Genomic DNA, 144,179 nt, shown 5'->3' on the forward strand with positions numbered 1-144,179 from the left:
TGTTCAGTCACAAAGACAGGTGCTAGGAATTCAAAGTAGAACTAGGTATAGCTTCTGTCTCCAAGGAATTCAGGAATTATTATGAGATAACAAAGAGTAAAGAGGTAATTACAACTAACATGTTGAGGTGAGGGTAGAGTGGGCAGAGCGTATCTTCACAGAGACTACCCAGAAAAACAGTATATCTAGATGATACATAAAGAATGAGCTGAAATCATTAAGGTTAATGGCGTTTAGATGATTTCAGGCATAGAAAGCAGAATGAACAATTTTGTGGAGAAAATGCTTGAATGTAGGATATAAGGGAAGGCTTGGCCAGAGAAGGGGGTTAAGAGCTAGGTAAGGGGCTGTCATGAAAATTGTGTTTTCTGTTTGCAGGAATTTTATTTATAGTAAAGTTAATAAAAATGTATTGATAATCTTGAAGCAAGGAAATGATTCAGTAGTCATTTTTTTCTCAATAAAATATTTACCTTTATTAGCATTTAATGAATCATTTTTAAGAGAAAACTATAAATGAAATATATATTGTTCTTGATTCAACTGTGCTTCAAAACATGTTATAAATATTATTTTAAGAAGAAAAATTTTTATAATATAAAATCTAGCTTTTATGGCCAAATATGACTGTCCCTTATATATGAATATAGTGATTCCATTTAGAAATACATTTTGAAATAACTCAGGTCTCTGAATAAGCCAGGTGTCTTTGTCAGGCTTCCTTTAGCTCTTTCTGGAGTTTTTAAATGGAGAGTGACCTTGAACTATGAAAACTCAGAACTTCAAAAAAAAGTCTACAAAGCCAGCATTTGCATGAGAGGCAGTAGAAAAATCTATGCAGCAAGTTTCTGCCTCAACACATTCTTTTCAAAATTTTTCTCATTTCACAAAAAATACTTAATTCATCCAAATTATTATTTTCAACATTCTACCATAAATTCTTTTGAAACTATTTTATTTAGAACAAGTAGCCCATAAATTATTTTATGTGATTTTATAAATAAAGCTTTCAGTTAGCTTTAGGATTAGAATTGGTAGAACCGATGCTGTTTTGCATAAATAACTTGAGGATAGTCTTCATGCTCCATTCCACTGTAGGAAAACTGAAACCAGACAGCCTCTCAAGACCAACTGCTGTAGCAACCAAAGATTCGAGTGTAGATTTATCAAGCTATAGCTAAAAAGTCATAGGTGCCAAGAGGCAAGTATATTTCCAAGAAAGAATTTAGTTTATCTCAGAAATCTTTTCTCTAGGCTCCTAATGCTTAGCCTATCTTTGCAGCCTAGCACCTGTTTAAAAGATGTGCAAAAGTATAAATATCAGAGCACACAAAAATATGTTTCATAGCCAAAAACTTGCATTGTATTGCAACAGCTGGTGGTAGAATCAGTAATCTGAAAGTCATTTGGAATCTTGAAATCTGCTTTTATAGAGAAAATGTACAAAGTCAGGGTAATGAACTGACTATTCTCTCATCAGGCCAATTTCATGTTGGGACTTAATGAGATGGATTTATTGCCATTCCATTGGAATTAAGCAGATGAGATTAGGGGAAAATATTTTTTATTCCATGCTTACCTGATGAGTTTTATTACTTTCTTTTATCTGGTTTTTATTCCAGTGGGAAAAACACATTTTCTGTATTTTATATTTCCTATTCATTCTTTTGTTTTTTGCCATCTTTATTGGAGTATAATTGCTTTACAATATTGTGTTAGTTTCTGCTGTATAACAGAGTCAGTCAGCTGTATGTATACATATATACCCATATCCCCTCCCTCTTGCGTGTCCCTCCACCATCCCTATCCCAGCCATCCAGGTGGCCACAAACCAGCAAGCTGATTTTCCTGTGCTATACAGCTGCTTCCCACTAGCGATATATTTTACATTTGGTAGTGTGTACATGTCAGTGCTACTCTGTCACTTCATCCCAGCTTACGCTTCCCCCTCCCCGTGTCGTAAAGTCTGTTCTCTACGTCTGCATCTTTATTCCTGTCCTGCCCCTAGGTTCATCAGAATCATTTTTTTTCAGATTCCATATATATGTGTTAGCATACGGTATTTGTTTTTCTCCATCTGACTTACTTCACTCTAACTGACTCTAGATCCATCCACTTAACTACACAGAGCTCAATTTCGTTTCTTTTTATGGCTGAGTAATATTCCATTGTATATATGTGCCACATCTTTTTTATCCATTCATCTCTCGATGGACACTTATATTGCTTCCATGACCTGCCTATTGTAAATAGTGCTGCATGACTCTTTTAGAATTATGGATTACTCAGGGTATGTGCCCGGTGGTGGGATTACTGGGTCATATGGTAGTTCTATTTGTAGTTTTTTAAGGAACCTCCATACTGTTCTCCATAGTGGCTGTATCAATTTACATTCCCACCAACAGTACAAAAGAGTTCCCTTTTCTCCACACCCTCTCCAACATTTATTCTTCGTAGACTTTTTGATGATGGCCATTCTGACTGGTGTGAGGTGATACCTCGTTGTAGTTTTGATTTGCATTTCTCTAATGATTAGTGATGTTGAGCATCCTTTCATGTGTTTGTTGGCAATCTGTATATCTTCTTTGGAGAAATGTCTATTTAGGTCTTCTGCCCCTTTTTGGAATGGGTTTGTTTTTTTGATATTGAGCTGCATGAGGTGCTTGTATAATTTGGAGATTAATCCTTTGTTGGTTGCTTCTTTCGCAAATATTTTCTCCAATTCTGACCGTTGTATTTTTGTGTTTTTGGTTTCCTTTGCTGTGCAAAAGCTTTTAAGTTTCATTAGGTCCAATTTGTTTCTTTTCTTTTTATTTCCATTTCTCTAGGAGGTGAAAAAGGATCTTGCTGTGATTTATGTCATAGAGTGTTTTGCCTATGTTTTCCTCTAAGAGTTTTATAGTGTCTGGCCTTACATTTAGATCTTTAATTGATTTTGAGTTTGTTTGTGTGCATGGTGTTAGGAAGTCTTCTAACTTCATTCTTTTACATGTAGCTCTCCAGTTTTCCCAGCACCACTTATTGAAGAGGCTGTCTTTTCTCCATTGCATATTCTTGTCTCGTTGTTCAAAGATAAGGTAACCATATGTGCGTGGGTTTATCTCAGGGCTTTCTATCATGTTACATTGATCTGTATTTCTTTTTTTGTGCCTGTAACATGCTATCTTGATTACTGAAGCTTTGTAGTATAGTCTGAAGTCAGGGAGCCTGATTCTTCCAGCTCTGTTTTCTTTCTCAAGATTGCTTTGGCTATACGGGGTCTTTTGTGTTTCCATACAAATTGTGAAATTTTTTGTTACAGTCTTGTGAAAAATAGCATAGGGATTGCAGTGAATCTGTAGGTTGCTTTGGATAGCATAGTCCTTTTCACAATATTGATTCTTCCAATCCAAGACCATAGTATATCTCTCCATCTGTTTGTATCATCTTTAATTTCTTTCATCAGTGTCTTACAGTTTTCTGCATACAGGTTTTTTGTCTCCTTAGTTAGGTTTATTCCTAGGTATTTTATTCTTTTTGTTGCAATGATAAATGGGGTGTTTCCTTAATTTCTCTGTCTGTATTTTCATAATCAGTGTATACAAATGCAAGAGATTTCTCTGCATTAATTTTGTACCCAGTTGCATTACCAAATTCATTGATTAGCTCTAGTAGTTTTCCGGTAGCATCTTTAGGATTATCCATGTATAGTATCATGTCATCTGCAAACAGTGACAGTTTACTTCTTCTTTTCCGATTTGGATTCCTTTTATTTCTTTTTCTTCTCTGATTGCTGTGGCTAGAACTTCCAGAACTATGTTGAATAATAGTGTGAGAGTGGGCAACCTTGTCTTGTTCCTGATCTTAGAGGAAATGGTTTCAGTTGTTCACCATTGAGAATGATGTTGGCTGTGGGTTTGTCATATATGGCCTTTATTATGTTGAGTTATGTTCCCTCTATGCCTACTTTCTGGAGAGTTTTTATCATGAATAGGTGTTGAATTTTGTTGAAAGTTTTTCTGCATCTATTGAGATTATCATATGGTTTTTACCTTCAGTTTGTTAATATGGTGTATCACATTGATTGATTTGCATATATTGAAGAATCCTTGCATTCCTGGAATAAACCCCACCTGATCATGATGTATGATCCTTTTAAGGTGCTGTTGGATTCTGTTTGCTAGTATTTTGTTGAGGATTTTTGCATCTATGTTCATCAGTGATATTGGCCTGTAGTTTTCTTTTTTTGTGACAGCTTTGTCTTGTTTTTGGTATCAAAGTGATAGTGGCCATGTAGAATGAGTTTGGGAGTGTTCCTCCCTCTGCTATATTTTGGAAGAGTTTGAGAAGGATCGGTGTTAGCTCTTCTCTAAATGTTTCGTAGAATTCGCCTGTGAAGCCATCTGGTCCTGGGCTTTTGTTTTTTGGAAGATTTTGAATCAGACTTTCCATTTCAGTGCTTGTGGTTGTTCTGTTTATATTTTCTATTTCTTCCTGGTTCACTCTTGATAGTTTGTACTTTTCTAAGAATTTGTCCGTTTCTTCCAGGTTGTCCGTTTTATTGGCATATAGTTGCTTGTAGTAATCTCTCATGATCCTTTGATTTCTGCAGTGTCAGTTGTTACTTCCCCTTTTTCATTTGTAATTCTATTGACTGAGCCTAACCCTTTTTTTCTTGGTGAGTCTGGCTAATGGTTTATCAATTTTGTTTGTCTTCTCAAAGAACTAGCTTTTAAGTTTGAGCTTTGCTATTGTTTTCTTTATGTCTTTTTCATTTATTTCTCATCTGATTTTTATGAATTCTTTCCTTGTACTAACTTTGGTTTTTTTTTGTTCTTCTTTCTCTCATTGCTTTAAGTGTAAGATTAGGTTGTTTATTTGAGGTGTTTCTTGTTTCTTGAGGTAGGATTGTATTGCTATAAACTTGCCTCTTAGAACTGCTTTTGCTGCATCCCATAGATTTTGGGTCATTGTGTTTTCACTGTCATTTGTTTCTAGGTATTTTTTGATTTCCTCTTTGACTTCTTCAGTGATCTCTTGGTTATTTAATAGTGTACTGTTTAACTTCCATGTGTTTGTATTTTTTACAGATTTTTTCCTTTAATTGATATCTAGTCTCATAGCATTGTGGTCGGAAAAGATACTTGATATGATTTCAATTTTGTGAAATTTACCATGCTTGATTTGTGATCTATCCTGGAGAATGTTCCATGAACACTTGAGAAGAAAGTGTATTTCTGTTGTTTTGGATGGATTGTCCTGTGAATAACAATTATCCATGTTGTTTCATGTGTCATTTGAAGCTTGTGTTTCCTTATTTATTTTCATTTTGGGTGACCTGTCCATTGGTGCAAGTGGGGTGTTAAGATTCCCTACGATTATTGTGTTACTGTAAGTTTCCCCTTCTATGGCTGTTAGCATTTGCCTTATGCATTGAGGTGCTCCTATGTTGGGTGCATAAATATTTACAATTTTTATATCTTCTTCTTGGATTGATCCCTTGATCATTATGTAGTATTCTTCTTTATCTCTTGTAATAGTCTTTATTTTAAAGTCTGTTTTGTCTGATATGAGAATTGCTACTCCAGCTTTCTTTTGATTTCCATTTGCATGGAATATCTTTTTCCATCCCCTCACTTTCAGTCTGTATGTGTCCCTAGGTCTGAAATAGGTCTCTTGTACACAGCATATATATGGGTCTTGTTGTTATATCCATTCAGCCAGTCTATGTCTTTTGGTTGGAGTATTTAATCCATTTACATTTAAGGTAGTTATCAATATGTATGTTCCTATTACCATTTTCTTACTTGTTTTGGGTTTGTTTTTGTAGGTGTTTTCCTTCTCTTGTGTTTCTGCCGAGAGAAGTTCCCTTAGCATATGTTGTAAAGCTGGTTTGGTGGTGCTGAATTCTCTTAACTTTTGCTTGTCAGTAAAGGTTTTAATTTCTCCATTGAAACTGAATGAGACTCTTGCTTTGTAGAGTATCTTGGTTGTTGGTTTTTCCCTTTCATCAATTTAAATATGTCCTGCTACTCCCTTCTGGCTTTCAGAGTTTCTTCTGAAAGGTCTGATGTTAACCTTATGGGGATTCCCTTGTATGTTATTTGTTGTTTTTCCCTTGTTGCTTTTAATATTTTTTCTTTGTATTTAATTTTGATAGTTTGATTAATATGTTTTGGTGTGTTTCTCTTTGGATTTATCCTGTATGGGACTCTCTGCACTTCCTGGACTTGATTGACTCTTTTCCGTTCCCAAATTAGGGCCGTTTTCAACTATAATCTCTTGAAATATTTTCTCAGTCCCTTTCTTTTTCTCTTCTTCTTTTGGGTCCCCTATAATTCGAATGTTGGTGTGTTTAATGTTGTCCCAGAGGTCTCTAAGACTGTCCTCAGTTCTTTTTGTTCTTTTTTCCTTATTCTGCTCTGTGGTAGTTATTTCCACTATTTTATTTTCCAGGTCACCTATCCGTTCTTCTGCCTCAGTTATTCTGCTATTGATTCATTCTAGAATATTTTTAAGTTCAGTTATGTGTTGTTCATCATTGTTTGTTTGCTCTCTAGCTCTAGGTCCTTGTTAAATATTTTCTTGTATTTTCTCCATTCTATTTCCAAGATTTTGGATCATCTTTACTGTCATTACTCTGAATTGTTTTTCAAGTAGACTGCCTATTTCCTCTTCATTTGTTTAGTCTGGTGGGTTTTTACCTTGCTCCTTCATCTGCTGCATATTTATCTGTCTTCTCATTTTGTTTCCCTGTGTTTGGGGTCTCCTTTTCACAGGCTGTAGGCTCATCATTCCCGTTACTTTTGGTGTCTGCCCCCAGTGGGTCAGGTTGGTTCAGTGTGTTGTGTAGGCTTCCTGTTGTAGGGCACTGGTGCCTGTGTTCTCGTGGGTGGGGTGGATCTTGTCTTTCTGTTGGTCAGGTCTACGGCAGGTGGTGTGTTTTGGGGTGTTTGTGAAGTTAGTATGATTTTAGGCAGCCTCTCTGCTAGTAGGTGGGGTTTTGATCCTGTCATGCTAGTTGTTTGGCATGGGGTGTCCAGCACTGAAGCTTACTGGCTGTTGAGTGGAGCTGGGTCTTAGCACTGAGGTGGAGATGTCTAGGTGAGCTGTCACCGATTGGTATTATGTGGGGCTGGGAAATCTCTTATCGTCCAATGTCCTGAACTCAGCTTTCCCATCTCAGAGGCTCAGGCCTGACACCAGGCTGGAGCACCAAGACGCTGTCAGCCACATGGCTCAGAATAAAAGGGAGAAAAAAAGAAATTAAAAAATAATAATTAAAAATATTAAAATTAAAAAAAATTAATTATTAAAACAAAAAATTAAAAATGTAATAATAATAAAAAAGAAGAGAGCAACCAAACCAATGAACAAATCCAGCAATGATAACAAGAGGTAAAAACTATACTAAGATAAACATGAAAATCAGAAACAATCAGTCACAGACAGCAAACCCCAAGTGTACTCGTGCTCCCAGAGTCAACTACCTCAGTTTTAGGATGATTCATTGTCTATTCCGGTATTCCACAGATGCAAGGTACATCAAATTGATTGTGGGAATTTATTCTCCTGCTCCTAAGGCTACAGAGAGAAATTTCCTTTTCTCTTTTTTTGCACAGTCCCTGAGGTTCAGCTTTGGTTTGGGCCCCACCTATGGGTTTAGGTTGCCCTCAGGCATCTGTTCCCTGCCCAGATAGGAGGGGGTTAAAGCAGTGGCTGATTAAGGGGCTCTGGCTCACTCATGCTGGGAGGAGCGAGGGGTACGGTAGTTATAATTGGAATGTGGGGCAAGCCTGTGGCAGCAGAGGCTGGTGTGACATTGCAACGGCCTGAGGTGCGCTGTGTGTTCTCCCGAGGAACTTGTCACTGGATAACGGGAACCTGGCAGTGGCGTGCTGCACATGCTCCTGGGGGCTATGGATAGTGACCTGTGTTTGCACACAGAATTCTTGGTGGCTGCAGCAGCAGCGTTAGCATTACGTGCCCATCTCTGGGGTCCAAGCTGATAGCTGCGGCTCACGTGCATCTCTGGAGCTTATTTAGGCGGTGCTCTGCTTTCCGTGGACAGATTGGAAAGGAATCCCCTTCCCTCGTGCACCCCAAAACAATTGTCTCTTGCCTCTTAGAGAAGTCCACACTGTTTTCTGGACTCCCTCCCGGCTAGCTGTGGCACACTAGCCCCCTCAGCCTGTCTTCACGCAGCCAACCCCAGTCCTCTCCTGGGGATCTGACCTCCAAAGCCCAAACCTCAGCTCCCAGCCCCCACCCGCCCTGGCAGGTGAGCAGACAACTCTCTCAGGCTGTTGAGTACTGTTCAGCACTGATCCTCTTTGCAGGAATCTCTCACTTTGCCCTCTGCACCCCTGTTGCTGCACTCTCCTCCATGGCTCTGAAGCATCCCCCCGCCATCCCCCCCTCCCTGTCTCCATCAGTGAAGGGGCTTCGTAATGTGTGGAAACTTTTCCTCCTTCACAGCTCCCTCCCAGAGGTGCAGGTCCCATCCTTACTGTTTTGTCTCTGTTTTTTCTTTTGCCCTACCCAGGTGTTATGGGGATTTTCTTGCCTTTTGGGAAGTCTGAGGTCTTCTGCCAGGGTTCAGTAGGTGTTCTGTAGGAGTTGTTCCACATGTAGATGTGTTTTTGATGTATTTGTGGGGAGAAAGGTGATCTCCACGTCCTACTCCTCCACCATCTTGAAGGTACCCCCATTTATTCTTAAGTGAAAGAAAACATGAATTTCGGGATATGTTTTCCTAATAAATTTTATTTGTCTATTTTAGTTCTTTGGCTTTGTGAATTTTTTCTGACAAATTAGTGAAGCTAACTGTCCTTACCGGTATGAATTATGGATTTTTGAAGCTAGAACCAACTTTTAAATCATCTTCTCCAGTGATGAACACAAGTTATTCCAGGATGGCAGCCATTGTAGGGATATATGTGTGGGTGAGGGTGACCAGGAGGAGCACAGTAATTGTGGCTCTGTAACTACCACCACCACATTGGTCAGGATAACTTGTCTGTTATCCTTATATCTGTTTCTTTTTAAAATTTGGTTTTCTAAGTGATCTGTCATAGGAATATTGTTTAAAAAGAAATTACTTTTACTAAAAAGATGTTTTAGGTTGTATATCATTCCAATTTGAAAGGTATGAAAAATGAGACTATCTGATATCAACTTCAGCAATATTCATTTCAAATCTTTGTACTTGACTTATTTTTCTTACCGTTCGTAATAGTAATTGTATGTGTCAACTTGAATGGGCCACAGGGTGCTCAGATATTTGGTCAAACATTATTCAGGGTGTGTCCATGAGGGTATTTCTGGATGAGATTAACATTTGAATCAGTAGACTGAGTAAAGCAGATCACCCTCCCTAATAAAAGTGGCCCTCATCCAATCAGTAGAAGGCCTGACAAGAGCAAAAAGACTGAGTGAGGGGGGACTCACTCCTACCTGAATATCTCTTCCTGACTTCCAACTCTACCTGAAACATCATCTCTTCTCGGTTCTCAAGCTTGTTGATTTTTAGACTAGAACTTACACCTCTCGCTCTCCTGGTTCTCAGGCCTTCAGCCTCTGACTGGAACTGTCTCCAACTCTTCTGGGTCTCCAGCTTGCCAAATACAGGTCTTGGGACTTCTCAGACTCCATAATCACCTGAGCCAATTATAATAAATCTCTTCTTATAAATCTGTATACACACATCCTATTGATTCTATTTCTAAAAAGTACACTGCCTAATACACCATTATTTAAGAAACCTATATTCCTGACTTTCTCTTAGAGTCAGGGACCTTTCCTCATTTTAATGTTACCTTTGCAGCTTCTGACTCATTATTTATACTCTACACAATCTCAAACGGAGAAAGAAATCCTCTGTAAACTCTCTCTCATATTTTATGTGGTGATATCTGCTGTGAAATGAGTACTTTTGGAACAACTTGGGTCATGTACCTGCCAGTCCCTAAACTGGGGAAAGTTAGTGTTACTCAGTCTGTCCATGAACCAGCTGAGGTCCATCAACTGTTGTTACTGGCCTACAAGCAGTTACACGGCTTCTGCCGGGAAGAACATCACCTATGTCACTGAGCATATTCTTTAGATCAGCTGTCATTTTCTTTTTCAAAGCAAGAATTTCTTTAAGCTGTTGATTTACATTCTGGAGCAAGCTCTTGTCTCTTTGTGTATGTCACATGCCTACTATTAATTAAGATCGGCAGGATCTAGTGATTGATAGTCCTAATTGGGGGAGAAAAAGCAGCTCCAAAAAGGAAAGGGAGATACTGCATCAGAAGAAGAGGAAAACTATTCAGAACAGACACCACCTCTCAAATAAACTATGCATATATCCAACAAACAAAAATGCTGTCAAATAGCCATGAAAAGAGGTGGAGGAAACTGAAATGTTTATTACTAAGTAAAAGAAGCCAATCTGAAAAGGCTAAATACCATATGATTTCAATTATAGAACATTCTGGAAAAGGCAAAGCTACGGTAAAAAAAATCACTGGTTGCCATGGGCTGAGTGGGGAGTGGGTGGGGTGGAGGCCGATGAATATGTAGAGCACAGAGGATTTTTAGGGTGGTGAAAATACCAGTATGATAATATGATAGTAGATACATGTCATTATATGTTTGTGCACACCCGTAGAATGTACAACACCAAGAGTAAAACCCAAGGTAAACTATGAACTTTGGGTGATTATGATGTGTGCATGTAGGTTCATCAGTTGTAACAAATGTACCACTCTGGTTCTGGCTATTGATGCTGAGGAAGCTCTGCATGTGTAGGGGCAGGAGTATATGGGAAATTTCTGTACCTTCCCCTTAATTTTATTGTGGACCAAGAAGAGCTTTAAAACCATAAAGTCTTAATAAAAGCACAACAACTCAAAAACAAAACAAAACATGGGTTTATGCTACAGGCACTTAAAAATATATATTTTTAATCCAGTGAATATACCTTGAGAAAAAGATATTGTCATTTCTGTGTTAAGCCTGAGAAAACCCATGTTCTGCAATGTTAAGTTCAGTGCTTGAGATCACAAAGCTGGCATGCAGTACAATTGGTATGATCACTTAGGATTCCAAAACTCATGTTTTTTTGTTATAACACAATAAATTATAGGCAATATCATTTGTCAGGGATTGGAGAGAGAAGAATGGAAAGGATTAGGGATGGTTAAAGAAAATTTTCTGTGGAGTTGGGAGTTAAGCTAAGTCTTTAGGTATTGGCCAGCTTATCAAGGTGAGCAGTATGCTGGAGAAGAAAACCCTCTAGGCAGAGGGAAGAGTATGAGGACCATCATGGAAGCCTCTAGTTTTAGTACTGTTAAAGTAGAAATTGCACTGGGCAAAGTTAAGCAGGCAAGAAAGTCTTTATTCAGATTATTGCAATAGGGGAGAGATTGAACTCCAACTGCACTGAAACAAAAAGCGGAAGGATACGTAAGTGCTGAAGTGAGCTAGTGAAAAAGTACTGGAAAACATTAAGGGTAAGGTTGATAAATGAAATGTGTCTAGCACATGGAGTTATTCCTGAGTTTACAAATATTTGTCTCTGTGATACGGCCATCTGGGTTTGCTAATTGTCACCCAGTGAAGCTTCCTTCCTTCCCTCAGAGACTGGGAGGTAGGGTTGCTTTCCCTTTTGATGTTTCCATTTCAGAGGTGGTTTCTGAATTTTTGAGAAAGCTATGTCCTGGGTTGTAATACTGGCAAGAGGCTGGAAGATTTACATACATTTCAAAGGGGCAGAGAAAGAATTTTTAATTGCAAGCTTTCTAAAATAAATTTTCTAAGTAAAGGGAGGTCATTGACCTATAGTAAAGAATAAATCTGTCTAATGTGTAGTCAAGTTAAGGGGAATATTAAGTCCATCTTGATGCATCAAAATCATGAGGCATGTTAAAAAATGTAGTTTTAGGTCCCTCCCCCAGAGATTCTGTTCCCGTATTCACCTTTGTCCACCCTTAAATAAATAAATATTTAAAGAATGACACTTCGCATGATTTGGGAGTAGGTGGAAAGGGGTGGATGAAACTGGAAGTGGGAAGAAACTAAGTCGTGAAGTGCCTTTTATATAACACAAGTTTGGATTTTATTGGGGTATGGATTTTATTCTTTAGGCCAGGGTTCCAAAATATGGACTGCCTGCATCAGAATCCCTTGGGAAGCAAATGTCTAGTATTCACCACAGAACTATAGTTCAGAAGTTCTGTGGTAGTTATGGAGATGCAGAGATGACCACTGTTGACCTTTTTGTGTATTTCATTCTTATTTCATTCTCATTTTGTTTCCTCTGGGATTTCTTTCTGCATAGTTAGTAACATATTATTATACATTGTCCTATAACCTAAGTGTTTTATTATTTTATTTAAAAATCAGATGCATAATAATGCATTATATTAATGTATTATAATTTACTGAATGACTCTCCCATCCTTCAATATTAAAGTAGTTTTTAAGTTATCTTTTTATAAATAATGTTTCAATAAGTTAGTGTATGCTTGTTTTTTTCCTTATTTGATATTATTTTCTAGTACAGATTCTAATAAGTAGGATTACTTCGTCAAAAACTATAAATATTTATAGAACTCTTGATTTCTAAATTGTTAACCAGCTAGGTTATATAAATTTATACCTTTATATGCAGCATATAAAGAATTGATTATACAGAATTCTTGATGACATTTAGCATTACACTTACAAAATATTTCTCTCTCTCTATCTCTCTTCCTCTTCCTTCCTTTTTTAAAAACTAATTTATTAGATGAACTATGGAATCTTGTTTTTACTTGAAGGTATTTAATTTGTTTAAACTGATGAAATTGCATTATTGTTAGCTTTTAACTACCTTTATTTCTTCTTTTTTTAAATTAAAGTATACTTGATTTACAGTATTGTGTTAGTTTCAGGTGTACAGCAAAATGATTCAGTTTTATATATATATATATATATATATATATATATATATATATATATATATATATATATACACTTTCTTCAGCTTCTTTTCCATTATAGGTTATTACAAGATATTGAATATAGTTCCCTGTGCTATACACAAATCCTTGTTGTTTACCGATTTTATATATAGTGCTATGTATCTGTTAGCCCATACTCCTAATTTTTCTACCCCTCCCCCTTTCCCCTTTGGTAACCATAAGTTTGTTTTCTATGTCTGTAAGTCTGTTTCTGGTTTGTCAACAAATTCATTTGTATTATTTTTTAGGTTCCCCGTACAAGTGATATGATATAATACTTGTCTTTCTCTGTCTGACTTCACTTAATATGATATTCTCTAGGTCTATCAGCCACATTTATTTCTGTTGTAAATTTTAGGTTCAGGTTCTTTGTTTAACTTATGCAATGTTCATCCTTTGTTTCCACTGTAATGACTCTGTAGGCAATGAGGACACTGACATTTGCCTTCCATTAATGTAGCATATGCTTTCCCAAGTTTGCTGTTTGTCTTCAAACCTTCTTACGTGGTAGAATTTTGATATACTGGTGTTTTTATTTTTATTTAGTCAATTTTATCAATATTTACTTCATATTTTCTGCTTTGGGGGATACTACATTATTTTCTTTCACAGGCCTCATATTCCTCCTCTCTGTCTTCACATGAACACGTTTTTCTGGGAAGGCGGAGGTGAGAGTGAAGATAGTGTGGCTTTTTACAATAAATGCATTTACTTGTTGAAACAGTTCAACTAATATTGCAATGTGATACCACCAATTCTATTTGCCTTCTAATATGCTGTTTTTCATGGATTAAATTCTCAGAATAAAAGACAGAATGACTTGTACTCTTATATGCATATTTTGGCCACCTGAAAAGCTGTATCTGTACCACAGAAGGTTAGCTGCCCAGTTTTTTCTTTGGCACAGACCCTAGAACTCTATCCAGGAACAAAATATTGTAAAGGGGAAAGACATCTACTAGGAGCTTTCAGTTTCTCTTTTATGTTACAAGGAGTGTGAGGTAACTGATATTCTGATTTCAGTTTCATGGATTTTGCAATTAGTGGAATTTACTCCTGGGATGTGACAGTTGTCTGGGTGTCTGTCAGTCTTGTGTGTGTGTGTGTGTGTGTGTTTTCTTTTGAAATCTTCATCTATATTTTTTAAAAGAGGTTGATTTATAGACCATTAGACATGATTTTAAATGGAAAGTTATTTTATTTCTCTTTATATGACCAGCATATGGGATATCTGGAAAACATTTCCCTCTTCCCCATTCCCTTGGTGGATGTAGAGTCATGCTCTCAATTTAAAACTGGAGAGGAGATAACTGAGAACTGGCTCCATTTTATTCTTATATCCAGCAAGTCTTCAGCTAGTATAGCTCTGAAGGAATTAAATGGATCTTCTCCTGTGCTACATAGTTTCTCTGTAGATAATTTTATGTGTCAGTAATATAGCACAGTGTGTAAAACATCTTTGACCAAGAGCTGCTCAAGAAAAAAATACACTCCTGCAAACACATTGTTCCCAGGATTCTTATGTCCTCCATCCTCTAATAAAGTGATTAAAGGAAGGTAACTGCAAATCAAAAGATAAGAAATAAATCACCTCCCATCTCCTATGACACTGCTGCCTATTGGGATCTATATTCTCTCTCAATAGATAGATAGATAGATAGATAGATTGATCTTCATCAACTTATAGGTTTATGTCCCAATAAGCCCATCATAAATTGAAAATATTATAAGTCGAAAATGCATTTAATACACCTAATCTACTGAACAGCAGCTCACCCTAAAGATGCTCAGAACACTTAGCCTATAGTTGGACAAAGTCAACTAACAGAAAGCCTATTTTATAATAAAGTGTTAAATATCTCATTTAATTCATTGACTATCTTACTGAAAGTGAAAAACAGAATGTTTGTATGGGTACAGGATGATAATAAGTATATTGGCTATTTACCCTCATGATCACATGGCTGACTGGGAGATGTAGCTTGCTGCTGCTGCCCAGAATCAGGAGAGAGTATTGTTCTGCATATTGGTAATTGTCTCACAAGATCAAAATTCAAAGTATTGTTCCTACTAAATGCATACTGCTTTTGCACCATCTGAAAGTCAGAAAATCTTAAACCATAATAAGTCAGGGACCTCTGTGTGTGTGTGTGTGTGTGTGTGTGTGTGTGTGTATACATATATATTTTTTATATATATGATATATTATGATATATAATTACATATATATATATGTATATATATATATATATATAAAGTATGATACATATTAAGGGTATGATACATGATTCTGGTCCACACAGAAAACAATAGCCTAGAGTAGAATTATTATTTAGTTGCCTGACATAGATGCCATGTCTTCAAAATGAGGAGAAAAAGCTGGATCATGATATAGCATCATTCTTTCTTCCGTAGGACTTAAGAGCGATTCCCATGTTTGATCTCTACACATTGCAAGCATAAGTATACAAATTTACTGCTTAATAGTAACAACTGACATAATTTGAACAGTTTTAATAAAGCAAAGATAATTACTGCACACACACACAAACCCTCTTCAGGTAGTTAAAACATCTGCCTGATTTTCCTCACAGTCATATTTTTTTCACAGTTATTATCTTCTATTGTTTCAAAGTGTTTGAGCATTGAAGTGTTAGGCTTAATTGAGTATGATGGTTAAAAAGAGTATCTACAGCTGGATTGCCAATTAAAAAAAAAATGAGCCTTTGTATAATTCATACAGAATACATTAAACATAAATGTAATATTTGCTGCAACCATCATGTTCATCATTAAGATTTTCCCAATTACTTTTAATGTAGTAATTTAAGTACTAGGAAACTACACTTCGTAATTTCTGTAGTGAAGAGCCATGCTCATATGTGGCCATCAATATCCATGAACTGATGCATCTGTATCATTTAATGTGTTTCTCAAAATGTGCTTGGATACCACCTGCACTGGAGTTATCTAAGATGGCTGGTAAAATATAATTTCCAGTAATGTATCAGAGACTGAAATTTTTACCAGCAGCCCAGGTGATTTTCACACTTAGGATTCACTGAAATTGGGATGAGTTTATTTCAGTTTTTCATGTGAATCATAATTACTTGGGTCTCTTTTTCATTTTTCATTTCAACTTTTGAATAATTGTGACATTTTCAATCAATAGGATTTTTTGTCTTATCTACATAGAGCTATGTGAAGCAAATAGCTAAATGATAGTTTTAAGAAATGCTTTGTAGCTTTCTTAGTTAGGCTAGCGCTTTTATATTTTACAGTAATCTCCAATTTAGGGGGTGAGTGGTATCAGATCAATTCTTAAACATATGAAAACACCTTTTATCACTGTGACCTGCTCTCTACTCCTCAGGGATGTGAGAGGCAACTTTTTGATAGACCTCATCAACACTGTGTTGCCATTTTCTGACATAGAGTTAACCAAGGAAGCCATTATCTGAGAATGTTTTTAACAGGATATATCTGGTCTGTCTTGATTGCTTATTATAAACACACGTGGAGTTATGGACCTGTGGAATACAGTTGGTTGAAGAACAAAAGTTAGTCCTGTAGGCTCTCAATCTGAATGAATAATGAAGTATAAACAAGAAACCCAAATCTGAGAATCTTTCTTGTCTCTTAAGTCATACTGGACACATCGTTAGATCTCATCTGTTACTTTGAGATGACAGACATGTCTCAAGGCAGAAAAGGGAACTTATGTATTTTAAGCTGTGTTTGATGGTTTAGATCCCTTCAAGAAACCAATGCTTTGATGCTTCATCTGTGCCTGCTGTTTTCTTATATCCTCTTCTAATCATTAATTAATTTTTGTGCTGGTTAAGATCATGATTGTGTGAGTTTGCTTTGACCATTCAGTGCATTTCTGCATGCAATTTTCTGGCATAAGTCAGAGAGGAGAACAAGCCTGTCATTCAGTTCAAAGAACTTATATGATTACTTTGCTATTTGTGAGTCATAAAGTTTGAAAATTATAAGCCCCCAATGATCTGGTTCATATAGGAAAAAAGCCTATAAAAGTAAATGGTTACACTTAAAACTGGTTAAAATGGTAAATTTTATGTTACGAATATTTTACCACAATTAAAAAAAAAAGCAAATAGTGGAATAGCTGATAGTTCTGATTAGCTGAGTGTGTTATGTGTGCACTCATGTGGCCTCTTACTGAATGGATGTGTGTTCATACTACAGGACTCTTGATGGCGGTAAGGCTAGGCTTCCTGATGGATACTGTCTTGTTTTTTATCTAGAAGCTAAACAAACAAGAGCCTTCAATCTGTTTACCCTTCACTGGAAGTAAGCTCACACACTCTCCTATTCTGTTTCTTAACAGGTACACAAATATCTATCAAATCTTTAAATTGCAATAAAAAAAATGAAAGCAATTTTGCATTTTGCAAAATTTTTTTTCAGTCAAGAGTTTGTCTCCTGCTTATCTGAAAGACCTTGGACCTATACTTTCCAGACGGCTAAATTTTATTTTTTTTCTCTGTCCCACAAAGTTTAAAGATTTGAAAACACGTGTTAGGCTACACGTCTTTGAGCTGAACTCAGAAACTTGATTACCAGGTTAGGGTTTTTGTAACTGAGAGCAGGGAACTTTTCCTTGGACTAATGCGTGTAGATAGGTAACAGACCTTATTTTTCTTTCACTTAGGTGAGAATGATAGTAATATTTTAGATGGATACTGGGAACAGGAGTGATGGTGAAATGTGGAAATAAGAACTCTTCAGTGCTGAAAATAAAGGAGAGAGAGGGCCTAGACAATAGAGAGCTAGGCTTGAAACAAAAACTTATTCAATTAGCTAGATCAAATAAGTAGTGTACATAGAAGAACTACATAACTACAACCTACCTACTCTCCATAGCTGGGGCCCCCAACCCCCGGGCCACAGACCGGACTGTTAGGAACCGGGCGGCACAGCAGGAGCTGAGTGGCGGGGCAAGCAAGTGAGGCTTCATCTGCCACTCCCCATAGCTCCCCATTGCTCATATTACCTCCTGAACCATCGCTCACATTACTGCCTGAAGCATCCCCCTCCCCGATCCGTGGAAAAACTGTCTTCCATGAAACCAGTCCCTGGTGCCAGAAAGGTTGGGGACCGCTGCTCTATAGAGTTTATAATTGGTGGTGCAAATAAGAAAGTGTTGAGATTCCACAGGAGAGGACACAACCAAATTTTAATAAGCAAAGGGCTTCTAGAGTGAACTAATATGCATGATATAATTTAAAATGTAATATTTCAGAAGATCTTAGATTTACTTCCCTTTTACAATGTAAATGGAAAGGAAAAGCCTAATCATATGTTTTTAAAATCAGGTCATTTTCATTATTAAATTCTTGGCATAGGATAACAGCTTTCGATAGCTTTTACATATGGAGGTTCAAAATGATATTGCATAAAACATTTACAGTATTTTCCATAGCTGGAAACACTAGGTATTTTGCCCTTCTCAATTATCACAACTACTTTCAAACCACAGTTTCGGGTCCAGAAAAGTTTGTATTACCACTTACACATTCATTTCACTGTACTTATTACTCTGTGATTCGGTTATATGCACCTATATTACCTGCTTTTGTATAACTGAACATCTAATGATGGCTGTGGCTGGTATGTATTGTACCATTGCTCTGATAGGACTTCTCTTACATGTGAAGCATTTCCATTGCTATAATATGAGCACCGTTGCAACACTGAGGCTATTTTAAATCTGTATTCTAGAGTAACAATAGTTTCTGTGAACATATTCCTAAAGATATTATCTGGTAAAAGGAATATTGTAAAGACAAAAATATCAGGGGTTATAAAGCAAGAGCATTAGTATGTAATTCAGTTACAAAGTCAATCAACCATAAGTCATAAGTCCCTAAGAAAACAGGCTTAATTAGTTTGGGTGCACAACCCGTGAAACAACTTGTCAGGGAACTAAATTAATTTGATTAAAAATAAATAAAGCTTAGATCAGAGGCAAAAAACATCCCAGTGGCATTTTGCCATTAATAGTCATTTTGTTGATATGTGTGACCTAGAATATTATATTTTAGGATTATATATTGCTAACCCATAGTTAATATTGCAGGATCTCTTTGTCTTTCTTGTGTGCAGCTATCTTACTACATGCTATGCAATTTTAACACAAAGGAGAGTAAAATTCTCCTTTGGAAATAGTTCTTTCAAGTACAGTTGATAATTTAAGAGCATAAACTACACTTTAACCAAGCTCTCTTGAGGGAACATATAATTTTGGAGTGTATTTCTCCTACTAAGTTGAAGCTAGGTTATAATTCTTTTCTATAATTCTGTCCATATTACTTATTTTGTGCTAATGTGTCACTGTTCTTCATAATTTATTTCACAATAGATTTTAATCATGGGAAAATAAAAATTAGAGAAAAGACATATGAATACACTTCTGAATTTATGAAAAATTTCCTCACATGCCATTTTCTTCTGAAAGGGTCAAATTGCATGACCATGATTTTGATATCCCCCAAGTTATTTTAGTAATTTTTACCCAATTATTTATTTTTTTTGACTAACCATTGAAATATGAGAGAAAGATGTATTTACCACATTTTACAAGTGCTAATGAAGGCATACATCTGAAAGTTGAGGGTAAACTAAGCAGATCCTAGAAATAGAAGTTTTCATGAAATTATTTCTGTTCATTTCATCTTCTTTTGTGGGGAGAATATTACCCCACAAAATTCACCCATAGAATGTAAGCTCTAGAAGGCAATTACCCAATTGTAAGTTGCATTCTACACTTAAATTCTTATATTTCTCACCAAAATTTAGTAATGTAACCATCATATGCCCAAAGAGTAAGCAAAATAAGAACAATCACTTAAATTCAGAAAAGTTATTAACAGAGTTAACTGTGTAACTCAACATACTTATATAGGCACAGATACCTGGGTTTGGAGGTTAACCATGGTGAAGAAGAATAATTGGCAGAATATTTGGGGAAAACATAAAATTACCAAAAACTACATACCTAAAAACATCTTCTTTTTCAGTATTATGGAATAATTACTAGATTAAACATATGACATTTCTTCTTTTTGCAAATCAAAAACTCTTGAATATTGGAGATTTCCAGTGGTTCAACTTAAGAATTAGGTACCCCAGTTTATTTTATCAGGAGATGTTCTTCTCTTTAGCAATCAAATATTTATCTAGCCACTTATGGTTTTTTGGCTACAATTAGAAAATTCTTAATCTTCAGAATTTTTCTTAGTTGAAATGTGGGAGAAATACATTCTCAACGTGACAGCCAGGATTCATTTGAACTATTTCAGATCATATTACTGCTCTGTTCAAACCCTCCCTTAGCTGGCCATTTGATTCAGATTTAAAGTTTAAATTTTTTTAATGGTCTAGAAGGCCCTTCTTGACCTACCCCCTGCACTCTTTGGCCTTTCAGACTTCATCTGCTACCACTCTCTCTTTTACTCACATTGCTCTTCCATGTTGACCTTCTTGCTATTTCTTGAACATACCAGACACCCTCTCACTTCACTCAGGGATTTTTCACTGTCTATTCCTTCTGTCTAGAATGTTCTTTCTTCACATATAAGGATGGATTACATCCTTAGTTCTTCCAGGACTCTGCTCACCATGAGGGCGGGTATTTCTCTCAATATCTGATACTGAATAGCATACTCACAACCACTGAATTTATTACTCCCCTTGCCACTTAGATTTTTTTTCCCTTACTATACTCATCGCCATCTAATCAATACATATTTACTCATTTATTTGGTAATTGGCTGTCTTCACCCATAGAATGTAAACTCTAGAAGGCAAGCACTTTGTTTTTATCCACTTCTGTGTTCTAAGATCCAAGCATGTAGTTGACACCAATAAAAAACTGAAGAAATGACTAGTTTGGATGATGGAAAGTCTCCTCTCCAGAAGAGGTACTGGATATCAAGGTCTTGAACTCTGTGACTAAGATCTAAGGATCTACATTCAAAGACGTTTCCCTAAAATCTTTCAATTTTGATTTTTTTTTTTCAATAGCTTACCTTGCTGAGCCAGGCAAGTTACTCTCAGTAGAAAGAGAAATGAATTTGAGTAAATTGATAATAAGAATTTGTGTCTTTAAATTCTTAACTGACAATAATTTAGCCTAGATTAGTAATAACCCGGGTTTGGAAAATGAACAGTGATTGTATTTCATGGTATATTGAAAGAAAAAAGAATTAAGAATATTGTTTTGAGAAGAAAGGACTGGCTCCAGTACACCATCAAGAAGACCTAAAGACAATAAACAGGATTAATTAAAAAGTCAAAGGGGAAAGCATACTATCCTCTCTAGAGATGTTTATTCACTCAAATATTTCAAAGCTTGTCTCCTGTCAGGCACAACTCTAAGTGTTATGCAGTTTTGAATAAGCCAAAATCCTTGCTCAGAGTTCTAGTTGAAACAGAAAAATAAACTATTTAATAAATGAAAAAAACATTTTAGATGGTGATATGAAAAAAATAAAAGTTATTAACTAAACTTTGATGGGATAGATTGGATAGATTCCTGAATGCTAGAAATAAACAACCATGAAAAGATCTGGGGGAATGATTGCCAGGCAGAGGGAACAAGATATGCAAAGGCATTGAAAGCAGAAAGACCTTGGTGTGTACAAGAACAAAGTGCAGACTGACAGAGTTGGATCACGGGATACTGGAGGAGTAAAAGTGAGAAGAGAGTAACGGAGAGGAGATTGAATAGATAAGCAAGATGCAGCCTATCTAAGGCCTTGCTTCCTTGCTGGTCATAGGAAGAAGGTTTGCTTTATGTCAAGGTCCATTTGAAGATTTTAAACAGGTGAGTGGCATGATGTGTTTTTAAAAATGGTTTCCTGAGCTACTATGTGGGGATTGTCATATTTTAGCCAGATTTATTTAAGTAATTTTTGAGTAATAAAATTATTATTTCATACATATTAATACTTTTGGATGATGCCTTTAGAATGGAAATATATTCGTAAGTACTGGATGCAATTTTATATTACACTGTAATAATTTACTTCATACGGTTTTTTTTTTTATTCCAATTTTTGAATTGCTTGTTTTTATCTTTCAAAACTCTCTGCCTTCGCCTGTGCATCTCTTTATCCCCCCTGACTCAATTATTCTGGTTATTTGAGAATTAGCTAAAGTGAAAAATGAAGTAATCATAATTGGAAAGCCTTAATTGTGTTTAGACTAGATTGTTAGAAAACTGAAATTTCTTCAGCACCACTACCAATCTCATTTAGCTATTTTAAAACATATAAAGCTATTTTTTTTCCTGATTTACCGAATTTCTCTATTTCATCATTCTGTGTGTATCAGTGTCCTGTAGCTACTGTAACTAATGATTACAGACTTGGTATCTTAAAACAACAGAAATTAATTCACTCAAAGTTCTGAAGGCCAGACGTCCAAAATTTTTATCGCTGGGCTGGGACCAATATGTCAGCAGGGACACATTCTCTCCAAAGGCTCTATGGAAGAATCCAGCCTCACCTCTTCCAAATTCTAGTGGCTGCCACTTTTCCTTGAATTCTGGCCACATTACTCCCATCATCAAAGACAGCATCTTCAAGTCTCTCTCTGCTTCTTCATATAACCTTCTTCTGTGCATGTATTAAATATTCCTCTGTGTCTCATATGTATATATGTAACTGCATTTAGGGCCCAACTAGAAAGTCTAGAGTAATCTCCTCTTCTCAAAAATCTTTAATTACATCTGCAAGGTCCTTTTTTTTTTTTTTTTTTTTTGACATATAAGGTAATATCCACAGGTTCCAGCCATTGAGATATAGATATCTATGGGAGGTCATTTTGTTTAGCTTACCAGACTGTGTCTAGTATGTCAATATATATGTATCTATTTTTTGTCCCATACCTGTATTTTGTTCGTTTTTGTTCATTTAAAATATTTTTCTATAATTTTAATATCTCAAATAAATGAAAGAAAATTTTGAAAGATGAGTGGATTTTCGAAGAGTGTTATTTCATTTACATGAGAAAATCTGGGACTGTGAATAACAATTCATACTGATAAATCTGAGAAATGAATTTCTCATAAGAAATGAATTCTTTTTGTTGGAATTTGATTGTTTTTTGTTCTTTTTTTCTTGAATTTGTGCTCCTTGATATTCCCAGATGTCAGCAATTCCTAGTATATCCCAACTTCACTATTCTTGCAGGAAAGTTGATTCTGCTGTTACTGCTAACTGACCTTGATTTGGAAGTTAAAACACACCAGCTACTGCAGAGCCCACTTACTCTTCCCGGCCCTTTCTCACTTCCAGTCCCCACTCCTCCCCCGTGTAGACCACTGTTGGTGCTGATCCTACTCTTCTGCAGTAGTACTCCTTTATGCATATACTGGGCTGCAATTTCAATGTATTCCTTTAAGTAGATATCACCTACTTGTTACTGTTCAGTGAGTCCAAAAGTTAAATTCATTATGAGTCAAGACTGCAACTGCATTTATTTTTTAATGTGAAATTTTCCTGATTTGCTATAGGAAAGGGAGTATTTCCAGCCCACCATCTTTTTCAAAAATGGATCATAGTCCTACCACACACCAAGCACATGGTCACATTACAGGACTTTCTTTAACATGATTATATCACTTATAACTTCACAACATCATTAATGTAATAGAAAGGGAAGGAAACTAAAATATTGGGGGTATTATAAAAGAGTTCATACTGGAGGAAACATTTGGGATGGATCTTGCAAAATGAGGAGGCAGAAAATGTGAGAAAAGGTTTTACTGTGATAGCTAAGAGCATGTGTCAAGCCAAAAAAAAAAAAAAAATGTGTGAAATGGCTGTTTGTTCTGTGAAAGGTGAGATATTTAATGTCATTGGAACACAGAGTGAGGTAAAGTGGCAGAAGTTGAAGCTGAGGAAATGAAATAAGATGATTTTTGAGCTTAACATTTTTCCTATAATTCAGTAAACAAATATTTATCAAATACATGTTATAAGCCAGACAGTTCTTTCACACTGCCTTTTGCCCTCACAGATTTATACTGATATGTCAAGGAGTTTGAAATTTATCATAAAGCAGGAAGAGAATCGAAATATATTCTAAATTACAGAAATAAAGGTATCAGATTTGGTTTTTAATAAGCTGAATTTATTTACAGACTGAAAATGGTTTAAAATAAGAAGTGGCTGGTGGTATAAATAGGGAGAGGCAGGTGCAGTCTGACCAGAGTTGATAAGGTCTGAACTAGCACGCTTGTCAGTGGGGATAAACAGTAAAGATTATTCTCCAGAGATGCTTGTGAGAAAGAATTTCATTTCAGTTATTTGCTAAAACATTCTTCTTGTATGTAAGGATAGGTGTGGTGTACGGATTGGGCAAATCTAAAGTATCCAGTGTGGATATATGGATGAATTGGAACTTCGTTTACCTGGAATACATAAGACTATGTTTATTTCAGAAGGAATTATGGATACTGTGGTAGGCAGAATTCTAAGATGGCTTCCAAGAATTCCCACCCCTGTTGCACACACCATGCATAGTCCAAGGCACAGTGAATACGACAAAGTTTATTCCTGTAACTACGTTATAGTATATGTCACAGTTGACGTCGACATAGGGAAATTATCCAGGTTGGTTTGACCTAATTACATGAGTCCTTTAAAAGCAGAGAGCTTTTTCTGGCTGGTCACAATGGAGGAAGTCAGAGATTCAATGCGTGAGAAGGATTCAATGAGCCACTGTTGGCTTGAATATGGAGAGGCCACGTGACAAGGGTCTAGGCAGCCTTTAGAAGCTGAAAGTGACCCCTGGGTTATAACCAGCAAGGGAAAGGGGAATTCAGTCACTATAGGTGCAAGGAACTGAAATTTCCTAACAACAAGAAATGATCTTGGAAATGAATTTTCCCCCAGAGACTTCAGAGAACTCAGCCTATCCAACATCTTGAAAACAGCCTTGTGATATTCTTAGCAGAGAACCTAGTTATACCATGCAAAACTTCTGACCTACAGAAACTGAGTTAACAAATCAATATGGCTTTATGCTGCAAAATTTGTGGCATTTTGATGCATAGCAATAGAAAATAAATACAAAATGACCACAGTACATATACAAGTTAATACAAAAATGATAAAAGAAAATATATAAAACAAAACTTTCAGGGCTTCCCTGGTGGCGCAGCGGTTGAGAGTCCACCTGCCGATGCAGGGCACACGGGTTCGTGCCCCGGTCTAGGAAGATCCCACATGCCGCGGAGCGGCTGGGCCCGTGAGCCATGGCCGCTGAGCCTGCGCGTCCGGAGCCTGTGCTCCGCAACGGGAGAGGCCACAACAGTGAGAGGCCCGTGTGCCGCAAAAAAAAAAAAAAAAAAAAAAAAAAAACTTTCACAATATTAGAAAATGCTATGCTGTTAAATAATAATAATTTGGAATTTTAATGAAGTTGAAAGATTTTCTTCAAAAATATGTAAAACAATATCATATAGAAAACATGAACAGACTAGACCAGTAACTGTAGAAGAAATTGAACATGTTGCCAAAGTGTTATTCTTACCAAGTATAGAATGAACTGATTTTAGATTAAGTTTTAAAGCTTGTAAAAACTTTCCATCTTTGGTATATTGACCATCTATAAAGAAAAATGGTATTCTTCTCGATCCATTTCCTGAGGCATATATGAAAGAGGCAATAAACTCTCTTCAAATCAATCACACATATTATATATTTCCATTATTAAAGATACTATCATACCTGTATATATTTTCCATATGAACTAAAAGTTTAAATAACATACACTACTATTTAAAATATAGAAAAATTGCATTGAAATATTAGAAAACATCTTAATGTTAGGAAATGTATACTAGGACAATATATCTAAAGAATGAACTAGACATAGAAGAGAGAAGAGCAACAACGAGAATATCATATGAAATTCAGATTTACTCTGGAGCAAGTTCAGGAGGTGAAGGTGGTTCGTGATGGGTTCTGAATATAAGGAGTAAGATTGCAAGCATATTGGGTTTATATGCCATGCCTAGAAGTTTGGGATTTATCCTTCATCTTAGGTAAAGAGTACAAGAGTTTTTTAATCTGCAGAGTGACATGATCAGATATATCTCTCAGAAAGAGATGTATGCTAACATTGTGGAGAACAGACTCTAAGTAGAAGAAGGTGTTGTCAGGATAATGGGTTAAGGTCAAAAAGAAAATAATAAAGTATAGGACTCAGATATGGCTATGAGGACTAAGAGTTGAAGTCATATTTATGAGAAATTTCTGTTGCAGAATTGACTGGACTTGGAAGGAAAATGGATATTATGTTAAATGAAATAGTCAAGTTTATTCAGAAAATTTTTAGTTTATGAGGATGGGCAAATGGACCCCATTTACTTATGGAACACAAAAGACCACACTCATATAAGGTTCAATGTAATGTGATTAGTTTTAGACTTGTTGGACTTCAGATAACTTTGTCCAGAAAGAATAAAAACATATGGGTCAACAAAAATATGATCAGCAAGTTAACATATGTTAACGTGTATCTGAAATAATGAGTGAAAAATTTAGGCCATAAAATTTTACTTATATTTTTCATGACACTAATGTAAAAACTACCATATCTGATTATAAAGTATGAGAAGACACTCATAAAAAACATTAAATATTTGTAATTTTCAGATGAGAAGATTTTAGACGTAAATTATAAAAGTTTTGAATGTCTTGTCACTCAGTAGGTACCCAGAATGAAAAAATAAGCTAACATCATTACATAAAATATTATTGAAGAAATGTATTTTTAAAGTTAATTTTGGGATTCACTAAGAACATACATTTCTACTTTCACATGTCTAATTAAGATGGAGATGATCTTGCTAGATGAACAAAAATTTTGGATTGACTCACTGGAGATATCAAACTCTTTAGACTAATGAGAAAAAAATTTTGGTAAATCATATGGTTTAGATATCTTGTTCTATCTATAAGTTTAGATATCTTGGTTCTTTTTCTTACATATTTAAACTAATTGACTTATAATTAACAAATGACTGAGAACTGTTATTTTTCCATGAGTATATTTTTGGTGGCTATTGTTAAATTTTGACAAATGTATCAATAGTATATTAAATTATATTAATAGTATACTACAGCTCTAATAATTCACTATTTTCCCAGTCTAAGTGCTAATAATATTGGTAGCTCTTGAATATTATTTTACAGTTGACAATAAAGCATAACTAGTAATATTTGCATCACAATCCCCAGGGTTTTTCATGATCTCCCTAATGCTAGAAGTTGAATTAGAGTAATTGGAAATCAGAAATGCCAGGATTTAGGGAATTCTAAAAACTAATGGCTTAAATTTTCTTTAAGAAAGATATAATATGATGCAAGGAGAAGGGCAAAATCACACTTGTGATATTCTTTCCCCAAATCCACAGCCCCAATCTAATCATGAGAAAACACCAGACAGCAAAATTGAGGGACATTTTCAAAATCCTGGCCATTAATTTTCAGAAGTGTCAAGGTTATGAAAGAAAAGGGGAGTGAAAAAATGTTACAAATGGAAAAAAAAACTAAAGACATATGACCTCTAAATGCAATGTGCCATCCTGGATTGGATCCTGGAACAGAAAAAGGACATTGGTAGCAAAGCTGGTAAAATCTGAGTAAAATCTGTAGTTTAGTTTAGGACTCTGATATCTATAGCCCATGGGCCTGATCAGTCGAGTTGCTTGTTTTTCAAGTTTTAGTGGAGTACAGCCATACCCATTTCTTTATGTAATGTTTCCATAAAGGCTGCTTTCACAGTATAAGGGCAGAGTTGATGACTTGGGGAAAAGACCATACGGTCTACAAGCCGTAATGGACTTATAATGACTAAGTATCTATTTACAGAAAATGTTTACTTACCTCTGGTTTAGTTAATAGTACTATATCAATGTTAATTTCTTATCTTAATAATTGTATCACGATTATGTAAGTGTTAACATTAGAAGAATCTGGGTGAAGGGTGTACAGGAATACTCGGTACCCCGTGAAACTCTTAAGAATCTAAAATTATTTAAAAATAAATAGTTTAAAAAAAAGATGTAATGGCTTAGAGTTCTGGCTTTGGAATCAGACAGAAGTAAACTTAAATCCCAGCTTTGCAACCTAACTACTATGTGATTTTCATCTCTAATATTTGGGTAATAATGGTACCTACTCACATAGGGCATTTGATAATATTAAATGTAATGATGTACTTTTGGCCACTGCACATGATGAAGCTCAATTCATGGTAATTTACATGTAGTAATGATAGTTTTCACATTATAAAGTATAATAATGGCCTAGGAAAATATTATGTTTGCTCTAAAAATATTGATCCTTGCAGGTCACTTATTTTCTATTTTTACTTTACAAAATGGGTTGTCTCAGACCTACTGGGATTGGTAGATGTTTATGGAGGAAGAGAGCTGTAATTTTCTGCTGGAATCAAGAGAGAATGTATCTATTTTCATTTTGACGGAAATTTCTGAACAACTGTGCTGCGTGGAATTAATGAATCATTCACTGAGGTTTAGACTAATTTTAGGAAAATAAATGAAGGAAGTTATTCAGAAAATATACATTTATCAGTACTCAGAAGTGAATGATTTATTGACCTTCAGTACTCTTTAAGGTTCATATAAAACAAAATTACTTAAAATAATAAAATTTTAGAACCAGTAGGGATCTACCAAATCAATTAATTTAACTACCTGCCTTCTCATTTTTCAGTATAGGACTTAATAAACATCATGCAAGTAGTGTCAATCTGAAACTACAATTTGTCTCACTGCACCACAGCATATATGCCTATATTTTATAAATTACATCTAAATCCTATGATTATATCCCAGCATTTAAAATAAAAATATATGAAAATCTATCCTAAAATATTGTCATTTAGAGTATATCAATATTCTCATTGTCCCATTTTATTCAGAAGAAAAGTTTAGGATAAGAATTTAACCTGTGTGTATGTTTGAGGAAAAGTAGCTGTCCCTCAGAGACATTGTTATAATTTGCTCTACCAAAAACATTGAATGATTGAAAAAATAACCTTATAGGCATCATGGAGAACTCTTGTGACTTTGTGACTGATATAAAGTTGAATTAATTACATGTCCTCTTTGAGATTTGTAAACCTCTAGTATTATTGTATGAAATCTACAGCCTCACTATCCAAATGCAATACTCACCTTTTGTGGCAATCAGACTAAATTCTTTCATGTCTCTTTAGATCTAAGAATAATTAAATGTGAACTATTTCTTTTTCATATTTCATGGAAATAGATATTAAAAGTTACAAGCAATTATTTCCACATCTTTTTCACAGTGAATTTAAATCTACTTCGTGAGAACCTCTGATCTTTACAGTTTTTTTATTTTAACGTCTTTATTGGAGTATAATTGCTTTACAATGTTGTGTTTCTGCTAACAAAGTGAATCAGCTATATGTATACATATATCCCCATATCCCCTCCCTCTTGCATCTCACTCCCACCCTCCCTATCCCACCCCTCTAAGTGGTCACAGAGCACCAAGCTGATCTCCCCGGGCAATGCAGCTGCTTCTCACTAGCTATCTATTTTACATTTGGTAGTGTATATATGTCCATGCCACTCTCTCACTTTGTCCCAGCTTACCATTCCCCCTCCCTGTGTCCTCAAGTGCATTCTCTACATCTGAGTCTTTATTCCTGTCCTGCCCCTATGTTGTTTATTTTTTAGATGTTTATGGAGAAAGCTTTTTTTTTTTAGATTCCGTATATATATTTGTTAGGGTATGGTATTTGTTTTTGTCTTTCTGACTTACTTCACTCTGTATGACAGACTCTTTGTCCATCCACTTAACTACAAATAACTCAATTTCGTTTCTTTTTGTGGTTGAGTATTATTCCATTGTATATATATGCCACATCTTCTTTATCCATTCATCTGTCGATGGGCACTTAGGTTGCTTCCATGTCCTGGCTATTGTAAATAGAACTGCAGTGAACATTTTGGTACATGACTCTTTTTGAATTATGGTTTACTCAGGGTGTATGCCCAGTAGTGGGATTGCTGGGTCATATGGTAGTTCTATTTTTAGATTTTTAAGGAACCTCCATACTGTTCTCCATAGTGGCTGTATCAATTTACATTCCCACCAACAGTGCAAGAGGGTTCCCTTTTTTCCACACCCTCTCCAGCATTTATTGTTTCTAGATTTTTTTGATGATGGCCATTCTGACTTGTGTAAGGTGATACCTCATTGTAGTTTTGGTTTGCATTTCTCTAATGATTAGTGATGTTGAGTATCCTTTCATGTGTTTATTGGCAAACTGTATATCTTCTTTGGAGAAATGTCTATTTAGGTCTTCTGCCCATTTTTTGGATTAGGTTGTTTGTTTTTTTGATATTGAGCTACATGAGCTGCTTGTAAATTCTGGAGATTAATTCTTTGTCAGTTGCTTTGTGTGCAGATATCTTCTCTGTCTTTTCATCTTGTTTATGGTTTCCTTTGCTGTGCAAAAGCTTTTAAGTTTCATTAGCTCCCATTTGTTTATTTTTGTTTTTATTTCCATTTCTCTAGAGGGGGTCAAAAGGAATCTTGCTGTGATTTATGTCTTATAGTGTTCTTCCTATGTTTTCCTCTGAGAGTTTTTTAGTGTCTGGCCTTATATTTAGGTCTTTAATCCATTTTGAGTTTATTTTTGTGTATGGTGTTAGGGAGTGTTCTAATTTCATTCTTTTACATGTAGCTCTCCAGTTTTCCCAGCACCACTTATTGAAGAGGCTGTCTTTTCTCCATTGTATATTCTTGCCTCCTTTATCAAAAATCAGGTGACCATATGTGCATGGGTTTATCTCTGGGCTTTCTATCCTGTTACATTGATCAATATTTCTGTTTTTGTGCCAGTACCATACTGTGTTGATTACTGTAGCTTTGTAATATAGTGTGAAATCAGGGAGCCTGATTCTTCCAGCTCTGTTTTTCTTTCTCAAGATTTTTTTGGCTATTCGGGGTCTTTTGTGTTTGCATACAAATTGTGAATTTTTTTGTTCTAGTTCTGTGAAAAATGCCATTGGTAGTTAGATAGGGATTGCACTGAACATGTAGATTGCTTTGGGTAGTGTGGTCATTTTCACAGTGTTGATTCTTCCAATCCAAGAACATGGTATAGCTCTTCATCTGTTTGTATCATCTTTAATTTCTTTCATCGGTGTCTTATAGTTTTCTGCATACAGGTCTTTTGTCTCCTTAGGTAGGTTTATTCCTAGGTATTTCTTCTTTTTGTTGCAATGGTAAATGGGAGTGTTTCCTTAATTTCTCTTTCAGATTTTTCATCATTAGTGTATAGGAATGCAAGAGATTTCTATGCATTAATTTTGCATCCTGCTTCTTTACTAAATTCATTGATTAGCTCTAGTAGTTTTCTGGTAGCATCTTTAGGATTGTCTATGTATAGTATCATGTCATCTGCAAACAGTGACAGTTTTACTTCTTCTTTTCTGATTTGGATTCCTTTTATTTCTTTTTCTTCTCTGGTTGCTGTGGCTGAAACTTCCAAAACTATGTTGAATAATAGTGGTGAGATTGGGCATCCTTGTCTTTTTCCTGATTTTATTGGAAATGGCTTCAGTTTTTCACCATTGAGAATGATGTTGGCTGTGGGTTTGTCATATATGGCCTCTATTGTGTTGAGGTAAGTTCCCTCCATGTTTACTTTCTGGAGAGTTTTTATCATAAAAGGGTGTTGAACTTTTTTGAAAGCTTTTTCTTCATCTATTGAGGTGATCATATGGTTTTTCTCCTTCAGTTTGTGAATATGGTGTATCACATTGATTGATTTGTGTATATTGAAGTATCCTTGCATTCCTGGATTAAACCTGACTTGATCACGGTGTATGATCCTTTTAATGTGCTGTTGGATTCTGTTTGCTAGTACTTTGTTGAGGATTTTTGCATCTATATTCATCAGTGATACCGGTCTGTAATTTTCTTTTTGTGTGATATCTTTGTCTGTTTTTGGTATCAGGTTGATGGTGGCCTTGTAGAATGAATTTGGGAGTGTTCCTGCCTCTGCAGTGTTTTGGAAGAGGTTGAGAATCAAAAAGCATAATCACTTGTGGAGAAATTCTAGCATATCTTTTGTCAAATAACGCAGTATAAAACTCTCCCAAATTCTTTATGTAACATAGCAGGCCAGAGTCGACTGATTTCTCTGTAAATCAGAGACTAAGCAAAATAAAATAATGGTACTTAAGGAAAAAAGTGACAGAAAAAAGAAAAAAAGTGACATTTATACAGGCCATTATATACAGAGTCATCTTGCCTGAGGAAAGAAACTAAGGAAACTAAATTATGAAAATCTTATAATCTGGATTTTCCTCTTTTCTTCCTCACCCTCTTCCTCATACTTCCCTTCTTCCTCCCCTTCCTCCACTTTCTTCTTTTAACTTAGAATCTACCTTACCTATTATGCCTAGGAAAGACAAAATGGATTGGATGTACAAACGTTTCAGAAGAAAATAATTTAGGAGCTGTGTATATTTGCCAAAACACTCTATCTTAATATAGGTACATATGTCTCACTTCAGAGTTTCTCCTTAATTTTAAACTCAAGTAGATTAAGTAGCAGCTTATCCAAAAGATTAAACATTTCTCTATTCAAACTGTAAAGCTCTTTTACTATTTATATATTATATGTTGACTTTTTTTCTCTTCAATTTTATATGCAGTAGTAACTAAGTGATTTTGTGGCCTGTGGTTTGGAGCCACCATTACAAGCTCTCAGGTTTTGGGCGCCCTAAAGGAGTTTGATATCTTGAGAAGTAGTGAAACCTGCTTTTCTGTGGATAGTTTCTCTTCACCCCAAAACAGAGATTACAGTTTAGAATATTTCTCTGGAGTTTTGATCACTATTCCTGAATTTGACTGGTACACAAATCAGGTATAATATTCTTCCTAATCACACTGAACATTTTTGGCAAATAAATTACACTTTACCTGCTTCTATGTTTCTCCCATACCTGTGTACCTAAGGAAAGTTCACAAAGCTGTTTACACGTTAGGTTAAGTAATTAGACCAAGAGATGGTTTCTAGAGGTCTGTGTTCAGAGAGGTAAATAGCATAAATGGAGGATGCATTATGATAGATAGCTGTTTTAGTTGTTTTCTATATGTGATAGCATTGAATCAATAAGATGCCTCTATGATTAAGCAATTATTTTCTGTTATCCCCATTATTTCGAATAGCTCTTCTATTTGTGTTATATATATGATAGCATTGGATAAATGACATCTGTATGATCAAGCAATTATTATTGTTTTTGTTATCCTAATTGTTTTAGATGAGGAAGTAAAAGTCCAATGTTAAAAGGGGTTGAAACAAATTTTGCTAGACTAAATCAGGGCACATCACAGTATCAAGTTGATTACCATTAGAATCCCTAGATCATTGCCATCATTTGACCCTTCGCTCATGCAGCAAATACTTCACATCTTTCATTTCCTCGGGTATTGAGGAGAATACAGAGAGGAAGACTTCAAGGATGCATTTAATGTAATAATGACAAGCATACACAACACCATAATACAAAGCAAAGGTATTTGGCGCCATAAACTAGGTATAAAAATTCAGCCAAGATAAATGTACTGCTCACCACTCAGCCTTTTCCTGGACAAATTCATACTGAATATGACTCCCAAATTCTTTTTCTAAGTGTGTCATGTTCCTGCTCCAAAAAAGCTTTACTGGCTCAATATTTCTTACTGTTCTATGCTTGAACTCTACTTATTTTTTTCTGCTTAACTCATCTGTTTAAAAAATACTTTATAAATTATTTATTTAAATTTATTTCATTGAAGCATAGTTGATTTACAATATTGTGCTAATTTCTACTGTACAGCAAAGTGACTCAGTTATACATGTATATACATTCTTTTTCATATTCTTTCCCATTATGGTTTATCACAGGACATTGAATATAGTTCCCCTGTGCTGTACAGTAGGGCCTTGTTGTTTATCCATTCTATGTAAGACAGTTTGCATCTATTCATCCCAAACTCCTAATCCATTCCTCCCCACCTTGGCAACCACAAGTCTCTTCTCTATGTCTGTGAGTCTGTTTCTGTTTCATAGGTAAGTTCATTTGTGTCATAATTTAGATTCCACATATAAGTGATATCATATGTTATTTGTTTTTCTCTTTATCACTTCACTTAATATGATAATCTCTAGGTCCATCCATGTTGCTTCAAATGGCATTATCTCATTCTTTTTCATGATTGAGTAATATTCCATCATATGTATATATGTGTGTGTGTGTGTATATATATACACACACACACACACACACCACATCTTCTTTATCCATTCATCTGTTGATGGACATTTAGGTTGTTTCAGTGTCTTGGCTATTGTAAATAATGTTGCTATGAACATTGGGATGCGCATATGTTTTTGAATTAGAGTTTTCTCCAAATATATTCCCAGGAGTGGGATTGCAGGATCATATGTTAACTCTATTTTTAGTTTTTTGAGGAACCTCCATACTGTTTTCCATAGTGGCTGTACCAAGTTATATTCCAACAGAGTAGGAGGGTTCCCTTTTTGGAGAAATGTCTACTTAGGTCTTCTGCCCTAAACAGACATTGGATCATTTTTCAATTGGATTGTTTGTTTTCTTGTTATTGAGTTGTATGAGCTGTTTGTATATTCTGGAAATTAAGCCCTTGTTGGTCATTTTGTTTATGGTTTCCTTTACTGTACAAAAGCTTGTAAGTTTGATTAGGTCCCATTTGTTTCTTTTTCCTTTTTTTTTTTAAGTTTATTTATTTATTAATTTTTTTGACTGCGTTGGGTCTTCTTTGCTGTGTGGGCTTTCTCTAGTTGCAGCGAGCGGGGGCTGCTCTTTGTTGCGGTGCACAGGCTTCTCATTGCAGTGGCTTCTCTTGTTGCAGAGCATGGGCTCTAGGCACGCAGGCTTCAGAAGTTGTGGCTTGTGGCCTCAGTAGTTGTGGCTCACAAGCTCTAGAGTCCAGGCTCAGTTGTTGTGGTGCACGGGCTTAGTTGCTCCACGGCATGTGGGATCTTCCTGGATCAGGGCTCAAACCTGTTTCCCCTGCATTGGCAGGCAGATTCTTAACCACTGCGCCCCCAGGGAAGTCCCTCTTTTTGTTTTTATTTCTATTGCCTGACCTAATGAGACATTGGTACAATTTATGTCAGAGAACGTTTGGCCTATGGTTTCTTCTAAGAGTTTTATGGTGTCATGTCTTATATTTAAGTCTGTAAGCCATTTTGAGTTTATTTTTGTGTGTGGTGTGAGAGTGTGTTCTAACTTGGTTGATTTACATCATTTAACAAATATTTTAGAGTATTAGTCTTTAAAATGCTTATCAGGCACTCTTAGCAAAAGAAAAAAATAGCCCTTCTCTCTCCAATATGAGTACATTTCTATTTATTAATTGTGCATATGTACTGCTATCATTAGTTAAGAATTTTGCTCACAATATATTCTTTGAGTGAAGTTAATGTTAAGCATAGTTGACATAATCAGTATTTCAAATAGTCATAGATAATTTTGAATATTTTGTTGTCACTTTCAAACCTTGCAGAATAATTTTTTAATAATTTCTTTATTTCACTTTTAAGTTTGCAAAGTTTCCAAAACAGCGACTATATCTTCTTATCTTATTTAAAAGGAATAAAATGTAGCAAAAGAATAATCCTATATTTACATAACAAAATTGATCTCAACTTGACCAATTAATTCTTCCCTAAACTATAGAAAATAATTCTCTGATTGGTACTACCTTTTATGGTTTGTAAGTTTATTTTGAAAAGTGCATTCTGATAATAAACTAGAAGAATTAGAACAGAGTGGAGAAATCTACAAAAGAGTATAGTATAAGCCATGTTAATTTTAGAAAAAAAGTGTGACACACCAATAAATAAAATGTCAAAATAGAATGAAAGGAAACGGAGCAAAACAGAGCTGTAGTTAAACTAAAGAGACAAGAGGAAAAGAAAAAAATATGATTATTATACAATAGCATTACATTCTTCCCTTAGAAATCATTTGTGTCCATTTAAGTTTTTTAAAGCCTGAGTCATCATCTAATCCAACTTTTCTATTTTATGGTTGAGGAAACTTGCTTTCTTTGGGGAAAAATTATGCTCAGAGATTGAGATTGTCTTTGCCAATATTTTATTTAACATAGGTTCACTGCAGGAATTATAATAATTTCACAATAGCATACAGGATAATGTCTCTTAATAAGCCAATAAAGAAAAAACATACTCCAAATCATTGATAGATCAATTACACTATTGTTCCAGGAAAGGGCAGATAAAAGGAATAAAGTCCAAATTTAGTTGAGGTGTACCTTTTTACCAGTTGGTTCTCGGGAGAGTCAGCTTAGCCAACTAAGAGCTGACAGTCCAGTTGCTGGAGCACCGGAGAAAGTCCCTTGTTGCTAGATCGCATTGCTAGGAAACAAAGACACTGGTGTTGACCAGCAAGATAATCTTCTTGGGGCCACTGCATGGTTTTCTTCACTGCATGGCAGGAGCTATTGCCCCAGGTCTTTGTAGAGATAGTTATATCAGCAAAGAGTCACCTTGCTCAGACTGAACACTCCCAGGCAGTCCTCACAAACTTGGTATTTATAGTTTAAATGTCCCCTCCCCATAGTTGCTTCTCCATGTGTCCTTATTGTTAAGCCCCCAGTGGCACCCCTCAGCCACTGAGTTACTGAATGCTTATCAGCAACCATAGATGTCAATGTCGTCGACATCCTGGCACAACAATTTCACTTATATCAAAACAACTTTACCTATAAAAACAACTTCATTTCTGGCATAAACAAGTGGATTTGAAATCATATCAAATCACTACATAACATAATGCAAGAATAAACTGGGTGCATGTGTTGTCCAAAGGCAGATTGCCTGAGTCAGGTATGGAAACCCAAATCTAGATGTCCTGAGGGCCAGTTCCCTGTTCTCCTCAGTGCACCACACCCACAGCCCTGCATTGTGTGGAAAGCTGGAGAGCTGACGTTCAGAAAACAGCACAAAGTGAAATAGGACAAAAGCCAAATAAATCAGGAAACACATAAGAAGACAAATGAAAATTATGGTAAGTCAATTGTTCTTAACTGGTCATGATTTTGCCCCCAGGGGATAGTTGGTGATTCCTGGAGGCCATTTCTTGATTGTCACAATTTGAGGAGTAGGGATGTTACTGGAATCTAGTGAGTAGATGTTTGGGATGTTCCTAAATACCCTAAAATGCACAAGACAACCTGCATACCAAAGAATTATCAGCAACAGAAGGCCAATAGTACCTCAGCCAAGAAACACTAAATTTAAAATCTTAATAATTACACACAAAGAGAGAGCGTGAGAATGAGGAAGAGAGAGAGAGTGGGAATAAAAACTAAGGAAAGCAGAGTGAAACAACATGGAGATGCAAATATAAATGTCAGAAATAGAAAAAGTGGAAAATGCATAACAAACAAGATGCTACACAATTTTATATATGTATATGAATAATTCCCTGGGGAAAACAAATGTCTTCACCCATTTCCACGTAAACTCATTTTTCTGATAGAGGATGAAGAATATTTTATCTAGATAAATAGTGCTTTCTTCACTGGATAGCTATGAGCAAAAATGTTATTAAATGATTTTACTGGAGGAATAGTGAAACTCTAAAACCATACCTTTCATGTCAGACTTTGCCTCGTAGAGAGGATTTTCACAGAGGTATGGTGTGTTCTTCTGAACTCTAATTTATATAGGAAATATTGTCATGCCTTAACCATCAAGGTTCTTTGCTGTTCAGAGATAAGAAGGTTCTATTTTTCATTTTTGTGTGGTGTTTGTATCTAGGTTTTGAATAATTTATTTTAGTTCTTTGAAGAGAAGTAAACATGTTTTCAAGTTCAGTTTCACATCAGCTCTGATTGCATGCATTTCAAAAGAGCTCTTAAATTTTCCTCAAAACTATAAAAATCAGAAGCAAACATATACATTTAAATAATAATAATAATTATGTAGCACTTATTAAGTGATTGTGAGTTCCAGGAACCATTCTGAGAGCTTTACATGATTTATTTTGTAATTCTCATATATGAAATAGATGACATTAGTATTATACCTATTGGATATATGAGAAAACAGAGGCACATTGAAGTTAAATAACTCCACCGCAGTCTCACTGAACTATGGTAGAAGTTAGAACTTGAATTCAAATTCAGGTATCTGGTCCCAGAGCTCTTATTCCTAATCATCATTATATATTTTCTGTGCCAAATTTTGTTTGATTTATGGGCAATTTTTTTTTTTTTTGGCCATGCCCCACGTCTTGCAAGATCTTAGTTCCCTGACCAGGGATTGAACCTGGCCTAGTGCAGCTGAGTCCTAACCACTGGACCACAGGGAATTATCCCCCTTTTTTTTATGTGAAACTTCAGGAGATCTCAGTGCTTCTTGCAAAGTATGTGGTAGGAATTCCCTATCAATGAAGACTAGAGCCTATGGACTGATGCTTGCAGAGATAGCTGCCTAACTAATATCTACCATCCCATTATTATTTAACAAAAGAATATGAATTTACTGTCAGTGGCTCTTAAAAGAGGGGCAGTCAGCTAGCATAAGCCTTAGTGCCTGTACCCCTTGCTCCTGTCTTCTGCCTGGAATGTCAGCTTTCTGTCTGGACAATGAGGTAACAATTACAATGAACATCACTTACTAAAAATGACAAAGTTCAAAAAAAAGCCTGGACCCTGCTGATCATGGGTTAGCTATACCAGCCCCGGATTAAAACCCCTACACTGGGCTTCCCTGGTGGCGCAGTGGTTGAGAGTCCGCCTGCCGATGCAGCAGACACGGGTTTGTGCTCCGGTACGGGAAGATCCCACATGCCGCGGAGTGGCTGGGCCCATGAGCCATGGCCGCTGAGCCTGCGCATCCGGAGCCTGTGCTCCGCAACGGGAGAGGCCACGACAGTGAGAGGCCCACATACCGCAAAAAAAAAAAAAAAAAAACCCTACACTTTGTTTACATGAGAGAAAAATAAACCACCTTCTTATTTAAACTATTGCTATTGTCAGGCTCTGCTACTGGCAGATGAATCCAAGTCCTGATACAGATACTACACATAGATGACTTTTTACCCTTTGTTTTCAACATTGATTTTTTTTTTTAATAAAGGGAAAAAGGAAACATGGCTTACTGAGCACATCTGTTTATCTCCTCTCCCCTTAATTCTTATTGAAATTACAGAAAATTAAAATTAAGTAAAAAGATATATATATATATACACATATATATATATACTGGAAACAAGAAAGAGTTATGAGTGCAGCAGACATTTGTGTGGAATTTCAGGAAGAAAGCAAGTAGAATAAATATAACTGACTGCGAAATTGGACAAGTGAAATGGCAACCCCCAAACATTCACGAGAAAGCTATTGCAGAGGTGGTAGTGGCTTTCCTCAATGAGGTCCTAAAGGAACTCTGAACTCAGAATCAACAACTACAGGAAGGGACCATTGTGCAATCTTCGGGGCTATTAGAACCTTGATAATCTGGAGTCATCACTTACTACATATCTGATCTCTCAGTAGAACCTGTAGCTCTAGCTGCCAATTATGTCCAAGTTACAATCAGTTAGTACTCAGACATACCTCACAGATATTGCAGGTTTGGTTCCAGACCACCACAATAAAACCGATATTGTAATAAATCGAATCACACAGTTTTTTGATTTCCCAGTGCATATAAAAGTTATGTTTACACTATACTGTAATCTATTAGTATGGAAGAGCATTATGTCTAAATAATGTGCAAACATTAATTTAAAAATAATTCATTGCTAAAAAATGCTAGCTATTATCTGAGCCTTCAGAGACTCATAGTAGTAACATCAAAGAGCACTGACCACAGATCACCGTAACAAAGATAATAATAGTGAAAAAGTTTGCAATATTGTGAGAATTACCAAAAATGCAACACAGAGACACCAAGTATGCAAATGCTGTTGGAAAAGTGGCGCTGATAGACTTGCTTGATGCAGGGTTGCCACAAACATTCAACTTGTAAAAAATGCAATATCTGCAATGTGCAATAGAATGAGATACATCTGTACACTGTGTCCCTTGTCTGCTTGAAGTCTCTCAGTCACTTTGTATCTGACTCAGAGTGAAACCAACATCCTCCCAGTGGCCAACCAGGCCGTATTGATCTTACCTTCCACTCCCCCTCTAACCATATTTCCTACTTCTTTCCCCCTACGTGACTCCACTGCATCCACACAGCCTACTTACTGTTACCTGAAACACCCCATAACGCTCCCCGTTTAAGCCTGTGCCATGAAATTTCTTTCCATGTCTGGGATGCTTTCCCCTCATGAAGCCACATGGTTTCTTTCCTCACTTCCTTCAATTATTTCCTTAAAGATTTTCTTCTCTGTAAGGCCTTTCTTAACTACTTTATAACTTCAGCACTCTCCCCCAACTCTGTCCCCTTGCCCTGTTTATTTCCTTAATATTTACCACCATTAGACATACTAGGTATTTATTTTATTTGTCTTGTTTAGTTCTGTGTCTTCTCACTAGAATTTACAATTTCTGAAGGCAGAGATTGTTACACTTAATTTATTTTTATATTACTGCTATATCCTGATCCTCTGATATAGAACCTGACCCAAACCAATAAGTTCTTTTTATGAATGAAGAATGAATACTTTAGGAGTTTGGGGTTAGTTGAAACCTCCCATTCCTCTGCTTATATCAAGTGTCATCGAAAGTAATATTTTGTCCATAAAGTCATAAGATCTTTTTTAAAAGGGTGAATAATAGCTTGGGGTCCTGGATGGGCTTTGGGGCTCACACAAAACAAGAAAGAATTACAGTTTCTTCCATATCGCAATAATAGACATTCAGAAAAGTAGAAAATACAGTTGTCCCATAAAGTGAAATAAAGTTATTCATCCCAAGAGTGAAGTCACTTTCACTTCAAACTTATATAAAAGGGGTATTTTTAAAATAATGAAATCAGACTCCCCGCTTGATGATTATAAATAATCCACAGGGAAGGGAGAAACAGAAATCCAGTGCCAATTTCAGTGAAACTAAGCAACTAAATTCTTCCCCACGATTCTTCCCCATCCAAAATTAATATAAGACCCACTCTGAGCACTATAGACTGAGTCATAGTACACCAGAGAGAGTGCGAGAAAAAATGCTATGGCTGCAGATATAAGAGAGAGACGCAAAGGACATTTCAAATGTGTACGGAGCTCATTCTGAGTTGTAAAACCTTATACCTTGTCTGTTATAACTGAAATGGCTGCCTGTAGTGGAACCAGGGGTTTTCTTTTAGACTTGGTTTGTTACTCAAAAGCAGAGAGAATAGAGGTGAATGAGGAATTACACAGATATATCACATATGCAGTGATGAAATGGATACTTCCATAGTCGGTCTACTCAGAACCAATAATCTTAGAGTAGAAAAGTAAAACTGAAGAATTGCTCAAGTTCTGCAACCTTATATTTTTTCAATTTTTAATGATTTCTGTAAATTTGGAAAACACCTTGTGTTAGTTTTTATTTACCTATATATTTGAATGAGTTTAAAGTATCTACATTTAGTCAATGGTTCATAAAAATCCCAATATCCCACTGATATCCAAATGACAATAACAACAGAAACAACAAAGGTAAGAGGAAGAAGACTGATTTGAACAATAGATATGGAAATGGAGGGACTGGCCAGAGCCATCCAAGTGTGATGACGAAAGAGCTTTCTATCTCAAGGACCAAGTTGATGAATAGAAACAGATCCAGGACTATAGTGTGAATAAGTCAGAATTCTCAACAGGCAGAGGCTGTTTGGCCACTGATTGTCTGGAAAATAGAGACCCTGCCAAGCCCCCGGCCCCCAACCCTGTATTCCATAGACCACGAGCTATGCACAGTACTGGGCTTTCTAATCTGCCTCTCCCAAATGGGAGGCACTGGGTCTTATGTTGAAATGGTAACCTAATGGAAAGTCTCACTTTCTGCAATTCATCTTTAGAAATAATTCTGTATAATTTAATGGCATGATTTCTGTCACAGAGCTGTACTTCAAAATTATTTTTAGGTTGCTGATATCTTACTTTTAGGAGATTTGACTAGATACTAGTTTCTATCTGCCAGTGATTCCTCAGAACAGTTGTATGTTTCAGAGAGGCAGAGCAAAAATTCCCTCTCCTCTGAAATAAGCCATTCCTACTGCTTTCTTGAGAAACATATCTCAACTAATTCCCTACTTCCTCTTCATTCCTGGGGTAAATAGAATAAGAACTCATTTCTGATTTTGTTCTGCCTTTCTAAATCTTCAAATATATAAGCTCTTTGGCATTAATATACAAATCTAAGTGGGAAACCAAAGCACAGAATTGACCCTCTGGATGTAAAACTTTTCTTAAAAGTTCTAAACAATGTATGGGGAGATTTTGATCAAAAGGTAGAAAGTTGCCATTATGTTGGAGGAATAAGTCTAGAGAGCTAATGTACAGCATGATGACAATAGTTAATATTACTATGTATTCAGTACTGGAACTTTCCTAAAAGAGTAGATTTCAGGTGGTTTCATCACAAAAAAATGGTAACTGTGTAAAGAGATACGGTAATTAGCTTAAATATAGCAATCATTTCACTATGTATATGTATATCAAATCATCATGTTGTACACCTTAAATACATACAATTTTAAAAACATGTTAAAGCTCTAAACAGTAGAGTTGTGAAGTGTTTGGACCAAATTTCTTGGTAAATACACTCTAACTTAAGTGGAAATATTAATTTTAAAGTGGTAACATGAGATGAAAATTTAGTGAATTTTTTATGGCTAGGGAAAGGAGTGACCAATAACATCTTAGAAAACTATGTATTAAAAGTGAAAATAACCACTTCCTCTCAGAACAGAGTGCAGTATATAACCTAAAGACATGAATTTATTCTGTGCCTTTTTGAAAATAGCAGTTATACATTAATATTAACATAGTTTCAAAAACATTAGATTTTATAAGCATTAGTGTCATTAATTATAAGTTTTTAATACTAGACAAATATGAGAAATGAGTGCATTATTAGTACACAGATACCTGAAGAGAATCTCTCAGCAGAAAGAAATCTACGAAACTGGAAGATTATAGTTTGTCATTTTTACCCATTTCTGACATCCTTTTTTTTTGTTTGTTTTTGTACATGCATTCTACTTATTTATTTATTTCCTTGTTATGATTTACTCTTAATGACCTTTCTAAGGGGAAGCTGGCAATTCCATACATATATTCCCTATATTAAAAAATTATGTTATTTTTTTGGTTTTTTTTAAACATCTTTATTGGTGTATAACTGCTTTACAATGATGTGTTAGTTTTTGCTTTATAACAAAGTGAATCAGCTATACATATACATATATCCCCATATCTCCTCCTTCTTGCATCTCCCTCCCATCCTCCCTATCCCAGCCCTCTAGTTGGTCAAAAAGCACCGAGCTGATCTCCCTGTGCTATGTGGCTTCTTCCCACTAGCTATCTATTTTCTGTTTGGTAATATATATTGGTCCATGCCACTCTCACTTTGTCCCAGCCTACCCTTCCCCCAACCTGTGACCTCAAGTCCATTCTCTACATCTGCGTCATTATTCATGTCCTGCCCTTACGTTCTTCATAACCATTTTTTAGATTCCATATATATGTGTTAGCATACAGTATTTGTTTTTCACTTTCTGACTTACTTCGCTCTGTAGACAGACTCTAGGTCCATCACCTCACTATAAATAACTCCATTTCATTTCTTTATATGGCAGAGTAATACTCAATTGTATATATGTGCCAAATCTTTATACATTCATCTATCGATGGACACTTAGGTTGCTTCCATGTCCTGCTTATTGTAAATAGAGATACAACGAACATTGTGGTACATGACTCTTTTTGAATTACGGTTTTCTCATGGTATATGCCCAGTAGTGTGGTTGCTGGGTAGTATGGTAGTTCTATTTTTACTTTTTTAAGGAACCTCCATAGTGGCTGTATCAGTTTACATTCCCACTAACAGTGCAAGAGGGTTCCCTTTTCTCTACACCCTCTCCAACATTCATTGTTTGTAGACTTTTTGATAATGGCCATTCTGACCGGTGTGAGATGATATCTCATTGTAGTTTTGATTTGCATTTCTCTAATGATTATTGATGTTTAGCATTCTTATCATGTGTTGGCATTCTGTATATCTTCTTTGGATAAATGTCTATTTAGGTCTTCTGCCCATTTTTGGATTGGGTTGTTTGTTTTTTTGTTATGGAGCTGCATGAGCTGCTTGTAAATTTTGGAGATTAACCCTTTGTCAGTTGTTTCAATTGCAAATATTTTCTCCCATTCCGAGGGTTGTCTTTTGGTCTTGTTTCCTTTGCTATGCAAAAGCTTTTAAGTTTCATTAGGTCCCATTTGTTTATTTTTGCTTTTATTTCCATTTCTCTGGGAAGTGGGTCAAAAAGGATCTTGCTGTGATTTATGTCATAGAGCGTTCTTCCTATGTTTTCCTCTAAGAGTTTGATAGTGTCTGGCCTTACATTTAGGTCTATAATTGATTTTGAGATTATTTTTGTGTATGGTGTTAGGAAGTGTTCTAATTTCATTCTTTTACATGTATCTGTCCAGTTTTCCCAGCACCACTTATTGAAGAGACTGTCTTTTCTCCATTGTATATTCTTGCCTTCTTTATCAAAAATAAGGTGACCACATGTATGTGGATTTATCTCTCGGCTTTCTATCCTGTTCCATTGTTCTATATTTCTGTTTTTGTGCCAGTACCATACTGTCTTGATTACTATAGTTTTGTAATATAGTCTGAAGTCAGGTAACCTGATTCCTCCAGCTCCGTTTTTCTTTCCCAAGATTGCTTTGGTTATTCGGGGTCTTTTGTGTTTCCATACAAATTGTGAAATTCTTTTCTCTAGTTCTGTGAAAAATGCCATTGGTAGTTTGATAGGGATTGCACTGAATCTTTAGATTGCTTTGGGTTGTATAGTCATTTTCACAATGTTGATTCTTCCAATCCAAGAACATGGTATATCTCTTTTTCCATCCCCTCACTTTCAGTCTGTATGTGTCCCTTGGTCTGAAGTGGGTCTCTTGTAGACAGCATATATATGGGTCTTATTTTTGTATCCATTCAGCCAGTCTATGTCTTTTGGTTGGAGCATTTAATCCATTTACATTTAAGGTAGTTATCAATATGTATGTTCCTATTACCAGTTTTTTAATTGTTTGGGGTTTGTTGCTGTAGGTCATTTCCTTCTCTTGTGTTTCCTGCGTAGAGAAGTTCCTTTAGCATTTGATGTAAAGCTGGTTTGGTGGTGCTCAATTCTCTTAGCTTTTGCCTATCTATAAAGGTTTTAATTTCTCCATCAAATCTGAATGAGATCCTTGCTGGGTAGAGTAATCATGCTTGTTGGTTTTTCCCTTTCATCCCTTTATATATGTCCTGCCACTCAGTTTCTGCTGAAAGATCAGCTCTTAGCCTTATGTGGATTCCTTTGTATGTTATTTGTTGTTTTTCCCTTGCTGCTTTTAATATGTTTTCTTTGTATTTAATTTTTGATAGTTTGATTAATATGTGTCTTGGCTTGTTTCTCTTTGTATTTATCCTGTATCGGACTCTGTGTGCTTCCTGGACTTGCTTAACTGTTTCATTTCCCATATTAGGAATGTTTTCAACTATAATCTCTTCAAATATATTCTAAGTCCCTTTCTTTTTCTCTTCTTCTTCTGGGACCCGTATAATTCAAACGTTGGTGCATTTAATGTTGTCCCAGAGATCCCTGAGACTGTCCTCAATTCTTTTTATTCTTTTTCTTTATTCTGCTCTGTGGTAGTTATTTCCACTATTTCATCTTCCAGCTCACTTATCCATTTTTCTGCCTCAGTTATTCTGCTATTGATCCTTATAGAGAGTTTTTAATTTCATTTATTGTGTTGTTCATCATTGTTTGTTTGCTGTTTAGTTCTTCTAGGTCCTTGTTAAGCGTTTCTTCTGTTTTCTCCATTCTATTTCCATGATTTTGGATCATCTTTACTATCATTACTCTGAATTCTTTTTCAGGTAGACTGCCTATTTACTCTTCATTTGTTAGGTCTGGCGGGTTTTTGCCTTGCTCCTTCATCTGCTGTGTGTTTCTCTGTCTTCTCATTTTGCTTAACTTACTGTGTTTGTTGTCTCCCTTTCACAGGCTGCAAGTTCATAGTTCCCAGTGTTTTTGGTGTCTGCCCCCAGTGGCTAATGTTGGTTCCTTGAATTGTGTAAGCTTCCTGGTGGAGGGGACTAGTGCCTGTGTTCTGGAGGATGAGGCTGGATCTTGTCTTTCTGGTGGGCAGGACTGCGTTTGGTGGTGTGTTTGGGGGTGTCTCTGAACTTATTATGATTTCAGGCAGGCTTTCTGCTAATGGGTGTGGTTGTGTTCATGTCTTGCCAGTTGTTCGGCATGGTGTGTCCATGACTGTGGCTTTCTGGTTGTTGAGTGGAGCTGGGTCTTAACATTGAGATGGAGATCTCTGGGAGAGCTTTTGCCATTTAATATTACATGGATCTGGGAGGTCTCTGGTGGACCATTGTCCTGATCTTGGCTCTCCCACCTCAGAGGTACAGGCCTGACATCTGGCCCAAGTACCAAGATCCTGTCAGCCACACGGCTCAAAAGAAAAGTGACAAAAAAAGAGAAAAATAAAATAAAATAAAATAAAGTTATTAAATAAAAAATAATTATTAAAAATAAAGAAAGAAGAGAGCAGCCAAACCAAAAAACAAATCCATCAATGATAACAAGCACTAAAAACTATACTAAAAAAAAGAAAAATACGGACAGATAGAACCCTAGAACAAATGCTAAAAGCAAAGCTATACGGATAAAATCACACAAAGAAGCATACCCGTACACACTCACAAAAAGAGAAAAAGGAAAAAAATATATATATTGTTGCTCCCAAAGTCCACCGCCTCAATTTTCGGATGATTCTTTGTCTATTTAGGTATTCCACAGGTGCAGGGTACATCAAGTTGATTGTGGACATTTAATCCGCTGCTCCTGAGGCTGCTGGGATAAATTTCCCTTTCCCTTCTTTTTTCTCACAACTCCTGCGGTTCAGCGTTGGATTTGCCCCCCACCCCTATCCCGTGTGTAGGTCACCTGAGGTCGTCTGTCTTTGCTCAGACAGGGTGGGGTTAAAGGAGCAGCTGATTCAGGGGCTCTGGCTCACTCAGGCCGGGGGGAGGGAGGGGCGTGCAGTATGGGGCGAGCCTGCAGCAGCAGACGCTGGCGTGACGTTGCACCAGCCTGAGGCGTTCCGTGCGTTCTCCCACGGTAGTTGTCCCTGGATCACGGGGCCCTGGCAGTGGCGGGCTGCACAGGCTCCTGGGAGGGGAGGTGTGGAGAGTGACCTGTGCTTGCACACAGGCTTCTTGTTGGCTGCAATAGCAGCCTTAGCATCTCATGCCCATCTCTGGTGTCCACGCTGATAGCCGTGGCTCACACCTGTCTCTGGAACTCCTTTAGGCAGTGCTCTGAATCTCCTCTCCTTGCGCACCCCGAAGCAATGGTCTCTTGCCTCTTAGGCAGTTCCAGACTTTTTCCCGGACTCCCTCCTGGCTAGCCATGGTGCACTAACCCCCTGCAGGCTGTGTTCATGCAGCCAACCCCAGTTCTCTCGCTGAGATCCGACCGAAGCCTGAGCCACAGCTCCCAGCCCCCACCCACCCCGGCGGGTGAGCAGACAAGCCTCTCGGGCTGGTGAGTGCTGGTTGCACTGATCCTTTGTGCAGGAGTCTCTTCGCTTTGCCCTCTGCACCTCTGTTGCTGTGCTGTCCTCCGTGGCTCCAAAGCTCCCCCCACCCCACCCCCCGTCTCCTCCAGTGAAGGGGCTTCCTAGTGTGTGGAAACCTTTCCTCCTTCACAGCTCCCTCCTAGAAGTGCAGGTCCCGTCCCTATTCTTTTGTCTCTGTTTTTTCTTTTTTCTTTTGCCCTACCCAGGTATGTGGGGACTTTCTTGCCTTTGGGGAGGTCTGAGGTCTTCTGCCAGCGTTCAGCATATGTTCTGTAGGAGTTGTTCCACATGTAGATGTATTTCTGATGTATTTGTGGGGAGGGAGACCATCTCCATGTCTCACTTCTCCACCATCTTTTGAGGGTCTCCCCTGACTTCTTGAATATACACTTTGTATATGGTTGTATATGGACATATAAATATAGATGTATTCATGGGTATGAGAATTTAGTTTTTTCCTTTAGCCTTTGACATGAAACAAACCTCTGAAAATAGACCTGACTCAAGCTTCTGTGCATCTTTGACCTTTTGTTTTCAAACTTTTCTTTCTTACAGAGATAACTTTCAACCTTGTTGGTGTATTTTTGCCCCTCTATGATACCTCTTGCTATTTCTTGAGATTTTGTTTTTGTATCCTCTTTCAGAGTAAGGTGTTTACTTTTAGGAGGCTCAGTTTCTCTCTTAGATTTTGCTTTTACCTCAAGATTACTCGTTCACAGCTCTTTTCCCCATGACTGACCTCTATGCCTTATATCAAGTCAACAACAGTCTTTCAAAAAAGCAGGGTCAGGGACTTCACTGGTGGTCCAGTGGTTAAGACTTCCTCTTCCAATGCAGGGAGTGAAGGTTCAATCCCTGGTCAGGGAACTAAGATCCCACATGTCTGGGGCCTAAAAATCAAAACATAAAAACAGAAGCAATATTGTAACAAATTCATCAAGTCTTAAAAAAAAATAAAAACAAAAAACAGGGTCAGAGCCAGAAGTCAAGACGAAACAACAGTTTTTTCATAGAGGTGCCCTGTTATACTTAATAAATCTTAAGGAACAAGGTAAAAAATGCAGCTGAGCCAGCACCATGAAAAACCAGAAATTATTAGCCACTGAAATATTTAAATTATCTCCAGTAATGAACGCTCACTACCTTTGTCCACAAATGACTTACAGTAGGGATTTGCTTTTAAATGTTAAAAGTGAGCAGTTAATTTAAGAAAGGGACCTTAGTAGTAGGCTGTCAGGCAAGTTGGGAGGGTGGGGTCATGGAGTGAGAAAGGCACACAGAAGTAATCGAACCGGTAAACAGTGCTCTATGCAGAGAGAGATGATTTGTAAAAACAGAGAGTTATAACATTTAGTATTTGGTTTTTAGCTCTGCTAGATATGGCATAATACCCTCTATTATTTCCATATTTTCAGTAATGATCTTTTACACAAAATTGCCTTGTGATTGTATTGTTTGGGAAATAATGAAGGGGAGTGAAAGGAAGCTGTTTTCCTTAACTGGGTAATAAGAGGCACAGAAACAAGACCAGCAACAGAAAGGAAAGGAGGTTTGAATGAGACTGAGAATTGCCAGCAGTAGAATGTTAGATGAAAAACTGAATAGTGAGAGTATCGATAGTTTGGGAATGAAAAATTGTATTTCCAACTCTCCGTGCATGAGTTACTACGTTAGGTTATTAGAGAGTGAAACTTGAAGGTCCTGGGAACAGTTTGTTACACAATTTGTAGTCTAATTTTTCTTTCAACACAAATTTGTGCATCTGGAATTTAGCCACAAGAACATTTTGTTTTTGTTTAATAACAAAAGAGAGTGTTGGAAAGTTTGACTCAATTTGGCAAACTATGCACATGAATGGATTTCTCTTAATTTCCTAAATAACTAGAAATGATAGAAAAGACAATAAAAATAAAGAAGGAGAAAGAAGGAAGAAAACAAGGAGAAAAGAATAATACACTGAAACTTTGCCTCCAAAAAGTGACATCAGGAGCAAAATATCAGGGGGAATCCTTCCATGACAGAAAGATTAACATAAGGAAGAGAAGATCATAGAAGAGGAATTGCCACCAAAGACTGGAGTGATTTTGTGGTGACCCAGAATCAGAGGAATGAAAACTGGAAGCAGGTAGGTGCCAGCATGTGGGTGATTGGTTGAGAAATTGCACTGGAAGTGGTGAGACTAGGTCTTTTCCTATTCTCATCCTCGTTCTTGCACTACAGTAGATACGAGGGTCATTTGTCCAAAGAAGAAGGCAGTAAGGGTGGTGTGAGATGTGGCAGTGTCCTGAGAGTGACACTGATATCCTCCCTTCCTAGCCAGAAGATGAACTAGTGACACACAGAGAAGAGCCATCAAATTCCCAGTGAGTTAGCTTGTAGATATCAACAAGCTGATTCTAAAGTTTATATAAAGAAGCAAAAGACCCAGAATAGCCAACAAAATGTTGAAGGAGACAAAGTTGCAAGGCTGACACTACCCAACTTCAAGACTTACTGTAAACTACCATATATCAAGACAGTATGGTATTGGTAAAATAAGAGACAAACAGATCGATGGAACAGAATAGAGAGGGCAGAAATAGATCCCCATAAATATAGTCAACTGATCTTTGATAAAGGAGCAAAAACAATACAATGGTGCAAAGGTAGTCTTCTTAATAAATAGTACTAGAACAAATACACATCTACAAAAACAAAAAATCTAGATACAGACCTTAAACACCGTGCACAAAAAATAATTCAAAATGGATCACAGATCTAAATGTAAAATGCAAAACTATAAAACTCCTACAAGATAACATAGTTTAGGGGCAGAGAATACATGGGGAATCTTTATCTTCCCCTCAATTTTGCTGTGAGCCTAAAACTGCTCTATAAAATTAAGTTTTAATTAAAGAAAAATTGAAAGGGTTTGCCCCCCTGTCAGATGAACATATAAAGGGATGAGATGAAAATAAATATCAAATTCCTGGCTTGTATTTCTGAAAAAATTGGCATATGAAATAGAGGGAATAGGAGAGTCAGAGAAATAGTGGGTTTTGTTTAGATGTTTAGATGTAATGAGTTCAGCAGTCTATGTGCTATCCAGGTGCTATTTCTACAACTAAGAAGTGAGATATTTGAGTAGCTTTGGTTTAAGATTGTCTCAAATCTTGAATTTAGAGTTTTGGATATTTTAATATAGCAGAATTGGTCGTAGGAAGAGGCCAAAGTGGGTGAGGAAAAGGGAATTCTTAATAGTTTTGGTTTAAATGGTTTAACTCTTAACTGTAATATTGATATATCATTACAACTAAAAATGTTAGTTTATGTAGTAAGTTACTTAAAATTTATTTTATCTTATTATTAAAATTGCAGTGGGAGTTATTATTTTGAATAGTTGTAAATAAAGAGTGCATTGCTATGAGGAACAATTCTTTTCCAACAGTGGAGTTTTTCTACTTAACGAAAGTTTGTATGGTTTTAATATTTTAGTTGATCCCCTTTCAGTCGGAGGAATAAAAGTGCACAGGAGGAGATCTGGAAAACTTAGGTCCAGTCTATTCCCTGGAGTTTCTCGAACTACCAAGCTGACTGAACAGAACTGTGTATTTGTATTTGAGGTGTGGATTATTCTTCACTAGAGATTAGTGCTTAGAATGTGGACTTGAAAAGGTCAGAACTATCCATTAAGCCATCAAGCTTTTTTTATATAATAAGAGTAGATGAAAGGTTTTAACTTGAATCACAAATGTAAAGTTCAGCAGAATGATCGTATCTCAAATTGAAAGAACAAGGCAAAATAGCTTTGTCATTGCAAGTATTGGAATCCAGTGGTCTAAATGTCAGTACAGAATGACAGAGTATCAAATCTTGGAAAATATCACCAAAAGCCAGAAGATAGGGTGATTTTCAGGTTTCTAAGTTCAAATTATATTTGTAAATAGAATGCATAGTTTTAGCCCTGCTTATCTACTACTGGTATGAGTTTAGACTTTATAACAGCATGCTTATCTCTATTCATATGCTAATAACTTTGATTCTCCACTTAAAATCCAATTATTCCTACTGCAAAGGTATAATATGTCACATACAGAAACTAAGCGGGTGTTACACCTACTACTTAAGCAGAATTTAATTGCATATTTAGTATGATGAAATGAAGACAGGTTTGTTTCATTTTCTTATGAAATATTATCATTTGGGATACTTATAGTTTGACATGTTTATAGCTCTTTTATTAAATTGTAACATCCAAATATTTTCTAAAACATTACCAAGGTGTTGTGTTTGTAATTTTCTTTCGAAGTGACAAACACTGGCTTCCTTTTATTGTATTTTTTCTTTTTTTTTAAATACTATTGTATTAAATTTAATATATTTATACAAAAAGAGGAGGAAAAATGAAACTAGGCATTTTTTCTGAAACACTATCTCCTATATATTGGAAAGTAATTCATATTTTCTCATAAAGAACAATGGGCTTTCATAGTATTATGACTTGAGGATGTAGAGATTTCTCACAAATCAAATCAAAGCAAACAAAACTGAACAAATAAACTCTTATTACTCTTTTCTAATGAAATGATCTGGGAAACAAAACAGACACATTCTCTGCCATTATATTCAGCATACTTGAAGGTATAACCCACCATGCATATATGGTTTACCTTGGGTGCTGATTTTTAAAAAATATATATATGAGGGTTTGGTGTTTGTTATGGGTTGGATCGTGTTCCATCCAAAGATACTTATAAGCCCTAATCTCTGTACCTGTGAATGTGACCTTATTTGGAAACAGGGTCTTTGCAGAGGTAATCAAGTTAAGCTGAGGTCAGTGGATGGGCCCTTAATCCAATATGACTGATGTTCTTACAAAAAGATGGAAATTTGAGCAGAGCCACACAGAAAAGATGGCCATGTGAAGATGGAGGAAGAAACTGGTGTTATGCTGCCAAAAGAGAAGGAATTCCTAGATCTACCAAAAGGTGGGAGAAGTAAGGAAGGATCCTCCCCTGGAGGCTTCAGAAGGAGGATGGTCTTGCCAAAACATCTTGATTTTAGATTTCTAGCCTCCAGGACAGTGGGAAAATAAATTTCTGTTGTTTTAAGTGACCCAGTTTCTGGTATTTTGTTATGGCAGTCCTATGAAATGAATACAGGATTTATTGGATTGATTCTAACATAAAATTAGAATTAAAGAATTCAATTTAGAATTACCTTTTCAAAAACAAATGATCATATGATATTACCATCTACCTTTCTTTGTTACTGTCATCCTTCTAACTCTGCTCACTGTCCCTCATTCATTGAGGATTTTGACACCTGGATCAAGTTCTCTCTCTGCAACACTACTCACATCATCAGTCTTTGTTAACTTACATTGATGATCAATTCAGCAGCCTGGTCTCCTGGTTTCTCAGCATGCTCACTCCCATGATCATTTCTTCTGCTCCATCTTAGCTGTCCCACCGGTGTCATGTCCTAGACTTTATCACTGCCAGTAATGTACCATCTCCAAAATCTTGATTTCAAGTTAGCCCACTCTATGATCATTACTTCACTTCCTATCTTTTCATCTCACTTCTGCTACTATCGCTACTCTTTCTTTTTTTAAAAAACTATACTGGCTCTATCAGTTTCTCACTCATCTTCATTCTCCTTCAATTTTTACTTCTACCCATAAGTAGATTAATTTTACCAAAATTGCTTTTATTAAAATTACTTCCTTTTTAAATGTTAGATCAATTTATGGGATATAATCAAAAGACAACTTTGGTTTTGTCTTGCACTGTCCCTTCAAGATTCTTCTTAGATCTTGAATACAGATGTGGGCTGGCTCCATGAATTTTCAGTTCAGTTTAAGGAGTTAGAATGTCTATACAGAACTGTGTTTGCTTTAGTTCACAGTATCAGCTCACTTCAGGAATCACAATAAACCATCCCCAATAATAATAAAATTTCCAAGCTCAGTTTAACAATATGTCACTTCTGCAGTACTGATAGGTCAATTCAGAGAGGAGGATATGGGCTTGGTTCTTCTCTCATTTCCTATTATTTACTTAATGAACTGGTTAATTCATTCTTTTGTTCTCTCCTTTGTTGGGACTTAGGAAGGGAACAGGAGTAAGAGATCTGGAATTTTCTTAATTGAATTAGCACTTTCATAAATTGTGCTTACCCTCCCTGAGTCTGGCAGATGTTTAAAATTGACACTATCTCTTTAGGAGCACTTTTATTGGCTTCTCATAAACCCTCAACATTGTCAGTCAGTTTCATTTCCCTCTACAAGAACTACCAGAGCAGAGGTAAACCTCCAGATTCATTTTTTGCTAGTTTGGTCCTATTGAGCATGGTCTAAGATGACCGTCTTGCCATCTCCCATCTTGTCCATGAGAATAGTCATGCATTCCTTGCCCCAAGAATCTCTGGAAGTGAATGCTGACTCCAAAGTAACAGTAACTTACCTTTAGTGTATTTCCAAAGTAACTTGCAATCGCATCTCTGCTACCTTCCAGAGTCTTTAGCCAGAGCTGAGATTCCAGTCTACTGTTTTTCCTCAGTTGAAAGGAGAACAGATTAAGATCAGAATAGACTGGGGGGACCTTGAAGATGGCGGAAGAGTAAGACGCGGAGATCGCCTTCCTCCCCACGGATACACCAGAAATACATCCACACGTGGAACAACTCCTACAGAACTCCTACTGAAGGCTGGCAGAAGACCTCAGACCTCCCAAACGGCAAGAAACTCCCCACGTAACTGGGTAGGGCAAAAGAAAAAACAGAGACAAAAGAATAAGGACGGCACCTGCACCAGTGGGAGGGAGCTGTGAAGGAGGAAAAGTTTCCACACACTAGGAAGCCCCTCCGCGGGCGGAGACTGCGGGAGGCAGAGGGGGGAGTTTCGGGACCGCGGAGTAGTGCACAGCGACGGGTGCGGAGGGCAAGGCGGGGAGATTCCTGCACAGACGATCGGTGCCGACCAGCACTCACCAACCCGAGAGGCTTGCTGCTCACCCACCGGGGCGGGCGGGGCTGCGAGCTGAGGCTCGGGTTTTGGTTTTGGACGGAGCTCAGGGAGAGGACTGGGGTTGGCGGCTTGAACATAGCCTGAAGGGGTTAGTGCACCACGACTAGCCGGGAGGGAGTTCGGGGAAAAGCCTGCACCGGCCGAAGAGGCAAGAGACTTTTTCTTCCCTCTTTGTTTCCTGGTGCGCGAGGAGAGGGGTTTAAGAGCGCTGCTTAAAGGAACTCCAGAGACGGGCGCGAGCCGCGGCTAAAAGCGCGAACCCCAGAGACGGGCGCGAGCCGCGGCTGAGGGCGCGAGCCCCCGAGACGGGCGCGAGCCGCGGCTGAAAGCGCAAACCCCAGAGACGGGCGCGAGCCGCGGCTGAAAGCGCAAACCCCAGAGACGGGCGCGAGCCGCGGCTGAAAGCGCAAACCCCAGAGACGGGCGCGAGCCGCGGCTAAAACCGCGGAGCCCAGAGACGGGCGGGAGACGCTAAGGCTGCTGCTGCCGCCACCAAGGGGCCTGTGTGCGAGCACAGGTCACTCTCCACACCCCTCTTCCGCGGAGCCTGTGCAGCCCGCCACTGCCAGGTTCCCGGGATCCAGGGACAACTTCCCCGGGACAGCGCACGGCGGGCCTCAGGCTGGAGCAACGTCACGCCGGCTTCTGCCGCAACGTCACGCTGCCTCTGCCGCCGCAGGCCGGCCCCGCACGCAGTGCCCCTCCTTCCGCCATCCCCCAACCCCCGGCCTGAGTGAGCCGGAGGCCCCGAATCAGCGGCTCCTTTAACCCCGTCCTGTCTGAGCGAAAAAACAGACGCCCTCCAGCGACCTACACGCAGAGGCAGGGCCAAATCCAAAGCTGAGCTCCTGTGAGCTGTGAGAACAAAGAAGAGAAAGGGAAATCTCTCCCAGCAGCCACAGAAGCAGCGGATTAAAGCTCCACAATCAACTTGATATACCCTGCATCTGTGGAATACCTGAATAGACAAGGAATGATCCCAAATTGAAGAGGTGGAATTTAGGAGCGAGATCTATGATTTTTTTCCCTTTTCCTCTTTTGGTGAATGTGTACGTGTATGCTTCTGTGTGACATCTAGTCTGTATACTCTAGCTTCCACCATTTGTCCTAGGGCTCTATCCGTCCATGACTTTTTTTTAAAAATTCCTTTTCTTAATAATTAAGTTTAATTGTAATAACTTTATTATACTTTACCTTCGTTCTTTCTTTCTTTCCTTCCTTCCCTCCCTCCTTTAGACAACGAATCACCCCAAACTGAGGAGGTGGTCTCAGGGAGCAGGATTTATGATTTTTCCCCCTTTACCCCTTTCTGTGAAGGTGTATGTGTATGCTTCTGTGTAAGATTTTCTCTGTATAGCTTTGCTTCCAACATTTGTCCTAAGGTTCTATCCATCCCTTTTTTTTTTTCTAAATATTTTTTAATTCAATAACTATATTATACTTTATTTTATTTTTACTGTATCATCTTTCTTTCTGCCTTTTTTTTCCTTCTTTCCCTCCTTCCTTCCTTCCTCCCTCCCTCCCTCCTTTCTTTCCTTCTTTGCTTCTTTCTTCCTTCCTTCCTTTCCTCCTTTCCCTCTTTCTTTACTCATACTTCTACTAATTCTCCCTACTTTTTCTCCCTTTTATTCTGAGCTGTGTGGATGAAAGGCTCTTGGTGCTCCAGCCAGGAGTCAGGGCTCTGCCTCTGAGGTAGGAGAGCCAACTTCAGGACACTGGTCAACAAGAGACCTCCCAGCTCCACATAATATTAAACGGTGGAAATATCCCAGAGACCTCCATCTTAACACCAGCACCCAGCTTCACTCAACGACCAGCAAGCCACAGTGCTGGACAACCTATGCCAAACAACTAGCAAAACAGGAACACAACCCCACCCATTAGCAGAGAGGCTGCCTAAAATCATAATAAGGCCACAGACACCCCAAAACACACCACCAGACGTGAACCTGCCCACTAGAGAAACAAGATCCAGCCTCATCCAGCACAACACAGGCACTAGTCCCCTCCACCAGGAAGCCTACACAACCCACTGAAACAACCTTAGCCACTGGAGACAGACATCAAAAACAACGGGAACTACGAACCTGCAGCCTGCAAAAAGGAGACCCCAAACACAGTAAGATAAGCAAAATGAGAAGACAGAAAAACACACAGCAGATGAAGGAGCAAGATAAAAACCCACCAGACCTAACAAATGAAGAGGAAATAGGCAATCTACCTGAAAAAGAATTCAGAATAATGATAGTAAGGATGATCCAAAATCTTGGAAGTAGAATGGACAAAATGCAAGAAACAGTTAACAAGGACCTACAAGAACTAAAGATGAAACAAGCAACGATGAACAATGCAATAAATGAAATTAAAATCACTCTAGATAGGATCAATAGCAGAATAACTGAGGCAGAAGAATGGATAAGTGACCTGGAAGATAAAGTAGTGGAAATAACTACTGCAGAGCAGAATAAAGAAAAAAGAATGAAAAGAACTGAGGACAGTCTCAGAGACCTCTGGGACAACATGAAACGCACCAACATTCGAATTATAGGGGTTCCAGAAGAAGAAGAAAGAAAGAAAGGGACTGAGAAAATATTTGAAGAGATTATAGTTGAAAACTTCCCTAATATGGGAAAGGAAATAGTTAATCAAGTCCAGGAAGCACAGAGGGTCCCATACAGGATAAATACAAGGAGAAACACGCCAAGACACATATTAATCAAACTGTCAAAAATTAAATACAAAGAAAGCATATTAAAAGCAGCAAGGGAAAAACAACAAATAACACACAAGGGAATCCCCATAAGGTTAACAGCTGATCTCTCAGCAGAAACCCTACAAGCCAGAAGGGAGTGGCAGGACATACTGAAAGTGATGAAGGAGAATAGCCTGAAACCAAGACTACTCTACCCAGCAAGGATCTCATTCACATTTGATGGAGAAAATAAAACCTTTACAGACAAGCAAAAGCTGAGAGAGTTCAGCACCACCAAACCAGCTTTACAACAAATGCTAAAGGAACTTCTCTAGACACGAAACACAAGAGAAGGAAAGGACCTATAGTAGCGAACCCAAAACAATATATAAAATGGAAATAGGAACATACATATCGATAATTACCTTAAATGTAAATGGACTAAATGCTCCCACCAAAAGACACAGATTGGCTGAATGGATACAAAAACAAGACCCTTATATATGCTGTCTACAAGAGACCCACTTCAGAACTAGAGACACATACAGACTGAAAGTAAGGGGATGGAAAAAGATATTCCATGCAAATGGAAACCAAAAGAAAGCTGGAGTAGCAATTCTCATATCAGACAAAATAGACTTTAAAATAAGGACTATTAAAAGGGACAAAGAAGGACACTACATAATGATCAAGGGATCGATCCAAGAAGAAGATATAACAATTGTAAATATTTATGCACCCAACATAGGAGCACCTCAATACATAAGGCAAATACTAACAACCATAAAAGGGGAGATCAACAGTAACACATTCATAGTAGGGGACTTTAACACCCCACTTTCACCCATGGACAGATCATCCAAAATGAAAATAAATAAGGAAACACAAGCTTTAAATGATACATTAAACAAGATGGACGTAATTGATATTTATAGGACACTCCATCCAAAAACAACAGAATACACATTTTTCTCAAGTGCTCATGGAACATTCTCCAGGATAGATCATATCTTGGGTCACAAATCAAGCCTTGGTAAATTTAAGAAAACTGAAATTGTATCAAGTATCTTTTCCGACCACAACGCCATGAGACTAGATATCAATTACAGGAAAAGATCTGTAAAAAATACAAACACATGGAGGCTAAACAATACACTACTTAATAATGAAGTGATCACTGAAGAAATCAAAGAGGAAATAAAAAAATACCTAGAAACAAATGACAATGGAGACACAACGACCCAAAACCTATGGGATGCAGCAAAAGCAGTCCTAAGGGGGAAGTTTATAGCAATACAAGCCCACCTTAAGAAGCAGGAAACATCTCGAATAAACAACCTAACCTTGCACCTCAAGCAATTAGAGAAAGAAGAACAAAAAAACCCCAAAGCTAGCAGAAGGAAAGAAATCATAAAAATCAGATCAGAAATAAATGAAAAAGAAATGAAGGAAACAATAGCAAAGATCAATAAAACTAAAAGCTGGTTCTTTGAGAAGATAAACAAAATAGATAAACCACTAGCCAGACTCATCAAGAAAAAAAGGGAGAAGACTCAAATCAATAGAATTAGAAATGAAAAAGGAGAAGTAACAACTGACACTGCAGAAATAAAAAAAATCATGAGAGATTACTACAAGCAACTCTATGCCAATAAAATAGACAATCTGGAAGAAATGGACAAATTCTTAGAAATGCACAACCTGCCAAGACTGAATCAGGAAGAAATAGAAAATATGAACAGACCAATCACAAGCACTGAAATTGAAACTGTGATTAAAAACCTTCCAACAAACAAAAGCCCAGGACCAGATGGCTTCACAGGTGAATTCTATCAAACGTTTAGAGAAGAGCTAACACCTATCCTTCTCAAACTCTTCCAAAATATAGCAGAGGGAGGAACACTCCCAAATTCCTTCTACGAAGCCACCATCACCTTGATACCAAAACCAGACAAGGATGTCACAAAGAAAGAAAACTACAGGCCAATATCACTGATGAACATAGATGCAAAAATCCTCAACAAAATACTAGCAAACAGAATCCAACAGCACATTAAAAGGATCATACACCATGATCAAGTGGGGTTTATTCCAGGAATGCAAGGATTCTTCAATATACGCAAATCTATCAATGTGATAAACCATATTAACAAATTGAAGGAGAAAAACCATATGATCATCTCAATAGATGCAGAGAAAGCTTTCGACAAAATTCAACACCCATTTATGATAAAAACCCTCCAGAAAGTAGGCATAGAGGGAACTTTCCTAAACATAATAAAAGCCATATATGACAAGCCCACAGCAAACATCATCCTCAATGGTGAAAAACTGAAAGCATTTCCACTAAGATCAGGAACAAGACAAGGTTGCCCACTCTCACCACTCTTATTCAACATAGTTTTGGAAGTTTTAGCCACAGCAATCAGAGAAGAAAAGGAAATAAAAGGAATCCAAATCGGAAAAGAAGAAGTAAAGCTGTCACTGTTTGCAGATGACATGATACTATACATAGAGAATCCTAAAGATGCTACCAGAAAACTACTAGAGCTAATCAATGAATTTGGTAAAGTAGCAGGATACAAAATTAATGCACAGAAATCTCTGGCATTCCTATATACTAATGATGAAAAATCTGAAAGTGAAATCAAGAAAACACTCCCATTTACCATTGCAACAAAAAGAATAAAATATCTAGGAATAAACCTACCTAAGGATACGAAAGACCTGTATGCAGAAAATTATAAGACACTGATGAAAGAAATTAAAGATGATACAAATAGATGGAGAGATATACCATGTTCTTGGATGGGAAGAATCAACATTGTGAAAATGACTCTACTACCCAAAGCAATCTACAGATTCAATGCAATCCCTATCAAACTACCACTGGCATTTTTCACAGAACTGGAACAAAAAATTTCGCAATTTGTATGGAAACACAAAAGACCCCGAATAGCCAAAGCAATCTTTAGAACGAAAAAAGGAGCTGGAGGAATAAGGCTCCCTGACTTCAGACTATATTACAAAGCAACAGTAATCAAGACAGTATGGTACTGGCACAAAAACAGAAAGATAGATCAGTGGAACAGGATAGAAAGCCCAGAGATAAACCCACGCACATATGGACACCTCTTCTTTGATAAAGGAGGCAGGAATGTACAGTGGAGAAAGGACAGCCTCTTCAATAAATGGTGCTGGGAAAACTGGACAGGTACATGTAAAAGTATGAGATTAGATCACTCCCTAACACCATACACAAAAATAAGCTCAAAATGGATTAAAGACCTAAATGTAAGGCCAGAAACTATCAAACTCTTAGAAGAAAACATAGGAAGAACACTCTATGACATAAATCACAGCAAGATCCTTTCTGACCCACCTCCTAGAGTAATGGAAATAAAAACAAAAATAAACAAATGGGACCTAATGAAACTTCAAAGCTTTTGCACAGCAAAGGAAACGATAACCAAGACCAAACGACAACCCTCAGAATGGGAGAAAACATTTGCAAATGAAGCAACTGACAAAGGATTAATCTCCAGAATTTACAAGCAGCTCATGCAGCTCAATAACAAAAAAACAAACAACCCCATCCAAAAATGGGCAGAAGACCTAAATAGACATTTCTCCAAAGAAGATATACAGAATGCCAACAAACACATGAAAGAATGCTCAACATCATTAATCATTAGAGAAATGCAAATCAAAACTACAATGAGATATCATCTCACACCAGTCAGAATGGCCATCATCAAAAAATCTAGAAACAATAAATGCTGGAGAGGGTGTGGAGAAAAGGGGACACTCTTGCACTGCTGGTGGGAATGTGAATTGGTTCAGCCACTGTGGAGAACAGTATGGAGGTTCCTTAAAAAACTACAAATAGAATTACCATATGACCCAGCAATCCCACTACTTGGCATATACCCTGAGAAAACCAAAATTCAAAGAGAGTCATGTACCAAAATGTTCATTGCAGCTCTATTTACAATAGCCAGGACATGGAAACAACCTAAGCGCCCATCATCGGATGAATGGATAAAGAAGATGTGGCACATATACACAATGGAATATTACTCAGCCTTAAAAAGAAATGAAATTGAGCTATTTGTAATGAGATGGATAGACCTAGAATCTGTCATACAGAGTGAAGTAAGTCAGAAAGAAAAAGACAAATACCGTATGCTAACACATATATATGGAATTTAAGGGAAAAAAATGTCATGAAGAACCTAGGGGTAAGATAGGAATAAAGACGCAGACCTACTGGAGAACGGACTTAAGGATATGGGGAGGGGGAAGGGTGAGTTTTGACAGGGCGAGAGAGAGTCATGGACATATACACACTAACAAACGTAGTAAGGTAGATAGCTGGGGGGAAGCAGCCGCAAGGCACAGGGATATTAGCTCGGGGCTTTGTGACAGCCTGGAAGGGTGGGATGGGGAGAGTGGGAGGGAGGGAGACGCAAGAGGGAAGACATATGGGAACATATGTATATGTATAGCTGATTCACTTTGTTGTAAAGCAGAAACTAACACACGATTGTAAAGCAATTATACCCCAATAAAGATGTTTAAAAAAAAAAAAAAAAAAAAAGATCAGAATAGACCACTTGAAGCCCAATCCTACTATGCCTGAGGTGAAAAGGCAGGTACTCCATATTTTTACCATGGAGGTGATGGAAGTGGTGAGACTAACAACTTTATCCAAAGGCATTCTTCTGAAAAAAAATCTCATTTCTAAAATCTTTCTTCCTTCCCTATACTGACTCCTTTTTCTATTCCTTATTTGGATGAGAGTTCAAAGAATTTTTTTAAATTTCAAATTATTAAGAATTTCACTTGCATATCCTGCACTCTGAAAATCCCGAAATTTATATTGGTATGCGCACCCCCCCCAAAATACTTCACTTTAACATCTTCCCTTATCTGTATCCACTCTGTCTTAGATAAAGTAACACTAATTGTTATAACATTTCCTTGTGTTAACAAAATAGAATTTTATTTTTTCACAAAGAGTCTAATAAGATATTACATGAATAGATGGACTTGGTTAGGAAAAGGAAAATACAAACATTCTTATCGGTGTCACAAGTCTCAATTGGGTTCTCTGTGGTTTAGCTGATCAATTCACTCTCCCACTCACAAAGAAATAGTTTACATTTTCTTTACTTGAACCTTTTATATGCCTTCTCCTAACCATCCTCATGTTCTTATTTCCCTGAGAAATAGAAACAATCAAGGGAGCTAATTCCTATTCCCATCATCAAATCTACTAATCTACCTGCATCTCTATCCATAGCCTTTGATTTTTTCCTCACTACAGATAAGCTATGTGGACTTCTAAGGGCAAGCCTTTTACTTATGCACTGGAATCTATCATTTTGTTTTGTTGTGGTGGTGGTAATTGTTGTTGTTTTCCTTGTCAGCACAAGAACTTTGCTTCCAGAGTTGTTTTCCTCTCTACAGCATCATGCAATTTCCCTTCTCTTCTTCTGTATCATTTTATTAGCATCAATCAATTCCCATCTTAAAAATAAAACCCTTTTTACCCCCATATTTCTCTCTAGCTATGACCACATTTCCTTTTACCCCTTATGGTAAAACCCTTTCTAAAAAGTTGACTGTAATCCCAATCTTCATTGGTATTCCTCAATTCTCATTCTCCCCAAACTTGTATCTTTTGTACTCGTATGCCACTTGTATCTTTTGTACTTTCATCCTCATCACACCACTGAATCTTTTCAGGTCAGGTGCAACACTGATATTTACATTGCTAAATGTAATAATCAATTATCGGTCCACATCTTAATTTCTTAGCTACATTGCATATAATGAACTATTTGTTAGAACTATTTTTTTTTAATTTCCTTCCGGACACCGGACTCTCCTTGTTTTCCTTTTTTTTCCATTGGCTATTACCTTTCAGTCTTATTTATTGGTCCCTCCTTTCAGTCCAACTTCTAAACATTTGATTAACTCAGGGCTCAGCCCTCAGTCTTTTGTTCACTATCAACACACACTCTAGATGATCTCACCCAATCTGTTTATATCCATAGGATTACTGATACTGCATCTCTAGCTACAATCTCTCCCTGCGCTCCAAATACATATGCTTTATTCAACGGCTTATTTTACACTTAGATATCTAATATGTATATGAAATTAAATGAAACCTAAAAAGAACTCAAACTTATTCTTATAAAAATGCTTTGCCCAAAGTTATCTACTGTAGTAGGCAGAATTCTAAGATGACTGTCAAGATTCTCACCTCCTGGTGTGTGTCTGTGTGTATGCATGTATCTCCTTGAAAAATCTGTTTCACTTGAGGATCTGTGAATATTATGGGATACCACTATTGTGATTATGTTTCAATTTGTCGCAAACAAGATTTTACAGATGTAATGAAAGTCTCTTAATCAGTTCAGTTTGAGCTAATCAGAAGGAATATTATCCTAAGCGGGGCTCATCCAATCAGGTCAACTATTAAAAGAGACAAGAAACAGCATCCAGGATCTTCCTGCTGGCCTTGAAGGGACAAAATACTATGTTGCAGAGAGGGCCACATGGCAAAGACCCAAGGGTGGCCTATAAGCTGAAAGCAGTACCTGGCCAGCCACCAGCAAAAAACTGGAATCTTACTCTGAGAACCACAAGAAACTGAATTCAGCCAAGAACTAATGAGCTTAGAATGGGACTGCAAACCTCAGATGGTACTGCTGCCCTGGAAGACATTTTTTTTTTTTTTTTGCGGTACGCGGGCCTCTCACTGTCGCGGAGCACAGGCTCCAGACGCGCAAGCTCAGCCGCTCCGCGGCATGTGGGATTCTCCCAGACCGGGGCACGAACCCATGTCCCCTGCATCAGCAGGCAGGCTCTCAACCACTGCGCCACCAGGGAAGCCCTGGAAGACATCTTAATATCAGCCTCGTGAGGCTCTGAGCAAAGGATCAGGCTAAGCAGTACTCAGACTCCTTATCCACAGAATCTGTAAGATAATAAATGGGTGTTGTTTTAAGCTGCTAATAACAATTACTTAGTATAAAAATCAAACATCCACTTCTCCAAAACCTAGGCAGACAGCTTGGAGTCAAACTTGCTTCTTTTTTCTCTCACAGTCCACATATGATTTTATCAACTAGTCTTATGAGTTCTCAAAATGTAATCAAAATTAGGCCACTTTTTATAACCTCCCTTGCCTATGATCTCCCTATGACCTAGTCCAAGTCTTACAATATGTTGCCTGAACACCTGTAATATTCTTCTAACCAACCTCTTTGCTTCTACTTTGGCCCGCTTATTGTTATCCTCAGAGTAGTCTGAGTAGTTTTTAACAACATAAATTATATTATGTCTCATTCCTATGCTAAATTTTATATGTGCTTTTTATCACATAGAGAATAAAATCCCAAATTCTTACATGACTGTGACACTCAAAGTGATCTGGCTCTTGGCTATTTCTTCTATATTAGCTCCTACCATTCTCCTACTTACTCCATCTACTAGAGGCCCACTGACATTCTTCCTTTCCTTGAATATGACAAGCTTTTCCCAGCCCAAAGCCTTTGAACATCCTATTTCCTCTGCCTGGTATGCTCATACTCCAGATTTTATTTGATTTTTCTCATTCATCTCATTCAGATCTTTCTTTTCAGGAAGAACTTCTTTCATCACCATATCTACAATGCACTTTGCCTCCCTCATTTTTCTCTCTCCGGTTAGCCTGCATTATTTTTGCATTATAGTAAATATTTATGTAATTACTTGTTTAATATCTATTTTATTTTACTAAAAAAAGGAGGAAAAAAAGGCCTATATATCCCCCAAACCTGAAGATCATAACTCATTGGACTTGCATATTAAATCTTTCTTAGATTTATTAATATTATTTATTTCTACTTTTTATTTATTCTTATTTTGTAATGCTTATTTTCTATTTTTTAATTCTTATTTCTTAGATTAATAATTTATTAATTTTTCTTAGATTTGTTCCAGAATGAATAACTGAAGTCTGCCAAATAAATGAATCTGGGTCTTCCTCCCTTAGAATTTCATAGGATATTTGAGACATGGCAATGCTTTATGTACATAATTGTGTCACATATGATTTATGATTTGTTTAGATAAGTGAAGCAATCTTGCTTATTGGTTTTTAGGATATTACTAAGTTCTATTGCATATAACATATAGTCATATATTTCAAATATTAACATACATAAAGATTATATTAAAAACAGTTATGTATGCAGGTTTTTAGGCTCCAACTCCAGAGATTCTGAAAATAAAAAAAATTCTCAGGTGTTAGCCCAAAATTCAGCATTTATGGGAATTTCCTGGTGGTCCAGTGGTTAGGGCTCCATGCTTCCACTGCAGGGGGCACAGATTTGATCCCTAGTCAGGGAACTAAGATCCCATAAGCTGCATAATATGACCAAAAAATAAATTTAAAAAAAAAGAATTCAGCATTTATAAGGAAATATCCTAGTGATTCTGATGCAGGTGATCCTCAAATACAACTTGATTAGCACATATAGAATATGTCTAAAATATACTTTTTTATTCAACCAACTAATTGTGTTCCTACAGTTTACCGTTTACTTTGTAAACACCTAAATCAGTGAGCATATGCCTGATGGCTTGCAAAATGCATTTGAACTAGATCTATTTGCTAGAGAATGGTAATTTCTCGATTTTTCATCTTTAGTTGTATCTTCATTTGAGATCTTGAGTTTCTCTCATGTTACATAATGTTCTACAACTGTGCTGTCCATTACTGTAGGTATTAGCCACGTATAGCTATTGAGCGCTTGAAATGTGATTGTTCTAAATCAAGATGTGCTGTACAAGTAAATATATATATATATATATATATATATATAGTATTTTAATGACAGTTTTTTAAAAAGTAAAATATATTATAAATATTTTTAATATGGGTTAAGTGGTCAAATACTATTTGGGATATCTTGGATAAAATAAAATATGTTACTACATTTAATTTTATCTATATCTTTTACTTTTCTGATGTGGTACTAGAAAACTTAAAATTAAATACGGGTTCCCATCATATTTCTATAGGACAGCAATGTTCCAGACAATGACCAGCTTTTATTGGTTTAATAATCAATTCAGGGAGTCAGCAATTTTTTCTTCAACAAATTTAAAGTGCTTTTGTGATCCTGATAATCTTAGATCTTTGGACAACCCTGAAATTTTAAATTATGATTATCTGTAATTATTTTCACTGTAGGTCTGCTCTGGTCATTGCTCTTTGAGTATCTGTGGAGTGCCAAATTTTAAAGAACAAATGCATTCTTATAAAATTTTAGCATTATCTTTCTCATTCCAAATTTAATTTGTTTATGTATTTTTCATAAATTTTTTTTAAATGGGAAAAAATAATTTATATAAACAAACAAGCTTTCATAATAGCTCTAATGATAACACACAGGAAAGTAAACATAATGTTGAAGAAGAGAAAAGCTACATATATTTGAGGCATGCAAAGGCCCTGTGGTCCTTAAATTATGAGAAACAAATTAGAACCATATATCAGAGCTAGTCCAGAGACAATAAAAAAGAGGAAAATGAAAATACAGATAGAACCAATCACCAGCTTCACTGGCATGTCTTATGAGAGCAATTAACTTTGACTAGATAATAATAAGAGTGAGAGGAAAAGCTATAAAATTAATTATTTTATAAAATAAATACATACTCTTAAATTATTTAAAAATCCTTTGTATAGAAAAGTAAAGCTGTATTTCTTGTACCCTTTGAAAATTTAGATTATTTTGTATGCAACTAATTTTCTTTTCAATTTTGTTTGTTGTATTGCCTTATACAGTGTAGAAATTTTCTACTTCTTTAAATATATGTAGATTATTCAGTTTCATTTTCTTAAATCATTCACAATGCTATTTCAATTGAATACCAATAATGAGTCACTATGCAGTTATCTAACACTGAGTTCTAATTTAGAGAATAACTGACGATAAGAAATCTACATTGAGTACCCATTTTAAGCTAGATAAAACTCCAAATAATTTAAAAAGTTGCCTTCTACCATTATAATGAACTAAAGAAGAGACAGAAATATCACAAAGACATCCTCAAAATGTTAATAAAATATTTTCTAGAATGTTCATAGAGTAAATCAAGCAAACATGTTGGTTTGTGCTCAGTTTACTCTGTGTCTTAGTATGATTAGACATTAAAGTATAGTCATAAAAAAATCAGTATTGACCTAACGTAATCATGTATCAGTTAAGTGAATTAGTCATTACTTTGTCATGCAGTTAATTTAGGCTAATTGTTTGATAGGATATTCCATAAAAGTCAGTGGTACTTGTGATCTCCTGGAAATCATTATTTATTTGTCTCCCTCTCCCCCGCCCCCCATCCCAACTACACTAGCACTTAGGCACAGTGTATGATACATACTACGGTCTCAATAAATTGTTGCTAAATGAATGAACAAATGAAAGCATGAATGGATAAAAGAATGTCCTTGGTAGCTTAGAGAGATTCATGTTTTGGAGACAAAGAAGAGCTGGTTTAGGTGATTTCTTGTTTGGGTATTTCTTTGCTTATCCAAGTGCTTCCAATAACGTACTCTTCTAGATGATTTTCACGAAGTGGATATCTGATGTTTTGGACTGCTTAGCAACTGCTTCCTTCTTTTTTTAGAGACACTTTTTCTCCTGTGAGAAACCCATTACGTACATTTTAAATGAGGTTTAGCCTACCCTAACCCTGGGTGGCTATAGAAATAGGTCAATAATCCAGAATAGGTTAATCAGAGGAAGACTAAGCTGATTATTGGAGTTCTGACCAGGATTTTTCATCCAGAGCTTTAAGAAAGTAATTTCTCATTTACTTGCTGTGCTTTAAGTAAATTCTGCTTTGTCCTTGAACATCCCAGTTATATGAACCAATGTATTTCTTTCTTCTTAGGCTAATGTGAGATAGGTTTCTGTCACTTTTAGTTATGACCCTTTCTCATTCTTGGACCGCACATACTTTATGGGCTTATGTAGTACTTCATTCATTTATTCATTCAACATTTTTGAGCTCCAGCTGAGATTTAAATGTCTGGTCCTTTATGAGGTGCTAAATATACTAAGAAAAATTATATTGAATCCCTAATTTTGAAGACTGGAGTTTGGAGGCATGCAAGGAGAAGGTTGGGACTAGAATGGAGGAAAGTACTATGCAAAATGGCATGGGAACACAGAAAGAAAAAAGAGACTAACTTGGCTTGAGAGAAAGTCTCCAAGAGAAATTAACATCTGAACTCTTTTTTTAAAAAAGTGTGGCAAGGAGCTTCCCTGGTGGCACAGTGGTTGAGAGCCCACCTGCCGATGCAGGGGACACGGGTTCGTGCCCCAGTCCAGGAAGATCCCACATGCCGCGGAGCGGCTGGGCCCATGAGCCGTGGCCACTGAGCCTGTGCGTCCGGAGCCTGTGCTCTGCAACAGGAGAGGCCACAACAGTGAGAGGCCCGCGTACCGAAAAAAAAAAAAAAAGTGTGGCAATCATGAAAGAGTAAAGCAGTTGTCCTCTGCTGTGATTTTATTAAAGTTGAATATATTTTAATAAGCATTCAGCAATGCTAGCTCATGTCAACCATGTTTATTGAACAATTATCCTTCTATTTTCACTTCTCTGTATCTCTGTTACAGGATAATTAGTTTATACTTAACAAAAAATTTCCCCAAAGCATAATGGCCAACATTAGACACAGTATATGACCTCAATATATCACAGTCATCCATAAATCTATTCACAAGGACCCTATACATCCTGAAGACAATATTTTTCATCTTTAACTTCAGAAATAACTCAGAACCAATTTAATTTCAAAACTCATAGAGAAAGCAGGTTAACATTCTTTTTTTTTAATCATTTTTTAAACATCTTTATTGAAGTACAATTGATTTACAATATTGTGTTAGTTTCTGCTGTAAAACAAAGTGAATCAGCTATACATATACATATATCCCCATATCCCCTCCCTCTTGTGTGTCCTTCCCACCTGACCTATTCCACCCCTCTAGGTGGTCACTGAGCTGATCTCCCTGTGCTATGTGGCTGCTTCCCACTAGCTATCTATTTTACATTTGGTAGTGTATATATGTCAGTGCCACTCTCTCACTTCATCCCAGCCTACCCTCCCTCATCCCCGTGTCCTTAAGTCCATTCTCTATGTCTGTGTCTTTATTCCTGTCCTCCCCCTAGGTTCTTCAGAACCTTTCTTTTTTTTTAGATTCCATATATATCTGTTAGCATGCAGTCTTTGACTTTCTCTTTCTGACTTACTTCACTCAGTATGACAGACTCTAGGTCCATCCACCTCACTATAAATAACAATATCTTTTTTTATGGCTGAGTAATATTCCATTGTATATATGTGCCACATATTCTTTCTCCATTCATCTGTTGATGGACACTTAGGTTGCTTCCATGTCCTGCCTATTGTAAATAGTGCTGCAGTGAACATTGTTGTGCATGACTCTTTTTGAATTATAGTTTGCTCAGGGTATATCCCCAGTAGTGGGATTGCTGGTCATATGGTAATCCTATTTTTAGTTTTTTAAGGAATCTGCATACTGTTCTCCATACTGGCTGCATCAATTTACATTCCTACCAGCAGTGCCAGAGGGTTCCCTATTCTCCACACCCTCTCCAGCATTTGTTGTTTGTAGATTTTTTGATGATGGCCATTCTGACCAGTGTGAAGTGATACCTCATTATAGTTTTTTTTTTTTTTGCAATACCTCATTATAGTTTTAATTTGCATTTCTCTAACGATTACTGATATTGAGCATCCTTTCATGTGTTTGTTGGCAATCTGTATACCTTCCTTGGAGAAATTTCTATTTAAGTCTTCTGCCCATTTTTGGATTAGGTTGTTTGTTTTTTTGATATTGAGCTGCATGAGCTGCTTGTATATTTTGGAGATTAATCCTTTGTCAGTTGCTTTGTTTGCAAATATTTTCTCCCATTCTGAGCATTGTCTTTTTGTCTTGTTTATGGTTTCCTTTGCTGTGCAAAAGCTTCTAAGTTTCATTAGGTCCTATTTGTTTACTTTTGTTTTTATTTCCATTTCTCTAGGAGGTGGGTCAAAAAGGATCTTGCTGTGATTTATGTCATAGAGTGTCCTGCCTATGTTTTCCTCTAAGAGTTTATAGTGTCTGGCCTTATATTTAGGTCTTTAATCCATTTTGAGTTTATTTTTGCCTATGATGTTAGGGAGTTTTCTAAATTCATTCTTTTACATGTAGCTGTCCAGTTTTCCCAGCACCACTTATTGAAAGAGGCTGTCTTTTCTCCATTGTATATGCTTGCCTGCTTTATCAAAGATAAGGTGCCCATATATGCATGGGTTTATCTCTGGGCTGTCTGTCCTGTTCCATTGATCTATATTTCTGTTTTTGTGCCAGTACCATGCTGTCTTGATTACTGTTGTTTTGTGGTATAGTTTGAAGTCAGGGAGCCTGATTCCTCCAGCTCTGTTTTTCTTTCTCAATGTTGCTTTGGCTATTTGGGGTCTTTTGTGTTTCCATACAAGTTGTGAAATTTATTGTTTTAGTTCTGTGAAAAATGCCATTGGTAGTTTGATAGGGATTGCATTGAATCTGTAGATAGCTTTGGGTAGTATATTCATTTTCCCAATGTTGATTCTTCCAATCCAAGAACATGGTATGTCTCTCCATCTGTTGTATCATCTTTAATTTCTTTCATCAGTGTCTTATAGTTTTCTGCATAAAGGTCTTTTGTCTCCTTAGGTAGGTTTATTCCAAGAGATTTTATTCTTTTTGTTTCAATGGCAAATGGGAGTTTTTCCTTAATTTCTCTTTCAGATTCTTCATCACTAGTGTATAGGAATACAAGAGATTTCTGTGCATTAATTTTGAATCCTGCTACTTTTCCAAATTCACTGATTAGGTCTAGTAGTTTTCTGGTAGCATCTTTAGGATTCTCTACATATAGTATCATGTCATCTGCAAACAGTGACATTTTTACTTCTTTTCTGATTTGGATTCCTTTTATTTCTTTTCTTCTGTGATTGCTGTGGCTAAAACTTCCAAAACTATGTTGAATAATAGTGGTGAGAATGGGAAACCTTGTCTTGTTCCTGACCTTAGTGGAAATAGTTTCAGCTTTTCACCATTGAGAGGAAAGTTTATAGCAATACAATCCTACATCAAGAAACAAGAAAAATCTCAAATAAACAACCTAACCTTACGCCTAAAGCAATTAGAGAAAGAAGAACAAAAACCCAAAGTTAGCAGAAGGAAAGAAATCATAAAGATCAGATCAGCAATAAATGAAAAAGACATGAAGGAAACAATAGCAAAGATCAATAAAACTAAAAGCTGGAACTTTGAGAAGATAAACAAAATTGATAAACCATTAGCCAGACTCATCAAGAAAAAAAGGGAGACTACTCAAATCAACAGAATTAGAAATTAAAAAGGAGAAGTAACTACTGACCCTGCAGAAATGCAAAGGATCATGAAAGATTACTGCAAGCAACTATATGCCAACAAATTGGACAACCTGGAAGAAATGGACAAAGTCTTCGAAAAGCACAACCTTCCGAGACTGAACCAGGAAGAAATAGAAAATATGAACAGACCAATCACAAGCACTGAAATTGAGAGTGTGATGAAAAATCTTCCAACAAACAAAAGCCCAGGACCAGATGTCTTCACAGGAGAATTCTATCAAACATTGAGAGAAGAGCTGACACCTATCTTCCTCAAACTCTTCCAAAATATAGCAGAGGGAGGAACACTCCCAAACTCATTCTATGAGGCCACCATCACCCTGATACCAAAGCCAGACAAAGCTGTCACAAAAAAAGAAAACTACAAGCCAATATCACTGATGAATATACGTGCAAAAATCCTCAACAAAATACTAGCAAACGGAATCCAACAGCACATTAAAAGGGTCATGCACCATGATCAAGTGTGGTTTATCCCAGGAATGCAAGGATTCTTCAATATATGCAAATCAATCAATGTGATACACCATATTAACAAATTGAAGGATAAAAACCATATGATCATCTCAGTAGGTGCAGAAAAAGCTTTTAACAAAATACAACAGCCATTTATGATAAAAACCCTCCCAAAAGTAGGCATAGAGGGAACTTACCTCAACATGATAAAGGCCATATGTAACAAACCCACAGCCAACATCGTTCTCAGTGGTGAAAAACAGGTTAACGTTCTGCTCAACCAATAATTTTAATTGCCTTCCATTGCATCTCAGTTAGTCAAATGCAAAGAGAAGCCATGCAGGCCTTTGTTTTATGTATTGTCTCCCTACATCTTAGAATGTCCAGAAGAAGGGTCTTCTCTGTGGAACAGGGACAGGAAAAAGTATCAGAGTAGTGTTCTGCTACCATGGGATAAGACTTGTGGTTTAGTTGAAGTAAATTAAAGAATAAAAAATAAAAGAAAAACATCATCTATTAGGAGAACATCATTCAGGTGACAATAAATTTAAGCAACACTAAAATATTTTTCCCAACTAGAGGAATGTTATTATTTTTGATGCTAAGTATATTTTCTCACTCTGGATTTTGGTACACATATACACATGCATGCATATTCATATACACCCACATTCACACAAGCATGGTTCCACATATCCCATATATATATAATGGTACACAATATTTGTGTACTAGAATTACATATTTAATTTTATGTAATTTATCCACATATGTTATTTTAGTGCACAATGGTGGTTCTTTAAACAATCAACATTTAGCATTATTTTGGAGGGGATGGAGTTTACATGTTAAATAATGGCATTTTTAAAAATCAGATACAAAATTTCTTTTGATAATACATATCAGAAAATCTCTGAACCTCAAAAAATGTAAGCAACATGACCTCAAGGTACACTGCTTTTACATGATGCAGGCAGGAGTCATCCAGGTTTGTCTGATGCTGTAGTCAACACTCTCTATTATGCTACACGAAAGGTAAGATAATTCAGTCTAATCCAAAGAATGATGAATGCATGTGATTCTTATTCAGAAGACTAATTTTAATGTAAGAATGGAAATAATTTATAATTGTCAAGCTAATTAGTTGTAGTTAGTGAATGATAACTATCACAGGTAGTTAAATTATTTTCCTAAGTATTTTATGTTATACCTGTCAAATCATACTAGTGCAATTATTTTACACTTTGAGTTTTTTCAAGTGATGTTTAACTTTAGCCTTATATCATAGTGAAATTTGTGGTATTTTACATGTGTGGCTAAAAAGACTTGCATTGTTTGAGAAGCCCAAAGTGGCCATCGTCTTCTAGGCAGTGTATAAATCCCTGCGTAGTGATTAAAAAAATAATAATAATAATTCTTGCTAAATTTTATTCTCCAGGGATTTTGTATTGTCAACATGTTAAAAAATCTTAATATATCCAACTTTATTTTATTAAATTTTATCTTTATTTTATTTTTTCTTTATATATTTAACTTAAACAGGAAAATTTTGATGGAAAATTAACATATTTATCATTAGAAACATTTGGGGCTTCTTAAACAGTATGAAAGGTAGCTGTGTATTTAAGAATGCAAAGAATACATTAACTTCTAGGTAGCTGAAAATAACAGAGAGAGAGAGATGCTAGAGTCTAAAGTTAATGAGCAGGGACTTCCCTATCAGCCCAGTGTGTAGGACTCTGTGCTTCCAGTGCAGCGGTTGTGGGCTTGATCCCTGGGTGGGGGATGAAGGTCCCACATGCTGTGTGGTGTGGCCAAAAAATAAAAATAAAATACAGTTGATGAGGATTGGTTTTTGAGTACTATACGATATCTCTCTAGATAATTTATTGTTTAAAATTATGCTATATCCTTATCTATAAATACAACGCTAAGATCTTTTATAGCCTGGTAAGTGCACATCAGATTTACTTAAAATATTTCATACAACTCCATGATCTGGAATCACTTTGTCATAGACCTCTAGTTCTTCATTTTTAATATTGTATTATCTATTATTAATCTCAGTAGATCTGTTTGCATTTTTAATGAATTAAATAAGTTAATTTGTTAATTAATTATTATACCAGCATCCACTTAAACAGCTGCTTCAGGCTAGGGCCTGAGGAGGTGGGAGTTATACAAAGAAAAGTAAGACATCACCTAAGTAGGGGAGACAATCTTTTGACAAAATAAAATATGGAAAGATAAGGATATGATAGATACATGTAAAAGACATATTAATGAGGTTATGTCAGTCAAGCTTCAAAGAGAAAATGATGTTTAAACTTTGACTTTTGGGTAATAAATATGTGTTCATTGGGTAGAGAAAGTGAAGATGGGCAATCCAGGTAAGGGGAATGGAATTGAAAAGGTGCTGAGACTTTCCTGTATAAGAGATGAGCTTCTGGATTCACACTATAGCTGATAGGGAGGAAGGATGAAATGTATTAATCAAGAGAATAAAGTAATCATACTTTTATTTTGGATGAATAACTGGAAGCACTGTAATGAATGAATTGGAGGAATAAAAACTAGAGCCAAGAACATTGTACAAATAGTGTGGAAGCAAGATGAATGGTCTCTGAATTAAAACTATGGACAAGCGGATGGAGAAGGCAGATTGGAATTTACTGATACATAGAAAGTAAAAGCAGCAAACCTTAGCTACTGATTAGATGTTTGAGTTTTGGAAGATGAAGAAAGAAAGCCTTGGATTTTGGTGATTGGCTGTCTTAATGCTTCATTCATTCAGCAAATATTTGTTAAGTAATATCTTGGGAAAGAGCTACGTAAGACTTAATTTCCTCATGCCTTGTAGGGAAGAATTGACACACGAGCATTCTAAGGAAGAGGGATGCTTAAAGTTATAACAGAATTCATACGTAACTATTCAGCATATTTAAATTTAGAGATGATTTTAATCCCCGAAATAATGTCTCATTTTACCCCTTCATAACTCTGCTTTTTCTTGGGAGGATGTTATTATTGCTCAGATTTTGTGTTTCTTCTTGGAACTTAGAGTGACAATACACCATCACCACCGTCCCAGAGGTGTCTTCATTTGCAGAGCATTATTTACTCTACTAAATTACTAGGGCTGCTGTAACAAGTTACCACAAAATAGGTGGCTTAAAACAACAGAAATGTATTGGCTTGCAGTTTGGGAGGCTAGAAGTCTAAAAACAAGGTGTGGAAGGGAAGTTGTTTCCGGAAGCTGACCTACCTTTAGGCCCATAACTTCCTTTTTCTTAGAGCATTCACTTTTGGGAACTTGTAACTGTAATTTCTTTTTCTGCTTCTTTGATATGCAAATCTTTTTAAAAGCTTCTTGTCAGTTTTACAACCCAGGAGTATCTTTCTCAAGGACCACCCCTGTACTGATCAAGGAAGACCATGCCCTCTATCTCCCAGTTCCTATGAGAGGGTAGAAACCTAATTCTCATAAGGATACCCATCGGTCATTGTATTAGAAGCCCACTCTAATTCAGTATGACCTCATTTTAACTTGATCACATCTACAAGGCCCTATTTCCAAATAAGGTTATATTCATAGGTACCAGGAGTTAGGACTTCAACATATTTTTTTGAAGGGACAAAATTTAATCCACAACATGTACAAAGAGTTTAAATGTGTTCATGGGAAATGTCCATACTTGAACCTTCTCTTTAGGATCTGGTTTAATAATTATAAATACCTCCTTAAAATCCTTGGTGTGAGGGTCTGGTGGCAGCACATGTTCAAAACTATTTATGTGCAAATATATCAGCTAATCTTTTATCCCAGATTTTCAAAACCAGTTTTTCCCTCTGATCCAGCAGATGCTTTCTGGGGTAAATTGTTCTCCTATCCTCTCCCTCCTTGGCTCATTAACAGGGCAAAATTCTGGTAGATGTTGGGTCATGCAGCTGTGGAATTTTTCAGGTTCTCGGGCTGGCCCATGTCCCAGCTGATGCAGTAAGGGTCAGAAAACAGCAGATTGGGCTCCCATAGGCCCTAAATTTGGCACTGAATTTGCCCAGTTCAGAAAATTATAGGCTGCCGTTTCTGCTAAGCTCATTCAATACACTGTATTCCTTTCCTTCCCTAAAATCTTTCTTTGACTCCTGACACATTTTCAGGGATTCATACTTGCTTGTGTTGAAACCATGCACCTCAGATTGGGACTTGAATGCACAATCTTTTAATTGAGGTCACACACCTGGTCTCAGGACTTAATGAAGCTCAGGTTCTTGATGTCTTGTCACAGGAAGAATTCAGTGAGAGAAACAGTGGTAGGTACGAAGTGGATTTATTTAGAGAGAAACACTCCACAGAGTGTGGACCATCTTGGAAGGCAAGAGAGGTGCCAGGGTATGGGGTTGTCATCTTTTATAGGGGTGGTTAATTTCATAGGCTAATGAGTGGGAGGATTATTCCAACTATTTTGGGGAAGGGGTGGGGATTTCCAGGAATTGGGCCACCACCCACTTTTTGACCTTTTATGGTTGGCCTTGGAACTGTCATGGTGCCTGTGGGTGTGTCATTTACCATGCTGATGTGTTACAATGAGCATATACTGAGGCTCAAGGTCTAGTGGAAGTTGACTGGTCTGCCATCTTGGACCTAGTTGGTTCTAATCAGTTTATGTCGTGTCCTTGGGCTGTGTCATTCTTTTAAAGGCTGTGCCCTTCCCCCTTCCTGTCTCATTATAGTACCTGATGGCTCCAGGCAACTTCCAGTATTCATTGCCCCCCCACCAAGAGAAGAATGCATCAAGTAGTTCATATGTATTCCCAAACTCTAGGGGGTAGGCATATTTCAACTTCTCCTCAAAATTATTTCTCACTCACTTGAGATGCTCTCAACTTCTACTTTACAGAGAGAAGGGTGAAGAAATCAAAGAGGAACAATCACCTATCCTGCCTACTTGCTTTATCTATACAAGATCTGTCTTCTTCCTTTTTTTCTCCTTATATTTTTATTTCTAAAGCTCATCCCTCAATTAGTGTTCCTCTACATTTGCAAAGACTATGGACTATCCATTATCTTCTCTCTTTTTAACATCAATCTCTTCCTTTTTTATTTTCTCCTTTTCAAAACCTTTTAACATGCTTGAATTATTTACCTTTTTAAAATAAAGCAAAATAAATCAATCTCCCTGGAATAACTCCACCACACCTCCAGATACTCTTCTATCCACCCCCTTTGAGAAATAGAACTCTTGACAGAATATGTTACTCTTACTTTCTCCATTTTTCACCTCACGTTCACTGCAGTCTGTCACTTAACTCAAAGTGCTAAAATCACTCTATGTAATTGTAACTGGGTGTTAAATTTGAAGTATCTCAAAACACAAAGATATAGTCCATATGATAACCTGAAGTGAGGTTCTAACCAAGTAGTAACATTTGAAAATCAAGTGTTAGTGAAGAGCTTAGATGGCTCTTAAAAGCCCTCAAACACATAGATATTATGAAAGGGTCTGGAGTTGAAGATTAGAGAGGATTTGAAGAGGAAGATTTATTTAAAGAGAGTTGCCACATTGCTGTGATTTCTACTCCCTGCCCCCACCCAAAAGAGAAAGGTAAATTCCTTGCTTCCTTATCTCAAAGCAATATATAAGAACAAAAAAGGCTACTAATATCTGTCCCTGTGCCCAATGCACAGTGAGGCCAAACAAACTAAAATGTTGCAGTTTGGAGCAGAGAAAGTTTTATTGCAGGGCCAAACAAGGAGAATGGGTGGCTCATGCTCAAAACCCCCAAACTCCCCAGTGGTTTGCAGGGAGAAGTTTTTAATAGGCAAAATTTGGGGTGAAGGCTGCAGGGTGGGTGACTTTCTTCTGATTGGTTGGTGGTGAGGTAGCAGGGCCCTGTTCCAGGAATCTTGTGCTCAGCCTGAAGTTACTGTCTCCCACCTGGTAGGGCCTTAGTACCTCCTTAGTTCCTGCAGAAGAACTCAAAGATATTGTTTTATATATATATATATATATATATATATATATATATATATATATATCCCTTGAGGAGGAACCAGGATCCTGCTTTAATAGCTGCACTATTGTTTCTTGATTGCTCCTCCTTTGTTTCTGCATTCCCTTACTTCCCTGATTAGCAACTGTTAGAATATGCCCTTTGGTACTCAGGGGAGGTCTAGGAGGCTGAAGCCTTTTTTCTAAAAACAAGAAATGGGAACACAAGAAGGGTTTGTACGTGGGAGGGCCCCAAAGGTTCCTACTTGGTTTCACATAGTGGTTGGAATGGCTCTGATTTCCACCTAGTAAATCTAAAGGGGCAGAGGATGGCTTTTAGCTGATAGATCAGCACAAGAATTTCTGTACTCTCAAAGGTTGTGATTTATTGTTTTTAATAAATCAGTGACAGAATAAATAAGAGCAATGTAGGGGAGCAGAATTTGCCACCCCAAAATATGTCTCTTTGGCATACTTCTTTTTTAAGGCTGATTTTTTTTTTTTTAAGAAACAGCAGACATGGGGAAAAAACTCTGAAAGCCAAGTAGGAATTACCCTTTTGTAAAAAACATTTACATTTATAAGGGAAATTTCCATTTGTATGTGTGTCTTCCTTCTGTACCAGGAAGAGGAGAATTATCAGACCTCAAGAAACTTGTTTCAGTGGAGAAGGTAATGACTTAAATCTGTATAATGACCTTGTTTCCTGTATTTTCCTGGTGATCTCCATAACTGTCACTCCCCACCCTCAACAACCTCTTCTGTTTTTAGCTGAGGATGGAATTTAAGGTTAGGGCTTCAGCCATTTTGGCAAGTTACTTAGTTTTTCTGGGTCTCTCTCGTGTATGTATGTTGTTAATCTTTTGTTCGATTTTCTCCTGTTAATCTGTCTCACGTCAATTTAATTCTTAGACCATCCAGAAAAAGGTAGATGGGTAGAGGAAAATTTCTTCCTCCCAAACAGTGATAAGAGAAAAGAGAGGAAAGGAGAGAGAAAGACTTAGACTCTATCCAGTACAACCAACAGAGGAGAAAACAGGTTATCAGTAAAGAGAGCTAAGGTATTAAAGATCTCACTGAATTTTTAGGTAAACTGGAATATTACAAGATTGTATGAGCGAGAATTAACTGACTTGGGAGGCATTTATTTGGGATGTAGGCTATAATATCCTGGCAAGTACCCCACAGGATAGAGAAAATTTGGGGCTAGGGTAGCTCATAGAAGAATAGAGAAAGTGGAGACTAACACTGAGTAAAGGTTAAGTTGCCTGGATTTCAAGGTCAGTACAGTAGAGGAAAGCATAAAGTGGTTTAAGAATATGAGCAAGTTGAAATAGTTATATTACATGAGGCTACTAGAGACACCATGGGATTATGTTCTACAAGAAGACCCAGAGGACACAACCTTTACCTCAAGGCCACCAAAAATATGTTGGTGAGAGGGTTACTAGCATCACTAAGTTCAGTGGTGGTTCTCATATGCAGGCTAAGTACGTCAGTAGGAGAAGCAGTCTCAAAACTAGAACTTGACTTATTAAATGGCAGAACAGGGATAATGAGACCTGAAAGCAGTAGATGTCAAGTGGCAGTGCCTAACCACCAGGAGGTAGGGATACACAGTTTTTGCAATGACTTGCCAAGAGATCTTGACCCACAGGTGATTATGGAAAGGTCAATGGAACATGGCATCTCTAGGGACAAATAAAAGGGCAGTCACCCAGGGTTCTGTTTAACATCTACAGTCAGAAAAAGTCAAGAATGTGGAAGCAATAGGTTGAGGACAATTGTCCCAACCTAAAATCACAATTGCCTCATCAGTCTCCATACCTGATCCAATTTTAAGGTCCATATACCACTGACAAAAGAGATGTCTTGGTTTATAAGAAGCAAGGACGTACTACAGAGATTCCCTCATTAGAACCTATGGCAATTTACTTAGTTAACTGAACACTGGGAAAGAGGAATATTCCAACATTTAGAAACAATTAGATCCAGGGTCTTAACTGACGTTGATATATAGAGATATAGAGCATCATCGTAGCCTCCTGCTAGACTGAGAACGTATGGTGGCCAGGAAATAAATGGAATTCTAGCTAAAACTCAGCTTAGACTGTATCCACCAATTGGTCAATTTGCCATTACCTGAGTAATTAACTAGAAAGACTTACTTTATTATAGAATAACCCCCATATGGGGTAGAAATTATCAAAACCTGGAAGGCCAATGCAAACCTCTGAAACTGCATTCAGATATCTTTTCAAAAGAGAACCTGCTGTGATGATTGGCATTAGCTGACTGCATTCATCTGCCAGAATTTGCCCCAGGGATCCCACCAAGGTGACTGTCTCCCCAAGCTGCTGCTGACTAATGACTACGCATAATGAGGGTACTAGAGTTGGACCATTCTTACCCAATACAGGACTTCTCTAATGGGCAATCCCTGCCCTGGGGCTCCTTCAGCCTAGATAAGACTTTATTAGAGCTGCCCTGCAATCTTTCACTCTTCCTACAAAATACTCCTTTTCCCCAATAGTCAGTTATGCATTAGGGTCTGAAGGCTCTTCCTGACTACTCTAAAGTTTTACAGGCATTTTCTGTAGTACATCTCTTGCACCTCTAATTCTGTCTTGGCATGTTCTTCCTAGAAGACTTGAACTGAAACAAAATCTGTAACTTGACCTAAAAGGCACTTAATAAATTGGACTTCTCCTTCATTACACTGGCCTTGGCAAGTACAATTTTACCTTTTGATCTCTAAGAATACAAGGTTATTTTCATTTTTTTTTGTGAAGCCACATGATATAGCACTTTGTGATCTTTGCATATTTTCTTTTCTGCCTGGAATTCCATTCCTCTTTACCTGCTCAGCTTTATTTAGTTGCTGTGACTCTCAGGATGGGCTAGATAATTTTCAGATATAAAAATACCTTCCTGTGCAAAAAAATATCAAGAATTTCAAGAGAGCTACAGCAGAGAATTAAACCAGGTGTGCAGGTGTGAGCCCTGCTGAATTCAGTGTAATGTGCACAGGTTACATACCCATGAAGCTGGACCTGCCTACTCATCTTTTGTGACTGAGCTGTAATGTTTCATCAGAGAAGTCTCGGATGATCCTCTGTATAAAAGAAGTCTGCAGGCTTGTGTTGATGACCTTTATTGTGGATTGATAACCAAGATTTATACATTATTTATCTTGGTGAACTCTTTTAAAGATACCAGAGTAACCAAATCAAAGGACAACTCATATTAAGTTTTTTAATGAACTTGTTCTTTGTGTTGTAAAGACCACATTTAAAAAATTCATGCAAAATTTGATTTTTAAAAATAGACCTAATACTATTTTCTACTCAGACTTTCATCATCAACTCTTGCGTACTAGCTGATTGCCCATTCAGTGTTCATTCCTTCCATGTGTACTACCGCTGACTTGCTTTAAGAACACCTACCCTTGTATTCTCAATGTGGCCTTTCATTCCAAGGAGATGAACTATACTGATTTAAACAGTACTGTTAACTGCTTGCAATGTACTCTTTATGAGTGTCTGCTGAGATTGACTGTGCCCTTCACCTTTGCTTTGTCATTCTACCAATCTCAAAGGCTCTTATTGTTAATAAAATGAAAAGTAATTTGTGGAATTGTTTGGATGATGTTACTTTATGTCTCCTGACAAGGTAGAAAATAAAATTGCCCTCAGGTTTTAATATGTGTTCATACATATTTTAAGAGTATAGAATCACCAGCTTTAGTCTCCAAAATGCTAATGATAATTAGCAGATAATTTGATATGCCTTTTGTTTTTCCATTTGGAGTATATTTCTATGTTTAGGCATATTTTAAAAGCATTTTAAATTATAAAAATGGTATGAGTTTATGGGGATAAATATAGAATATACGAGGAATACAAAAAGGTAATACAAATCAATCATATCTCATAGACTTTATTACAACTAATCATTCTTACACATTTTTTCCTATGCCTATATATGTGTAGTCTAGTTCAAAGATGGATTTCCATGACTTTAAGATGTAGAAAAAATTGGATAAGATTGTTTCAAATCCCATCTTTCTTTACTTTCTGAAAATCCAGAATCCTCCTCATGATTTCTGGGAATTCCCAATCACTTATGGTTCTAAGCCTCTCTTTCCATTGAATTTGTTCTACTTAATGATGTTCTGGATAATCTAACCATATTATTTCACACAGTGATGTAAGATTAATAATGACTATGAATGATGTAAAGTATATTTTCATATGCTAATTTGCCATCCATCTATCTTCTTTGATGAAGTGTCGTATCAAATCTTTTGTCCAGGGACTTCCCTGGTGGTCCAGTGATAGAGAATCCACCTTCCAATGCAGGGGATGCAGGTTCAATACCTGGTTCGGGAACTAAGAAAGATGCCACATGCCACCAGGCAACTAAGCCCGTGTGCCACAACTATTGAGCTCATGCACCTCAATGAGAGAGCCCACATGCCGCAAACTACAGAGCCTGTGCACTCTGGAGCCCATGCACCACAACTACAGACCCCAGGTACCCTGGAGCCTGCGCACCACAGTTAGAGAAAACCCACACACCACAACAAAGAGACTGTGCACCATAACTAAAGATCCCACATGCCTCAACGAAGATCCCATGTGCTGCAACTAAGACCCGATGCAGCCAAAACAATAAGGAAAATAAATTTTTAAAAGATTATAAAAGAAATCTTTTGTCCATTTTTTTTGTGTGTGTGTGGTATGCGGGCCTCTTACTGTTGTGGACTCTCCCTTTGCGGAGCACAGGTTCCGGACGCACAGGCTCAGCAGCCATGGATCACAGGCCTAGCCTGTCCGTGGCACGTGGGATCTTCCCAGACTGGGGCACGAACCCGTGTCCCCTGCATCAGCAGGCAGACTCTCAACCACTGCGCCACCAGGGAAGCCCTCTTTTATCCATTTTTATTAAGTTTTTTGTCTTTCCTTTTTTAATTTTTGAGAGTTCTTTATATATGGGTCCAAGTGCTTTGTCAGGTATATTTTACAAATATTTTTCACCCAGCTTGTGGCTAGTCTCTATTCTTTTAAGCAGACATTTTTAATTTTGACAGACTACAACATATCGAGTTTTTTCCTTTGTATTGTCTTATCTAAGAAATTTTTGCCAAACCCAAGTTATAAAGATTTTTTCTTTTGTTTTCTTTTAACAGTTTCATAGTTATAGTTTTTACTTTTAAGTATAAGTTCCATTTTATGTTAGCCTTTTTAAAATTTGCATTTTGGGGGAGGAATATATATATCCAATTTTTCTTTTATCATTTGTTGGCAAAAAAAACACTGAATTACCCCTGTACGTCTATAAAAAATCAGTTGCTCATGTGTATGTGGGTCTGCTTCTGGATTCTCTAATTTGATCCATTGTTCTATTTCTCTATCTATATGCTAATCCTATACCATCTTAATAACAGTAGCATTATAATAAGTTGAAGTCAGGTAGTGTTAAATCACCAACTTAGTTCTTTTTCAGAGTTGGCTTGCCTAGTCTAGATCCTTTGCATTGCATATACATTTTAAAGTCATCAGTTTCTACTAAAATTCTGCTAGGATTTTAATCAAGAATGTGTTGAATAAAAAAAAAGAATGTGTTGAATTTACAAATCAATTTGGAGAGGATTAGCATCTTAGCAATATTGAGTCTTTCTACACATGAACATAGAACATCTCACTTAGCTCATCTTTAATTTCTATTACCATTTTTTCTAATTTTAGCATATAGATCTTTAAACCTTCTGTCAGATATATGCTTAAGCATTTCATATTTATTGATACTATTAAATAATAATTTTTATTGTTTTCAGTTTATGTAATTTATTGAATACAGTTGATTTTGTATATTTAACTTGTATCCTGTGACCTTACTAAACTCACTGATTGGTTCTGGTAGCTCTATTGTAAACTGCCTCTGAATTTCTACATAGATGACCTGATCACATACGCAAAACAAAAAAACAAATAGTTTTACTTTCTCCTTTTCAATCTGGATGCTTTTAATTTCTTTTTATTGCCTTATTTAATTATGTAGAACTGCAAGTACACTGTTAAGCAGAAGTGGTTAAGGCAGGTATCCTGTCTTGTCCCTGATATTACAGAAAAAATATTCAGTGTTTCACTATTAACTGTGATGCTAGCTGTAGATTTTTTGTTGACACCTTTTTATAAAGTTGAGAAAATTTCCTTCTATTCTTAATTTCCAGATAGTTTTTTTTTTTTCAGTAGAGGATGTTGGATTTTGCCAAATGCTTCTGCATTAGTATGATAATATAGTTTTCCTTTCTTGACTTATTAATATGGTGAATTAGATTAATTTTCAAATGTGAAAACAATCTTGCATTCATGGGACATGCCCCAATTAATCATGATGTTTTATCCTTTTTATATACTGTTGAGTTCTATTTGCTAAAATTTTATTTAGAATTTTATATCCATGTTCCTGAGGGACAGTTTTCCGTATTTTCCCCCCTTTCATTGTGTTTGGTTTTGGAATCAGAGGAATGGTGGTCTCAGAATTAACTGGGGAGTATTCATTCCTCTTCAGTTTTCTGGAAGACTTTATGAAAATCAGTATTATTCCTTCCTTAAAATTTTGGTGGGATTTATTAATGAAGCCATCTGGGCCTGGAAACTTACTCAAGGCAGTAAGCTAGGCCAATTATATCACTCACCTTATTGTTTCCCATTTCTCGGGTTTTATTGTCCTTTATTGCCTGATGTCCAACAATGTGAAAATCACGTCTTTCATATATATTTTCCTATTATTTTAGTTTTGTCTAGTGGGAAGATACTTCCAATACACATTATTTTGTCTTGGCTAGAAACAAAAATTCTTATTGATTTAATATCTATTATTTAAATTTTTATTTATAGATCTTTTATATTTTGCAAAATTATGCTATTACTGAATCTTAAAAACTAAACTAGCCCTAATTTTATGTCTCATGCTTTTGTTGTGATGGTAGTTATTGTCACCATTATTGCTTGGTTTTGGATTTTAGCTAGCAAGCTTAATACATTTCATTCAGCCTTGAATGAAGAGAGTTTCTCTGTGACCTCTTTTAGCAAACAAACAAGAAAGGCGGACTTTCTATGGTTTCATTTATTGTTCAAATTATTTCCTTCTCTATCTTCTTCTCAGATTTTAATTAAATGGCAAGCTAGTGTAAAAAATCACTTTATTATTTAAATAATAAAAAACTTTGGGAAAAAAGTGATTGGAACTAGATCCCTAAAGTTGAGTTATACCTTATCAAGTAACTTAATTTCTTTTTTTTTAAGTCTTTATTGAATTTGTTAAAATATTGCTTCTGTTTTATGTTTTGGTTTGTTTTTTTGGCTGTGAGGCCTGTGGAATCTTAGCTCCCCAACAAGGGATCGAACCCACACCCCTGCATTGGAAGGCGAAGTCTTAACCACTGGACAGCCCAGGAAGTCCCTCAAGTAACTTAATTTCTGCATCATGTTTTCTATATGTTTGATAAAGCCTTTTAATTAAGGGCCAGCTTTCTGGATACCATTTCCTTTTTGCTCAGTCTTACCATGAGATGTAAGCTGACACTGCCCTACATTCTTCCTGAATTAAGCCCCTTCTACACTATGGATGTTCTGGATATAATCACAAAATCATCCCTAAACCCTCTTTTACCACTGTTTCAAATTCTACTAATCCTTAGCCATAAAACTGGTCAATTAGTTGTTCCCTCTCTGCCCAACACCTTCACTTTGCCTGCAGTCTTTTTTTTCCTCCAAAATTATAGGAATTAGTGGATTGTACTATCATAGGTTCTGTACTTTCTCAGGTTGTATGGTTGCAGATAACCCCTCAGGGCCTTCCCATCTGCAGTAGACCCAGCAAAAATTTCTCAACAGTTCTGACACTGGAATTATAGCCTTTTACACCAGCAATTTCATTGAGATCTGGGGAAAAATGTGCATAAAGTCAGATGTCATCTTATGCCTAAATATTTGCATATATATTTATATGCAATATATATACAAATATATAAACAATATTAGTACACTTTATTAGAAAACTTCTTAATGTACACTTTCTAATTTCATACATGTAATACCTCTGTAGAAAACTTGGAAGGCCTACATAAATTACAATTTACATGTAAGAAAAACTTTCAAGCAAATAAATTTATAAAACATATAAGATGGACAATGTATAAGCAACAAAGTCAGGCCTATAAGTAAAGTCCACTCTACATTTCCATCTCATGGAAAATGATTGAAGTTTGACTATAGAGAGTAACAGAAAATTATTACTTTTTTATTATTAGGCTATTTTTAGGACCACAGATAGTTAAAATCTGTAAAACATTTAGAGAAGTAGAATTATTTTTGGACTTATAGAATTGTTCCTCATCTTAGAGGAAATGCTTTCAGCTTTTCATCACTGAGTATGATGTTAGCTGTGGGCTTGTCATATATGGCCATTATGATGTGAAAATATGTTTCCTCTATCCTACTTTTTTGAGAGCTTTTATCATAAATAGATGTTGAATTTTATCAAAAGATTTTCACATCTATTGAGATGATCATGTGATTTTTATTCTTCAAGTTGTTGTATCACATTTAGTGATTTGAGAATACTGAAACATTCTTGCATCCCTGGGATAAATATCACTTGATCATGGTGTACGATCCTTTTAATGTGTTGTTGAATTCAGTTTGCTAATATTTTATTGAAGATTTTTGCATCTATATTCATCAGTGATATTGGCCTGCAATTTTCTTTTTTTTGTGGTACTTTTATCTGGTTGTAGTATCAGGGTGATTCTGGCCTTGTAGAATAAGTCTGGAAACATTTCCTCCTCTGTAATTTTTTGGAATAGTTTGAGAAGGATAGGTGTTAACTTTTCTCTAAATGTTGGTAGGATTCACTTGTAAAGCCATCTGGTTATGGACTTGTGTTTGTTGGGAGGTTTTATGTTTTGTTGTTTTTTTTATTACTGGTACAATTTCATTACTGGTAGTTGGTCTGTTATATTTTCTATTTCTTCCTGTTTCAATCTTAGGAGAGATTGTACATTTCTAGGAATTTGTCCATTTCTTCTAAGTTATCTGTTTTATTGGCATATAATTATTTGTAGTAATATTTTATGATCCTTTTTATTTCTGTGGTGTCATTTGTAACTTCTCCTTTTTCATTTCTGATTTTATTGATTTGGGCCCTCTCCTGTTTTACTTGTTGAATCTGGCTAAATGTTTATTAATTTATCTTCTCAAAGAACCCAGTCTTAGTTTCATTGATATGTCTATTTTTTTTTAGTCTCTATTTCATTTATTTCTTCTTTGATCTTTAGATTTTACTTCCTTCTAGTAAGTCTTGGATTTATTTGCTCTTTTTCTAGTTCATTTTGGTGTGAGAATAGGTTGTTTATTTGAGATTTTTGTTATTTCCTGAGGTAGGCTTGTATTGCTCCAAGCTTCCCTCTTAGAAGTGCTTTTGCTGTGTCCCATAAATTTTAGATCATTGTGTCTTTGTTTTTAATGTCTCCAGGTATTTAAAAACAAGTTTTTTCTTTGATTTTTTCTGTGATCCATTGGTTGTTTTATAGCACATTGTTTAGCCTCCATGTTTTTGTAGTTTTTGCAATTTTTTCCTCAAAGTTGATTTCTAATTGCAGTGTTGTGGTAGGAAAGGATGCTTGATATTATTTCAGTCCTCTTAAATTTACTGAGATTTGTTTTGTATTCTAGCGTGTAATCTGTCCTGGGCAATGTTCCATGTGCACTTGAAAAGTGTGCATTCTGCTGCTTTGGGATGGAATATTCTCTATATACCAAGTTCATCTGATCTAAGTAATTTAAGGCCAATGGTTCCTTATTGATTTTCTGTCTGGATGACCTGTCTATTGTCAGTGAGGTGTTAAAGTCCTCTACTATTATTGTGTTACTGTCAATTTCTCCCTTTATGCCTATTATTATTTGCTTGTATTTAGGTGCTCCTATATTAGGTGCATATATATTTACAGTTATCACATTTTCTTCTTGGTCCATTGATCATTATTTAATGTCCTTCTTTGTCTCTTGTTATAGTCTTTGTTTTAAAGTCTATATTGGCTGATGTAAGCACTGCTACCATGGATTTCTTTTAAATTCCATTTGCATGGAATACCTTTTTCCATCCCCTTACTTTCAGTCTGTGTGTGTCTTTAGATCTGAAATGAGACTCTTATAGGCAGCATATATATGGATCTTGTTTTTTTTAATCCATTCAGCCATTTTATGTCCTTTGATTGGAATATTTAGTCCCTTTACATTGAAAGTAATTATGATGTGTATGTACTTATTGTCATTTTTAAAATTTGTGAGTTGTTTTTATAGTTTTTTTTTGATCCTTCCTTCTTCTTTTGCTCGCTTTCCATGTGATTTGAGGACTATCTTTAGTGTTATGTTTGGATTACTTTCTCTTTCTTGTTTGCACATCTATTATATGTATTGTAGATTTTTAGTTTGTGGTTAACATGAAGTTTATATATAGCGTGTGTCTTTGTATGATTCTCTTTGGGTTGATCCTGTTGAAACTCTCTGTGCTTCCTGGACGTGGATATCTGTTTCCTTTTCCAGATTAGAGAAGTTTTTAGCTATTATGTCTTCAGATAAGTTATATGCCCCTTTCTCTCTCTTCTCTTTTTGGGACCTCTGTAATGCAAGTATTAGTATGTATGATGTTGTCCCAGAGGTCCCTTCAATTGTACTCATTTATTTTTATTCTTTTTTCTGTTCACCTTGAGTGATTTCTGCTACTCTGTCTTTCAGTTCTCTGATCCCTTCCTCTGTGTCTAATCTACTGTTGATTCCTTCTAGTGTAGTTTTTATTTCAGTTACTGTATTCTTCAGCTGCATTTTATTTCAGTACTGTATTTCTTCAGCTGTCATCTAATCTACTATTGATTCCTTCTAGTGTAGTTTTTATTTCAGTTACTGTATTCTTCAGCTTCAGTTCTTCTTTATATTTTCTAACTCTTTGTTAAATTTCTCACTGTGTTTTTCCAGTCTTCTCCTGAGTTCTTTGAACATCTTTCTGGTCATTACCATGAACCATCTATTGGATAGATTGCTTATATCCACTTCACTTAGTTTTTCTTCTGGTTTTTTTTCTTGTTGTTCCTTCATTTGGAACATATTCCTCTGTAACCTCATTTTGCTTAATTCACTGTTTTTATCTGTATGTATTTGGTACGTTAGTTATGTTTCTTGATCTTGAAGAAGTTGCTTTATGTAGGAGACATCCTTTCCATCCCAGGAGTACACTCCCCTATTGTCACCAAGGCTATATTCTCTTGGGGTGCCCCCTATGTGAGCTATGTGAGCCCTTCTATCATGGCAGCTGATTACTGTGGGTGGTTTGTAGGCAGTCTGTTAGGCTCATCCCCAGTCTGATTTGTTGCCAGGCCCTGCCTTCTGCAGAGGCTGCTGGCTACTGTAGGTGCAGCTGGGTCCCAGAGTGGCTCATTGTGGGGCTGGTGTTCCTAGATCTAGTGTTAGCCTGTTGGTGGGCAGGGCTGGTTCCTAACATGACTAGCTGTGGGATTTTGGGTGTCCCAGATCTGCAAATGGTCCTCTAGTGAATGAAGCCAGAGCCCAGGGGGTTCTGGGGCTAGTGCTGACTAACTGGTGGGTAGAGCTTGGTCCTGGGTTCTCTGGCTGCTTGGCCCTGGGAGTCCTGGAGTTGGTGTCAGCCTGCAGGTGGGTGGGGCCAGTATCCAGGGGGTTCTGGGGCTAGTGCTGACTAAGTGGTGGGTAGAGCTCGGTCCTGGGTTCTCTGGCTGCTTGGCCCTGGGAGTCCTGGAGTTGGTGTCAGCCTGCAGGTGGGTGGGGCCAGTATCCAGGGGTTCCAGGGGCTTGTTCCCACCTATTGGTGAATGAGGCTCATCCTGAGACCAGTGCTTTCACACTGATTAGTGGAGCCAGGTCTGAGGGTCTCTGGCTGTAGCGCCCTGGGGATTCTGGAGTTGGTGTTTGTCTGCTAGTTAGTGGGGACAGGCCTTGAGCCCTCTGGTGAGTGATACTGTGTCCCTGGGCAGCTGGGGACTCAAGGGGTCCTAAGGCAGCTGGCCTACTGGTGGGTAAGGCTGTTCCCCCCCAGTTAGCTAGGTGGGTTGGCCTGAGGCATCCCAGTACTGGTGCCTAGAGACTGGTGATCAGGGCCAGTCCCAGTGCTAATAAGGTGCAGGGAGGATTCCAAAATGGTGCTTGCCAGCATTGATGTCCTGTGGTAGAACAAGCTCCTAAAAATGGCTGCCACCAGCATCTGTATCCCCAGGGTTAGTTCCAGTTACCTCTTCTGGAGGCTCTCCAAAGTCAGCAGGTGGCTCTAACCCAGGCTCCTTGCAAATTACTCCTTCTGTCCTGGGTCTCAAAGCATGTGAGATTTTGTGTGCACCCTTTAAGAGTGGAATCTCTATTTCCTACAGCCTTTTGGCTCTCCTGAATGTAAGCCCCACTGACCTTCAAAGCCAAATGTTCTGGGGGTTCCTCTTCTCAGTGCAGGACCCCGGGGCTGGGGAGACTTATGTGGGCTTGGACCCCTCACTCCTTGGGGAGAACCTCTGCAATTGTAATTATCTTCCCATTTGTGGGTCCCACTCACATACTCCCACCTGGGGTTATAAGTCTTAACTATATTGTGTCTCCACCCTTCCTAAACATCTCGTGATTTCTTCTCTATATCTTTAGTTTGTAGAAGATCTTTTCTGCTAGTCTTCAGGTCTTTCTCATTAATAGTTGCTCTGTAAATAGTTGTGATTTTGTTGTCCCTGTGGGAGGAGGCGACCTCAGAGTCTTCTTATTCTGCCTTCTTGGCCACCTCCTAATGGTCACTAGCTTTCTAAAGAGAGTTCATGTATCTTTTTTTAAAATAAAGTATTTTACTTCTTTCCCCATTTCTTTCCAAGTTTCATTTAGGCTGGGTGCAGTATGAGGACTAAGGATCATCAACTAATTCTAATCTGTGATTCATAGTATAAGTGAAGTTTGCTTTTCTTATACCTATAGCTATGGCAACATATTTCTTTACTAAATAAGACAATTCCTTTCTATTTTCCTGACATAGCAAGAGCGTCATGTGTCAGATCTCTGACACTCCCAGTTGGAAATAGACTTTGCTAGAGTAAAAGGAGATGTAGGGTTTGGGAACACTGCCAAAGTGGAAATACTGTAAGAATACAAAATATTTTTCTATGAGTTTGACAGTGCCTAAAGAATTTTAGGTTGTCATCAGTACTTTGAATCCCAGGAAGCAGCTTGATGAGGAGAGCCTGTATAATGCTAAGTAGAATTACAGTAATTTTCAGCTATCTATTAGTGTCAGGTATATAATAGGTTTGCCACAAAATCAATACTTCTGACATCAAGTTGAGATAAAGAAAAGTCCCACTATCTACAGGGGTCAAGTCTGTGGGCCTGGGACAAGTACCTCATCAAATTATTACCCCTATGCTCAACCCCACAACTATATCTTGTTCAAGAATGCTGATTAAATTTTAGGCTGAAAAAAATTTGCTGTCTTACTATATAATTTCTCAGGTTCTGTCCAGTCAACTTGATTAAACTTTGACTCCCTTGATAACTTTCATTCTTCACATTCATCACCCCCTTCTTGTACTTAAGTCCTTTGCTTTGCAGCTTAGAGCCCAATGTTTAATTGCACTCTTGCTGATACCTTACATTTTCTTGGCCCCATTTCTTTGCCTTGTTTTCTACTTGTGGTGAAGGTGCTTAACAACTGTTAGCTATTTTCTCTGCTCCTACATCTACATGTTGTCTTGAAGGAATTTATGTATTCACCCAGACTGATGCTCTGTCTCTACGTGTTTCTAACTCTCTCTACCCTCGGTGGTTTTCTTAAGTGTCTACTGTGAGATTATTTTAATTTTTTAGTGAGTTCTTTATCACCAGAAACTGTTTTAAACTTTTTCTATCCATTCTGGTAACAACTTATCTTTCCCCTCATACTCAGCAGAAGATTTCACCTACTTAGTGGAATGAGCGCCCTCAGTAAACATTTCCTCAGGTTACAGCCCCTCCATTCTTTCTTCCTAACATTTTGTCACAATGAGTAGATTTCTTTTCTCAAGTGCAAGGCCAACAGCTCCACCGGTGCCTTGGATGTTACCCCTGTTCCTATGTCTGTTAAATATATCATTACTTTCATGTATTAGCTATATTTTCTTGTCTGTTGTTTTCTTTCAGTCTTTAACAGTCATGAACATATCCCATCACAAAATATCCTCCTTCCACCTGACATCACTTCCTATCTTTCTCTTCCTCTTTATGACTAAGTTACCTAAATATGTGGTTTTCACCTTTTTCCCCTCACATTGCTATACTTCATGAAATCTGTGTTCTGCTCCTATTCACTCACCACAGTGGCCTCTTTGTGACTAAAAAGAATGAAAACATTTTCATACCTATCTTCCTTTCACTTTCTGCATCTTTTGACACTGCTGATTTGCTGACCACTCTTTCATTCTTTAAATTCTCTCTTATTTGATTTCTAGTCTTTTCTCCTCAGTCTCTTTTGTGGACTTCTTATTCATTCCCCATCCCCTGGGTGCCTGTGTTCTCATGAATATTGTCTTCTGATCTCTTTTCTCTTTATCCATTTTCTTTGGCAGAGAATACCAATTCCAGTGGCTTCAGTTACCAGTTCTATATTAATGATATTCAAATATATATTTCTACTCTGATTTTCTCTCCCAAGATCCTGTCTTATTTATGCAACTGCTTATTGTTATTTCTTGAAATGCACTGTGAAGCACAGAGCGTGAAATGCAGTCTGACACAAACACCCGTACTTCCCCTAACCTACTAATGCTTCCTCTTTTCTGGATCTTAGTAAATGTCTCCACCACCAGTGCAGCTACCTAAGCTAAATCCTAACTAAACTAATGGCCTCCTTCCTCTGGTTTAATGTCAATCCTACTTCCAACTAGTCAATCACTAAGTCATAGTTGAAATATCTCCAGGGTCTGATCACTTCTTTTAAAATCATTCTTATTTTCTTATATCCCTGCTGAAATTTTACTTCACTCTAAACATAAAACTTCCCTTGAAATCAGCAAGAGAAAGTATTCCATCTTCCATTCTAAAACAAGAGGATTAGAATTTATCTTATTTCCTATAGCCATTTGTCTATCATTTTTCTGCCACCATCATTTAAAAACCTTGCCTTTTAAAAATTTGCTTACAGTATCAATCCACTTTTCCATTATTTGTGAAGATGCAGAAACATTTATCCAGCCTTCAATGAAATGAATAACTGCTTCCCAGTGTTTCATCTTCTACCTCTACGCTGATGACATTTAGGTTTCTTAGTACCTTTACTTCATATACTTGAATTATCTCTTCTTTGACTATATTTTACATACCTGTAGACTTTTAAATAACATTTCCTTACAAAACACTTATCTACTGCTAAGAGCTAAGATGTTCAGATCTCTGAACATCGCTTTTTTAACCACAATCTTCTATTCTTAAATCTACTATTCTTTTCTTTCTTCATCTATTTTGTGATATATGGTTCCTCAACTCACATCTAATCTCTCAGTCTACATATTTTACCTGCCTCTTTATCAAGTCTGAATGTAATTATCAATGATAAATTATATAAAAATGTTCTCTGAAGATTTTTCTACTTTCATTTTATTTTCAGTGTAGGACAGACTATGTCCATTTAGTCAACAAGCATATAATGACTATCCACTCCTTCTTAGGTGCTATTCTAGGTACATACATAGCAATGAACCAATGACTGATCTCCTGTAGCTTTAAGTCTAATCAGGGAAGATAGATAATAGGAAAATAATTAACATGTATATGGTGGTAAGATGTGCTTCAGAGAGGAACAAAGCAGGATAAGGTGATAGAAAATGTGCCTATTTTACTTTATTTACATTTTATTTATTTATTTATTTTTTGTACGCACATCATATATATTTTATTCTTACAAGCATAGTGGAAATGCACAAAACTCACTGAACCGTTTTTTGTTGTTGTTGTTTTTGTTGTTTATTTATTTATTTTTTTAACATCTTTATTGGGGTATAATTGCTTTACAATGGTGTGTTAGTTTCTGCTTTATAACAAAGTGAATCAGTTATACATATACATATGTTCCCATATCTCTTCCCTCTTGCATCTCCCTCCCTCCTACCCTCCCTATCCCACCCCTCCAGGCGGTCACAAAGCACCAAGCTGATATCCCTGTGCTATGCGGCTGCTTCCCACTAGCTATCTACCTTACGTTTGTTAGTGTATATATGTCCATGCCTCTCTCTCGCTTTGTCACAGCTCACCCTTCCCCCTCCCCATATCCTCAAGTCCGCTCTCCAGCAGGTCTGTGTCTTTATTCCTGTCTTACCCATAGGTTCTTCATGACATTTTTTTTTCTTAAATTCCATATATATGTGTTAGCATACGGTATTTGTCTTTCTCTTTCTGACTTACAGCACTCTGTATGACAGACTCTAGGTCTATCCACTTCATTACAAATAGCTCAATTTCATTTCTTTTTATGGCTGAGTAATATTCCATTGTATATATGTGCCACATCTTCTTTATCCATTCATCCAATGATGGGCACATAGGTTGTTTCCATCTCCAGGCTATTGTAAATAGAGCTGCAATGAACATTTTGGTACATGACTCTTTTTTTTTTTTTTTTTTTTTTTTTTTGCGGTATGTGGGCCTCTCACTGTTGTGGCCTCTCCCGTTGCGGAGCACAGGCTCCGGACGCGCAGGCTCCGCGGCCATGGTTCACGGGCCTCGCCGCTCCGCGGTGTGTGGGATCTTCCCGGACCGGGGCACGAACCCACGTCCCCTGCATCGGCAGGCGGACTCTCAACCGCTGCGCCACCAGGGAAGCCCCATGACTCTTTTTGAATTTTGGTTTTCTCAGGGTATATGCCCAGTAGTGGGATTGCTGGGTCATATGGTAGTTCTATTTGTAGTTTTTTAAGGAACCTCCATACTGTTCTCCATAGTGGCTGAACCAATTCACATTCCCACCAGCAGTGCAAAAGTGTTCCCTTTTCTCCACACCCTCTCCAGCATTTATTTCTAGATTTTTTGATGATGGCCATTCTGACTGGTGTGAGATGATATCTCATTGTAGTTTTGACTTGCATTTCTGTAATGATTAATGATGTTGAGCATTCTTTCATGTGTTTGTTGGCAGTCTGTATATCTTCTTTGGAGAAATGTCTGTTTAGGTCTTCTGCCCATGTTTGGATTGGGTTGTTTGTTTTTTTGTTATTGAGCTGCATGAGCTGTTTGTAAATTTTGGAAATTAATCCTTTGTCAGTTGCTTCATTTGCAAATATTTTCTCCCATTCTGAAGGTTGTCTTTTGGTCTTGTTTATGGTTTCCTTTGCTGTGCAAAAGCTTTGAAGTTTCATTAGGTCCCATTTGTTTATTTTTGTTTTTATTTCCATTTCTCTAGGAGGTGGGTCACAAAGGATCTTGCTGTGATTTATGTCATAGAGTGTTCTGCCTATGTTTTCCTCTAAGAGTTTGATAGTTTCTGGCCTTACATTTAGATCTTTAATCCATTTTGAGCTTATTTTTTTCTATGCTGTTAGGGAGTGATCTAATCTCATACTTTTACATGTACCTCTCCAGTTTTCCCAGCACCACTTATTGAAGAGGCTGTCCTTTCTCCACTGTACATTCCTGCCTCCTTTATCAAAGATAAGTTGACCATATGTGTGTGGGTTTATCTCTGGGCTTTCTATCCTGTTCCATTGATCTATCTTTCTGTTTTTGTGCCAGTATCATACTGTCTTGATTACTGTAGCTTTGTAGTATAGGCTGAAGTCAGGGAGCCTGATTCTTCCAGCTCCGTTTTTCATTCTCAAGATTGCTTTGGCTATTCGGGGTCTTTTTTGTTTCCATACAAATTGTGAAATTTTTTGTTCTAGTTCTATGAAAAATGCCAGTGCTAGTTTCATAGGGATTGCATTGAATCTGTAGATTGCTTTGGGTAGTAGAGTCATTTTCACAATGTTCATTCTTCCAATCTAAGAACACAGTATATCTCTGCATCTATTTGTATCATCTTTAATTTCTTTCATCAGTGTCTTATAATTTTCTGCATACAGGTCTTTTGTCTCCTTAGGTAGGTTTATTCCTAGATATTTTATTCTTTTTGTTGAAATGGTAAATGGGAGTGTTTTCTTGATTTCACTTTCAGATTTTTCATCATTAGTGTATAGGAATGCCAGAGATTTCTGTGCATTAATTTTGTATCCTGCAACTTTACCAAATTCATTGATTAGCTCTAGTAGTTTTCTGGTAGCATCTTTAGGATTCTCTATGTATAGTATCATGTCATCTGCAAGCAGTGACAGCTTTACTTCTTCTTTTCCGATTTGGATTCCTTTTATTTCCTTTTCTTCTCTGATTGCTGTGGCTGAAACTTCCAAAACTATATTGAGTAAGAGTGGTGAGAGTGGGCAACCTTGTCTTGTTCCTGATCTTAGTGGAAATGGTTTCAGTTTTTCACCATTGAGGATGATGTTGGCTGTGGATTTGTCATATATGGCCTTTATTATGTTGAGGAAAGTTCCCTCTATGCCTACTTTCTACAGGGTTTTTATCATAAATGGGTGTTGAATTTTGTCGAAAGCTTTCTCTGCATCTACTGAGATGATCATATGGTTTTTCTCCTTCAATTTGTTAATATGGTTTATCACATTGATAGATTTGCGTATATTTAAGATATATTTAAGATATATTTAAGATATATTTCTCCTTGCATTCCTGAAATAAACCCCACTTGATCATGGTGTATGATCCTTTTAATGTGCTGTTGGATTCTGTTTGCTAGTATTTTGTTGAGGATTTTTGCATCTATGTTCATCAGTGATATTGGCCTGTAGTTTTCTTTCTTTGTGATATCCTTGTCTGGTTTTGGTATCAAGGTGATGGTGGCCTCGTAGAATGAATTTGGGAGTGTTCCTCCCTCTGCTATATTTTGGAAGAGTTTGAGAAGGATAGGTGTTAGCTCCTCTCTAAATGTTTCATAGAATTCCCCTGTGAAGCCATCTGGTCCTGGGCTTTTGTTTTTTGGAAGATTTTTAATCACAGTTTCAATTTCAGTGCTTGTGGTTGGTCTGTTCATATTTTCTGTTTCTTCCTGATTCAGCCTTGGCAGATTGTGCATTTCTAAGAATTTGTCCATTTCTTCCAGTTTGTCCATTTTATTGGCCTAGAGTTGCTTGTAGTAATCTCTCCTGATCTTCTTTATTTCTGCAGTGTCAGTTGTTACTTCTCCTTTTTCATTTCTAATCTATTGATTTGAGTCTTCTCCCTTTTTTTCTTGATGAGTCTGGCTAATGGTTTATCTATTTTGTTTATCTTCTCAAGGAACCAGCTTTTAGTTTTATTGATCTTTGCTATTGTTTCCTTCATTTCTTTTTGATTTATTTCTGATCTGATTTTTATGATTTCTTTCCTTCTGCTAACTTTGGGGTTTTTTTGTTCTTCTTTCTCTAATTGCTTTAGGTGCAAGGTTAGGTTGTTTATTCGAGATGTTTCCCGTTTCTTAAGGTGGGCTTGTATTGCTGTAAACTTCCCTCTTAGAACTGCTTTTGCTGCATCCCATAGGTTTTGGGTCATCGTGTCTCCATTGTCATTTGTTTCTAGGTATTTTTTAATTTCCTCTTTGATATCTTCAGTGATCACTTCGTTATTAAGTTGTGTGTTGTTTAGCCTCCATGTGTTTGTATTTTTTACAGATCTTTTCCTGTAATTGATATCTAGTCTCATGCATTGTGGTCGGAAAAGATACTTGATACAATTTCAATTTTCTTATATTTACCAAGGCTTGATTTGTGACCCAAGATATGATCTATCCTGGAGAATGTTCCCTGAGCACTTGAGAAAAATGTGTATTCTGTTGTTTTTGGATGGAGTGTCCTATAAATATCAATTAAGTCCATCTTGTTTAATGTATCATTAAAATCTTGTGTTTCCTTATTTATTTTCATTTTGGACGATCTGTCCATTGGTTAAAGTTGGGTGTTAAAGTCCCGTACTGTGAATGTGTTACTGTTGATTTCCCCTTTTATGGCTATTAGAATTTGCCTTATGTATTGAGGTGCTCCTATGTTGGGTGCATAAATATTTACAATTGTTATATCTTCTTCTTGGATCGATCCCTTGATCATTATGTAGTGTCCTTCTCTGTCTCTTCTAATAGTCTTTATTTTAAAGTCTATTTTGTCTGATACGAGACTTGCTACTCCAGCTTTCTTTTGGTTTCCATTTGCATGGAATATCTTTTTCCATCCTCTTACTTTCAGTCTGTATGTGTCTCTAGGTCTGAAGTGGATCTCTTGTAGACAGCATATATATGGGTCTTATTTTTATATCCATTCAGCCAATCTGTGTCTTTTGGTGGGGGCGTTTACTCCATTTACATTTAAGGTAATTATCGATATGTATGTTCCTATTCCCATTTTCTAAATTGTTTTGGGCTCGTTATTATAGGTCTTTTCCTTCTCTTGTGTTCCTTGCCTAGAGAAGTTCCTTTAGCATTTGTTGTAAAGCAGGTTTGATGGTGCTGAACCCTCTCAGCTTTTGCTTGTCTGTAAAGGTTTTAATTTCTCCATCAAATCTGAATGAAATCCTTGCTGGGTAGAGTAATCTTGGTTGCAGGTTTTTTTCCTTCATCACTTTCAGTATGTACGGCCACTCCCTTCTGGCTTGCAGAGTTTCTGCTGAGAGATCAGCTGTTAACCTTATAGGGATTCCCTTGTGTGTTATTTGTTGTTTTTCCCTTGCTGCTTTTAATATTCTTTCTTTGTATTTAATTTTTGACAGTTTGATTAATATGTGTCTTGGCGTATTTCTCCTTTGGTTTATCCTGTATGGGTCTCTCTGTGCTTCCTGGACTTGATTAACTATTTCCTTTTCCATATTAGGGAAGTTTTCAACTATAATCTCTTCAAATATTTTCTCAGTCCCTTTGTTTTTCTCTTCTTCTTCTGGAATCCCTATAATTCGAATGTTGGTGCGTTTAATGTTGTCCCAGAGGTCTCGGAGACTGTCCTCAGTTCTTTTCATTCTTCTTTCTTTATTCTGCTCTGCAGTAGTTATTTCCACTATTTTATCTTCCAGGTCACTTATCCGTTCTTCTGCCTCAGTTATTCTGCTATTGATCCCATCTAGAGTCTTTTTCATTTCATTTATTGTGTTGTTCATCATCGTTTGTTTCATCTTTAGTTCTTCTAGGTCCTTGTTAAATGTTTCTTGCATTTTGTCTGTTCTATTTCCAAGATTTTGGATCATCTTTACTATCATTATTCTGAATTCTTTTTCAGGTAGACTGCCTATTTCCTCTTCATTTGTTAGGTCTGGTGTGTTTTTATCTTGCTCCTTCATCTGCTGTGTGTTTTTCTGTCTTCTCATTTTGCTTATCTTACTGTGTTTGGGGTCTCCTTTTTGCAGGCTGCATGTTCATAGTTCCTGTTGTTTTTGATGTTTGTCCCCAATGGCTAAGGTTGGTTCAGTGGGTTGTGTAGGCTTCCTGGTGGAGGGGACGAGTGCCTGTGTTCTGGTGGATGAGGCTGGATCTTGTCTCTCTGGTGGGCAGGTCCACATCTGGTGGTGTGTTTTGGGGTGTCTGTGGACTTATTATGATTTTAGGCAGCCTCTCTGCTAATGGGTGGGGTTGTGTTCCTGTTTTGCTAGTTGTTTGACATAGGTTGTCCAGCACTGTAGGTTGCTGGTTGTTGAGTGAATCGAGGTGCTGGTGTTGAGATGGAGATCTCTGGGAGATTTTCGCCATTTGATATTATGTGGAGCTGGGAGGTCTCTTGTTGACCAGTGTCCTGAAGTTGGCTCTCCCACCTCAGAGGCACAGTACTGACTCCTGGCTGCAGCACCAAGAGCCTTTCATCCACACGGCTCAGAATAAAAGGGAGAAAAGGTAGAGTGAAAGAATTAGTAGAAGTAGGAAGAAAGAAAGATAGAAAGGAGCGAAGGAAGGAAGGAAGGAAGGAAGGAAGGAAGAAAGAAAAGAAGGAAAGGAGGGAGAAAGAAAAGAAGGAAAGAAGGAAGGAAGGAAAGAAAGGAGGGAGGGAGAGAGGGAGGGAGGAAGGAAGGAAGGAAGGAAGGAGGGAAGCAAGGAAAAAAGAAAGGAGAAAAGGAAAGAAGGGAGGGAGGAAGGAAAGAGGAGAAGGAAGGAGGGAAGGAAGGAGGGAAGGAAGGAAAAGCGAAAGAAAGAAGATACAGTAAAATAAAATAAAAAAAGTAAAATAAAATAAAGTAAAATATAATAAAGTTATTAAATTAAAAAAATAATTGTTTAGAAAAAAAAAGAAGGAAAAAAAAGGGACGGATAGAGCCTAGGACAAATGGTGGAAGCAAAGCTATACAGCCAAAATCTCACACAGAAGCATACACATACCCCCTCACAAAAAGAGGAAAAGGGGAAAAAATCATAGATCTTGCTCTCAAAGTCCACCTCCTCAATTTGGGATGATTCGTTGTCTAAAGGAGGGAGGCAGGGAGGGAGGGAGGGAGGGAAGGAAGGAAGGAAGGAAGGAAGGAAGAGTAAAATAAAGTTATTAAAATTAAAATTAATTATTAAGAAAAAAATTTAAAACAAAACAAAACAAAAAAACGGACGGATAGAACCCTAGGACAAATGGTGGAAGCAAAGCTATACAGGCAAAATCTCACACAGACGCATACACACTCACATACACACTGACAAAAAGAGGAAAAGGGGAAAAAATCATAAATCTTGCTCTCAAAGTCCACCTCCTCAATTTGGGATGATTCGTTGTCTATTCATGTATTCCACAGATGCAGGGTACATCAGGTTGATTGTGGAGCTTTAATCCGCTGTTTCTGAGGCTGCTGGGAGAGATTTCCCTTTCTCTTCTTTGTTCTCACTGCTCCCAAGGGTTCAGCTTTGGATTTGGCCCTGCCTCTGCGTGTAGGCCGCTGGAGGGCGTCTGTTTCTTGCTCAGACAGGACGGGGTTAAAGGAGCAGCTGATTCGGGGGCTCTGGCTTACTCAGGCCGGGGGGTGGGAGGGGCGCGGAATGCGGGGTGAGCCTGTGGCGGCAGAGGCCACTGTGATGTTGCACCAGCCTGAGGCCCGCCATGCGTTCTTCCGGGGAATTTGTCCCTGGATCCCGGGAACCTGGCAGTGGCAGGCTACACAGGCTCCCCGGAAGAGGGGTGTAGATAGTGAGTGACCTGTGCTCGCACACAGCCCCCTTGGTGGCGGCAGCAGCAGCCTTAGCATCTCCCGCCCGTCTCTGGGGTCCGCGCTTTTAGCCGCAGCTCGCACCCGTCGCTGGAGCTCCTTTAAGCAGCGCTCTTAAACCCCTCTCCTCGTGCACCAGGAAACCAAGAGGGAAGAAAAAGTCTCATGCCTCTTTGGCAGCTCCAGACCTTTTCCCAGACTCCCTCCCGGCTAGCCGTGGTGCACTGACCCCTTCAGGCTGTGTTCACGCCGCCAACCCCAGTCCTCTCCCTGCACTCAGACCAAAGCCCGAGCCTCAGCTCGCAGCCCTGCCTGCCCCGGCGGGTGAGCAGACAAGCCTCTTGGGCTGGTGAGTGCAGGTCGGCACCGATCCTCTGTGCGGGAATCTCTCCGCTTTGCCTTCCGCATCCCTGTGGCTGCGCTCTCCTCCAGGGCACCGAAGCTCCCCCTCCGCCTCCCGCAGTCTCCGCCTGCGAAGGGGCTTCCTAGTGTGTGAAAACCTTTCCTCCTTCACAGCTTCCTCCCACTGGTGCAGGTCCCGTCCCTATTCTTTTGCCTCTGTTTTTTCTTTTTTTCTTTTGCCCTACCCAGGTACGTGAGGAGTTTCTTGCCTTTTGGGAGGTCTGAGGTCCAGCATTCAGTACGTGTTCTGTAGGAGTTGTTCCACGTGTAGATGTATTTCTGGTGTATCTGTGGGGAGGAAGGTGATCTCCGTGTCTTACTCTTCCGCCATCTTCCCCTCCGCTCCCTACATTTTATTTATAATTTAATAAATAATAATAAATTGCTATGTCATTTCTTTGAGACATAGGCCTTTAGATACTTTTTAAGGTAAAAGTTTAGGGTACAACAAAATGAAAGCAGACACTGACTTATGCAGAAATATCTTGGTGTTGTAGAATAGGCTTTCGCTGAGTGACAATAAATTTTTAAAAGGGAGATAGGTTTGTTTGTTTGTTTTTCAAACATGAATTCCCAAGACTATGACACCCTGAATTTTGAGTTATAGAACTAATAGTGCTTATTTAATAGTCTGTTAAAATTTAGACGTACCTGTTTTTTTTTTTTTTTTTTTTTTTTGCAGTACGCAGGCCTCTCACTGTTGTGGCCTCTCCCGTTGCGGAGCACAGGCTCCGGACACGCAGGCTCAGCGGCTATAGCTCACGGGCCTAGCCGCTCCACAGCATGTGGGATCTTCCCGGACCGGGGCACAAACCCGTGTCCCCTGCATCGGCAGGCGGACTCTCAACCACTGCGCCACCAGGGAAGCCCTAGAGGTACGTTTTTGATTGCTTTTCCTCCAAACTAGTTTACAAATCAGTTATTTCATTACTTACTATATTGATCCAATAAAAGAAGTGGTTTTTGCTTCAGTTGCTTGCAAAGCATAATGCTGTTCGCAAGTCTTATGAACTCATGGTTGGCACAAAGACTTACTCAAAAGTAATAAAAATATTATTCAAACAAACATTGTATTCAAAATATCCCCAAGCTACAAACTGATTGTGCAGTAATTTCAAGCAATATGTGAGAGAATATTTCCAGGACAAGACACATACAAGCTGTTCCTTGATGTTGTGATAAATTTGATTTACACCACTTTATTGGAACATTCAAAAATCAGTATGTTTCGTGATATCATTGTCCAAAAGTTCACTGCAAAGTCATAGTGCTTTAATTCGCTCAGACAGAATTTGCCTTAATAATGATGATAATAAATTTAATAAAAACTATATTAATAATAATGTAGCATTGTTTTCCAACCATTATAATCAAATAAAAAATTCAGTCAGATGATGGTAATTTTCAAGGGCCCTGACAAACATTAAGAAAATTTTTCTTTTTCTGGTAAGAATATTATCATTGAGTAAAAACAACTTTGTGGTGAAACTGTTCTGTATGATTCTATAATGGTAGGGTGGATTCATGACTTTATGCATTTTTCAAACGTTTTTACAATACAAACCTTTTTACAACACAGAGAGTGAACCTCAATGTACATAAATTAAAAAGAAATTCTTTAGGAGGTTGGAGGATCGCAGGAAAGAATGCAGACTGTGACAAACTAATCTTACTGATTATAAATGTATTAAAAAACCTGAAGGGGAAGGGGGAAAAATGCTGATCTGTGTAACTCTGGAACTGACTAAAGGAACAAGAAACTGTATGTAAGCACTGTATTTTCTTTGATTAAGTTGTTTTTGATGAGGGTATGGGTTAACTATTCTGATACTGCTATACATGTATGTTTGAACTAAAGAACTTCATAGATGGATGACAGACTCATCCCACCTGTCTCCCATCTGGGATCCAGGTTTCTTACTGTTATAGTGGAAATTTATAGATAATCAGGGAAGGAGGCTAGAGTGGTCAGTGCGATAATGGATTAGAGTTGGAGATATCAATAAGAAGTTATATTACATTTAATATAAAGATGGTTACATATAGAAATATCTATAGATATGTGTATATATGTTGGTAAGTACACCTATATTCTTTAGTCTGTCAGCTGAGATGGCCTAAAAGAAATGACACCCCAGTATCAATGAGTGCACCTAGTGCCCAGAACTTGGTTTCTAGTACCATTCTCCATTAAAATAAATCAGGTATTTTTATAGAAATTGCTAATCATAGGACTAGGGCAGAATATAACATATAAGCATGAAGCATCTTGTAGTGCCAGAAAGTACGAAAGTGTTTAAAAAACCCAACCATATAAGCAAACAAAACGAAAAACCCATTGATGAGATATGTTAAAGGAGAACTGGAGCCAAATGAAGGAACTCCCAGTGGTCAAAGATGAAGCAATTTGAGCAAAAAAACACATAAATAATATTGTATTAAAACCTGAAGATAAAATAAATATCCATGTGTTCATACTGATATAAATTACTAAATAAATAAATACATGTAGAAAAAGAGAAAAATCTTTTGTACAGAAGAATTTTAAATAAATGCTGTAGATACCCCATCCTAAAAAGAGAAGGTATAAGTCCTACTCCTTAAGTGCAGGCTATGCATAGTGAGTTCCTTGCAAAGAATAGAGTGTGACAAAAGAGGAAAATACATAACTTTACAGTGAAGGAACCTGACAAACTCCACTATAGTCAGGTGATCAAGGTCAACCTTAAAAGTCATAAATAATGTTGATAGCATGCACCTTTGATATGATGTGATGAAAATGGCATTTTATCTCTGTTGTCTTCCTCTCAAAACCTTCCTCTAATCATGAAAAAATCAAACAAATTCCAATAGAGAGGCATCTCATACAGTCAGTATACCTGACTAGTGCCTCCTTGAAACCATCAAGTCACAAAAATAAGGAAAGTCTCAGCAAATGTCACAGCCAAGAGGAGCCTAAGAACACATGGCAATCAAACGTATCACAATAGCTTGCATGGGATCCTGGAACAGAAAAAAGACTTTAGTTAAAAAAATAAGGACATTTGAATAAACTATGACTTTAGTTAATAAAGTGGTATCAATATTAGTTCATTAATTCTTACAAGTATATCCTACTACTAGGGGAAACTTTGTGTGGTTGTGGGTGTAATTTGGGGGCTCTCTGTACCATATAGTCAATTTTTCTGAAAATCTAAAAGTTTTCTAAAAAACAAAGTATATTAATAAAGATAGGTTGAATAATATTATGAATTTCCATTTTAATATCCTTAATTTGTATTTCAGTGTACTGATAGAGTTTATACAAATACTTAAGGTTTCTAACTTACTTATAAACGTTTTCCTATGATGGATAATGTCTTACTTCATCTTTGTAAAAGATATAAATGACACTATTGTGTTTAACATCTAAGCAGGCTGCAGCTCCAGAAATTTGGGAACTTTGCTAATGGAAGTCACTTTAGGAAGACATTTAACTATTTTAGTTGTTATTGAAATAATTTCATTATAAGCACTAGTTCAGAGAAATTTGTGTAGTAATAATGAAAAACCCTTTTCAATCTGGGATAAGAATTGTATGTGATATATAATGGTGCTTTTACCATTATACTGAATAGTAAGCTTCCCACATTAATATTATTAATACCACTCCAAACACCGGTAATGCTGTAAATGGATCTAAATAAGATAATATCAAAGTAATCCAGCTACCATTATAAACACTTTTGGGGGAATATATTGTCTCTATTTTAGGAAATTGTATTGTATTCATTCATACTGTTAGCATATATAATCATTAAGATGTTGAATAAACACTTCTGGAAATTGGAGGGCAATTTGCCTTCCTTATTTGGAAGAATTCAGTAAAGTAGAAAGCTATTTTTTACTATTTAGCCTTGGAGCTTCTTGATATATTTATGTGAATAAAATTTTAGAAATTGAAAGTACATATGAAAACACTTGATATTTCTTTCAGAGACCCCTTGCTCTTATTCTCTCTCATAGTAATGACACTTTCAACACACAGGCTAACTCTGTACAATGGGAGTCTGCATGGATTTTGAACTCTAAGAGAGCAGAATTTAAATCCTGGCTCTTATTATTTAACTCTGTGTCTTTAGGTAGACAACCTACCCTCTCTGTGCCTCAGTTTGCAAATTGATAAATTGGTACCGATAGTGCTATCTACCTGGTCACATGATGAGCATGCCTCCATAAAGTATTACATAAAGTTTAGGACAATATTTGAAACTTATAGTGTTAACAGGAGATTTTTTTTTTTCTTGAGAAACTGAGTAGATGCAGTTGAGTTTAAGCATGGAGATTATAGTTTGAAAAGCTCAAGGAAGGAGTGAAAGCATCTCAAGATCTTAATAAACTTTGTGGTGTCTAGCCTCTACTTATTCTTCTCTACAGTGCTCCACTCCAGCAAGCCATATTGCTGTACTCCAGGACCCTATAATTGCTGAATTTCCTCTTAAAATAAGGCCTTCCCACTTACAATCTCCTCTTCCTAGAATGCTAAGTGAACACACATATATGTGAACACACAACAGCACATACACACATGCACATACTTTTCCTTAATTCTAATCAGTCTGTGTGTCACATCCTCAAAAATGATTTTTCTGATGTCTCCAAGTCATTTTTCTATTATATACTTTCATAGTACTCTATATCTTGCCTTTGTGGATCATTTAACAATTTTACATTTCAGTTGCTTTGTGTGATTGATTAAATGTCCATCTCCCACACTACTATGAAAACATCTTTGAGGTAGTAACTCTATCTTGTTTTGTACATCACATACCCCTAGTGTCTCATCACTGCAAGGCACATAATAAATACAAGATAAGCAGTTGTTGTGATATGAATGAAAAGTCAGCTTGCCTCATCAAGCTGAAACAAACATGAAACAGGTGAAAAAAGGAAGAGTAGTTCTTTAGACTTTGCTGTCCATTCTTTTCCAGAACCAACTGACATTAATTGCTTCTTGAGAAAGAAAAATAAAATGCACCCCCTTGCCCCCACACGGAGAGTTAATGTCATCAATTCTTAGAGCAAGTATTAGAAGATTGACTTTTCTGTTGACTTTTATAATTAACACGTAGATTAATCCAGATTTCATTCCAGAGCAAAGTGATGCAAAAAGTGATTTTAAGGCAGCCACTCAGTATTTCTGGGCACTGTAAATTTTAAATGGAAGTCATATACTGTACTGCATGTGAAAGATATTCCAAATGTAAAGCAAGAGCATTAACCCCCCAAAAAGAAGAGGAAGAATCAATTGAATGCATCCTAGCAGTTTGCATTATATTACTTTTTTGCATTTATTCTTTAACATAATCGATTTTTAAAGATCATCCGATATGCATATCAATAAACATCTTAGAAATCTTTTCATACTAAGCTCTGTCTGGAATAGCATTAGGAGGTTTATTCTTACGAAATGCTATTGTAATTAAGGTTGATTTGAGTCAAATGAAGTTCACAGGAGATTAACTTCAAGCTTCGAAAATCCCATGATACCTAGTATGGTGGCATGCATCCTAAAGCTAATCTAATTATTTGATGAAAGTTCCACTATTGAAGATTATTTCACTTAATTGTTTTCACTTTGCCTCTTTGGGGACTCTACTATCTGAAACAAAGTTGAAAATGTCTTTATTTTTCCCCTCAAGGCAACTGAACCTCCTCCTTGAAGTGAATCAGCTGACCAACTATGTCTCCTTTAGTTATAATTAATTTGAATATTTTTAATTGTTAGAGTTATTATTATTTTAGAAAATTCCCTTAATAAACATAATACAAACATCCTATATCAGTAGCATACTGACACAGTTTATATTATAGGAACAACAACAAAACAAAAACATAAAGCAAATCTCAGAGGTTGATTCTTACTTCTCTGATATTCAGTGTAAGCCTATCTCTCCAGAAGGGTGGTTATCCATGTGGTGGCTCATTGTATACATATACATCTACACATGGAATCAGGGAAGAGGAAATGGAAATTGAACAAATTATTCCACACAAACATGTCAAACATAAATTCTACTCATATTTAATTGCTCAGAGCAAGTCATGTAGCCATGTCTTTCTTCACAGGTGGGAAGGTACAATTCTGCCATTTGCCTGGAAGTAGAAATGTGATACCAGTGAGTTTTGGCAATATATGTTACATAGTCCCAGCAATAATAAATAGAAATTTGATTCCTTTCTTTCTCTTTCCTGGTTTAGGTGGATTCCACAGAGTGACTATTGAAGTTATTTTCTTGATCTTTTTTCTAGGCATAAGTTTGAGTAAAAGTGTATAGCAAGACCATATTCTCTACTCTTATGACCATCACATTTAGTAACTGGACAATTAGTGATTGCATCTTGCATAGTTAGTCATCATTTTTGGCCAGTGGCTCTCTTTGTGTTCATTAGCATCCTCTTGAGTAATATTCCTACTAATCCTTAATGTAGAGATCTAGGTTGTGGTTTGGGGATTTGTATTTTAAATCAGCCTTGGGGGGGTCTAATCAAAGTTGTTCATAAGTGGTACTTAGAGGAACACTGATCTAGTGGCATGAAATTCTCATGTGCTTACCCAGTTGAAAATTAAATTCAGCTGTACTCTTTTATCCAACATGACAGGTAAGGATTTTAATTAATAATAGGAATGGAGGCATCCATAATGGTGCCAGCTGCTTTTCCTCTAATAGATACCAAAGTAGAAGTAGAGAAAACAGTAGAAAAACAGAGACTGATAGATCTGAATTTGAATCATGATTATTCTACTAACTGGACATGTGACATTGAGAAAGATGTTAACCTTTCTATCTTGAGTATCCCTCATGTTTAAGAGGAAATTGCAGTGTCTACCAAAAAGACTTGGGGAGAGAATCTAATGAGTGATAATTGTAAAGCAATTAGCACATATTAGTCATCCCATTCAACATTTGTGTGCCACCAAAGTACTAGATACTGCATTAAATATATATGAAAATATGTGTTGGAATTCAAGAATTTAAAGCCCAATTAAAGATAGAGTTACATAGAAAAGTGAGAGTTACATTACTAGATTATTACATATTAGATAGGTAAAGTAGCTCATCTGAGACCACAGAGTTAAGAAGTGGATTTGAGCATGAATTTAAGTGCTGGCAGTTTGACTCCACAATGCTAAACAAAGAAAACCTGCATATATATGCTAGGGAACATTTTCTTTTCTTGAAGACTACAGTGAACCACTGAAAGTATTTTAGAAGAGGAGTACTGTTTCCAGATTTCACTTTTATGAAGAGTATTCTGGAAGCAGTAAAGACGGCTTTTGTTTTATTTAGTTTTGTTTTGAGGGAAGAAATTCTGAAGTCAAGAAGAACCATTAAAAGGCTATTGCAGCAATCCACATGAGAAAAAGAAGAGATTACACTAAGACAATGGTGACTGAGAGAAGAAATATTTTAAAGGTTATATACAATGAAGATACATAGAACTAAATAAGTAATTACAGGTAGATATTTAAGAAGAATGAATATTCAAACTTGGTCCCAATTTTTTTCTTGGTGGTTGGATCATTGTTTTTCACATTCACCGTGGTTGGGGAAACCACTGGAGAACACCAGGATGAAGAGGAGGTGATGATGCATTCATATTTAGATATGTTGAGGCTGGAATTTGGTGTAACATGCATATCATACCAGTACAATGTGTGATACATGTTCTGGATCCCAAAGAGGACAATTTGGACTAAAGATAGACAAGGGTGTCATTAGCATGTGATAATGAAATTATATATTTGAATAAACTTGTCCATGGTTAGTGAATAGAGATGAAAAGGCAAAATGTTAATAAAAATTAAACATCCAACTTGTATAATATATTAGAATAACTGAAGTGAAAAAAATGGGTAAAGACAAATACTAATACCAGGTGAAATATACTATGTGTTTACAGTGTTAAAGGCATATGCTGAGTCCTTAATATGTAAAACCTCTTTAATATTTCAGCTTTATGCAGTAATGTTTTATAACCATCTATTAGAAAGGAAGTAGAGTCTTAATAATATTAAGACTCTTCCCCAAATTTCACATATCTAAAAAGTAAAGAAGTTGGAGTTTAAATTCAAGAATTCTTAACCTATGTGCTGTCTTGTTAATCACTAGGTATCCTGCTTCCAAAGAATAACCACAGATGGGAGTGAGGAAGAGCAGGACCTGCAAAGATTTAGAGCAAACAGAAATAAGTATCTGCAAATCTTAAAGAGATTAAAGAACAGTGGTGGGGCTTTGAAGTTAGGTGAAGGGTAGGCAGTTCTAGCTTGAAAGCATAATACCTTATGTTTAAGACTTAAGATATAGAGCTGTTAAGGAAATGAGAAAATTCAGGGTGTGGTATTGGGGGTGAGTGGCTGAAGTGGAATAGACATGAAGATCCATAGACTAGAGAATGAAAAAGAACTGTGAGTCTATGTTACAAAGACCACATGCACAGAACTGAGGGCAGGGCAGATGCTGAGTTTCTTGGAGAGAGATATTGATATCAGTGTTAACGTCTTCAAAGAATTGGAGGGAAGGATGTATCCGTGAAGTGTAGATATAACAGAGATGAGGAAAATAATTATGTGATGTGTTTATTTAATTTTCAGACTTTTCCCTTATAACTTTCATTTAACTGCTCAAGCCCAGTATTACTGATTTTTTAATTCTGACAGTGCAAGAAAAAATAAATGGAGCACTGCCAAAGAAGTCACATTGATCCTCCTTCTGTGCGTTTGATTATATAGTTTTCTTCTCCAACATTCTCAGCCTTTGTTGCCCTTCTGCTTTTGAGAACCTTATGAGACTCTAGAGTTATCTGTCTAAACTGACCTTGAGGTGTTTAACCCACAGGCTTTATTTAATATGCTCTGACTCAAGCCTAATCTTTACCCTGTCATTGTAGACTATCAGCTGCCTTACTGACCCGATTCACTTCATTCCGGCAACTTCCTGCTTCTTTAGTCTCCTACGTCCTGACCTTGCATATCTTCCTGACATTTCCCATAGGGCCCTTGGTTACCTAAGCATGATGTGAAAGAACATTCCATGTTTTTCTGGCTAAAAGAAATTCATATACTTGCTTTGGGTTAGAAGAAAATTCTACAAACACAGCCCCTACAATACTGTAAGACTAAAACATTTTAATAATAAAGTACCAACTAAGTCATATGTGATTTAAGTCTTGTCCCCTAAATTTTTTTTTTTCTTAAATAGATTTACTGATATACTGGTGGGGGGAATAAACAGCTTTGATTTACCATGAGAGAATTTTGGATTTGCAGCTCAGTGGGCCTTTGGCTTTTATAAGCTTCTTTCATTGTGAAATTAATTATTTAAATAATTACAATACAGTAAATGAACCATCATCTCAAAACAGAACCCAGTGTACTTCCTGCTGGTCCCCTGAGGGGCCTTTTTCTGTAGTTTAGTGTAACCATGTCATCAATTCAATTCACCAGTTTGTGTTTCCTGCTTTATGGATTAAGCACTGCAGGGGCTGTAATGTTCTAACTGCCTTTGTTTCTCCTTCTTCTCTAGGGCCATGTTAGTATTTTACCAACAACTGACAAGGTTTGGTGGGAGGCAGGAGGTAGAACAGCATGTCTGTGGAGTAATTCATGTTAAATATATGTACATTTAATTATCTATACTTAGATTTACATATCGTAATTTGGAGTCTGTAAAAGCATTAGAATCTCAGTTTATTGCTAACAGCATGGCACTTCGGTTTTCAGAGATGAGTTGATATGGGACTAATGAGATTTACTATCAGATATTTGACTTTGCCTGAAATTGCCTTCTTCACTCTCTCAATAAGTAGTAAGATTTCACTAAGTCTCTTATCTCAGGAATATTGCTTTAAACTGAGACCCTTAATGCTACTAAGTGATTAAAGAACTAAGTTTTGAAATGTATGACAAGATTCTTTACTTATTAAAACCTTGGAAGAAGCAGAGCAAGGTAAGTACTTGATTTTATCTGTGTGTGTGTGTATATATAATTTAAAAGAAAAAAGCCGTATGCTAGATAAAGAAGGAACCATACTTTCAAAAGACTTACTTATATGGCATGTAGACAAACAAAAATGTAGCCACTTAGGAGCCAGTAAAAATATGTGATACCTAATAACTACAGCGAAAGGTAAAACCTTATCAACTATTCTTTGCTAACTCCTTAAAATAGTCTAGGTTGTCAAACTGATCATGATCTAATACAAATCATACTACTGAGGTTATGGAGTACATTTCATATGGGGAAGGAATACAGCTTGGAAATGTTCACAGTTTTGCGAAGAAAATGACGGCTTTGTTGTGGTTCCACGTTGGTGGAACACAGAAGGTCTGACTAAAATTCCTAAGAATTGAGATAGTTTAGTAGTGGAAAGATAGAGTCTGAAATGGTGTGGTCAAAGGCATGTAAGTAAGCTTTACTTACTTTTCAACAATTTTGGCCACATTTGTAGTTTTTTTCAGAGATGTTTCTGTAGCACAAATAACATGAATTTGGGTGATATTTTATTCTTACAGAAACACAGAAAGATGACTTTTCATCCACGTGATATCTTAGTTTCCTAGAAGCTAAGGTAGCTAAGTGACAGGAAACACACACAAAAATAGGGAATTGGGAAAAACATATAAAAAGTAATTTTATCATAAAATATCCTCTCAACCTCCACATGCCTTAACTGCCTTTCATGTTTAGTATTGTTTATTTGTTGTTTTTGCACGTCTCTGCAACATTTTACATGCTATCTCAATATTAACTTCCAATCATTAATTCTCTCCCTGCCTAGGTCTGCTTACGGGTGTATATCATATATTGCATCTTAAAAAATAATTAGTCTCTATATTTAACATTTTAATTGGCTTTACCACACTCAAAGTTTTGCTTGTTTTACTTTTTTTTTTTTTGCGGTACACGGGCCTCTCGCTGTTGTGGCCTCTCACGTTGCGGAGCACAGGCTCCGGATGCGCAGGCTCAGCAGCCATGGCTCACGGGCCCAGCCGCTCCGCGGCATGTGGGATCTTCCTGGACCAGGGCACGAACCCGTGTCCCCTGCATCAGCAGGCGGATTCTCAACCACTGCGCCACCAGGGAAGCCCATTTTACTTCTATTTTTAGTTCATATTGTTAAATGTAAGTTATACCTTCATTTAAATTTTTGAACATAGAAAAAACATACTAATTTAAAATTAGTATTTGTTCAACTGCTTTATAAATTAAGCGGATCTGGAGAGAATTTGTTTCTGATTTTGTTAGCTATATTTTTTTAGTATTTATTTATTTATTTATTTTAGTTATGGCACACGGGATCTTCCTTGCAGCATGTGGGATCTTTAGTTGTGGCATGCAGGATCTTTAGTTGCAGCATGTGGGGTCTTTAGTTGTGGCATGTGGGATATAATTTCCTGACCAGGGATTGAACGTGGGCCCCCTGCATTGGGAGGGTGGAGTCTTAGCCACTGGACCACCAGGGAAGTCCCTGTTGTTAGCTGTTTTTTGAGGTATTGTATCTCTTCATGTGCTGTTGAATTTTATATTTCATACTTCTTTTAAGTGATTCTTCATTCTCTCTCTCTCTCTCTCTCTCTCTCTCTCTCATTCTTTTTCTCTGTTTCTCACTCTGTGCCTCTCTCTCTCTCCTCTCTCTTTCTCTTTCTCCTTCTGTGCAGTTTTTCTATTAAACAGTTTTGTAGTTGACATAACTGGACTAGCTTCCTATTCAAGAACCAGGTTATAGTGACAGTTGTTAGTTCAAGAGTCACAGTTTTTAAGCAAATCAATTCAGAGCATGGGAGATAGCTTGGCACATTTCTTGGTCCTGAGACTCTGTTACTTCTTACTTGTCCAAGCTCACATTTGTTTATAGGCCATAGCTTCAGGCCTCCTTCCAAAATGGTAGAATCCTAAACCAGTCCCTGGCTTCATACAGTGATCCTAGTTTTGCAACCCACTCCCTTCTTGAGAGCACCCTTTTAATTGCCTTTACATCATTAAAAATCCAACCCAAATGTTATTGCTCACCTCCAAACTTTTAGACAAAAAGCATCACTAGACCTAGGGAGGAACATTTCAGAAAGATGAAGGGATCAAACCATGAGGAAGATATATTGATTTAATAAATTGATTCTGCATGCACCCTATAGCAGAGCTTCAAAATATATAAATCAAAATTTTATAGAACTAAATGGATTAGTTACCAGCATTCACAGTCTGAGATTTTAACGTACCTCTCAGTAACTGATAGAAGAAACAGAACAACTAAAACAAACATCAGTAAGGATACAAAAGGACAAAGGGATGATGTAATTCAATGAACTTGTTCTGATTGACGTATATAGAACATTGAACAAAACAATGACAGAAAATTCATTCTTTCTGAGAATGCACTTGGAAAGTCATCAAGATTGACCATGTGGTGATTCATAAAATAAGCCTCAACCAATTTCAATGGATTGAAGTAATTCAAAGCATATTATCACATCAAAATAAGCTAGAGAGTCCCCAGAGCTACCAAGTTATGCAATATACTCCTAAACAACTAAAAATCAAAGAAAAACCAAAATAAAAATTGGGAAGTAGTTAAAATATGAACTACAATTAAATGTGTACTGTTAAAACTTGTAAGATTCAGCCAAAGCCAAAGGATTCTCTAGAGAATTTTGAGGCTTTAATATATATTTAAGTAAAGGAAACAGGCTGAAAATCAATAAGAAATTTCCAATGTCATAAAGGAAAAAGGAATATCACTACACATCTTAAAGATAATAGAAAGACCATAAGAGGAAATTAAAAATAATTCATGCCAATTAATTTGCCAATTTATGTAAAGCAGACAATCATCTTCAAATATACAACTTACAAAAAATGTCTCAGGAAGAAAAGAAATAAATAGAAAATGGAAATAGTCTTATATTCATTTAAAAAATGATATTGAAATTACTTTCCTATGAAGAAAATGACAGGCTCAATTAATTCTTTCATTGTTTTACACATACATTTGAGAAATAAATAGCATCAAATTACACAAAGCAAAAATTGTCAAAAATAAATGGAAAAAATAGAGAATTCCAAAGTTCACAGCTAAAGATTTTAACATTATTTTCTCAGAAATTGGTAGAACATAGAGTATTTTAAAAATCCATAGACATAGATAATCTGAACAATACTATCAGCCTTGTCCTAATTAATATTTGTAGCATGGTATTACATCCAACAACTGGAAAACACACATTTCTTGCAAGTCCAAAATACATAAGCCAGAAGATTGATTTGTGCATATATGATTTGTGATAAAGGTGACAAAGCAATGTAATGAGGAAAAATAGACTTTTTTCCATAAATAATGCTGGATTAACTGGCTGTCCATATGGAAAAAGAAAAAATGTTGAAAATTATTTTAAACCATACATACTTGGCATATAAATATGAAAGACAAAAATATTAATGTTTCAATGAGAAAACATAAGAGAATATTTTCACAATTTTGGCCCTTGGCAAAGTTTTCTTAAATAAGATACTAACAGCATTAACCATAAAAAACTAAGTGTTAAAGTGGACTGTATTAAAATGAATAATTTTTGTTTATTAAAATATATTACTAAAGCAATATAAAAAGAAGCAACAGAATGGGAACAGATATTGGTAGTACATATTTCAAACAAAGGACTTGATTCCAGAATATATAAAGAAGTTATATGAATCTATAAGAAAAAAAGCAGAGAAAAATAATAAAATAATGGGTAAAATATTTTAAACAGGCACTTCACAAAGGAGGATATCAAAATTACATTTAACATATAAAAGCTGCTCATTTTATTTGCCATCAGAGAAAAGCAAATTAAGACCACAATATAATAATACTGCACAGTCACCAGGCATGTATGAGAAAGAAAAAAATACCAAGTAGAATCAATTAAAACTTTCAAACACTTCTCTTAGGCGTGTACTTAAAAAAACTTATCAATACTTACTTTTTAGTAGTTCCGTTGAGATATAGTTCATATACACTATTATTTGACCATTTAAAGTGTACAATTAAATGGATTTTAGTATATTCAAGATATGTGCAATCATTACCACAGTTTTAGAACATTTTCACCATCTAAAAATGCAAACACATACCCTTTAGCTATCAGTTTCTACCAAGCCCAAGGAAAACACTGATTTTATTTCTGTCTATAGATTTCCCTGTTCTGGACATTTTATATGAATGGAGTTTTATAATATGCAATCTTTTGTGACTGGTCTTTTTTTACTTAATGTTTTCATTCATGTTGTGGTATGTATCACTACTTCATTCCATTTTTATGCTCAGATTATATTCCATTGTATGGATATTCCACATTTTGTTTATCCATTCATCAGTTGATTGCCATTTGGGTTGTTTTCATTTTTAGGGTATTATAAATCATGCCGCTATATATATTTGTGCACACATTTTTGTGTAGACATATATTTTCATTTCTTTTGGGTATATACTGAGGAGTGGGATGGCTAGGTCATAAGGTATCTCTATGTTTAGTTGTGTGAGGAATTGCCAGGCTATTTTCCAAAATGGCTGCATTGCTGAAATTTCTACTAGCCAATGCTTGTTATTATCTGACTTTGATACCAGTCAATCTAATGTCTGTGAAGTGTATTTCATTGTGGTTTTGATTGACATTTCTTTTATAACTAATTATGTTGAACATCTTTTCATGTGCTTAGTGGTTATTTGTATATTTTGGAGAAATGCGTATTTGAATTGTTTGCCCATTTTAAATTAGTTCACTTGTCTTTTTATTATTGAGTTATATGAGTACTATATATATTGTGAATACATGCCCCTTATCAGATATATAAATTGCAAATATTTTCTCTAATTCTATGGGTCATATTTTCACTTTTTTTAATGGTGTCCTTTAGAGCAAAAAGGTTTTTACTTTGGTGAAGTCCTTTTTTTTTTTCCTTTATCACTCATGCCTTTAGTGTCATTATCTAAGAATCCTTTTCCAAATCCCAGATCATGATGGTTTACCTCTATGTTTTCTTCTAACAGTTTTAGTTCTTATGTTTAGGTCTTTGACCATTTTGAGTTAATTTTTGTATATGCTAAATTTTGTATATGAGAAAATTGCATGTTGTCTCAACACTTGCTACCCTTGTTAAAAATCAATTGACCATTTATGTATGAGTTTAGTTTTTGACTATCAGTTCTATTCCATTGATCTATATGTCTGTCCTTGTGCCAGCACCACACTGTCTTGATTTTGTTGCTTTGTCTTAGCTTTTGAAGTCAGGATATGTGAGTCCTCCTACTTTGTTCTTCTTTTTCAAGATTGTTTCGGCTATTCTCAGCCCCTTGCAATTCCCTATGAATTTTAGAATCAACATGTCAGTTTCTACAAAGTCAGCTGAGCTTCTGATAGGGATTGCATTGAGCCTGTAGAACACGTTGGGGAGCATCACCATATTAAGAATGTTAAGTCTTCTGATATGTGAACACAGAATGTTTCTCCAGTTATTTAGGTCTTTAATTTCTTTTAACAATTATTTGTATCTTGAATGGATTAAAAATAGAGCAGTATTGGGATAACTGAGAAAAGAAAAGAGAAGATCCACATAAGAGTGGGGGAGGTGTTCTGAGCAAAAAAAAAAAAAATTCAGAGAGTCATTTGCCTTATTTAGGTACCCTACACAAAGAAGGAGTTCTGTGAAATCAGACAAGGCCACTGATCCTTGCCTTTTTCTAAAAGTTCAGGAAAACCAATTTATATTAAACATTATCACCAGAAAATTATCAAGTTTAAAACCCATTCAAAGTTAGTATAAGAAAAAGGGGAATGAGTAGAATAAATTTTCTACAGACAATGAATGGAATAAGATGCTCGAGGAGCAGATGCCTTAGATGCCTTAGAATAAGATGCTCATGGAGCAGGACTTCTATTTTAAAATGAACTGAAATCTATAAAGAAAATGATACAAGATGTGAAAGAACAATACACATCAGAAGTAGAAAAACCCAAAATTGAGATGATAAAACTTATTAAAGAATGATATAAATGAAAAAATTCACTTTCAGAAATTAAGAATAAACTAGAAAAAATACAATAACAAATTAAGAAAACAGATACTGCTTTAAAAGAAGTACTGTAAAAGGAGGAACATTTATAAAACTACCAGAAATGAAATAATAAATATTGAATAAACAAAGAAGATCCACTTTACAGATCTAAAAACTCCCTGAAGAAGAAAACCAGAGTAAGGAAACAGAACAAATACTAAAATATAACTGGAGGAAACATTCCTGAAATAAACATTACAAAAAAAAAAAAAACTTTTGATGCTACATAATAAAAGGGCATACCACATGCTTAATATAAGAATATTGACCTAGAATAATCTATTTCAATACCTATTTTAATAAAATTCCTGGCCTTTACAGAATAAAAAAAATTTCTTTGGTTATTTAGGCAAGAGTAGCAAGTGAATTATAAACAAAAGAAAATTAGGTTATCATTAGACTGACAGCAGTGCTTCATTACAGATCAAAATGGAGTACCTTATTTAAGATATTCAGTGAAAAAAATGTTCACCAAAGAGTTAATATATAATAGAAATTACTTTGAAGTATAAAGGTCACAGACATACTCTTATCTTCATTTAGGAAATATTGTTACCAGGAGACCTTTCTGAGACTCCATTACTGAATGAGTTTTAAACAACCAAATGACTAGAGACAGCATAAGGGATTGTGTGAGCATAAAACATATTATTACTTGTACAACTAAGATTAAATGGGAACTAAAAGGACAGAATAAGATACATAGTGTACAATTGCTGTATATTCAAACAATGTAGACACAGTACAAGTATAAAGTAGAGGGAGTTTAGGAACAACAAAAGCAAAAGAAAAATTTTAACTGTTCTCAGTAAATATTTTGGTGGTAGTAGTATTATTATTGTTATTCTATGTATAATTTGAGATAAAGTAAATGGTCAGTTATGATAAAATCTAATATACTTATCCTCTGGGTCCTTGAGAACTAAGATTCTTGGTGTGGAACAAAAGAAATAAAGATATAATTCAGAAAACATTACACAGAAATTATATAGTCCTGGACTTTAGTTGGAAATATGGGAGCTTCAGTGTAGAATGATTATATATTCAGTATTCTGTATAGAATTAGAATTATCACCATTTTCCGTATGTAATTAATTAATGGCTCTGGGTCTTAACATCAAGAGTTATTAACATCACATACACACACACACACACACACACACACACACACACACACACACACAAAACAACCAGACATTTTGTGCTTCCTAATAAAAAAACACACCACCACCTGTAGGCTTGCCTATTGGACAGAATGTGATTCTTACCAAAATTCTGAGTCCAGCAGCCAATTTGCAGAAAATATAGAGGACAAAGATACATGTTGAATTGTATCACAACTATGAGATCAGCAAAACCTATAATGTGGGAAAATCTACAAGATCTTTAAAGGCTAACTTATAAGTAATAAAATGGGATAAAGGGGAATTTTATAAACTACAAGCTACTTAAAAGACATTTTTAAAAAATGGACCAGACTAAATCACAGTGTCTAGGGATGCACACATGTATTGTAAAACATAAGAAGCACAAGAAAATGATTCCTACAGAAGTCAAGAGTAGTGTTTACTTTGTGGAGAGGTAGAGTTGAGATGGAAACAAGGCACGTAGAAGAGTTCCTGGGGTAGCTGGCCAAGTTGTATATCTTAACTTGGGTGATGATTACAAGTGCATTTGCCTCATAATATCTCATTAAACTATACATTTGTTTTGTGGGGTTTTTTTTTTTTTTTTTTTGTGGTACACGGGCCTCTCAATGCTGTGGCCTCTCCCGTTGTGGAGCACAGGCTCCGGATCGCAGGCCCAGCGGCCATGGCTCACGGGCCCAGCTGCTCTGCGGCATGTGGGATCCTCCCGGACCGGGGCACGAACCCGTGTCCCCTGCATCAGCAGGCGGACTCCCAACCACTGCACCACCAGGGAAGCCCCTGTCTTGTGTTTTTCTGTATCACTGTTTTACAAATTTTTAAAAAAAAAATTATTTTCTTTCACTGTACAGTAATGAAGTAAGAAGTTTTAAAAAGGATGGTCAAAAACAGAAACAGCATGTCATTGTTACGTCAGCTCTAAAAGAAAGTTCCCTGAGATTTTAATAATAATAATTTTTAAACATTTCAAACTACAATTAAATATGAGAATACTGTGGATAGCATGTCTAAAAAAACAGAAAAAAATAAACTTGGGAGTATTGGAGTATTGGGGTAATAACAAATATACCTACAAGATTTTACTACACTAAGCAGAAAGTCTTTGTAAGGAAAGAATAGAGAAAGAGAATATAAGATCTACCAAGAAGAGAACATAGCATTTTTATTTTTCATGAATGTACTATTATGTTCCCTTTTTTTAGTACCTAAAATAGTCACCTTAATTAAGGCAAATTTATAGATTGTTAATTCTAAATGATACTTAGTTAATTTGGGGAATAAACATGAGTTAGTTGCTTAGTTTAGTCAAAATTGACCCAAGAAGGCAAAGTGTCTGTTTTGGAGATATGGATAGGCAAACATTTGTCTTTTACAGTAGAAATTCATTTTGCCATTTAATAAGGAATATAATTTTTGCATTCAACTGCATTTAGGTTATAATAAGAAAACTTTTAATACATAAATGCCCCTAACTTTTCTGTTTTCTTTGTTTGCAAAAGAACTTTTAGAATTATTTTCTTTCTTTTAATTTTCCCTTCCTGAACTCAGAGGAGAGTCCTAGTTTGACAGACTTTTTATGGAATTTGTAAGGCAAAATTTGTAGGAGTAAAAGATGAGGATAAGTTTGTAGACTGGAACTGGGTTGGAGTTTGAAGTGAGTGGTCCCTTGTGGTACATGAGTGTGGTGGAGAGGGGGCAAAGGTAGAACTTTTTTTTTTTTTTTTCCAACACGTGGGCCTCTCACTGCTGTGGCCTCTCTTGTTGCGGAGCACAGGCTCCGGACATGTAGGCTCAGCAGCCATGGCTCACGGGCCCAGCTGCTCCGTGGCATGTGGGATCTTCCCAGACCGGGGCATGAACCCGTGTCCCCTGCATCAGCAGGTGGACTCTCAACCACTGTGCCACCAGGAAAGCCCAAGGTAGAACTTTTTAAATGTTCTTCACATTTAAATTACTTCACATTACTATAGTTCACATTACTTCACATTACTATAGTTACTTTGATGTTATTGCTGCTTTTAATTTCTGAATGTGGTTTTTAGACTTAGGCTGCTTTGGGGGTAGACCATTTGGAGAAGAAATTTACATGCAGGAAACATTCAAAAATAGACCCTTACATCAGTAAGTTATCATTGGGTTATATAAACCACTGCATAACATAATGACTTAAAACAAGTTACTTTTTCTCACTACCCTATTAGTTGACTAGGCAGTTCTCCTGATGTAGGCCAGGCTCTGCTGATCTTGGCTGGGTTCACTTCTGTATCAGCTAGTATAAGCTCTCCTTCTGGGGTTTGTCTGTTGGGACTTCAGCTTTCCTCCCTATATTCTCTCATCCTCCTGTGGGCTAGTACAAACTTAGTTTCATGGATGAGACAGAAATCCAGTGGAGACACAAAGTCTTTGAAGCCTGTGCTCAGAAGTGGCACACCTTCACTTCTGCTGATTTCTGTTAGCCGAATTAAGTAGTAAACCCAGCTCAGATTCAAGGGGTGGTAGGAAAAAAAAATAACCAAAACTCCACCTCTTGAAAAGAGGAACTTATGAAGTCACAAAGCACAGGGTATGGAGACAGGAAGGTCAGTAACTGGGACCATAAATTAAATCAATCTACTACAATATTCTGCATCATTTAAGATTTAATTTTGTAAATATTATTCTAAGAGAATAAGAGCTTCAGCTTTCCAAGCTCTCATGTTTCAATTATAAATATAGAGGCATTTGATATGTATTCATAGCTTATTAGTTATTTGAACATGTGAATGAGAATTAACAAAGTTAATTACAGAGAGCTCTTGACTGTTAGAGAATGAAAGTAGGGTTCAATGGGACACTAAAAATAAGTGGTTAAAAACTGGAACACATTATATTTGCATAAATCATTTAATTACTTGTGTAATTTTCATGCTTGTTTACTATATGCGTATGCATTTGAGTTTGGCCTTGAATAATAGAAAACCCACAGTAGCAGCCGTTTATACAAATTATAAGTTCATTTCTCTTATGTAGAATTCAATGTCAGGCATCACGGCTATAAGGCATTCCATGGTGTTATATCTAGGCTTCTTTTTGTTCCACCATACTTTTAAAATAAACTCAATTTTGGAATAAGTTTAGATGTTAGGTAAAAGTTACAAACATAATACAAAAAGCTAATGTATATCCCTCATCAACTTTCCCCCCTGTTAACATATTATAATACAATGTAAGAAACCAATAGTGGTGCATTACTATTAACTAAAACCCTGACTTCATTTGAATTTACTTGTTTTTCTATTGATATATTTTTCTGTTCCAGGATCCAATTCAGGGTACCACATGGCATTTATGTCTCATGCCTATGAAGTCTCCTCTGGTCTGTGACACTTTATCAATCTTTCCTACTTTTCCATGACCTTGATAGTCTTGAGGCATACTGGCCAGGTATCCTGTAGACTATCTCCCAGTCTGTGTTTATTTGATATTTTTCATGGTTAGACTGGGGTTGTTTTTTTGGCAAGAATATTAGAGGCAGAGTGCTTTTCTCATCACATCATATGAGTGGGCAGATGACATTATTGGTGATATTAACCATCACTTGGTCAAAGTAGTGTTTGCCAAGTTTCTCTACTCTAAATTTACTTTGCTTTTCTTTCTATATTCTATTCCTTGTTATCACATTACTAGGTCCAGTGTACCTTTAAGAGGGAAGGGATTAAACTCCACCTCCTGGAATGGGGAGACACTACATATATTAAATGGAAGTTTGTAAGGAAGCAAGGAAGATTTATCTCTTCCATTTAATCACTTATTTAATTGCTTATTTATATTACTATGGCTCTTATTGATATTTATTTTATACTTTGGATTATAATCCAATACTATATTATTAATTTTGTGGCTCAAATTATTCCAGTTTTGACCTCTGGGAGCTATTTAAGTTTGACTTCAATTTTTCTATGACATGTCACCATCCTTCTGTTTTTTTCTGAGGACACCCTTACATTATGGTACTTAAAGGCACTCCAGAATCACCTTATATTTTCCCTGTCCCCATTCTAGAGTAAGTCATTTTTCCAATAAGCCCTAGTTCCTTTAATGGAAATGATAATTAGAAACCAAAATCTGAATGCTAGGTGTGCTTGTTGCTTCTGAGGTGTTTCTGTTTCTAGGCTCTCTCAATAGATAGAACTAGGTAATTTGAATATATACTAGCCCATGTATACACAGATATTTATAACTATTTCTTTATCTGTTCCATCTGTGTGTGTACACACACACACACATTTATATATTAGCTAAACATGAGTTTATTCTCGTGTCTCTGACTCCAATCCAGTACTACATGGTTTATTCTAACCTTCCTTTCTTGCTTTTCTGTAACTTCCCTCTATGAGAGTAAGAAATTGGCTTCCACTATCTTCTACCCATTTATTTACCTGTACACACTATGGCTTTTTGATCTTATTGTGTAAGGTAAGAGCCTGCACATTGCAGGTGGTTTATTGGGGGTAGAGACAGAAAATTATAGGTAAAGAGCACATATGAAACTTCCTTTGAGAAAGGGTTTCTAGAAGCGAATCTGCAACTTCTGCTGAAATTCCATTAGAAAAAAATTAGTCACAAGGCCACACAAAGCTGAAAGGGAGTTTGGGAAATGTAATTTTTATCCTGGGAAGCAGAATGCCAAGCTTAAAAAACCAAAATCGAAAAACACCAGTAAAACAAAAAATTTAAAACAAAATAAAACAAAAAAATTATTACTATGAAAGATGGGAAAATAAGGGAAGAAAAATTGGAAAATAGCTAAGAGTTTATCCTACACATTACCTGGATATTACTTCTCCTCAACATTATTATTATTATTTTAATGAATGAAGCAAGGAAAAGGAAATAGTCAATTTTGTAATTTATTTCAGAATAACTAAAGGTCATATAAATAGACTGGCACAATGAACTTTTGAATCGTTTATTTCCCTTCATTTATGCCATTATCCATAGTCCAGTTGATTTAAGGAAAATGAACAAGTGATTAATTTGTTTAAAGTCAAAAGGGATCTAGGAATTAGGATGAAAAAGCCAGTATTTGCTGTCATTAAGGAGTCTGGAGAGACTATTTCATCATGTTGTCTAAAATTTTCTTTAAATGCATGAAAGGAGTAGTACTTTTATTTTTATATCACTGTTTCCCCTATTCGCCTAACAAGGATTTTGAGCAGTGACATTAATCTGTTGACTATTGCTGAATATATCAGATATGCTTCATAAATACACACCTGCTGTGCTGCTGAAAGAACCTGGTATTTTCTGATGCTCCATTGAATACAATGGACTGACAGCTTAAAAAGGCAGAATGAAAGAGAGGTGGGAGGGAAGTCCAAGAGTAAATGGGTTAATAATACACCATAATACATTCTTCACTGAAACCAGTTATTACTGAAAAGAATGAAAGGACAACAAAGTCTTAAATAAAGGCCATCTTATGAAATATAATAATACTAGAACTTATGCTAAAATAGATATACTCCTCAGACTGAACTGATTAGAAACTCTTAAATTCATGGCTCTGTGACCTTTTATTTAAAGTCTGAGTTATTTAGAAATGACAGCCTTGAGTGTGAGGTAGCCAAGTTAGGCATAATACTTATACAATATTAAAATGCAAATAAATTTTATCAGAAAAAAATTGGCATATTATACTCCCCTATATAACATTGCATTTTAAAAGTTTCAACAAAAGACCTATAAAACCTCTGTGTATAGCTGCGTAATGACTCCCAATTGTTCTAAGAAATAGCTCAGTCCATGGAAAACATTATAAAGGAATTTCATTCAGCTGTGAATATATCTATTCCTTTGACATAGTCATAGCAACTCAAGCATGAGAATGAATACAAAATAGGACTTACTAAACCTGAAATGGGATTTTTTTCTGTGTTTTAAAATTATATGCCCCTTCTAAGAAGTGAGAATATTTGGGGATCATTCAATTAAAGCTACTAGACACATGAAACTTTAAGGTGAAAGTATTCCAGTAATTAATCTTTCTTTTGTAGTTATAGCTGTGGAAATGTACTTTCTTTTTTCTTTTTCCTTTGTAATTTTTGAATATCTTACTACAACTTTCATACTGAAAAGCTCATGCATTAAAAATAGTTGAAAATTCTACATTTAAACAGAATATACAGTGTATACATCCCTCTATTATCGATTTATTTCAGGTTATTTTAGGTTTCAATTTATTATCATCTCAAATATGTATTAATTAACATGAGTGTAAATATCTATCTTCTTACAGAAAAATACCTTAGATTTTGTCAATTAGTAACAATAATGATGGCCATAATACTAAAAGAATCAAAAAATAGTTTTTCTACACACGTTTTGTCAATTCTAGTTTCTTTGTTGGATTAAAAAAAATATTTTTTAACATGCAAACATTTCTGAAATTTTTAAATACCCATAGAAATTATTGCAACCATAGGCTTTTAATAATTTTTTACATTGCAAAAATATTACCCTTTTAGTAAGTTTTGGGGAATTACACTATAATTAATTACTTTAGTCCTTTTTTTACTCCTGGAACCATGCTATGATCTTCTTATTCAATGATGTTTAACTTTTCCATATACTTCCAGATGATTATTATATTTCCCCTTAAGCTTCACTTGGCTAAACTTATATATATTTATTTCTTTAATATTTGTTTCCTCTCCCAAGGAAAATCTCTCTGGCTTGTTCAGAGCTCCAAGGATTGTCTTCTGAATTTCTTTTCATTTCTCTTCATCTTTTGGTACTGATGTTTGACATCTCAGGTGTGATGATGGTAGGGGATAGCTGACTTTTAGCATTTTCCTATTTCTATGGTGTATATAGCCATATTAAGGTTATTTCAAGCTAAGAGCTACACATTTGGCTTTTGAGAGGCTATGGAAGAAGGTTCCAGTTCACCACTGAATTTATCTATACCTCTTTGTTTGTGGTCAGTTGTTTCATAGTTTACTAGAATGTGCTATGATTATTCAAGACAGGTTGAGCACTATTGAAATAACTTTCTAGGCCCAAGATGGAGCCACTTTTGCCTGGGGTGTCATGTCAACAAACTGAGACTTGGATAACTTTCTTGTAAATGTTCCACTTGACCAGAAACTTGGTATATCCAGTCAGCTAATCCTCAGATGCCAGGCCAACTCTGGTCTTTCTTACTCCAGTCCAGGTTGACTATATGGCCCCAGCCAATCATATATTTTCTATTTTTCTCTTCCTTGTTCTTTATTCTTTGTCCTATAAAAGCCTCCTGCCCTCCTTTTACACTTCTCTGAATGGAGACTGTTTCCATTATGAAGGGTTAAAGTTTGTTACTAGCACTTAAATTGTCTTCTTTAATCAGTTTTAACACCACTATTAACTAAGTTTCCCTGAATTGCTTAAAATATTTTCCTTTTATTCCTACTATATATGCATAATTTTCCACATTAGAACATGACTGGAAGTTGGACATTCTATCTCTGAATAGATATTATATGCTTTCAACCTAATTCCCTATTCTTTCAACAGTGTTTAACTTTTTATAAATTTCAGTATATCAAAACCAGACCATTATTGTATTATTTTCTTTATTTCTAGTATCTTTGATTTCTTGATTCAACAAACGAAGTGATTCTCTTCTAAATTACTTCTAGTCTTTCTCCCAGTCTTCTGACCACTTCTTTTAAGTCCCTCATCTCAGGCTCTTTCTTCCTCCTTTATCCATCCTATAACTGAGTGCTTCTCATATTTTAGTGTAGGAAGAACAAATGAAGAATGTTTAAAAATGTAGTGTCCTGGACCTAACAGATTCTGATTTAGTAGATTGCCCCCCACACCAGGAGCAGCATTTTTACAAGCACCAAGATTATTTTAACGTGGATGTTTCATGGACCACATTTGGATAAATACCTCATAAATTGTATTATTCTCCTGTCTCATGTCCTTTCATTTGGTGATATTTTTCTCCCTAGCTTAAACATGCAATGGATTTAAAAATCTATATCTCAAAGCTTGTTCAAAGATGCTTACCAAACATCCTTTTTTAAAGTGTTGCAGAAGTTAGTATAATATTAAGACCACTAGTTCATTGTAACAAAATCCTTTGTGTGCATCTCTCCACAAAAATATGTTTAGGCAGACCAAAATTTTCAACAGTTTCCCCCCAAAAGAAGAGAGAGAACTCACACAAAGAGTTAAAAACAATGTGGTTAAAAAACCCCAAACAAACAAACAGCAATGTATGATATCTAAATGTGGTATAGAATTGCTTTGAGTAGAGAATAAATGAGTTATTTGTAGTGAGGTGGATGGACCTAGAGTCTGTCATACAGAGTGAAGTAAGTCAGAAAGAGAAAAACAAATACCGTATGATAACACATATATATGGAATCTAAGGGAAAAAAAAAAAGGTCATGAAGAACCTAGGGGCAAGACAGGAATAAAGACATAGACCTACTAGAGCATGGACTTGAGGATATGGAGAGGGGGAAGGGTGAGCTGTGACAAAGTGAGAGAATGGCATGGGGACATATATACACTACCAAATGTAAAATAGATAGCTAGTGGGAAGCAGCCACATAGCACAGGGAGATCAGCTCGGTGCTTTGTGACCCCCTAGACGGGTGGGATAGGGAGAGTGGGAAGGAGCGAGATGCAAGAGGGAAGAGATATGGGAACATATGTATATGTATAACTGATTCACTTTGTTATAAAGCAGAAACTAACACACCATTGTAAAGCAATTATACTCCAATAAAGATGTTAAAAAAAAATATATATATATATATTTTAATTAGTTCCCAGGTCTCTACTTGTGCTGAAATGTCTTCATCATTGTTTGTATGTAGCATCTCACAAATGGGGAAAAAAAAGTGCTGTCAAATTACAGCACCTGGTTTAAAAGCTTCAACAGTTCTGCCATGACTAGTTATGAGAGCTTAGTAAGTGCTTTCAGCATTCTAACCTTTCACATATCTATTCTTTTTTTTTTAACATCTTTATTGGAGTATAATTGCTTTACAGTGGTGTGTTAGTTTCTGCTGTACAACAAAGTGAATCAGCTATACGTATACATATATCCCTATATCGCCTCCCTCTTGCGTCTCCCTCGCACCCATATATCTATTGAAAGAGGCATGAAATTGTCTACATGTTCAGCCTGTACGTCCCTTACTAATCTAACTCAGGACTAATTAACTGCAGACTAACAGAGTTTTGGGGAGCTCAGTAAGAAAGCAAGATGCCTCACTGAATTGTCACTCATCCAGAATCCTTATCTTTTGAGCCAAATTGGTGCATCTCTTCCATTAACACCTGCTCGTACGCTGGAAGCTGTTGCATTCCTACATCATAAGTCTCATCCTCACATGCAACCCTCCCCAATAAATTGAATGTATAAGCTAAGCCCATTAATGTTTTATGGTATATGTTGTTGTATTTTTAGCATTAGAATATACTCATTCAGGTATTTTATTCATATTTTGACATTTTATATCTAAATAATTTACTCATTTTGCAATGTATGTTGTGCTTGTTATGGGATTTAGGTAAAATGAGATTTCTTTTTCAAAAGCCAATGAAATATTTTAACATATTATTAAATATTTTTACTTTCCTCACTAATTTTAATACTTTATTTTATGTTAGAATATTAGCTATATACTGTTTTTATTCATGGTTGGCAATTTCTTCATTGATCTCTATCAATTTTTCCATCAATAACACACTGATTTAATTAGTAGCTTCATTTTCTGAGTCATTGTACCTCTCATTACTGTAAATTTACAATTTCACGTATCTATTACAGCCTTCTAATTATCCAAGAAAGTTTTTGAATATATTTTTAAAAATTGCAAAAAAAAATGTTATCTGGGAAATTATATCGGACAGTTTAAATTTAGAAGTTATTTTACAAAGAATTTACAAATTCTTATCACTCAGTGATTCCTTGGTCTATATACATAAAATTAGAATTTTTAAGTTACTCTAATAGCACATCTTTTATAGGTAAGTGAAGCAATCTATAATAATTGTTATAACCAAGAGGGTTAAATATATGGCACTAGAGCCATGGGGTTGGACAGGCTGAGCAGACAATTATGAGGAGTCTTGGACCTCAGACTAGACATGAGGGATAATGACAGTTTCACAGCAGATGGCAGGATGGAATAATAATAACCAGTGTAGACAAAGATACAGAACAAGAACCAATCTCATCTTGCTTTCCACCCCAATTATTAATATTATGTCATTTAACTCCAAGACTTCTAGAAATTGAGACTTAGGAATTTGAGGATAAGAGTAAAGTATGGAACGAATCCGAATTGACTAAATTTATTCTCAGTTGAGGAGGTTATATTTCTTCCAATTCATAGAATGGGAGCTTTGGACAGAAATTATAACATCTAATTTTGGCATGCTACCAATTTCTAGATGGAGGCTCAAAAACTTTAAGGTTTCTTTTGGTAAACAAAACAAAACCAAATTTTGTATTAACGTTCAGTCTAATTCTCAACAGCATTTCATTTTTACTAGGTTGGGACCCATCTTGGAATCAGTTAATATAAAAATCTTTTTCTTTCACAGACATATAATTATTCCTGGCAAGTCACACATTCAACCTTCAACATAACGTTTCAAAAAGACTTCTCACACTCATTTATCAATGAAAGTTTCATGTTGGAACTAATTATTTTTAATTGACTATATAGAAGGTGACTTTTCCACATAGACAATAATTTTTGAGACTCTGAACCTCAGAGCACTAATTGTAACTTAATTAGTTTATACATTTGTTCAGCTCACGGTTTCAAGGCTCCTGCCCTATTTCCGAAATTACACATCCTTATCTGTAAAAAGAGAAAGATTAACTCACACATATTAAGCAGAGTTACTCATGGTTGAAAGTGATAACATAAGATGTGCATGAGCCTAGAATTTTAATTTTTATCGTGTTTAGACTTTAGCTATTCCTTTAGAGAGAGGAGGATTCTGGATAGCCAGGACTTTTTTTTCTTTTTCTCTCTTCTTTTTTTTAAGCTTTTTGTACTCCCACCTCCCATGTAACCTACATCTAAAATATTGGAATTTATCCTTTTTTCCCCTGAATCAGGACTCTGTATCATTTTAAAGTGGGTATGTAGATGTGTCTCTTGTTAACTGATGCTTCATGACCAAGTCAACTGACAATTATTAATTGTATATGTCTCATTACCTTCCCAATGCCAGTTCTGTTTTCTATTACAAATGCAGAAAAGCTGTCTCTTACTCTCAGACTTTTTTCATTTGCTTCTGCATGACACGTAGATGATCCCTAAATGCTAGAAGCAAGCTCTAGAGGCTTTTCACTTCTTGTGAAGTCTGTGTAACAAAACTGAGGGGAAAGGGTACAAATTCTAAGCTAATCTTCCCACCATTGTGCTATCTCTTGCACAATGTGAGGAGATGTGAGGCCAAAAGAATGGAGAGATACCAAAATACCAGGGATCTTTAATTGCCCAGATAGTCATGTAAATATATCTAGGGTCCCATTAGCCCTCCATGGGCAATCCCTTTGTTTCCCAAGACAAGAGGAGAATGGGCTAATAAAGGAAGTGATAGAGGAAGAAGTTCCTAGAGTTTTTTTTTTTTTTTTTTTTTGCGGTACACGGGTCTCTCTCTGTTGTGGCCTCTCCCATTGTGGAGCACAGGCTCTGGACGCACAGGCTCAGCGGCCATGGCTCACGGGCCTAGCCGCTCCGTGGCATGTGGGATCTTCCTGGACCAGGGCACGAACCCATGTCCCCTGCATCGGCAGGCGGACTCTCAACCACTGCGTCACCAGGGAAGCCCTAGAGTCTCTTCACTTCAATTTTTTCTCTCTTCATTTTGAATGTATTGCCATGTACCTTTCACATATCTTAGGAACATGAGCTGAGCAACTCAAGTCCATAAAGTCTGATGAGGTCCCCAATCTATAAAACTCCTTATTCCATATCCTCATCTGATGTTTTAGTTACATGTCAAAGTCAGAAGTAGATTCTTTTTCTAGGTCAGGTCTAATTTCAGAGGCAGAAATTTTAGGATAAAATATACCTAAAAGTAAGACGAAATATTTTATTCTTATCACTTTATTTCCTTCTAAAAACACTATTCCATGGTTTTCATATTTTACAACATTGGTTTTAGTGCTCTTCTTATGCAGTGGACTCTTTCAAAAAAGTCCAGTTTGCTAACTGGGCCCTCCACATTTTATGGGGTAGCAGACAGAGGGTTTTGCCTACAAGTGGATTACTTTCTCAAAGGGAAGAAATGTTTTAGATGTGTTATAACCTATGCCAGGGAGCATCCAATTATAACTCCATTACCTAATTAAAACAGGTTTAATGGTCAGGTTCTTACCTGTGCTTCAGTTTGAGCAGTAAAAGCAAGCTGATAGGATTTTTGAAGCAAGGTTTCCCACTGGAACTTTGCAAGCACTGCATGCTTCATTTATGGTAATTATATGAAATTTATCTTTGTGAGAAAAGTATACACATATCTTGGCATAGCTTTCTTGAGAAAAATAGGTAATAGGCACAATTTGTTACATCCATCCTTTTCCCCTGCCTCCTAAGAAAGATTAAAAAAAAAAATGAGAATGAGTGTTAAGAAATTACAGGCCTATCCTTGGAACTCAGACTTTGAAGGAAGTTGTACCAACCCAAAAGAGTGTTAGGAAGAGACCCAGAGAGATATGGGTCTCTCACATGTGCTTTTCAGGAAAAAAAAATTGAGCAGTCCTCAGGTCATCAAATACATCAGGAAACCACTTCATCGCCTCTCCACTTTATGCGCATTGCCTTTAAATCTCAGGCACTGGGCAGCTGGAAGTCTATTGCCCTATTTCTTTCTTTTGCGGGGGAAGGAGCAGATGGAATGCACTTTTCTCTTCTTTCCGGCTCTGCCTTCCCTTCCTTCACCTTCCTTTTCTCTTCACCCCTCCTTCCTCAAGAATTAACATATTTTTAATCAGCTTAAAATTTAAGCATCAAACTCTTAAAATGTTTCTTGACCTAGGCAGAGCACAGATTGTTTTTAGGCTGGTGAAAATACTCTGTATGATGTTATAGTGATGGATATACGTTATTATGAATTTGCCTAAACACATAGAATGTACAACACTAAGCGTGAACTCTAAGGTAAAGGATGGACGTTAGATGATTATGATTTGCTAAAGTGGATTCATCCTTGCTGAAAAAATAAAAACTCACCATTCTGGTGAGTGATGTTAATACCAGGAAAGGCAATGCATGCATGGAGGTATGAGGTTTATGGGAAATCTCTGTACATCCCTCTCATATTTGTTCTAAACCTAAAACTTCTCTAAAAATATAGTATATATATTAAAAAAAAACCTCTCCTGACCTTCAATACAACCGTTATCTTAAAGGGTTTCATCCTGAAGGATAAACATAAACATGAACAAAACTTTTTGCTAAAGGAACAATATTTGCACATTTAAAAAATGATAGAATATTAGAAACCTTCTTTCACATTAGTTTTGTGCTTTTAAATTGATTATGTAATACTCATAAGGTCAAAAAGCATGTTGATGGATTGCTTTGGTAAATATTTAGTGACATAGGTAAAGGTTCATAACACATTAAAAGACTAAAATGTACACTTACAAAACATTAAGCTAATTCCACTTTTATTGAAAAATATAGATATACATGTAAAATGCATATATTTATCTTCATATATTTATATGGGATGTGATACATTAAAATTTGGGGGGATGGCATGATTATTTGTAATTATTATTTTGTCGTGATATTACTCTGTAGTTGTATGTATTTTACAATAATTAACTATTCTTATAACAGCTAACACAGTAACATTTTTAAATGACATGTGTATCTATAAAAGAGAAGATACAAATATAACTGAACAAAGATTAAACATACATTTATGGCAAAAGACATCATAAGAAAGTAATAAACAGAGGGAAATATTTGCAATACGTGTGATCATCTAAGAATTAATGACCAAAATATACAGAGAGCTTTTGCAAATTGATGGGAAAAAAACCGCTCCAACATGAAAATGATCAAAAGATAAAAAGAGGAAATTTATAAAAGAGCAAAATTTAAATAAACAACCATACAACAACGTCAGGAAAATAAAAGTTAAAGCAACAGTGACATATCAATTTTTGTTTATCATGTTGGCCCAAACACAAACATGTTAAAACCCAGTGCTAGCAAAGATGTGAATTACTACAGTACACCTGAAAGATAATCTGACAATACCTATGCCAAGAGAAAAAATGAACATTACCTTTAAATTATTTTGATACATATGAGAAAGATATAAATGCATTAGTACAGAAGGATATGTGTATTATGTTTGTATTTGCATAACGTGGAGAAAATTTTCTGAATTTGGGACATGCTCAAGCATTATCTTCTTTACTATACCCCTTTTCTCCCTATTATCTCACATCGACTCAGTTTTGACATACATAAGATCATTTTTCTTTCCTTTATGTGTTCTAACTCTTTTTTGTACTTTTCCATGTCTTTTTCTTTCTGTGCTTCATTATAGATAATTTTCACACAGACCTATAAGAGTTTCTAATTTTCTCTCTCCATCTGTGTCTATTCAAATCATTTCGGGTTCTAATTTAAACTGCTATGTATTTTTAAAAATTATGTAAAAATTATTTAGCTCTTTCTCAAGCTTTCTAATCAATTTTGACAAGTATGTTGCCTATACATCATATATTCTATACTCTTTTTTATATTTTAAACACTTTTAGCATTCTTATTTTTATATCGTTTATACTGATGTAAATATACAGATGTTATTACCTTTGAGTCTGATTCCAAACTTGTTTTCTATTTACTGTTTTGTTATTTTATACATTTATTTATTTATTTATTTTATACAGCAGGTTCTTTTTATCTTTTTTTTTTTTTTTAGTTAACGTTCATCACTATATTTTTTTAACATCTTTATTGGAGTAAAAATGCTTCACAATGTTGTGTTAGTTTCTGCTATATAACAAAGTGGATCACCTATATGGATATATATATCCCCATATCACCTCCCTCTTGCATCTCCCTCCCACCCTCCCTATCCCGCAGCCATCCAAGTGGTCACAAAGCACCGAGCTGATCTCCCTGTGCTTTGCAGCTGCTTCCCACTAACTATCTGTTTTACATTTGGTAGTGTATATATGTCCATGCCACTCTCTCACTTCATCCCAGCTTACCCTTCCCCCTCCCCATGTCCTCAAGTCCATTCTCTACGTCTGCGTCTTTATTCCTGTCCTGCCCCTAGGTTCTTCAGAACCGTTTTCCTTTTTAGATTATATATATATATATATATATGTGTTAGCGTATGGTATTTTATTTTCTCTTTATGACTTACTTCACTCTGTATGACAGACTCTAGGTCCATCCACCTCACTACAAATAACTCAGTTTCATTTCTTTTTTAGGCTGAGTAATATTCCATTGTATATATGTGCCACACTTCTTTATCCATTCATCTGTTGATGGACACTTAGGTTGCTTCCGTGTTCTAGCTATTGTAAATAGAGCTGCAGTGAACTTTGTGGTACATGACTCTCTTTGAATTATGGTTTTCTCAGGGTATATGCCCAGTAGTGGGATTGCTGGGTCATATGGTAGTTCTTTTTTTAGTTTTTAAGGAACCTGCATGCTGTTCTCCATGCAGTGGCTGTATCAATTTACATTCCCACCAACAGTGCAAGAGGGTTCCCTTTTCTCCACACCCTCTCCAGCATTTGTTGTTTGTAGATTTTTTGATGATGACCATTCTGACCGGTGTGAGGTGATACCTCATTGTAGTTCTGATTTGTTGATTTGATAGAAATGTCTATTTAGGTCTTCTGCCCATTTTTTGATTAGGTTGTTTGTTTTTTTAATATTGAGCTGCATGAGCTGTTTATATATTTTGGAGGTTACTCCTTTGTCCATTTATTCATTTGCAGATATTTTCTCCCATTCTTAATGTTGTCTGTTTGTATTTTTTATAGTTTCCTTTGCTGTGCAGAAGCTTTTGTTTCATTAGTATAAAATGATACTATACATAGATAATCTTAAAGATGCCACCAGAAAACTATTAGAGCTAATCAATGTATTTGGTAAAGTTACAGGATACAAAATTAATGCACAGAAATCTCTTGCATTCCTGTACACTAACAGTGAAAGATCAGAAAGAGAAATGAAGGAAACAATCCCATTCACCATTGCAACAAAAAGAATAAAATACCTAGGAATAGACCTACCTAAGGAGGTAAAAGACCTGTACTCAGAAAACTGTAAGAAACTGATGAAAGAAATCAAAGGTGATACAAACAGATGAAGAGATATACCATGTTCTTGGATTGGAAGAATCAATAATATGAAAATGACGATGGTGCCCAAAGTAATCTACAGATTCAATGCAATCTCTATCCATTTACCGATGGCATTTTTTACAGAACTAGAACAAATAATCTTAAAATTTGTATGGAGACACAAAACACTCCGAATAGCCAAAGCAATCTTGAGGGAAAAAAACGGAGCTTGAGGAATCAGAATCCCTGACTTCAGACCATACTACATAGCTACAGTAATCAAGGCAATATGGTACTGACATACCGTAAAACAGAAATATAGATCAATGGAACAGGACAGAAAGCCCAGAGATAAACCCACATACCTATGGTCAACTAATCTATGACAAAGGAAGCAAGGATATGCAATGGAGAAAAGACAGTCTCTTCCCTAGGTCGTGCTGGGAAAACTGGACAGCTACATGTAAAAGAATGAAATTAGAACACTTCCTAACACCATACACAAAAATAAACTAAAAATGGATTAAAGACCTAAATGTAAGACCAGACACTATAAAACTCTTAGAGGAAAACATAGGAAGAACACTCTTTGACATAAATCACAGCAAGATCTTTTTTTTTTTTTTTTTTTTTTTTTGCGGTACGTGGGCCTCTCACTGTTGTGGCCTCTCCCGTTGTGGAGCACAGGCTCCGGACGCGCAGGCTCACGGGCCCAGCCGCTCTGCGGCATGTGGGATCCTCCCGGACCGGGGCACGAACCCGTGTCCCCTGCATCGGCAGGTGGACTCTCAACCACTGCGCCACCAGCGAAGCCCTGCGAGAGCTTTTTGACCCATCTCCTAGAGTAATGGAAATAAAAACAAAAATAAACCAATGGGACCTAATGAAACTTCAAAGCTTTTCGCAGCAAAGGAATCTATTTATTATTATTCTGTATCATTTGTTAACTTAAAAATGTTTGTAGTTTGTCATTGTAATTTTATGTTCCCTTGAACTGTATATATAGGAATAATTTGAATTCTGGATTTAATATACTTTTTTCTCCAAAGGGATATTCCTTATTACTGCTAAAGTGCCATCATATACTTTCAAACTAAAACTATTTAAAACTAAATTATGTGTGTGGATTCCTTGGGCCCATGCTGGGAGTATAGTTTGTAGTTAGATATTCTTAGAGGAGACATTTCTTTCCTCTTCCTTTCCCTTTCTTCTCTCACTGTTTCTCTCCATGGTTAGCCAAAATAAGACAGCTGAGGTATCCCCTTCATCTCCCTCTACAGGCGGGGATATATTTTTCTAATTCACCCACTGAGGGTAATGGCTTCCAGGGGTTCTAATTTACACAGGGTTTTCATTGTTTTCCCCTTTCACTTGAGTTATTTGGCTTTATCCTCTATCTCCTGCACAAGACCAATTAATCTATAATCTCTGGGTCAGCATGCATAGTCTGAAGCTACCAGGCAAACACTACAAGCTTAATTCTTGGATTTTTATTGTCTCTTACCCTTCATCTACCAATCTAAGGATATGACTGGGACATTTGTGTTTCTATTCTCAGAGAGTTTTCTAGGTCAAAATCAGAAACAGATTGAAGGCTGTCTTTCTTCTCCCTCTGACTTTTTGAAAGTTATACCTTCTTAAAGTCTCTGCTCACTGTTCTTGCAGGAAAAGATAAAGAAGTCAGTGCTCCTGAGGCAACTAGTGAGAGCAGTGTGTCCCCAGACTAAGCCGAAAACCAATGTAGTTAACTTCCTCAGGAGATTGCACCTCTGTCCCTTGGAAGCATCTCAGGGGCCAAAAGGTTCACCTAACAATCCTGTTTCCTTTGCAATGAGATCTACAGACTTGTTGAGGATTCCTAAACACAGATGGGATGCAGTGGCATAAAGAAGTGTCTTGGATTTTTATGTATGAGAACCTAGGATTGGAAGACCCCATATAACTGATATTTCTTTTATCATTAGCCAGAGAAGCTGGGGAAGAGTGTCGGGAAAGTGAAAAGGCTAGATAGATTTGGATTTTAAATAATTTATGTAATATGACAAATGTTATTTATTTCTGCACATCTCATTCATACCTGCAGTTGTTTTCACATGCTCACTCCTTAGTGCGGTGATCCTCCTTGAAGAGAACTGTTTATTGTCTTGTTCATGTCCTCTTACATCTTCAGGAAGCAAAGTTCTTATATGTCCCAAGACATATACATATGGGATAATTGTGTATGCTGACCTCATATCCAAATTTTTATAGAGATTGTATTATGCTCCATGTTTTACAGTAGTTACCTACCTTAACCTTCCATTGACTAGTTACAGCAGTACAACTGTTAGAATATATGTAAATTTTATTTACAATTTGATTAGAATTTGGCAACACAGCTGTAAAATTCAGAAGTATACAGTGCATTGGCAAAGAGCAGGTTACAGCAATCATTATAGCTTCAGGCCATGAATTGTTTCCTTTCTCTCCATCTATTATCTCTGAAATTTTCTGCTTACCTGAAATACACTAAACAGATAGATTTTTAAAACTGACTAGTCTATTGTAATTTATTTCCATAATTTAAGACAGCACTGGTGATTTTGTACAAATAGTGAGGAGAAATGAATTCTACTTCAAAATCATAATTCCCTGGATATATAGTAGGTCTTTTCATTTGTAAAGCGAGACATGGTAATCTCCTATTTATTTCAAAAAGTTATTTATTTATTTTTAAATATCTTTATTGAAGTATTATTGCTTTACAATGGTGTGTTCGTTTCTGCTTTATAACAAAGTGAATCAGTTATACATATACATATATCCCCATATCTCTTCCCTCTTGTGTCTCCCTCCCATCCTCCCTATCCCACCCCTCTAGGTTGTCACAAAGCACCAAGCTGATCTCCCTGTGCTATGCGGCTGCTTCCTAGTAGCTAACTGTTTTACATTTGGTAGTGTATATATGTATATGCCACTCTCTCATTTCATCCCAGCTTATCCTTTCCCCTGCCTGTGTCCTCAAATCCATTCTCTACATCTGTGTCTTTATTCCTGTCCTCACCCTAGGTTCTTCAGAACCATTCTTTTTTTTTTTTTTTTTTTTTTTTTGTAGATTCCATACATATGTGTTAGCATACAGTATTTATTTTTCTCTTTCTGACTTACTTCAGTCTGAATGACAGACTCTAGGTCCATCCACCTCACTACAAATAACTCAATTTCGTTTCTTTTTATGGCTGACTAATATTCCATTGTATATAGGTACCACACTTCTTTATCCATGCATTCATCTGTCGATGGACACTTATGTTGCTTCCATGTCCTGGCTATTATAAATAGAGCTGCAATGAACATTGTGGTACATGACTCTTAGGGTATATGCCCAGTAGTGGGATTGCTGGGTTGTATGATAGTTCTATTTTTAGTTTTTTAAGGAAATAACATACTGTTCTCCATAGTGGCTGTATCAATTTACATTCCCACCAACAGTGCAAGAGTGTTCCCTCTTCTCCACACCCTCTCTAGCGTTTATTGTTAGTAGATATTTTGATGATGGCCATTTTGACTGGTGTGAGGTGATACCTCATTGTAGTTTTGATTTGCATTTCTCTAATGATTAGTGATGTTGAGCATCCTTTCATGTGTTTGTTGGCAATCTGTATATCTTCTTTGAAGAAAGGTCTATTTAGGTCTTCTGCCCATTTTTGGATTGGGTTGTTTGTGTTTTTGATATTGAGCTGCATGAGCTCCTTCTAAATTTGGGGGATTAGTCCTTTGTCAGTGGCTTTATTTGCAAATATTTTCTCCCATTCTGAGGGTTGTCTTTTCATCTTTATGTTTTCCATTGCTGTGTAAAAGCTTTTAAGTTTCATTAGGTCCCATTTGTTTATTTTTGTGTTTATTTCCATTTCTGTAGGAGGTGGGTCAAAAAGGATCTTGCTGTGATTAATGACATAGAGCGTTCTGCCTATGTTTTCCTCTAAGAGTTTTATAGTGTCTGGCCTTCCATTTAGGTCTTTAATCCATTTTGAGTTTATTGTCGTATATGGTGTTAGGGAGTGTTCTAATTTCATTCTTTTACCCATAGCTGTCCAGTTTTCCAAACTCCACTTATTGAAGAGGCTGTCTTTTCTCCATTGTATATTCTTGCCTACGTTGTCAAAAATAAGGTTACCAGGGCTTCCCTGATGGTGCAGTGGTCGAGAGTCCGCCTGCCGATACAGGGGACACGGGTTCATACCCTGGTCCGGGAAGATCCCACATGCCGTGGAGCGGCTAGGCCCATGAGCCATGGCCATTGAGCCTGCGCGTCTGGAGCCTGTGCTCCGCAACGGGAGAGGCCACAAAAGTGAGAGGCCCGCGTACTGCAAAAACAAAAATAAGGTGACCATATGTGCGTGGGTTTATCTCTGGGCTTTCTATCCTGTTCCATTGATCTATATTTCTGTTTTTGTGCCAGTACCATACTGTCTTGATTACTATAGCTTTGTAGTATAGTCTGAAGTCCGAGAGCCTGATTCTTCCAGATCCATTTTTCTTTCTCAAGATTTCTTTGGCTCTTCAGGGTCTTTTCTGTTTCCATACAAATTGTGAAATTTTTTGTCCTACTTCGGTGAAAAATCCCAGTGGTAGTTTGATAGGGATTGCATTGAATCTGTAGATTGTTTGGGTAGTATAGTTATTTTAACAATGTTGATTCTTCCAATCCAAGAACATGATATATCTCTCCATCTGTTTCTATCATCTTTATTTTTTTCATCAGTGTTTTATAGTTTTTTGCATACAGGTCTTTTGTCTCCTTAGCCTAGGTTTATTCCTAGGTATTTTATTCTTTTTGTTGGAATGGTAAATGGGAATGTTTCCTTAATTTCTCTTTCAGGTTTTTCATCATTGGTGTATAAGAATGCAAGAGATTTCTGTGTATTAATTTTTTATCCTGCTGCTTTACCAAATTCATTGATTAGCTCTAGTAGTTTTCTGGTAGCATCTTTAGGATTCCCTATGTATAGTATCATGTCATCTCCAAACAGTGACAGTTTTACTTATTCTTTTCCAATTTAGATTCCTTTTATTCATTTTTCTTCTGTGTTTCCTGTGGCTAAAACTTCCAAAACTATGTTGAATAATAGTAGTGAGAGTGTGCAGCCTTGTCTTCTTCCTGACCTTAGTGGAAATGGTTTTAGTTTTTCACCATTGAGAACGACATTGGCTGAGGTTTTGTCATATATGGCCTTTATTATGTTGAGGAAAGTTCGCTCTATCTCTACTTTCTGGAGGGTTTTGTCATAAATGGGTGTTGAATTTTGACAAAAGCTTTTTCTGCATCTATTGAGATGATCATATGGTTTTTCTCCTTGAATTTGTTAATATGGTTTTTCACATTGATTGATTTGCATATATTGAAGAATCCTTGCATTCCTGGGATAAACCCCACTTGGTCATGGTGTATGATCCTTTTAATGTGCTGTGGGATTCTGTTTGCTAGTATTTTGTTGAGGATTTTTGCATCTGTGTTCATCAGTGATATTGGCCTGTTGTTTTCTTTCTTTGTGACGTCTTTGTCTGGTTTTGGTATCAGGGTGATGGTGGCCTCATAGAATGAGTTTGGGAGTGTTCCTGCCTCTGCTATATTTTGGAAGAGTTTGAGAATGATAGCTGTTAGCTTTCCTCAAAATGTTTGATAGAATTCCCCTGTGAAGACATCTGGTCCTGGGCTTTTGTTCGTTGGAAGATTTTTTTTTTTTTTTTTTTGCGGTACGCAGGCCTCTCACTGTTGTGGCTTCTCCCGTTGCGGAGCACAGACTCTGGACTCACAGGCTCAGCGGCCATGGCTCACAGGCCCAGCTGCTCCACGGCATGTGGGATCTTCCCAGACCCGGGGCATGAACCCATGTCCCCTGCATCGGCAGGCGGACTCTCTACCTCTGTGCCACCATGGAAGCCCCTGTTGGAAGATTTTTTAATCACAGTTTCAATTTAAGTGCTTGTGATTGGTCTGTTTATATTTTCTATTTCTTCCTGGTTCAGTCTAGGAATGTTGTGCTTTTCTAAGAATTTGTCCATTTCTTCCAGGTTGTCCATTTTATTGGCATATAGTTGCTTCTAGTCATCTCTCATGATCCTTCAGTATTCCTGCAGTGTCAGTTTTTACTTCTCCTTTTTCATTTCTAATTCTATTGATTTGAGTCTTCTCCCATTTTTTCTTGATGATTCTGGCTAATGGTTTATCAATTTTGTTTATCGTCTCATAATTCCAGCGTTTACTTTTATTGATCTTTGCTATTGTTTCCTTCATTTCTTTTTCATTTATTTCTGATCTGATCTTTATGATTTCTTTCCATCTGCTTACTTTGGGTTTTTTTTTTTTCTTCTTCTATCTCTAATCACTTTAGGTGTAAGGTTAAGTTTTTATTTGAGTTGTTTCTTCTTTCTTGAGGTAGGATTGTATTGCTATAAACTTTCTTTTAGAACTGCTGTTGCTGTATCCTATAGGTTTTGGGTCATTGTTATTTCATTGTCATTTTGCTAGGTATTTTTTAATTTCCTCTTTGATTTCTTCAGTGCTCTGTTAGTTACTTAGAAGTGTATTTTTTAGCCTCCATTGAGCAGTCTTTGATAACCAATTATGATGTCAAGTTGTTTGAAGGGGAAGATGATTTAATGTCTTATTTCTAATATAGAGGGTTAAGAGACCAAGACATATATTTTGGAATTTGTTGAAGATGTGCTTGTGAGATTCTTAATGAAAAACTGATCTGGGTTCAGACCAGCTGAAGTGAAGGCTTCTTTTACTTCATATTAAAATTGATTCACTAACCCACAGTCCCAGTGACTGTCCTCATCATTTATTTAAACTTGTTTTATTTGAACATATAAGTAGCTAGTTCTCTTCACAGTAAAGAAGAGAAAAGTGAAAGAACGAAGAATTCTTCATTTTTTCCTTTATATGAAGTGTGGTTTCCCAAGCTCAGCACCAATGACAAATGTTCTACATAATTCTTTGTTGTTAAGGCAGTGGGTCGGGAGAGGGACAGGTTGGACAGTGGTAAGGAGAGGGGTATCCTGTACACTGCAGGATGTTTAGCAGTATCCCTGGCCTTTATCCACTAAATGCTAGCAACCTCTCCATTCAGGACAACCAAAAATATTTCTAGCCATTGCCAAAATTTTCCTGAAGGCGAAATCACCCACAGTTAAATACTTCTGATATAATTATAATCACAATTTGCCTTACATAATTGGTTATGCTAACTGGCAGAACTAGGGATGGCATATAATAGTTAACCAAGTGACATGTTTTATTATAGCCTTAGCCTTGTTCACACACTTAGATATTGGTAACTTCATCTTGGAAGCATTAGTTCCTCAACTGTTCTTACTCTAGTAAAATAAGGAGGTTTTTGGTAGGTGTGTGAGAAGAGGTTTTTGTCCAGTGAGAATGAAGCAATGGTATTTGGCCCATAAATAAAGTTTACACTCATAAAGAATCAAAGATAGACAGGAAGTTATCTCCTCTCTGAAAATTCCCTTGGAGAGCCTTCTCAACAAGCCAGCGCTGGTACACTCCAGAAAAATAAGGTAACCAAATTTCCCAATTTGCCTGGAACACTGACTTACTTATGTTTGTTGCTCCTGCATGGTTATTAAGAATAAATTCCTCTCACTCTCAAAACTGTCTTAGTTCAGGACATGAAGTTAAAAAATATAACCCTTTACCAGTGGTAGTCTACTACTTTTGAACTAGCCATAGTTCTTGGACTCCTAATTATCCCAGAAAGACCAACTAAAACTCATTGCAGGTAACAATTGGACAGGCAGTTTTGTCTGGAATTTAAGAGCATGGACTCTGGAGTCAGAAAGTCTAAGCTTAAATTCTAACCCCATCACTTACTAGCCATGATACTTTGGCTCTTAGTTTCCTCATCTTTAAAATGTGGTTTATAATAGCAGTTGCTTCCTCATAAGATCACATGCATAAAATACTTAAATTACATATATAATAACATGCATAAAATACATAGAACTTTCCGCGACACAATACTATTACATTTTTGGCTCATGATATCTTGACCCTTGTCTCTTCTACTCTGCACACTGGGGAAAAAAAAATAGGTATGGGAGACTATACACATGTTTTTCCTTGTAATCTGAAATTGTGCCATCAACTTACTCATTAAATAGTTCTGATGTTTTCCATTTGCCTGTTTCAATAAAATTTGAATCACATTGCACTTGGTCATTTATAAGTGGTTTTTTGCACTTAATAATAATTTCATTTGTGTTTGTATACTTTTCAAAATCACATTTAGATTATTATTATTAATGCTATTACATTATACACTTTTCTTCCTGGAGA

The sequence above is a fragment of the Phocoena phocoena genome, chromosome 11, assembly GCF_963924675.1.
Source record: "Phocoena phocoena chromosome 11, mPhoPho1.1, whole genome shotgun sequence".
NCBI classification, from domain to species: domain Eukaryota; kingdom Metazoa; phylum Chordata; class Mammalia; order Artiodactyla; family Phocoenidae; genus Phocoena; species Phocoena phocoena.